Genomic DNA, 144179 nt, shown 5'->3' with positions numbered 1-144179 from the left:
TGAGAACAATCTACTCATGCTTCTGCAAATGTAAGTGTTACAGCTTTACTACCTGGCCAACATTTCTTTTTTATATTATTGGTTTATTTTTATATACCCTCTGTATTACTTACTCACACACACACACACACACATACTGTATAAAACCTTTGGGAATTTTTCTTTTGATTTCTACTGGAGTCAGTGACCCCCATTTGAAAGCTGATTTGTACGTTCAGTATAATTTTTAGCATGTTGTAGAATGACATATTCTTTGACATTTTGTCAATTGGTTTTAATTATCTTTATTTTTTTTCTGATTCTTCTGACCCTTTTCAGCTTTCAAATGGAGGTCACTGACTCCAGTAGTCAAAAACTATTGCTCTGTGTGTTTTCAATTATATGTGCTGTTGTATTACTGCATTCTATGGTTTCTGTTTTCCTTCCACCATATTGTTCTTGGTTGTCCACACTGTTAAATGAGCTCTGTGATTCACAAGTAAATCTTCTCACAAGTTGCTGTGCTAAGAGTTTTCCCTGCGTGATCATCATAAAGTCCACCTCTGCCAACAAAACGGCCCCACCTCTTATGAGCCTCAATTAGCTTGTACAGTAGAGGATATATAGATACTGTACATACTGGTGGCTTTTATGAACAGTTACTCCAGTTCCTAAATACATTATACAGTGAGGGGGAGATGTAGTGGCACCCAAAATACATTAAATACAATGAAAAGCAGTGGCAATTTTTGTTCCACATATAATAAATAAAGTGAGAGGCAGTGGGAACTTTAGCCCCAGATACATTAAATACAATGAGAGGTGAGGATACCCCAGATCCCCTTACCCTTCAAAAACCAGGTTGAATTGTAGAGTGAATTATTTACAAAGTAAACAGTGTAATTAAGAAATAAAAAATACATCATTGGGGGCATATTTATCAAGGGTTGAGTTTCGAATTGAAAAAACTTTGAAATTCGGATTCAAAAAGACCAACCGAAATTAAGTCAAAGTTTTTTTGGGTTGAATAAGTCCGTTTTCGATCGGCTAGATCCATATTCGGCCAAATTCAAATCATACCAATCGAAGGAATAGCGCATTCGATCGAATTTTTCAAAGTCCACCAATTGACTTCAAATAGGTTCTAGGAGGTCCCCCATAGGCTAAAAACAGCAATTCGGCAGGTTTTAGATGGCAAATGGTCGAAGTCGAATTTTTAAAGAGACAGTACATGATAAATTTTGATATTTTAATTTTTTTCAAATTTGAATCGAATTTGGACTATTCCCTAGTCGAAGTACACAAAAAATAGCTTGAAATTTGAATTTTTTTCACTTGAAAATTCACCTTCACCGTTGATAAATCTGCCCTTTAAAATCATGATAATCCCTTTAAGATTAGCCCACTATCGTTTAAGAACTGAGAAATGCAATTGAAGAGAATTGAAATTTTGCTTCCTTTAACTGATTGTGACAAGTGACAGAAACACATGGATGTCCAGACTGCAAGAAATCCAACAGGGGCTTATTGAACCCATAACTAAGAAGTGTGGGACTGTACAATGAAGGACAGATTTGGTGCATCAGAATTTAAAAGACCAAATAAGTAATTTCTCGGACCTCATGGACAAGTTGATAATCGTATAGCTCTGTTCTAAAATGTAAGAATTGTCTCTATGTGTCACGTCAGGTGGGGATATATTCATTATATAAGCACTGACTATTAGGGGCTGATTCACTAAGGGTCGAATATCGAGGGTTAATTAACCCTCGATATTCGACTGGGAATTGAAATCCTTCAACTTCGAATATCGAAGTCAAAGGATTTAGCGCAAATAGTGCGATCGTACGATCGAAGGATTATTCCTTCGATCAAACTATTTAATCCTTCGAATCGAACGATTCGAAGGATTTAAATCCAACGATCAAAGGAATATCCTTCGATCAAAAAAAGTTAGCCAAGCCTATGGGGACCTTCCCCATAGGCTAACATTGAGTTCGGTAGCTTTTAGATGGCGAACTAGGGGGTCGAAGTTTTTTTTAAAGAGACAGTACTTCGACTATCGAATGGTCGAATAGTAGAACGATTTTTACTTCGAATCGAAGGTTGAAGTAGCCCATTCGATGGTCGAAGTAGCCCAAAAAATACTTCGAAATTCGAAGTTTTTTTTATTTCGAATCCTTCACTCGAAGTTAGTGAATCGGCCCCTTAGTGTTTATATAATTTTATATATATATATATATATCTTACAAATATCCAACAGAAATATCACTTTAATTTTTCTCACTTATAAAGTTCCTGGAGTGCGGTTATTGGATATTTGTAAGTAATACTATTATTAGACCAGCACCCAGGCAGATGCCTCAGAGAGTTGTCACGGCCGGCATCCAATACCAGAACAAGTGGCAAGCACCCTGGTCTCTGCTCGGCTTCACCAGTAGTGTGACCACCGTTGGGCTTCGGGAGGGGCTCTCAGCTTACTTGGGTGCCACCTGGACTTAACGAGGGGTGCAAGGCGAGATATTCTGGCTGGCGAAGGGGCACGGCTGTTTAGCAGAGTCTTTAGGCCGAAGGTCAAAGTACAAAAGGACAAGGCAAGCGGATGGTCAGACAGGCTGGGTCGAGGCAGGCGGATAACAGAATCGTCAGGCAGGCAAGGGACAAAACTGGGTAACAATCAGACAGATGAGATCAGGCAAAAGAGTGGTCAAAGTTCAGGCTGGGTCAATATTCAGAGTTCAGAGTAGTCAGTATACAGGCAGGGTCAAACACGGATTATCAAACAAGATTTAGGTTCAGGATCAGAAAGCACAAGGCTAAGAAGCACCAGGATATCAATCCTATCACGGGCAATGACAAATAGTAAAATACCCCGTTAATACTTTTAAATTTCGCGCCTTTGTACGCTGACGTCATCACGCCAGTGCGCATGCGCCTACAAAACACGGAAGTGCGCGCTGCGCACACACTAAGGGGAAGGCAGCGCATGAGAAGAGGAGCGGCGCGGCGGGCCTCCCTGCCGCACCACTGGACCACCAGGGTGAGTTATCCTCCTTACAAGAGTGTTTTGAGTGCACCGGGTTGGACTATCTATATATATATATATCTAAAGTAGTGTAGAGGCCAGCACAACTCGTCTGAAGGTCGTATTTGCCTGGGTGCAAAAAAGCCCAAAAATTAAGTAGTGAAATAAAGAAGCTTGCACTCACAGGACTTATCAAAATCAAAAAAGGTGTTTATTTGGATCAAAAACGACTAACGTTTCGGCTCACACTCAAGCCTTTCTCAAAGTGAACTTACAAACACTCACCAACCATTTAAACCCTAGAATGGCGGGAAACAGTACATAATGACGCCACAGTGACGTGTGTGGGGGATTTTCCATAAGTGAACAAGGTAAACAAATCAAAAATGCAACAAACAAAGAATAAACAGATCAAAGATAACAAAATAAGTTATAGTAACATCATGTCAAAGTTGCAACCAATATGCAACATTGTAAAGCTGTCTGCACAGGAAGAACATAGAATACATTGTGTGTATATCCGAGAGAGCGCTCCGGTAATATTAACCGTTAGCAGCACTAATAAAGATAAAGTAAAGTCTTTTAACCAGCGGTGCTTAATAAAAAGTCTGATAATTACCCGCCGACTGAAGGAACTTCTCAATTCGGCTAAAGGCGATTCTGTATTTCTCTGGGTTCGTAGCCGATGTCAGAGGTTTCCGTGGCCTGCGGCGTCATTGATGGACCAGCGTTCATATCTATATCTATCTATATATCTATATATATATATATCTATATATATATATATATATATATATATATATATATATATATATATATACACACACACACACACACACACACACACACACACACACAGACTTTGGCAAGGAAATATATATATATATATATATATAGAAAGTTTGCGGCACTCACAGGGCTAAACAAAAAAGGTTTATTTAGCCTCAACGTTTCTATCTCCCACAGGGATCTTCGTCAGGAGCAGTATAATGTATGCTGCTCCTGACGAAGATCCCTGTGGGGGGGGGGATCGAAACATTGAGGCTAAATAAACCTTTTTTGTTTTTTGCAACATAAACCGTGTGATTGCCGCAAGAAACACCTGTGAGGACAGTTGTTTCTTGTGAGCCTGCCATTTGGGAACTACATCCTATATCCTAACAGAGAGGTACATAAAATTAAAAAAGGTTAAAGCTTTTAAAAGTTTATAATCTGTTTTATGTTTTGCCGCTCCAGACTATTTTTCTTTAGTGGAAGAGGGGGCAAAATGGCTCTTTTGATAGTATAGGTTGCTGACCCCTGATTTAGACTCAAAACATTGTCATATGTGTAGTCGATTTCTAAGCAATAACTGATTTCAAATATATGAAAAAAAGAATCAGTGGATACCCTTATTTACTTAATTAACAGGGATAATATTATCCTAATAGTTACTGCAGATTAATTAATTGCAAAAATAAGTGTTTTAAAAGAAAAGTACCCCGCTTGAAACTAACATATCATGTAGCATTGGTCACTATAGAAGATAGTTTGTCCATACTCAGTGATTGAGAAATTATAAAACTTTTCTATATATTAAGGAGTTTGGAGAAATTGGAAAATATATATAAAATCTATTGCCTAATATTTTTCTAAACCTGGGACACCACAAATTTGGAGAAAGGTCAGGGTAACCGAGACTGTGGCCTTGTATATTAACTTGCCCTGATCTTAAAAAGAGGCTAAGCTACACCTGAAAGCCACAAATCCACAGCCCCATAGAAATGAAGGAAGTATTGGAAGTATTGGATAAGCCAAAGAGAAAAGATAAGAGCAAAGGTCACTTCAACCTACACCCGCAAGGACCCAGACCAAGCTCATAATTAAAAAGTTAAATAGGTTTAAAACCGAATAAGAGAGATAATTTCACATATAAATATACACAAGGCGTTTAGGTAGGAAATTGCCCTATCTAAATTATTCTGTCAGGGTGTAAAGGAATAAATGTGTACTTCAATATTAGAAATAGGAGCACAAATAGAACAACTTCTATTATAATGCCATCAACAAAATATATCTATAAATGAAATAATGACCCATCCCCACATAAACTCACCATGGTAACAAATATATGCTAAAGAGTGATTAATGTTATCAGGAAGCTGCAGGAAGGAAAGGTAAAAACAACATTGCAGATAAGTGATTTTTTTTAAACACCTCCATTTGTGCAGTGATCCATTGGGTGCCAAAAAGTCATCACCCAAGTTCAAAGTCATTGAAAGACTAAAATAGCGGTGAATTGAAAGACTATTCAGATTTCAAATTCTTGAAGTAAATGAACATACTGTACAATTAAATACAATTTACAATAAGAATTACTGTAAAAGTAAAGGTTTCATTTTTTATCCTGGACCTCACAGTTAAAAATATGAAGAGGGGTTAAGGTTATTGTTAAAGCAAAGGTTTATGTTTTGTATCCTAAAACTCACAATTACAAATATAAGGAGGGGTTAAGGTTATTGTTAAACAAAGGTTTCATTTTTATCTTAAAACCACAACTAAAAATACGAAGAGCTAATTACAAGCAGCAGGCTTTAATAGGATACACAGAAACTTATTTAATGGTAATTGTTCTTATATTATATAATTGGAAACATGCTGATCCTTGGATTCCCATAGTTTTGCATTATAGTGTTTTATTAATTTATTTTGCCTGAAAAGCAGGAATTTAAAATAAAGCACAAAAGCTATACAGTGTTTTTTTTGGGTTTAAATAATATAATAAAGAATATTGTTATTGTGTCAATAAAGGATAAATAAGTATTTTTATTTGAGGGATGGTTGTTTATTCTCTATGGACTTCATTTTCTTTGTAAGTTCTTTTCATTCCCTGCAGGAAGTTTGTAATAAGAGAGTGTCAGTGCTACCTATGAGCTAACTATTAATATACACATTTTCAGGTATACTCCTTGGCACCACCCACTAACTTTTGGCATCCACTCCTTGCACACTAGAAAATTCTGTATCACATGGCACCTCTGGTCCAACAGGGACTTCTTGTCTCCCAGCAGACATGTTTAATTTGAATATGGATTTTCCACAGTAGGGGAGAACTAACCTTTTGCATCTTCCACATGTTTAAAACAATAAACAGGAAATACCTTACTGGTACATTCTAAGAGCTAAAGAATTTTTAAAAGAAGCAAATAACTAATTTTACTATTTTATACTTAAAACAATAAACATAAGAGAACTCACTGTTCAAAGGTTATTATAAAACTCCATTTGAAAATGATCTTATGTCCTCTGACTAATTGTAGTTTCAATTATATTTTTTTTAATCTTATTGTTTGCTGCCTTTATTCCACCTTTATATAGTTACTTAAAAAGAAAAGTTACATTTATTAACTTCAACCAATTCCAAATAGGTGTCACACTTTCCTGGACTTATACATTACATATAGTTACATAGTTAAATCTGGATGAAAAAAGACAAAGTCCATCAAGTTCAACCCCTCCAAATGAAAACCCAGCATCCATACACACACCCCTCCTTACTTTTAATTAAATTCTATATACCCATACCTATACTAACTATAGAGCTTAGTATCACAATAGCCTTTGATATTATGTCTTATGTCATCCAAGCCATTCTTAAAGGCATTAACTGAATCAGCCATCACATTGATATGTAAAGACAACTCTTGTACACCAAATACACACTGACATCAATGTGTTTGGCGCAAGGAAAAACAAGTGAAAAAACGGGGTTGATGCCGGATTATAGGAATTGCTGACTTGTGTTCCTGGGTTCCCTAAATTCCTAATTGCTGTTTCCTGGATTCCTGACTTCTGCTTTGACCTGGATTCTGATTCTTGCTGTCGGCCTTATGAACCTTTGCCTGAATTTGACTACGCTTTCACCTGACCCCTTTTGGATAACGCTGAACTTGGACTTTTACCCAAAGCTTCCTCCTTAGTCAGGACTTCTCCCTCTGGGAGCCTATAGGCCCAGTGACAAGAAGACAGAATTATCAATATCCAAAATGTTACTCTCCAGGAGTGAATTTCATTCACATAATATGGTCCTCTCCTCCCAGTTTTTTCGCCAATGCGTGATGACGTCAGCACTGCGTGAAACCCGGAAGAGGTGCGCCATTGCTTTTCTGTGTGCGGAGAAGAAAGATCTGGTGGATCTGGTAGACCAACAGGTACTCTCTGGGTACACTAATAGACTGGCAGCAGATACTTTTCTAAAAAAGCAGGGAGGTGCCTGCCTATGACTAATATAATCAAAATTACATATTTAGACCCACCAGTTGGGGTTGTTTGACTTGGGGATGGTGGCTTAGCATATATATACAGTATATATATATATATATATATATATATATATATATTTTTTTTATTTTTTTTTTTTTTCTTTTTTAATTATAAACATGTGCCTAATACTCCTTTTTGGAAATGCATGTAACAAAAGTGAATAATTGGTAAAACAGGGAAACTGAATTAATCAAACCTTTTTTATGTATGCCCGTTGCAATTTATGCTAGATCTGTAGATAATTTACATATAAAGCAGTAAAATAGAACACTTACATCAAAACACAATAGAAAAAAAAGTCAACATTGTATCTCTATAATATGAATGTTGAAACAGGCTTTTTGGTTCAGAGCTGCTTCATGATTTTTCATCCCTAAAGGGTATTTGAAGTGTAAAACATAGTACATGATGGCTGCACCCATATGTGTAATAAAGTAGTGTTTTATGGATTGAGTGTGTATATTTCCAAATGGCCTTATCACATGATTTATTTCCCCTAACAGGCTCTGTTCTTATGTGTTTGTCTTCACTCCCATGTGTGCTTTCATAGTTTTTATTACGGTTATTGATATCATTTTATGGAATTTAAGACAGCTCACTTATGAGATTTTCCTGTCTTCCTATATAAACGCAGCCTGAAAATGACAGTTTGACAGATCTTATAATTCAAATGGTATCGCTAATGCAGAACACCAACATTTTCGAGAGAGTGGGCGAGTAAAGAACATAAACTACATGGAATTGAACAGGTCCTTTTATAACTTAAAATGTCTTGAAGTTCAAATGTTATTCAAAGATATTCCATTTAGCTGAAACTTCAAAAAGTACTTTGCTTCTGCTTTGCATCTTTAATTTATTTTATGTGATGAAATGAACAGCATGTCAGCTCTTTCTATTCACTGTGTTAACCGATGTAATATAGGTTACGTACAATATATGTATACCTTATACCTGCTTTGTATTTTGTAACAGAAGAAAAAAAATCCATAATAATCCCATCTTGCAACAGCTATACTACTTTAATACGTCTCCTTTTCAAGATATCAGCTATTTAGCTACAGTACCAGATGAATGTATAGATAGAATGTATGCAGAGACCTAAGTGTGAGCTAAGTGCACCCCCAAGTTGTGTCACTGTCATAGCTGCACATGATGTCACTTCCAGTTATGAGTAGATCATTAAAGATTGATGCAGTTTCTACCAAAATGGGCAGCATAATGACTCAGTGAGTGATTGTGGCTTAGGCACTATCTTCAAGGAATTTGTATATTCTCCCTGTATTCTTTGACTGGGTTTCTTCCCATGTTCCAAAACCATGCCGGCAGGTGACTTCACTCCTGGTAAAATTGGCTGTGTGAAAGTATATAATGTATATAAAATGTATAAAAAACCGGGGGATCCTCAGGGATTTTCCCATTTATCAGTACTTTCCTGACAATAAGAAAAGTGCTTTAACTCGCTGACACAAATGTCATAAAGATACATGGGAACACCTGCAACAGACTAAGCTTTGACATGGGTACAAAATCATTTCTTCACTTGAGGAGAGCATGGCAGAGGGACTCAAAAATTCTTTAGAATAAATAAATCATGCACTTATGAGTAACAGACGTACACAATTATTCTGACCTAAAAGAGTAGTAAAGGAATTTGTTAAATAATACAAAAATGATTATAGCACATACTTTATAGTAAATGTATACAACCGACTCTAATCCTTAAACTATCGAATACTGATCAAGTAATAATCAGCACGGAACCATATATCTCCGAACAATAAAATTGGCTGCAAAGTTAATGTAAGGACCCGAAGGGTTAATTCCCTACAGATAGCCACATGGCTGAGCTATGGGGTTTCCCAAGGGCTGTGGCAAGAGCATTGTGGGTGGAGCATGGCAGATACTGGAGGATACCACAAGGTGTCGCTGCTGCACCACTTTACTATAAAAGGGAGAGCCATGTGCTCAGACAGCCATTACAGATTTCTGCTGTCTTACTGCTGGATGTCACTTCTTGGAGGAGAGAGTGAATTCAGCAGCCAATATGTAGATGCAGGAGGCCTATGAGGCTGGGTTAGGCGACCTCATGCCTGGGAGCTCGATCAGGAGGGTCTAAAGCTCCGGATTTTCCAAACCTGAATGTGGAAATTGCTCGCGCTATAGACAGTGCTGGGAGCTACAGTTCAGCTACGGATTCATCAAAGCTGCATTTCTTGGATAAAGATTCTCATCGCTGTGGATGCCTGTTTCTGCTCTGTGTGAGCCTGCCAGCTCTGTGTGTGAGCCCTTGGGCGAGTCTGCCTGGGGAGAGTAGAGGAAAGGGAAAGGATCCAGCGGACTGCCACGTGGGAGCCAGTATCTTGTCCATCGGGAAAGGTACTTGGGAAATAGCGCTACCCGGGACCATTTGTGCTATTGTTGGGAAAAGGGACAGAGACTCTATGTCACCAAAGGAGTAGTGCGGGACTTTGCCTGGTAGGGAATTACCAGGATAGGACTGGTATAGGGTCACCAGGGTAGTGGGTCATGCTTTTACATTCATATGTGTACGTTTACAGTTTATTTCCCCTTTAATCTGCACTTCCTTGTGTAAAATTGATATTTTTTGTAAAGCAAGCGCGTGTATTGAATGTTTTCCTAATGGGGCCACCCACAGGTGTATTCCCGGATCCCATTAGGTGGAGGCACTGCCAGAGTTTTCCCAGTACCCTTTCACCTAGCAAAGGGGACTAAGGACCTGTAATTGGTTAGAAATGATATGATGTATAACCTTTGGCACAGGGGGGTGGCCAAAAAGGGGTTACATTAAGTTGAACTGCAGGTCATCCAATGGAGAAAATGACCTGGGTGTAAAACCCCTGGTCCGTCGCCTTCGGATTCAATTTATACACTGTGTAAGATGAAAATAATATCAGCTTGTATCACACTCTCCATGGATGGCAGTTGGCTCCGGTGCCATGCCCCGAACCCGAAGCTTGAGGTGAGGATACAACCAGAAAAAACGAGCGTGCACTACTTGAGCCTAGAGACGTGTAACTTTTAGTAACATGGAATAAACTTTGCTTTTACTTCAACGGCTGGCTCAAGGAGTGCATGCTCATTTTTTCTGGTCATACTATATAGTGCCCTAAAATCTGTTCACTAATGCCTGCACTGGAGCTGAGTATAACTGACTTGCCAAAGGATTTGTGAAAACAATACGGGTCCATTGAATTTCCTGCTCTGAAGTTGTGACTAAGCAGGAGCTTAGACTTAATATTATGTACCTTAAAAAGAAGATGAAAATGTTTAATTTAAACTAACCCATGTTACTGCTCTTTTCTCATGAGCAATTTTTAAAATCTGAACATTTTCTTACTGGCCATTTGCATAATCATACATCCCATCTCTATGTCTCTCTATTTTAGCCGTTATGCATCAGTCATCAAGGAGCAATCCAGAATAAACTGTAATTATCCCTGCACGCATAAGATTCTTCTTAAATCTTTCTCTATTATCTCTGAGTGACAGACAACTCTTCTGTTCATTTATAGATAATGGCTTTAAATGTATACTTACAGTTTTCAATTTCATTTCCAAGTACTTGAACTTTAATATATTATTACAGAAGCAATTATTATCCCTATGGGTCTTCCTCTTTTTAGTCATAGCCTGTTATAATTATTTTTTAATTACTTCAAAACAATTTACCGATGATTAGTCCTAGCTCAACAGAAACCCCACTAAATAAATGCACGTTATTATATTCATAGTGATAAATAAATTAAAATAATCTCTCTCTGGTGAGACTAATATTGCTTACTTCCTTTCCCTCTTCTGCCTCTCTATGGAGGTGAGAATAAGCTACATTTGGTTTCTCACCCTTAATCAGGCCTATAGCACAGGACTGTTTGCATGCACATATATATAAACTAATACAGGATATGAATTTTAAGTAAAGTTTTTCATACGAAAAATGCCACTTTTATGATACATGTATGGGACCTGTTATCCAGAATGCTCAGGACCTGGAGCTTTCTGGATAACAGATCTTTCCATAATTTAGATCTACATACCTTAAATCTAAAGAAAACATGTAAAAATTAAATAAACCCAATTGGCTGGTTTCGCTTGTAATAAGGATTAATTATATCTTAGTTTGGGTCAAGTACAAGGAACTGTTTTATTACTACAGAGAAAAAGGAAATCATTTTTAAAAATTTGGATTACAGTATTTGATTATAATGGAGTCTATGGGAGACGACCTTTCCATTATTCGAATCTTTATGGATAACGGGTTTCTGGATAATGGATCCCATACCTGTACAACTACACTGGTTTAGACTACGCTAATCAATAACCCTGTGATACATTGATTAACTCTAGTAAGAACAAAACAATGTATAGATATGATGGGATCAGAAGCTACTCTAGCTGTGCTTTTAAAAGCCAATGGTTATTACTTTCTTTGCTTTATGTTTCTTTTAAGGTCTCTTTTCTTGGCTTCTCCCAGGGCCATCAGCAGATGTTCAACATCAGCAACAAAACATCACCTGTAAAATCCAAAAGTTTAGCTACACATATATTTCTGCCTTACACTGTTTTACCAACTGCCTGTTCTAGTTTCCTAAAGCTTTAATTAGACAGTTTTATGTGACCCGCAGTCTCCAGTAATATCATATTTTCAATTCAGGTTGAAAAAGTACCACTATACAATAGTTTTGTCTTGGATTACAGTTCTGGGGATCACAAAAATGTTTTACATGGCATACCAGCAAGCTGCTCCTTGAAATGTTTGGCTGGTCCAGGTACACATTTATTCAGCTACTACATTATTTATTGCAGTGATTTCAACTTATATGATTTTTAATATCCAGCACTTGCATATAAGTAATGCTGTGTACATCCTCTTGGGTTGTTCCTCTTCAGCGAAGGACTCAACCAGTAGGAGAACCATAATAAAGGTTATTAGATGATCAAGTGGCAGGCAGGTTTAACCTATCCTGTAGGCACCAAAGAGGCCTAGGAGTATAATGTGTGAGAACCCATCAGTTGTGAGATTATGGAGCAATAGTCAAGAGAAGGCTAGTATTACTTTTGATGAATAAGGGAAGAATAAAAAAGAATATTTCCTTATTTACTACATGACTCCCTGGAGGAGATCTACAGCATAAGGCAAGGGCTTCATATAGACATTGCCTCTGCACTTTCTAGAGATTGTATAGATATAGTACATTTTGGAAACAAAGCCACTCATAAATGTTGTTCCATTATTATTCTTTGGGGGAATGGGCTAGTTCATAACGGCAAAGACAGATCTCCCCAAAAGCTACTGGAGAAGTTTTTCCTTGTTAGAGAAACACCCAATTCTAAGTAGACGTAGGTGAACCAGAAAGTGTGGGAAGGCGTTTAACAGCCAGTGCTGGACTGGGATGCCAGGGCTCACCAGAAAACCTTTGACGCAAGTCCACTCTCAAGGGTTGCTTCACGTAAGACATTTCTCCTTCTAGTTTTTATTGAACGGAAATGAGATTACCATAATAAACTAAATCCCATGTTCATATTTTTTGCATTAATCTATTTTTATCTATGGAGCACTATTTACAGGTATTATCCAGAATGCTTGGGATCTGGAATTTATAAGAAAGACTTCAGATGTGAACCATTCCATGAAAGAGGTGCAGTGTGTACACAGCACAAACCTTAAATATCTAAAGTAAAATTAAGAAACACTCTCGGTGTACCATAAAATGACTTTTATTTGTAGGTATGGGACCCATTATCCAGAATGCTCGGTACCTGGGGTTTTCCAGATAACAGATCATTCTGGAATTTGGATCTTAATACCTTAAGTCTACTAGAAAATCATTCAAACATTAAATAAATCTAATATGCTGGTTTTCAGGGGCGCTCCACCAATGAGGCGAGTTGAGACACTTGCCTCAGGCGGCAGCGCCCCCCTGGTTACCAGGGGCGGCAAAAATGCTGCTCCTGGTAACTAAGAGCCGAATTTCCGGTTTTCAACCCGGAAATTCGGCTCTTCTAGTGCAGAGAGCGCAATTGCTCTCTGCACTAGCGTCGTGCAGCGCCCCGACCCCCCTCCTGCGCAGAAAATGTGAGCGCCGTATATAGGCGCGGATCGGCGCTGCTGGTTTTGCTTTCAGTAAGGATTAATTAAATCTTAGTTTGGATAAAGTACAACATACTGTTTTATTATTACAAAGAAAGAGGAAATAATTTTTCAAAATTTGGATTGTTTAAATAAAATGTAGTCTATGGGAGATGGCCTTTCCGCAATTCAGAGCTTTCTGGATAACGGGTTTCTGGATATCGCATCCCTTACCTGTACTTAAAGTTTTCCTGTCACCCAGACATAAAAAGCTGTATAATAAAAGTCCTTTTCAAATTAAAGATTAAATTCCAAATTCTTTTTTTTATTAAAGCATTCATAACTTTTGTAAACTCATTTAAAAATCTCAGCTGTCAATCAAATATTGCCTGCCCCTCCTCTTTGCCTAGGCATAGAGGCGGGGCAAGCAATTACTTTCACTTTCCATTCAGCACTTCCTAGATTTCACTGCTTTCCCCATATTCCCCCAGTTCTCTTAACCATTTAATTGTGTAGCCAGGGCATGGGGATGGACATCAGGTCCCCCATTCTGGTGCACAAACAAGATTCTGAGATGATACAAGGCTTGTCTTTATAACAGTATCCACAAAATGGCTCCTACCTGCTTGCTATAATTATGAGTTCCCACACTGATGGAAACAAGTTTTAAATAATATATACAGTGTAATTAAAGTTCATTTTGCTTGACTGACATGATAAAACAGGATTTGGAATACTTTTTTTGGGTGACGGGTCCACTTTAAATTAGTAATTTTTGATTGCATTGGATGTCTCCCCTGTCACTTGTGTCATCTCTGGGGGAGAAACAGTAATTTTAAGCTGCTTTGATTAGTTACTTGCCTGCCAAGTCAAAATTCTAGGGTTCTGTTTACCAAAGGGCACTCTAATCACTGGAGACATTCTCAAAATTAAATGCTCAAATTCTCCGTCGGATCCAATAACATTTGGCAGTTTATGAAAATCATTTTTGTAGCTACTGTGCTGCAAATTGCAATTACAGAGCAACAGAAAGAGGGGAGGGGCACATTTTAAGCAATGTTTATGCGTACTCAAGTTATGCATTTAAATTGTGCTTTAAAAAAGTCTTATGGGCACAAATTTTAACTTTTTTTCTCTTGAAATATATCATGGCCAATATGCAGTAAAGTGTCTGTGGCCTATACATCGTCTTTCTATTCCAAACACACAACATATCCACTTTGTTGGAAGTACTGAAAGATTGTGGGTTAAGGGTAAGTGCACACGCTAAGATTCGGGGAGATTTAGTCGCCCGACGACAAATCGATTCTTCTTCGGGCGACTAATCTCCCCAAAAAGCTGCCAGCTAGAATCTAAATCGTCAGCAGGATGGCACTCGGAATGCTTTCTTTTACAAAGTCGTCCTCGTGAGGCGACTTCTACAAAGAGACGATTTGTAGCAACTAAATCTCCCCGAATTTTAGCGTGTGCCCTTACTCTAAAAGTGGATGTTAGAAATGGTCCATTGGGAATAAGGATTTGCAGGTGATTTATGACTCCAGAGGTTTATTTACATTGCAGAAGTTCTTTAGGATGACTTTTGGTAAATGCCTGACACTGTGGAAGGGAGTGCAGAAACTCAAAAATGTTATATCAATAACAGGTTGAACTTCATTTTGTAAGTGTGTTTATTTATCTTTTAAATCACAAAAATCAACATCTCACAGATTTGGGCTTTTATCTAGCCCTTGGCAAACATATGCTACAGAGTTCTCCAAGTAAGAAATTACCAGCCTTATTTTGGGGTACAATGAATCTGCACTTTGAGGCTCCAGGTGTATCAAAAACATTTCCGTATAAGCAAACCTAGCTAAATATTACTCCTTGTTCATAAAGATATATGTAAATATTGTCTTGTCTGATGGATATTCTTGTCAATAGTTAAAGAACAGTAACAAAATACTGCAGGGAAAATACAGCAGCTGATACAATAGTATGTTTTTCATCACTTGTATTATGTAAAAAAATACAGGATGCCACAGTAATGAGTTGCTGTAAATAATCATGCCAACAGGGGTTCTCTCATCTACCTTTCTGAAAGGGATAATTAAGACAAATTAAGCTTTATTTGGATTTGTTTTGCACTGGGAAAACCAGGTGTTTGGACCAAGAAAATTTTAAGCATAAAGCAAATGCAGACTTGTGGAGCTACTCACCAAAGTAGAAATGTGGCCCAGGTGCTCCAGCCCCAGGCCCTCAGCTCAGGGGAGCGGACAATCCGTATATAAAGTTTAAATATTGGTGCAGGGCACACTGGTAGACTCACGTATTGATCAGATAAAGTAGTAGATAAAAAATGAAAACTTTATTTTATATAGTCATCTCTTGCCTTAGGCGTGATGATAACTTCATAACATTTGCATGCCAGAGGTTGCAGGAATTTTTAGTATATAATACTGTTTAGACACAAAATGTCCAGAGAACAACTGTTTTCAAATTTACTGCAGTTAACAAGGAGTCCAGGTGCCCAGGCCATGGAATATAAGCATCGTCAGCACTGGGGAGTTGGAAGACCAGATCAGTATAAATATAAACAGTTCACACTGGATTCTAGAGAAGACTGGAAACCCCTATTATTGGTCCCTGGTTACTCTAAAGCTTTTTATGCTGTTAGCTTCACTGTTGGTCATGATTGTTTAGATACGACTCTTGCAAGTAGTATCTCCTTTATCATGTGAAGCTTTTAGTAGTATGCAGGACTAAACACAGCCCATATAAATATATATATATGGGCTGTGTTTGGAGAAACCTCAAGATTAAACCAAGATTTATTGAAGAAAAAAAAAATGTATATATATATATATATATATATATATATATATATATATATATATATATATATATATATATATATATATATATATACATAGTCCATGAGCGTTCAGCACACCTTAAAGGAAATAATGACCCAGGTGCTACTCTCGTTAGCAGTATACAAAAAACAAAAAAGTGAGGTGCACACCAGGAACGTTTTTTAAATAGTAAAAAGGTTAAATTTTATTTAATGCATTTAAAAAAAGGTCAATGTTTCGGTCTGTGTCTAAGACCTTTCTCAAGACCTCTTGAGAAAGGTCTTAGACACAGACTGAAACGTTGAAAAAACGTTCCTGGTGTGCACCTCACTTTTTTGTTTTTTTATATATATACTGTTCAAATGACCAGCAACTCCAGGGGTTTCAGTGAAAAAATTTTGTATTTAGATAAGTGCAGTTACAGCCAACGTGACGTTTCGGTCCACTCAGGGACCTTTCTCAAGGCAACTCCACCCTACACCCATAGGGGTATAAGTAGCCAATAGTGATAGATCAATTAAGGAAATTACATCATCAGAAAGTGACATGTGCTATGTAATCATAAAATTACCAATTACAATACCTAAAAATGGTTAAAAGTTACTTTAACATGTTGTAATACTAACCGTGATAAATAGAACAGTGTTATAAAATATATATATATACCAACCAAGGGCAGCACTTCCACACTAGCCTCAGGGTGACTATATTGCAATATATGGACAAACAATCCCTGTTTTTTTAAGGGGGTAAGGCATTTTTTGATAGCTTAAGGCACTAAATGTTTCAATGTCTTATATATTGTTAATGGGTTGAGTGCAGAGGACTTCTTGTATTTGTGTGTGTGTATATATATATATATATATATATATATATATGTATGTATATGTATATATATATATATATATATATATATATATATATATATATATATATATATATATATATATATATATATATATATATATATATACAGTACTATACCCAAAACAGAACTGCACTCTTGGGTCTTTTGTACAAAAAGAAATCTGGTTTATTTCTTCAGCATTTCGCCTCCTGTTCTTGAGCCGTCTTCAGGAAGTAAACACTATACAGATGAAGCCACTTGGATTTGTGAGTTAAATGCGTCATGACTCAGGGTTAATTGAAGAAACTGGGTTATCTAAAGTCATCTTAACTCATTTAATGCATTTAACCTTTTCATTAGCATACCAAAGCACCATTGTGAACAATGGTGAATGCTTTAATTAGATGGGATGTTGTGACACAGTTTTCTGTGTTAAATGAGATAAATGGGATATCTGTGTTTAGTTATTCTGTGTCAAACAGACAAACCAAAGTGGCTGCATCTGTACATTGTGTATTCCATTTTAAAACCAAAAACTGGCGCCAAAGGCAAGGTGAAAATGTCATAATTGAACCCATTCAGTGAATCAATATAAACATTATTTAAATATACCAAAAATCCAGGAGTTAGTGAAAATAAGTGTAGGGACCATAAGGGTTAAAATGCTCCTATGTCTTTAAATCCCTACCTCTTTTCCTTTTCCCTAGTTGCTGGGCAAAAGCCTGTGTCTCTAGTTTACGTTCACCTCTCCCGGTTATTGGCCAACAGTTGTAATGACCACTTCCTACCACACTTTACTATAGTGCTTGGAAAGGGGTGGATCTTCCTCTTTGGTTTCTGGTGTCTTAACCATCTGGATGTTCCCATTGAGCCTGGGTATACCAAGGCCCAGTAAAGCCATTTTACCCTAGAGGGACCAGTACCTCTAATGTCTGAGTTGGGGAGCAGGGACCCCGTGAACAAGGTTAGCTAGGGACAGGATTAGATCTATTATATTACTTTCTAGGAGAGTAAGATAGAGAGGAAAGAGAGAAAGAGCAGCTTTGTGCTCCATCATGATCATGATCTGTAGCAGGGAGAAGCTTCCCGAGGCTCCTAGATTGCCTTTAGTGAAGGGACCACAGTGGATAGGATGTCAGGCTTAGACTTCTTCTCCCTGACCACTCCACTGGGTGGGATCCGGACCACTTCAAGATATATCTGCCTGGAGGTTTGCCTTACTACTTGACTACATCTTTATGGGAGTCACATGTTCAGCTGTCTCATCTGCCTGTCCTAGTGCTCTGGTATTTCAATACTGAATATGCCTCTAAGTAACCCTGTGGGTCATATTTCTTGGACACCTCCTAGCGTCCATTCTTTCTATTGTGGGAGTTGAAGCTACACTACACCACATCTTTATTCTTCCATTTAGCAAAGGCCCTGCCTGAAGTGTTAGAGTCACGTGTAATCCTTGCTCTAGGCATTACCTGTATAGCCCAAGTTACATAAGTATATCTAAGTGATCATTCAAAATAAACATATGTTAATAACAACTCCCTATTGCACCATAGGGAGGACAGGAAAATGTCACCATAACCCAAGGAGAGGTCTCAATGACTGTACATAGCTAGCACCCTTGTAGCCCTTATTACAGATATTGTACCAATGGATCTGCCTATTGTGCTCCCGTGGCAGTCAGAACAGAGCTTCTGCCAGCTCCTGGCAGACTTCAAATGAACCAATAAGGGCCATGCCTCAATTACTATGTCAAACCAACTAGCGCCTCTACTGGCCCTTTACGTGTTGAAGATAGCCTTCGCAACATAGGGTCCCAATGCACCTTGTATTATTATTAACATGTATTTATATAGCGCCAACATTTTGCGCAGCGCTGAATGGACCTACTGGCAGAAAAACACTCACCCCACGCTTTAGCTCTGTTATGCTTCATAGTGGCATCACACCATCACAACACATCACGGCTCTATACATATATCACTACCCGCTGTGACAACCCCGTCAGGGTCTTTTAGGTGCACAATAGACTAGGCACTCAAGTTATACCTTCAACCGGGTATCCAGCGCATTGGTACGTGATCCTGTAACAGGTCAATAAACCTTCCTAACCGCACTGCCAATATTTCGGGATATAAAAAGCTCCTGAAGTAAAGCAAAAAGTTATTACTTAAATAGCCTCCTGCACTGTGATCAAATCATAATTATCACAAGCTCAGCTTGAACATAGTCATATCAGTCAGTGGAGTACTCAAGATAAAAAGCAAATTCTAAATTGACATCCACATAGTCGAACTGATGTTTGTAACCTTGTATCACAATAATATCTTGGGAATAAGTAAATGGAACAATAAAGTCGATACAACCAATACATGTACTGTGTATAGTTTCTTAGAAAAAAGGAGACATGGGGAGTGTTTCATTTAAGCCCTTAGGTGCGAGTGTATCCAGTTTAAAAATCCACATTGATTCTCTTTTTGTGAGCAGCAAGTCTTTGTTTCCCCTCTCCGTGGGGCCAGTACATGATCAATGATCATATGTCTGAATTGAGGTAATGTGTGTTTAAATTTGAGCCAATGTTTAGACACTTGTTGGTCTGCTTTACCCGTGGCCAAAGCCATCCTTATTGCACATCTGTTAGTCAACTAGCGCTTTTGTAACATCCTTTTTTAAGCGGCCTATCCTCAGAGGACCCTAGGGAAGGGAGTACTTGGCTGTTAAAAAATGATGTTACAAATGCGCTAGTTGCCTGACATGTAGTGGTATGCTACAAGGGACTTACTGTATTTCACACAACCCAGAACTGGCTTTAAGTTTACAATCGATCATAGGGTAACATACACAACGGATCATGTGGTATATATGGCTTGGTATCCGTGTGGATTATACTATGTGGGAAAATAACCACAGATGTGGCTTCGGCCACGGGTGAGTTGCTATGGGTGGTGCTTATAAGTCCTCTGTATTTATGCAGAATATCACTTTAAAGTTGCTGGAGACCTTTAAATGTGACACTAGCACCCAAAATAAATACAACTGATACGTCTCTGGTGACATTATTTGCATATAATTTCAAATGTAAATAATAAGTTGTGCTTCAAAATAAGAACTAATTGTGTCACAGAATAAGGTATGCACTTATGTGATATATAGACTTTGCTAAATGTTATTTTTAAATTAGAACTGCAAAATTATCTTAATAGGTTATACAAACTGGGTCTAAACTGTACTTTTTTTTTAACATCTAAGGGTAATGGCACCCAGGTTGATTTGCGGGTGTTTTGGCCCCAACTGCACCAGTCCGACCCTGCTTAAAGCTGGTGTATTTGCTTCAGAAACACTACTACAGTTTCTGTAAATAAGCTGCTGTGCAGCCATTGGTGCAGCCATTCACAGAAAAAAAGGCTCAGGTTACCTAGCAGATAAACTCTGAATATAATGGTGTTCTAACTTTTGCCATTTAGCCGAATCTTGATTGTCTCCATTGCTACATAGCAGCTTGATAAAAAACACAATAGTAGTGTTTCAGAAACCAATAGATCAGTTTTACTGGTGCAGGGCAACAGTATTATATTTTAAAAAATACTTTACATTCAGGGGCATTTCTACCATGAAGCAAGGTGAGAACCTTGCCTCAGGTGGGATTTCCCCACAAGTTACCAGGGGCGGCAGAAAGCTGCAATTACACCAGAAATTTGGCTTTTCTAGCGCAGAGAGCTCAACTGTGCTCTCTGCGCTAGCAGGACGCCCACCCCCCCGGACCGCTGCTATGTTTAGGTAAGTGTGGGTACCGGCATCACAAATGCCGCTTCAGTTGGCTTTAACATTTGTAAATTTTTTGGTGTTACTGTTCTCTAAATACAAGCACCTTCACATTTTTGCTTGACTGTAGAGCCAAATTTCCTGCTGTATATCCATGGTGTACTCCTATCTATGTAGACTGTAAGCTCTGTAGCAAGGACCTCCTTCCACTTAATGTAACTATACTTTGTATTTATTTGTATTTATTATAGTTTATATATTTAATCCTTATTCTCCTGTACAGTGCTGCATGCATAAATAGCACCTTATAAGTAAATATATATATATATATATATATATATATAGGGTTATTGGTGTTTTGGCCTTAAAAGATTGAGTTACTCGTGGAAATCAACAAGACGGCAATCTGTGTGCCATTGCCCTTAATTATTGTTTGTAGTATTACTGTAGCAGACCCTCCAAACAGCAACTGAGATAAAAAACAGAGTTCTTAATTAAACAAGCATTATGTGAAGACAGTATCCCTTTAATTTGCTAGTGCTTGCATATCTAATCAGTGGCAATGAATATATCTCTTGAATTTCATTTAAATGTTCTGATGCTTTGTTGCAAAATGTTGATTACTTTATATTAAAAATGTATAGAAATTGAAAATCCATTTATGAATTGCACGCTGTTTTGTTTTTTCGTTTTTTTCTTGGAACTGTGCAATTAAATGGCAATTTACTCTTCAGGGAGAAACACGTTTCTAAAAAGTATTGCTTTTTGTTCACTATTTAAAACTGACTTAAAAGTAATAGATTTGCAAATGCAACTTTAAAAATATTTTTTTTGTAATCAGCAGATTTTCGAAAGTTTTGTCATTTATCATTGTGACAGGTATTCAGAACGTACAAGCAGCAAAACTAGCACTGGTGCTTGAAGCAGAAATCTTAAGTACAGAATAACCCACAGGACTCAGTCATGTTTCTGCTTCTGGGTGCATCTGTGCCCAGGATTTGCACTTAAAAATGAAATTGGCTTGCACTGTGAAACCTGGGGATAGGAGATTATGGACACAGTGCTGATACCACTCTGCAATCAGCAGAAGCTCTCCAGTTCATTATATTCCGTTTGTTTGCTGGTCTGATTTGCTGAAAAGGATACTCTATTATCTCTCTTCTCCAGTAATGTTATTTGAGCAAAGAGATAACCTGTTAGCACTGACACTGCTAGTGAATGTATATACCTTGTTGGGGGATATTGCACCAGGAAAAGCTTTGTATTTTTACTGCGTCGGTGAACAGTAGTAAATTGAAATTTCATTTATTTTCCCAGAAAAACATTTATATTGCATGCAGCTGGAATATAATTCAGAATGTTGTATATATATCAGTTAAATAAATTCAGTACACAGACTAGCCATCGAACATTTTTACTCAATATAGCAAATGTAATGCACACGATGCACCTGTTCTCAAAAGAAACAAAGACCTCTAATGCAAGCCTTGTGGTATAGCTAAAAGGATTAAAGCAGACACAACTTAGTTACAAGTTAGTAGAGAAGGAGAGAGGGAGAGATGAATAATTTTGGATAAATGTTATGATAGCACAAACATTCTTGTATGTGCATATAGATAAAATGTGACACACACTGGTGCCCTATACCAGCTAGGTTATACTCCAATAGTTCACTTGGAACTCTCTCTCTCTCTTTGGGGCTTATGTTTAAAGCACACCAGGGTATGTCTCTTAACCTATGCTACACATAGGGCTACACCCTAACTGGTGGGGTACCCAGTGGGATACTATCCCCTTCTTACTCCTTATTGTTACCTATCACTACTGCAATAAGCTATGACAATAACTACCCCTGTTCTAGGCAGGCCTGACAGCTTCTTCACCTAGAGTCTACTGTCTTCTTCTGGAGTCTAAAGTTCCCAGCTTAAGAGCTTGTCTCCTTTCCAGAATTATCATGGGCTGCTTCCTGCTCTAGTGGTTATTAGTAGTAATTACAGACTTTAATATTAACTAAAAATTCTCTGCTGCTACCTATGAAAAATAAACATTACAACCAGATAACCTTATAATACTTTGTCACCCACTCTACATTCGTAGATTCTTACATAAGGATAAACTGAAATGAATATAGTAAAGTCTTAAATATATGTTTTAATTGTGTTCATACAAATTACTTATACAACAATTACACAATACAACTTATTATACACCGTATTATATTATTTTTATGACTATGGAGTACACTGAATAACAGCCACTTAGGAGATGTGAAAGGAAGTTCAAAAACCTATTCCAGGTAGTTACTGTATATTATTTCTGCTGTTTTGGTAGTACCCTGTACCTCTGTGCTTAAACTAACTAAAAAAAAACCATTGTCACCCTTGTCTTTGGTTTGCCAGCTGCCACACATAAGATGCATTTTACAGTATTTGCAGTTTTCACATAAATTACATCATACATTACCTTAAATAAAAGAAAGGCTACTGAAATGCACACCAAATTAGGGCTTGTGCAGGTAATCAAAACATATATTTTTGCATTTCTACTGCACTACTGCAGACAGCATAACAATGTAAAAAAAATAAAGTATTATATTATACACGCACATGCTTAAAACAATACCAAGTATTTCACCTTAGATACAAAAGTAAACCTTTTGTTTTCATTTTTGCAATAACTTTACCAGCATTTAAAAGATGATTTATTCCTTGCCTGTTGCCTTGTGTTTGTGCATGGCATTTATTCTAATGGTTTTGGGATAAACTCCCTGTTTTTAGACCCTGCTCATCAGGAAAAATTAGCTAACTGGCTCCAAGTCTGTATTCATCTTGATTATAGCAATATACTGTAGTCATACCATTCAGTTTGCATTGTTGTGAATAGGTCATGAATAGCACAGACATATTACATTTAGTAAATATATTAATGTAGCACAGGAGATACAAAATTAATCTATACATTCCACAACTTTGCAGACCTATCAGGCATTAAAATCAACTATACAAAAACTCATGCCCTGAACATAAATCTTTCATTCCCAACAGATTAGCCTTTAAACATTTTTACTCAAATTAAGCTAAAATTAAATTTCGATTTCCAGTGGCAACACACTCACCTTAAATATTTGGGGGCTAGAATAACTCCACAACTACCCCTTCTCTGGAAGATTATCTCAGAGACATTAGAAATATGGTCAAAATACGAAATACCGTAGCATGGATGGGCAGCATTCATGTGGTTAGAATAACCATCTTGCCCAAAGTCTTCCACTATTTTAGAACCCTGCCTATTCCCATCTCTAAAATAAATATAAAAAATCTACAACAACAAATAATGAAATTTATCTGGAATGTTAAACCCCCTAGAATATCCAAGGCTAAAATGTTAACACCAAGGTCAAGGGGAGGACTGGGAGTACCCAACTTCAGTAAATATCTACAAGCTGCACAATTATTAACAATCCCACTACTGTTTTTTAACCTGACTCCAAAATGAATCTTTTTGGAGGAATCGCTGATTCAACCCATTAAACTAGCAGCCGTTCCATGGATACCGTATGTGAATAGATTCAATAATCTTACCCCAATGTTAGAACAGGCCCTGAACATCTGGAATATATTTAAATATAAAACAAAGCTGCTCCCCATTGTCCAGCTGCGACCATCTTGTTTAATCGAAAATTCCCCCCAGGCCTAGATGAGAACGCTTTTCGGTGGTGGAAATCTAAATGTCTAATATTGTTAAAAAATCTCTATGGCTTATCAGGCCCATTACAATTGGACAGATTTCAACAACTTCATCCCCCCCATCAGGGGGATTATTTAGTATTATACAAATGCTGCATTTCCTGAAATCAAAACACAAAGGCTCTGATACACCACCCGCATCATATTTAAAAACAATATGTTTAACCTATCCCTAATCCAAAGGAGAGCTATCTTGTCTTTATGAAATAGTAATAGAAGCTTACTCTCCAAAAACCCTGCCGTATACACGAGCCTGAGAAGGAGATTTAGGTAGACCACTAGATGCCGATTCTGCAACAAATTGAATTGGATCCTAGTTAACAAAAAACTTACCAGTATCCTAAATGATAGACAAATAAAATTCCAAAAAAGTCTAGTATCCATGGGTACATTATGTCACTCCATAACGTATAAGCTATGTTTTCCTTTCTAATTGAGTAACTGGGCAAAAAGGATCTCTACAGGTTAATATCAATGAAAGTACCAAGCGAGTACATTGCCTTTAGTCCTATCTCAAAATACTTGGTAAATATGGATTTTACCTTAAACATAAGTAGCCCATTGGAAGCAATCATAAAAGTGATAACATATTGGAAATTGTAATTGCTATTAACCCAGAGACTCTGAGAGGAACTCAAGGAGGCCTTGACCATCTAGTCCCCAACCTTTTTTACTTGTGAGCCACATTTAAATGTAAAGTAGAGTTAGAGAGCAACACAAGCATAAAAAAGTCCATGATGATGTCAAATAAGGGCTGTGATTGGCTGTTTGGCAGCCCCTATATGAACTGGTAGCCTACAGGAGGCTCTTTTTGGCAGTACACCTGTTTATTTATGCAACCAAAACTTGCCTCCAAACCAGGAATTCAAAAATAAGAACCTGCTTTGAGGCCACTGGGAGCATCCAAGGGGTTGTAGAGCAACATGTTGCACATGAGCTAATGGTTGGGGACCACTGCTCTAGTTAATATAAATCATTGAAATTTTTGGACTTTTCAGTTGGGTTTTATAAAAATTGACCCTTACTTTGATTTTTTGGGATTTTCATTACTCTACAATCACTGGAATTTACCAAATCCTATATACTTAAATACCATGTTTAAAAATGGACCATACCATATAAATCGTAAGTAAGGAAGATGTCAAAACAAATCCTGACCCACAAGACCTCTTCCTCCATCCCATTTCCCATGTTTACATACAATCATGAAATTTGTTATGGAATGTTGAGATAATAGTCCCATAGTCTGTAAAACATCACTTGGTGGGGCAAAGCTGTTGATTTTTGAAAGATGCCAAGCATCATAAATTTAATTTCTTTTCAATGTATGGGATGAAGGCCATTAGCAAAAATATATCATGGTTTAGAGAAAATGTTCAGTATTATTAATTACAATATTATTCCTACATTATCATACACTAGAAATCAATGCTTCGCTAAATATTTACAGGCATTTGATAGTTGCACTTGTATTTTGGCACTGAGCAGCCTATGATATTTATATTTGTTTGATATATTCAATGCCAGTAATATTGCATCTTTGATCCTTCTGCCAAGGGACATTAACCTACCTAGACTAGTTGAGAAGATTAAGAGGTTATATAAAACCATTATGGGATTATGTAATAAAAGGTGCAAAGGTTTTTACAGGTCTCATCTCATATAGTAACCAATTATCAGGTAGCAGCAAGGCTGCCATCAGGGGGCATCCCACTCTTCCCAGCTATAGTCAGGTGATCCCACTGGTGTCTAATAAAAGGGCAGCCAAGTATGGAGGTTTACTTTGAAAGCAGCAAGTTAAGTTGCAGGTAATAGCTAGTCCCTTTGTAAAATGTATAATGAAGCAATAGAATTCTTAATGAATCAGATAAAATTGAGCATAGGACTGGCCAGATATGGGATGACTTTGACGTAGTTGGCCAGCTTAAATATATTGCAATATATGGACAAACAATCCCTGTTTTGTTTAAAGGGTAAGGCATTTTTTAGTAGCAGTATGCACAAAATGTCGCTGTCTTAAATATATTGATAATGGGTTGAGTGCAGAGGACTCTTGTATTTGCCATCAGGGGGGGACATGGGGCACTGTTGTCCCAGGCCCGGATGGTTTGGGGAGCTAAAGGGACTTACTTGCATAGCCGGGCCCCTGCCATCAGTGAGCTGCAGATTTCAGAAGGGAGGGCTGGGTGGAGCTCCGATGACTGGTTCTTACTTCCTGTGCTCTGATTCGCCAGTGAAATGTAAGTCGCGGTAAAGCCGCATGGGGATTGGATGGGTGAAGTTTGAACCTCCCCTCTACTTTATCTAATCACCATGTGGCATTACCGGGACTAACATTTCACTGGTGAATCAGAGCACAGGAAACTGAAGATACCGGCACCTGAGCTCCCTGACTAAGGTAAGTGCAGTTTTCTTTTTTTTCTTAACATGTAGGGGCCCTGGCCAAATTTTTATTTAATAACTTGTAGAGGCCCTGGCCAAATGTTTTTTTTAATAACTTGTAGGGGCCCTGGCCAAATGTTTTTTTATTAATAACTTGTAGGGGCCCTGACCACTAATGCTTTTTTTAAATAACTTGTAAGGGGTCCTTGGCCACCAATGTTTTTTTTCTTTAACTTGTATAGGGCCCTGACCACCAAACAGTTGCGGAACTACCGGGGGAGCAGGGGGTGCGAGCGGGCCAGGGCCGTACGGAGGGGGGCGGGGCCCAGCTGCACGTCACGCACCAGGGCCCGCCCCCTCTAGGATCGCTACTGCCACCAAAACTTGTAGGGGGACCCTGGTCGATTGGGGCCCAGAAAAGTTTGTTGTGCGGAGCCCCACGTGATTTCTGATGGCAGCCCTGGGTAGCAGCAAATATCTTATTGGTTGCTATGGGTTACTGCACCTGGGCAAACTTTTGTTGCATATGGGGTTAGTTCCCAGAAAGAATTTCTGGCATGTAAGAAATAGTGTTTTCAGTGTGAAGTGAAATACCATTAAGGAATTGCAAGACCACTTTATACCTGCTGATACACTTCACTACCACCACATAGTTACATAATCAAATAGGGTTGAAAAAAGACAAAGTCCATCAAGTTCAACCCCTCCAAATGAAAACCCAGCATCCATACACACACCCCTCCCATGCTGTGATTTATAAATTTGTCTGTACAACACACCTTTTCCTGGAATACAAAAAGCTTAATTAAGGAGTGTCTAGTACAGGGTAACAAATACAACTACAATATGACACCAATACTTTGTATCCCAGCCTATTAGCAGACTAATTATGTTGCTGCTTTGCTTGGTTTTTATACAGTCACATCCCTTTTGCCACACCCCTCAGTTAATTATGCTAATTGAAAACAGATCTAGGAAATCTCTTCAAATGTTATTAAATTATATACATATGACAGAGGATAATGTATTGAATGGTGTAAAGAGCACAACATCTGATTGATTTCTATGAGCTATGAGCCCTGGTCAGCCCTCCATAATATTAGTACAAAAAGGAACAAGCCCCTAACTCACTTTTATAACTGCACCTCACAATATTTCTGCATGGTCAGTAGGGACTCTATCCAATGCCTCCCTCCCTGCTACACCTGTTAGGCAGAGTTCTCATGGAACACCAGGAACTCAACAAAAGATCAGCTATACTGTCACAACAACAGTGGCATATCCCAACGCCAGACCAAGCCGTCTGGGCACCCTAGGCAACCAGACAGACATCTCCCCCAACCTCTGTGCATGTGCACACATATGAGCAAACAAAACTGCACACTTGAGACCAAACGAACGTGCACACGTGACCAATCTCTGCCGATGAGGTAACAATGAGTACAGATGAGGTAGGTGCCCTGGCGCCCTACATGATTGCGCCCTAGGCATGTGCCTCTTCTGCCTATCCCTAGTTCCAGCCCTGGCATATCCTTGCTATATGCTGAAGAGTGTGGCTTGAAAACCAAGACTTGGTGGCTATACAAAAAAAGGTGCAGAGTTTGCTGTTGTTCTAATCACCGATAGCAACCAATCAGCAGGTAGCATATGCTGTCCCACTGTTTAAAAGCAAACTTCTTATCTGTTGCTATGAGTTACTGCACCTTGGCAAACTTAGTACCTTTTACTACATATGGGGGCTTGCCAATAAAGTGGCCTTTTGTAGAACTGTTCACAGCACTAACTGTGCAGGCAATAGACTGGTAACTTCCTACTGTTCACCACTCTTCCGGCATCACCAATCATCGTGTTGGTAGCCTGTTTGGAATCTATTCAAAAGCTACATCTAAATGAGTGTGCTTTTTTATATGATGTGCCTCCAATACACATATCTGTTATGTAATTCCCATATTATAATCTCAGATATTATATAGGATTAAATCAAGTGAATTTGGGTTATAATATCAGCTACATTATGTACAATACTTCCTTTTCAAATGGATTATAATATTGGGCCTGTTACATATGGCTAGGGTCAGACGATTGTGGATCTTGGCCTGTGTTTCACTGCAGGCTGAGAAACCGCTCTCCCAATGCTACTCCTCCACTCCTGCTCTGCCTGTACCCAGAAGCATTGTCTCTGCTCGAGTACAGTAGGATGTGAAATTTTGCATTATGCACCAAAATCTGCAGTACCCTGAAGAAAAGGATGGAGCAGTGGGGCAGCAGATGCTCCTCCTGTGGAGAATTCATGTCATGTGGCCCTAGCCATAAAGATGCTTTAAATCCAAGAGTCTGTTGATATTCAGCCAAATCACACCTTTCTTTTGAAATTTAGTTCTTGGGACTGGCAATGTTTAGATAGACTGAAGGACAAAAGTAAATAGTGCCTCAGCCTATCAGAACATTTCCCCGCCCTGAAGCATAACATCATTCAGGAATCTGATTTGTGTCGGAAATCAAACAAGTAAGCAGGGGGCTGCTTATTAGCAATATCTGGTTTTATAGAAGAATAATGACACTTAAAATTGAAAAGTGTTACTGTCTCTTTAAGGTTTGGCTTCGTTTCAGTATTGAGTCAAATCTTTTTTTTATTTTTTATGGAGTATTAAGTATTCAGCTGAATCCAAACAATGTGGAATTGGTGCACCTGTAGGTAAGTAAAGTAACTCAGTTCTAATTGGGTTATAATATAAAGTAACAAAAAGTTATGAGTTTTCTCCAAAAGTAAAGACCAAAAATAATTAAAAACTCAAATAATTTATTCGAACATGCAGGTGACCGCCTAACATGTTTGGTGCCTATTGGGTCCGCCCCAGTAGACACAAAACATGTTAGGCGGTCACCTGTATGTTCTAATAAATTATTTGGATTTATAATTATTTTTGGTCTTTACTTTTGGAGAAAACTCACAAATTTTTGCTACTTCAGATTTTTGCACCTGTGAACTGTGAGTATTTTTCCAGTTTCATTATTTGCCTTGGATACTTCTCTTTGATCAATAATGGTACAATTACTGGCGATTCTTGCAATGTTTGATTATAATATAAAGTACTTGAGCACTATTCAGAGTTATTAAACATTTGTTATGTACAGTACCTTCTGTTCATTTGTATTATAATCCTGGAAACATTACATACAGTACCTACAGTTCATTTTGGGTTATACACCTGGATCTGTTACATACAATATTTCCTCTTTTATTTGGTTTGGTTCTTTTATTGCATCAATATAGGAAACCTTTTCTAATGCAATACCCTTGACAAGCTGTCTCTGTTATTATTCATATTCATTTTCATTGGAAAATTAAGAATATTATTATCTATGATAGATAAAACAATATCTTGGAAAAAAACTGTGAAAATACCAAGCATATATAGTTCTGTGCTAAAATGAATTCATGGATTTTGATACTGTTTCGGAAAGGGCATGTCTATTATTATCCTTTATATTATGTACATTGTTTTCAGTGACTCAAGAAAGTCTCAAATAAATACTAGTCTGGAGAAGATGCCTTGATCAGCTTTGTCATAACTATGACTAGCTAATAATAATGCGAAAACCAAAATATGTGTTTATGGCTCTGCATAGAGAGACATAATGGACTGAATGAGAAAACAGCAGCTTACAATATTTAAAGGAAAACTAATCCTCAACATATATTTAGACTAGAAATATATTTAGACCTTATGCATATGGATAGGGACAAGGTAACCATAGCCCTTTGACATGTTCTGCTGTCACTTACCTGAGCTTAGATACCAATTTACAATGTACAGTAATTGTAATTGTAATTTGTTTCTTAGATTCTCTATAACACACTAAGCATGTGCAGTGTCACTGATACTCACAGAATGGTCTCACAGTATATTGCTGTCGACAATTTTTTAGGCATGGATCATTGGTCTTATAAGGCTTCTAAACTTCTGGTCTGGTTCAGTAAGTTCATTATATGAAACACATTGTTTATAGTCATAGTTGCAAGACTTTAGTTCTGCTTTAAATAACAAAAACACAAAATCTACATCCACATGTAAGATGAAGATCGGTCACCTCTTAAAGGAGAATAGCAAGCTAAAGATGAATATTGCTAGACATGCTGTAGTTTATATATTGAGCTTACTGTACAAGCAGAGAGACTCAGCATAGGCCTGCAAAGTTGTTCACTCTTGTTAGGCCACCTTTTCGGGCACCAGTGATACCCCACATGTTCGCTGTGTTTTGGGCACAGTGGTTTCTAATCTGCCATATAATGTGAATCTGAAGGAAATACTCATTTACCTTGTATTGCAACTTTGATATTCTACTGGGGGAATGTAATAAAAGTTGCAAAGCGCAAAACAATTAACACAAATAAGAATAAAAAAGTCCCATTTTGCAATGCTCCTTAAACTGTTATTGCATTGGGAATTTTAATTGGGCATTACGAATTTTACTTGTGCATTGCCCACTTTTAAGAAGTGCTTGAAGGTGTTGTAATATTTTGGAGCAAACATAACTTTTTTCAGTAAGAAGTTTTATTACATTCCCTGTGCACTCGGGCAAACGATATAATTTGTAAACCTTCTTCCACTCTCGGAAGTGGTCGCTAAACAGTTTCCAGGTTTGCAAAAGCTATATTAAATTCGCTCAAAGGAATATTTGTTTCCACAAAGGCATAACTTTTGCATTGCAATTTTTTTCCTTTACCAACTTTAATTACATTCCCCCATATATATTCTCTATATTTTAAGTTTGTCCCTAACTAGGGATGCACTAAATCCAGGATTCGGGCTATTTCAGCGGGATTCGGTTTCTGCCCGGCCAAGCATATGCAAATTAGGGATGGGGAGGGAAATCACGTGACTTTTTGGCACAAAAAAAGGAAGTGAAAAATGTTTCCCCTTCCAACTCCTAATTTGCATATCCAAATTAGGAGGAATCAGGGGTTTGGCCGAACCCGAAATAGTGGATTCGGTGCATCCCTACCCCTAACATCTATAAACTGGCAGCAGACATCAAAGCTAAACCTACTTTTTTGTTTATATTAGATTAGCAAGATCCCTATCTTGCCAATGAGGTTCCCTTGCCTCATACAGCTTTTATCTCTGAGCATTTACGGCAGCTCCGGCTCTATGACAAGGGATAGACCTATAGCTAAAACAACTTTTACTGTGAAGTGAAAATGCCCCTTTAAGATTCCGTGTCTGCTTTATTTCTATTAATTCAGTCAGTCTGACACTCACTCCAGCTTGTTATTGCTTTTGATGTACTGCAAATTGATATTCTGATTCAAAATATTAATACAAAAGGCTTTTGGCCTGACAAATCAGACACAATCCTCTGTAAAAGAATGCCTAATAAAGGCATATGCTCCGTTAATTATAAGGCCATTAAACACTAACTCTATCAGGTTAGCCCACTAAAATCTTCAATCACAGGCTGGCACAAACCAGACTGCAGTTAAAAATGCTGTTTAAGAAAAAACTTATCAATATTTAACCTTACACATTTCATGCCTTGTGGGCACTTAGTCATAGGCTCGGATAATACTGATCATACAACCATTTTGTTGTATGTTCAGTATTATCCTAGCCTATGGACAATACATTTTTGGGATTTACAAAAGCGGAGTAAATTTACAAAAGCGGAGTAAAATTTTTGCAGTAAAAGTAATGGTAATCTGGTGAAAATACTTTCACCATAATCACATACAGAAATCTGCCTAAATTCCGACTCAACTGACACTTTTAATTTTAAGTGAAAGAAATACAGTTTGCAGACACTTTTATGAATTTGTCTTTCAAACGACATTTTAAACAACACTTTTCTGCCGACATTTTAAAAATGGAGTAAAGCTTAGTGTAACTCTTCTCCATGTGACAATTCAGTTCTAAAATAATCTGCTCTGCTTTGGTTCACCCAGCCTTCTTTTCACACCTCTTGTAGGTGCCCCATTGGGGAATTATTATAATATTAATAGGGATTAGCATTTCATAGTCAGGGCACACGTTTGTATTTAACCCTATAGGTGTAAATGCCTCATACACAGAACAAGTAAAAGACTGATTAAACTAAAAAGTGTGCAATAGAGTCCCAGCCATTTTTTTTAGTCTTAGCAGCACTTAGACATTTGCACTTAGATAAAATGTATTTCTGATACAAATCCCTATATTATGCAAAACAGCATTTTTGTATTTTAGACCCTTGTATCTTGTTGCAGAAATTGAATTATACAAATCTGTAGGCTGATTTAGAAAGCTCAAGTTATCCTGAAAAAAATGATGTATAATTTTCCTAGGTAAAAATGATCCCCCTCCCCCGGAAATTCCAATTTGATGGATGACTGGTTTAGTTAGAGCTAAATTCAAGAAAAATTCAGAAAAAAATGTCAAACACTGACTATCTCAGATTTACTGTATACTGGATGTCTTCTTAACTGTGTCAAATTGAATCAGGATGGTATTAGTCTTATAAGGCAATTCCCTGATGAAAATTTGTTACTTAGGCATGATCAAGATAATTACGTAGTGAAGTGGAAATTTTGATACAAGCAACATTGTTACTTTATTATGGCTTTTTATCCTGCTAAAAATGCATTTATCTACTGTATTGAGCAATAATCTTTTTACATAAATATAAATCAGTTGGGTTGTGGGTGCCACCCAGATTTCTAGTTCATAATCTTTATTCTTTTTGAGCTTATTCCAGTGAGTTTATGTAGAAAAGGAGCAATAAAAGGGTTGTTCACTTTCCAACAATTTTTTTTCAGTTCAGTTGTTTTCAGATTGTTCCCCAGAAATAAAGACTTTTTTCAATTACTTTCCATTATTTATTTTTTACTGTTTTTCCAAAATCTAAGTTTAAAGTTACGTTTTCTTGTATCTGGTGTTTGAGTCTGGCAGCTCAGTAATTCAGGTGCAGATTCTAAACCGTTACAATTTTGCAACATTGAGTTGATACACTTCTCAGCAGCATCGCTTGAGTATTAGCAACTATTGTATCAATTCTAACAGCTGCCTGTAATGAAACCCAGAGATTCTGCTCAGCAGGGACAAGGATATGAAATGTATCAACTAAACGTATTGATTTAGAACAGTTTAGGGGGTCGGCGACCCCTCCTCCCAGAGCTGTTTTAGAAGGTGAAAAAATTCACTTTACACTTCAATATTAGAAAAACGGTGACACCGAAAATAGAAAGTAAATTGGAAAAAGTTATTTCTGGTGATCTATCGGAAAACAGTTGTTCGAAGGTGAACAACCCCTTTAACACTATCTGAACATCAATATAATCAATATAATTTAATTTTTTTTACACAAACATACCTGATTCCACCGATTAAAATAGAAAACCATGAAACTCATGAAACTCACTTTTTACTTTTACAGTTTACCCCCTTTCATTTTGTTCTATTGTGAAGTGATTTATTCTGGGACTTGAATTCCCTCTTCTTCCCATAGTAGGTGGTATACAGATTCTCTAGAAGGCAGAGACACTTCAAGTTTCAGAATCCATCACATCTCAATAAATTAAATTTAATCTATCATAGCAAAACTGTTTCCTGATTGGATAAAAAAGCCCAAACTCAGTCTGGGAGAAACAAGTGTATTTTGGTTCCTAATGAACACTATGCTGGCTGCACAAAGAGGGAGCTCCCAGTGTGGGTGGGTAATAAAGGGGGGTATATTTTCCCTTTAACTAGCAATCTTAATGTCACCTTCTTCATGTATGTACCTTATATCCATGTCATACAGCTGTTGTATGCATGCAAGAGTTGTGGTTGTCCCATGACAGGAAATCCATACTGGGGGTTATTTATAAACATTGGACAAATTTTCACCTGGGCAGTAACCAATATCACCCAGTCAGTTGTTTTCTTTCTATGTTCAGCCTGTCGCTGGCTTAAAAAAACCTAATCGCTAATTAGTTGCTATGGGTTACTGGTCAGGTGCAGTGTTTGTAAATAAGCTAACTCTGCCTCCCTGCTCAGTCCTTGCAACCTCACTGCCCATTTTCACCTCTTGCACATATGTGACTAGACAGAACAGTTTACACTGAGGGGCAGATTTATCAAGGGTTACATTATGAGTTCACTGCAGATATTTTAAACTCCCATAAACTCCCATGAACTCAAAATTCAACCAATTGCAATTTAATATAAAAATCACATTTTTCAAACTCGGGTGAATAGGATTGACCCGCAAATTCGAATCGAATTTAAATCGATTTTTAAAATTCAATTAAAAAAAGAAAATTCTATTCGAAAGTCAGGAAGGCTGCAAACCCCAGGATGTCTTCCATAGGCTAAAACAACAATTCAGCAGGTTTAAGGTGGCGAATAGTTAAATTCTAATTGTTAAAGGGCCAGTGGATGATACATTTCGAAAATAAAATTTGAATTTTAAAAAAAATTCGAATCGAATATTAACAATTCCCTAGTCGAATTTGACAGTTTTGGCCATAAAAAAAAACTTCAAAAATTCGGATATTCAATTCGACCCTGGATAAATCTGCCCCTGAATGTTAAGACCAACCCAACACAAATGAGAATGTTCAGGGCTGTTGGCACATGGAAGGGAGTGACCAGAGATCAAGTTCAGATGTGAAAGATAGAGGCACGGGCAACATAACTCCTTGGGTATGATCGCACCAGCGCCCGCACCCAGTTGACGCCCACAGGAGCCACAATAAGTTATATCTTGGGTGGCCGGCAGAGGTACATTTATCAGTAAGCTTGCTGGGTGGAGATTGAGGAGGGGGGCCAGGCAGGGAACTCGAGTGCACAACCTGCAGTTGGGCCCCGCCGTGGTTAGTTACACCACTGAGCATGACTTTTCCAAGGCTTCTACAGGACATAGCAAAGCACATACATTTATTACAGCAACTATGTAGGTTAGTATGTAAGAGGCAGATGGTAAATGAGAATTTAGAGGGATTCCCAGCTGTTCAGGAGTCTTGTAAAGATATGAACATGTTCCTGACAGAGAGTGTTTGATAAATTTAAAGATTTATCAAAACATTTACCACTTTAATTAATGTGCCAGTTTGTTAGAATATGACTGCTTGAACAGTTCTTCTCCATTCTGTGTACTGGGGATTTAGAGCTCATCAGCATCAATAAGTCATAGGAAATTAAGGTGCTTTTAGTTAAAATGAATGCAATGTAAGCAATATACTGTACAGTATATGAACTGGACTAGTTACCAATTTGCATGTGTCCCTTGTCGATTTGCATGCATATCATGATGAATGTGTTTCATAGAAAGAAGCGCTTAGATGGGATTTATTATTTTTTAATTCTACAGCCAAAACCATAGATAGATAGATATTAGAGTGTATATAGACAGATAGATGCTTTCTATATAAAAACTTGTCAACCTTAACTCATCTCTCAGCATTGCTATCAACCACTTATCTGTCATTTGGAGCTTTCATTAGCATCACTGTGACAGCTTTATCAGTCCAACACAACTGTCATAAGGCAATAGAAATCATGCTGGTTAATCCAGCCATCATATAAAAATCATACACACCTGTAATTATACCATAGCTACAGTACACTGTGCCTTTACTTTCTATTGTCACACATACATCAGGCTGTTAAACAGTCATTATTTATCCAGAATAAATTGGTATAAATTGCTATAAATAAACTATTAGTCCTTAGAAGGGGGTGCATTTTGCAGAACGTATTGCATATAGCAAGACTGCTCTCGCCCTCTTTATAGCAGTGATCCCATCCTACCCATATTATAATGCACCAATGGTGTCATGAAATGAAAGATATAAAGCTTGTTGCTATTCTGGTCACCAATAGCAACCAAACAACAGTAATACATACAATACATATAAGGGCTGTAAAGGCATAAGATACTTGACTTCATTGGAAATCATAAAACTATGAGTTTGTGCCAGCATGGTTTTATGCGTAACAGATCTTGCCAGACTAATTTAATTATCTTGTATGAGGAGGTAAGCAGGAACCTTGATTCTGGGATGGCAGTGGATGTGATCTACTTAGACTTTGCTAAAGCATTTGATACAATGCCACACAGAAGGTTACTGGTTAAATTAAGGAATGTTGGCCTGAAATATAGTTTTACAAAGAGTTGGATTAGTGTTGTTTGTACAGTAACGCAGGGGTCTATCCTTGGTCCTTTGCTTTTTAACTTGTTTAAAGGAACAGTTACACCAAAAAATGAAAGTGTAGTTTATATAAAAAAGCTGCTGTGTAGGCATGGTGTCAGCCATTCAAAGGGCAGAGGATACACAGCAGATAACAATAAGCTCTGTAGTATACAATGGGATTCTTCAGAATTTATCTGTTATATACTGTGTATCCTCTGCTTGAATTACAAAAAGGATATTAAAGATCCCGGTGGTCCGCTTCCTCTGCCGGTCCAAAGATTGTCTGTTCTCCCTCAGACTCGTAATGGAATTCAAATCGTATTTTTGGGAGGACCAGCGCTCATAAGCAGGAAAATTGGCAATTAGAGGGAAAAGAGAACAAAACAATTCCAATATAGTGTAGTATCTCTTAGCATAAATTTAGTACAGAGGTGTACTAAACATAACTGTTCTCTCTGATCTGTACAGCACAGTATGTTACCATGTATACATCGCCACAGCATGGATCAAAAAGTCAGCTGGAAATGTAGCATCTACTGTGCTGACTCTGCTCTTTATACGCGGGAAGAATAGATTCTATGTTGTATATGTTAAAAAAAGTGATTAAAAAAACTAAGTGCTCCAAGTGCCATCCCGCTGGCGATTTACATTCTAGCTGGTGGGAGGCAGTTCGGGGAGATTAGTCGCCCCGAATAAGAGGGGATTTGTCGCCTGGTGACTAATCTCCCCGAATCTGTTGAGAAGATTGCAGCACAACCTGCCCGGCTTTGTTACAGGATCTACCCATCCCTTAAGGTACATTCCTGTTTTTATCTTGTTGGTGTTCCACTACATATTTTATCCTCCATGTATTCTCTTGCCTCCCCCCTTTTCCTCTCTTCATTTCCTATGTGTGTGTATGTATATATATATATATATATATATATATATATATATATATATATATATATAAAAATTGTAGAACGCCTCCTGCACTCACTTATCTGGGTTTGTTGCCCTGGTGCTAACAGAATATATGTATAAAAATCGAATGAAAGCTGTTGCACAACAGGGTCTTGCAAAAAAAGTAATTATTTATTGTTGCACAGATCGACGTTTCGACCCTCACTGGGGCCTTTGTCTTGACAAAGGCCCCAGTGAGGGTCGAAACGTCGATCTGTGCAACAATAAATAATTACTTTTTTTGCAAGACCCTGTTGTGCAACAGCTTTCATTCGATTTTTATATATATATATATATATATATATATATATATATATATACTGTATATATATATATATATACTATATATATATATATATATATATATATATATATATATATATATATATATATATATATATATATATTCTCTATCTCTCTCTCTTGTAAATCAAATAAACTGTCACAATAGAAAGCTCTGCTGTTTTTCCCAAGGAGTAAAACCCCCTGACACTTGGGTGGTCTCTACGAGTGTCTCTGGTTCCCTGATGGGCTTGTCCAATAGGTACAAGTTATACTTGCTATTGTAGTTCAGATTTATGACAGTGAATATAGCTCATATACATCATGTCTTGTAGAACAAACAACTTTAGCTGAAATAATAGCAAAATAATGATTAAGTGCAGATGTGCTGAGGGCAAGATAATGCAGGTGACCCATCAACTGTTCTGAGATAGTGAGGGGGCAATACTGCCGAAATGTGTAAAGTTGATTGATGAGCTGTTTGTATCTTCACTTGATTGACTTTTAACTATACCTTTGCATTTATTAAAATAACACACTGGTATCACTCAGTAATTTCAAGAGACTTACAAACCATAGCATCGGCAAAACTCAGTAGCTCTACTACTGACTGATAGCAAATGTATTGCATTCCTGAAGTCGAACTACAAAACAATAAATCAACTCAATAGCAATTTACTATAAGCATGCGCCGTTTATAAACAGAGAGATCCAGAGAGAAATATAAACACACAGACATACATAAGATCAGATGATATGATATGATTAGGGATGTCGCGGACTGTTCGCCCGCGAACTAATTCGCGCGAACATCGAACGTTCGCGTCCGCCGAATGTTCGCGAACGTCGCGCGACGTTCGCCAATTTGGGTTCGCCTTAGCTGGCGCTTATTTTTGCCCTCTCACCCCAGAGCAGCAGATACATGGCAGCCAATCAGGAAGCTCTCCCTCCTGGACCACCCCCACACCCCCTGGACCACTCCCCTTCCATATATAAACTGAAGCCCTGCAGCGTTTTTTCATTCTGCCTGTGTGTGCTTGGAAGAGCTAGTGTAGGGAGAGAGCTGTTTAGTGATTTGAGGGACAGTTGATAGTAACTTTGCTGGCTAGTAATCTACTTGATACTGCTCTGTATTGTAGGGACAGAACTCTGCAGGGATTTGAGGGACAGTGAGTTTAGGTTAGTTAGCTTTGCTGACTAGTAATCTACCTTCTACTGCAGTGCTCTGTATGTAGCTGCTGTGGGCACTGCTTCTGATCTCATCTGCTGACTGCTGTAATAACCCAATAGTCCTTGTTAGGACTGCTTTTATTTTCTTTTTTGTTTTTTTTACTTTGCTACTGTAAGAGCCCAGTGCTATTAGTCTAGCTGTGTTGGGGAGTGGGACTGGTGTGCTGCTCCTCCTAGTAGTTCACCACTACCAGCACCAACCAGAGTCAAAATTGTTACAAAGTATCTTATTTGCACCTGTTAGCTGTTCTGAGCTCTCTGCCAAAAGCTAATTAAGTTAGAAACTGTTTTTTTTCTGGCTGTTCAGTTCAGAGAAAAGAGGGACTTTCCAGTACAAAAGAGGGACAGGGGGTTGAGTGGTCAAAAGAGGGACAGTTGGGAGGTATGCAAGTGCCACCTAGCTGTGTGAGCTTTTTCACATTCTGTCTAAATAACAATAATAATTCCGTGTCCGTAAACATCACCTGAGTGATGTTTTTACAGCAGCAATAATATATTCCGTACCCACTACTGTATACGTTGCCCTTGCAGGCATTGTTTGCCCAGTCTTTAACCAAGTGCCACCTAGCTGTGTGAGCTTTTTCACATTCCGTGTCCAGAAACATCACCTGAGTGACGTAGTGTGATTTCTGCCCTTTACAGCACAAAACGCAGCGCTGTGTCAACAATATATTTTTCAGATACATTTTTGCCCTTGATCCCCCTCTGGCATGCCACTGTCCAGGTCGTTGCACCCTTTAAACAACTTTAAAATAATTTTTCTGGCCAGAAATGTCTTTTCTAGCTTTTAAAATTCGCCTTCCCATTGAAGTCTATGGGGTTCGCGACGTTCGCGAACCGTTCGCATTTTTGACGCAAGTTCGCGAATATGTTCGCGAACATTTTTTCCGCCGTTCGCTACATCCCTAGATATGATAGATAGATAAATAGAAAGTAGAAAAAAAGAAAGAAAGAAAGTTACATAGTTAGTTACATAGTTAAATCGGGTTGAAAAAGACAAAGTCCATCAAGTTCAACCCCTCCAAATGAAAGAAAGAAAGATAGATAGATAGATAGATAGATAGATGATAAAAATGCACATATAAATAAAATTAGTGAGACTGGTACTGCGTATAGAAAGCACAGTTTAGAAGCTCATTTTTCTTCCTTTTTTTTCTGAAGTGATTCAGTTCCATAACAGATTGAATTTGATTCATTTATTTTAAATGAGCTACCCTGAGGCTTGTACAGGGTGAGGGCTTTCAGTTTAGCAGCATGGATCTTTCTGCAAAACATCTTCATGATACGCCATAAGCAAGACTGTGAGACAGAGACTGTAACATAAGAACATGCAGTTTAATGAAAGTGACATTACGGTCAGACAATGACAGCAATGCTTCAGGTGACTAAGAGGCTGGTGGTTAGGGAAATCAAGTTAATAAGGCAACTGGCTGGTGCTGCATTATTTCCCTGGCCATGGACCACACTGCCTCTCCCTGTTAGCAGTCTGAAATGCAAGATGTTATGTTTCTGGAAGCTGAAGTATGAGGACAGGAATTTAAGCAAATGCAAAGGGGATGTAAACCCCACAAATAACACTTTGCCTAATATAGTCATTATTGGCAATAGTGGTGAGTAAACCCGCAATTTTTCACTTACATAACAGAAAATGCCATGAAACAATGACATTTAAACAAAATGCATTGATGTGAATAGAAAGGAAAACTGACACTGCGGCTATGGTACATTTCTTCTAACTCTGCATTAGCATATACATTGCCCTACCTTGTTATATAACCTTCTTCCACTTTGCTACAACTGTTCTTCGTAGAACTAAAATCCAAATTTTCTGATCCCACTGGTTAATATGGAAAGCAATGGTTGGATCACAATGATGGCTGTGTTTTTTTCTGATGCAGTAGATCGCCCTTTTCCCAAGCAAAACAGATCACATAGAAAAATTCTAGGGGGGCATTGCAAGAAAAATGTAGTTTTTAAACTACACATTAGAATCTATGGCCGCTTTCGTTTCAAAATGTGGCAAAATATTTTGCTCATGCCTAATGGTTTTAAAGTTATTTGTAAATGTAATTGAAGCTTGTATCTATCTGGTTCTGCACAGTGACCAATCAGTAGCAGTCAGCCTTGCATGCAACTTAAAGGGGAACTATCACCAAAAATTAAGATTTAATATAAGCCTTGGCATAATTAATTATATATATTAATCATATATTCTGCATGGTTTCTGAAATAATCAAGTTTATCTTCACTATTCCTCTCTCAGCACCTGTTTCTCTTCATTCTGTCTTCATGCAACAGTTGGGTGACAGGTAGTCACTGACAGTTAGATCCAAATTAGGGGCTTTCTTTCCTATTAGAGCTCACTCAAATAACTGATTCCAGTACAAACAAAATAACTGCATTTTGCACAAATCCTGCATGTAGAGAGACATGATGTCTGGTGATTTTAATAAAGCGAACTCTAATACATATTCTAGGCAAAAGGTGCCCCCTATAAGATATACTGGATCTAACTGTCAATGATGATCTGACACCCAACTCATGCATGAAGACAGAATGAAGAGAAACAGATGCTGAGAGAGGGATTGTGACAATGAACTTAATTTCAGATACAGTACAAGAATTTTAACTGATTGTATTTAAAAAGTTTCTTATTTCAGTACGCTGAAGCATCTTCGTTTTTGTGATAGTTCCCCTTTAAGGGCTTCTGCTACATTGTTTTGTTTCAAATGCAGAGAATAGAAAGGGACAGGCACTGCTCTCGGTAGTTGTTACATTTCAAATGACATTAAAACCATTGACAATATGTAAGTCATGTATAATTAAGTTATTTAGAAGTTATTTAGAATGACATTTACTCTATTTTGGGGTTTACATTCCCTTTAATGTTGGCAGTTCTCTCTAGTTATTAGCCAATACAAATCAGGTACATATTGGGCAACTCTAAACGTGGCTCCGCATGAATGAACAAGAACAAGGCATGAGTGCTTAACGGGATACTGTCATGGAAAAACATGTTTTTTCCAAAACGCATCAGTTAATAGTGCTGCTCCCGCAGAATTCTGCACTGAAATCCATTTCTCAAAAGAGCAAACAGATTTTTTTATATTTAATTTGGAAATCTGACATGGGGCTAGACATTTTGTCAGTTTCCCAGCTGCCCCAAGCCATGTGACTTGTGCCTGTACTTTAGGATGGAACTACTTTCTGGCAGGCTGTTATTTCTCCTACTTAATGTAACTAAATCAGTCTCAGTGGGGCTTGGCTTTTACTATTAAGCGTTGTTCTTAGATCTACCAGGCAGCTGTTATCTTGTGTTAGGGAGCTGTTATCTGGTGATATCACTCCAACTTGCAGTACAGCAGTAAAGAGTGACTGAAGTTTATCAGAGAACAAGTGGCATGATGACTGTGGCAGCTGGGAAACTGACAATATGTCTAGCCCCATGTCAGATTTCAAAATTGAATATAACAAAATCTGTTTGCTCTTTTGAAAATTGGATTTCAGTGCAGAATTCTGCTCGAGCAGCTCTATTAACTGATTCATTTAAAAGAAAAAAAACATGTTTTCCCATGACAGTATCACTTTAATAAGCAACAGGCAAGACTCCTGTTCTTCAGCCACAACTGGATTTCCAGCTCCAGTAAAGAGAGGTGTTTGACTCAGGGTAATGCAAGAAGAGCAGAAAGGAACGAACACACATGATCTGAGCACCCTCCTCTTTTCCCTCCTCTGTTTCAGCTCATGGACAGTCGCAACAAACTTCATACTGTGTGTGCGCCGTTCCTTCCCGCTGACACTTGGTAGCTCCACATTTGCCCGCATAGATCAGACCTGGCTACTTTACGCACGGCGCATCGTCTGGCGCAGGCAATTACGCGCCGTTTCATTTAAAGAGATACAATATAGTCGCGCGTATTGTCAACTTGGTACAAGATAATCAGGAGAAGATGGATCAAACCACTGAAATCCGGAACGATAGCGATGAGTTAGTGCTGGAGCCAAGTCTTGTAGAAGAACAATCGGTTGTGAAACCGCTGCTGGGAATCGGCATTGACAACGTGATCACTCTGGTTGTGTTCGGGATAATATTCGCACTGGGGGTGTTGGGTAATTCCTTGGTGATAACGGTGCTGTCACGAAACAAGCCCGGGAAGCCCCGCAGTACCACCAACATCTTCATCTTGAACTTGAGTATCGCAGACCTGGCTTATCTCCTCTTTTGTATCCCCTTCCAGTCCACTGTCTATGTCCTGCCAACCTGGGTTCTCGGAGCCTTCATCTGCAAGTTCATTCACTACTTCTTCACCGTGTCCATGCTGGTCAGCATCTTCACACTCTCTGCCATGTCCGTGGATAGATACGTGGCCATAGTCCACTCCAGGAGGTCCTCTGCTATCAGGGTGTCCAGAAATGCCCTGCTGGGTGTCGTTCTCATCTGGATCCTCTCCATTGCCATGGCTTCCCCAGTTGCCTACAACCAGGGCTTGGTTTATAAGAACAACCAGACTTTCTGTTGGGAATCCTGGCCAAATGCCCAGCATAAAAGGGTCTATGTGGTGTGCACCTTTGTCTTTGGATACCTGCTCCCTCTTCTTCTTATTTCTTTTTGCTATGCCAAGGTAAGGGACTATCCCACCACTTCATTTTCATGGTGGGACCAATTGGGCATGTGGCTTTTCTTGTTCACAACCACTGGCAGCATTTACTTGTGCAACACTATTTGGAATTCAGCAATTATAAATAATACTTATTACTCAGAATATAAGTAGTATGATTGGTTATGCCTGGGTACTACACACTGTACTTTGTATTGAATGTGTTATTATAAAATGCTACATATTATTAACTAATGCTCTAGTATTTTATATTGAATAGCTTACTATATAATGGTCCGTATTTACTATTGCTTGGATATAACGCAAAGTAATTGTATTTGTTGCCTAAGATTTTATAGGGTAGAACATTTGCTATGAAGCATAACAAAAGTGATATCACATAAAATGATAATCACAGCAAGCTTTCTGAACACTGCAGCTCCTTCTTCAAAGCTGATTATCATCTTAGCCAATAAAGATATCACCTTTACACCACTACCCTATAACTTTTTCAACGGGCTAACACGGTAAAAACATTACCTGTTTCCTAAGATATAATACTCCAGATTTACTATTGGCTGTCCTTGGATACAAGTCACTATAATTTGTATTTGATATCTTGGACAATAGGTACTAGTGGGACTCTCTGGGTATAATTTCCCTGTAATTTGCATTTAGTATCTTAGGATATAATGGTACATAGCTGCTATTGGTTCTGTCTGGGTATAATGTTATAATCTGTATTGGAATCGGATGTCCCCAAATTAGTCCAGGTCCAGTAACCCAGTGCAACTAATAAAATGTTTGCTTTTAAACAAGTGGTTGGTAAATGTCACCTGGATGTTTGGATGCAATAGTTATATAGAAAATGTTTGCTCCTTTTTATTGCATAATCTTCTATCTCTGAATTTATAGAACAAATTTAGTACAGGTACTGGCTGCCTCTGGGAGAAATATTTAGTAATTACTGTTGACACTCTAGGTATAGTGGTCTGTAGTTACTATTGGCTATCAATGGAAATTTTAATAGTATCCATTGTCCATAGTGGGTTCTCTATTCTATAAATGTATTTTAAGATTATATAATTGTAATGAAATGATCATTTCTGAATAGAATAGTCCTTTGATTATTTCTCTCAGGACATATTATTGCATTGTAAGTTCTGGAAAACCTTCTCTGTGGTTAGTATTAATTGGTTAAGATAATCCTGTAGCTAGTACTGATTATATAATGACACCAGAAACTAGTAGTTAGTAGTTAGTATTGGCTATCTTTGGATAAAATAGTCCATAGTTGTTTCTGAGTATTTTTACTTTGGGTATATAAAATAATAGGTAACAAAACATTATGGTACAAATATGGAACTGTAAATAAACATTAGCCGATGATATGTATTTTATAATATATACTGATCTTTTGCTCAGTGTTGCCAGATGTTGCTTTTGTCTTCCGGCTGTGACTCTTACCTTTCTACACTTGTTTTACACTATATATATATATATATATCAGTTCATGGCTCAGAATTCTCAGCCTTCAGCATTAGCAATTCCACACAGAAATGGAGCGTTCAAACCTTGTGCACAATCCTTTCGGATCAGGTGCTCAGCAGTGATTAGCCCAACCTGCTACGGTTCAAGGGAATACTATGCATTATCCAGTGACTGCAGCACTCTGATAATTGTAGTGATATTTCAGTGTTGTAATTTTACTGGCTCATTAGTTCACGTAGACAAATAATCGGCAATGTTTCGGGCCTCGCAGGGCTCTTTATCAAGCCCAGGCTAAAGGGCCCTGCAAGGCCCGAAACGTTGCCACTTTTTTATTTACATGAGCTAATGAGCCAATAAAATTACAACACTGAAATATCACTACAATTATCAGAGTGCTGCAGTCACTGGATAATGCATAGCCTTCAGCACTAGAACACAGGGAACAATTTAATTGATACACAGTTCCATTCTTATCTCAGCAGACAATGCCTCTGTTCATGATATATGGAATTTCCCTACATCACAAACAAATAATGACGAGAGACCTTACAAAACAAGATACAATTTAACATCCATCAGTTATAGGCGCAGTTTCTGTTTCTCGGAAGAGCTGACAAGGTCAGTGTAATGCCAGTTTCTTGGTTACTTTCTGTCATCTGATGAATCATCTAATAGTTTGGTGAATGTTTTTTTTTTGTTCTAGTTCTGTTAACTGAATATAGAACAATTTGAGTATAGGCTTTAGAGGCTTATGGCACAACTCTGGCATAGGACAATGACCTTTCCTTTTGACTAAAAAAAGTCCTGTTGCTTAAAATTTTATTTTTGTAATTTCTTTTTTAACTTAACCTGTAAATAAGGACACATGTAGACTCCAGACCAGTGCATTTACATCTGGCATGCTATTTTCTAAAGATCCCTCATGGACTACAAGTGTAAATAAATATACATCTTCTCGCTTAGTGTTCCAGGAACATGTCCATATTAATGTGTAATGTACTATGCCTATCTTTGAGTGTGCATAATATTACTATTGCATGGGATTTGTAAAAAATACCTGCTGTGTCCATGCAGCCTCTCCTCGGAGATATTTATGTTAATAATTCATTTAGCCAGTGAGGTTACAAAGGATAAAGTCCACCAAGTTCAGTATGCTAAACCCTCTTTAGCCCCGTCTAAAAGCTTTAAAACAAATTCCCCAGAAATACACCTTCCCTTGCATAATTCTCAATGTGGGAAAGACCTTCATGACCTCAAATCTACATTGAGATATCTACCTTGTACCCTTATCCTACTACTGGTCTGAATAAGTACACCGGTACGTATTAATAGAAGGTGATATTGCCGTATTGCTGCAGATGGCTACATAAGGGTCAGTAGAACATTGGGGGGGGGGGACAAAAGAGTCAGGACAAAACTTGCACTCAGTATGGCAGACATATTTATAATTTTAGCCACTTCCATATTAAATTTGTATGTGTGTTTTATTTCTGGTTGTAATGAAAGTACCCCATCAATCACTGAGTAGCAAATGCATATGGTTTAGTGCCCTGGCAAAAAATTCAAAATGGGCCACATTTCAAGAAGACTTGGCATTGGCCTTGTTTCTTTGCATTTTCTTCTACACATTTTACAGCTAACACTTGCATTAACGTTTTGTAAAACTTACACCTGCACACACTGTAACATTAAATAACCCCAATGTGATTTGTTTTGAATTTATGCAGCTTAGTTAACAAGGTACGGTTTTATTATTTCCTAGAAAGAAATAATCATTTTAATAAATTAGAATTAACTGTTTAAAACAGAGTCAAAGGGAAATGTTCTTCCTGTAATTCAGAGCTTTCTCAGTAATAGGTTTCTGAATATTGGATCCTATACCTGTATTCAGGGCAGCCATCAGGGGGGGGACAGGGGGGAGAGTTGTAGGGGGCCCGAGGGTAAGGGGGGCCTAGCCACGCCATACTTACTTGATTAGCCGGGCCCCCCATCTTTCTGAGAGCTGCTGACTTCGGGAAGGCATGGACGTTAAAGGGGCTCTGGCCACCAATTTTCTCATAATGTGGCCTGGCAACCAATTTTGGCCACCAATTTTTTTTCTCATGTGGGCTCCTACCCACAAATATTTTTTAATGGGAGGGCCCTGGCCACAAATGTTTTTATGGGGGGCCCTGACTACCAATATCTTTTTATTTTTTATTAACATGTGGGAACCCTAGCCGCCAATATTTTTTTTGTTTTTTTACTGTGTGGTGGGGGGCGGACCTGTGGGGTGGGGAGGGCGGACCTGTAGGTGGAGCTTGCGGTGGGTGCAGCCCAGGGAGCCCAGGAAATTTTGTCGTATGGGGCCCTGCGATTTCTGATGGCGGTCCTGCCTGTATCACAATAAAGGGGTCATTCTACATATGGATTGCTTTCCTTGGTAAGTGGAAATTTGTCATCATTAACAGCATTAACTAATAAATACAGGTATTGGATCTGTTATCCAGAATGCTCGGGACCTGAGGTTTTTTGTATAAAGGATTGTTCTGTAATTTGGATCTTCATGTCTTGTCTACTAGAAAATGATGTAAACATTACATGAACCCAATAGGCTGGTTTTCCTTCCAATAAGAACAAATTATATCTTAGTTTGGATCAAATACAAGTTATTGTTTTATTATTAAAGAGAAAAAGTAAATCATTTTTGAAAATTAGGATTATTTGAACATAATGGAGTCTATGGGAGACGGCTATTCCGTAATTCAGAGCTTTCTGGATAACAGGTTTCTGGATAATGGATCCCATACCTGTATACCGGTAAGTATTTACTTGACTGCTGTCAGTTACTTGGCGCTCCACCTGTTGTTGAACTACTACTTCAGCTCTGGTTGTTGTTGCATACTGAAAGGTGGTTCAGCAACAGATGGAAACTGTAGGATTGATAATGTTTAGTTGGCTATGTAGTATTACAATTAGTGATAAGTGTAATCCTTCGCAAGGTTTTGGCGCAAAAATAACGACCATGGGGCAGATTCACTAAAGGGCGAGTTGTCGCCAGTGACCGCTTCGTACACATCGCACCACTTTGCAAGGCGCAAATTCGCCACCACCATACTAATTCACTAATATGGGAAGTTGCACCCTGGGCGCCGAACTCTGGCGACTTTTTGCTTCGGCAGTGTGAGAATTTTATAGCAAAGATGCGCTAGCGTTCGTTTGTGCCTAGCGAAGATTCGCTAGTGATCTTGCGCTTAGGTATATTTGCATACGGCTGGTAATTTAAAGTTGTATGGAGGTCTTTTTTATAAATGTTCATGCAAATGCTTAAAGTTACCACTTTTTCTTACAAATCTCCAGGGAACCTTAATAAAGACAAGAGAGTTAATATAATACCCTGCACATGAGCCCACTGTAAAATTAATGTTCCATATGTTATGAAATGTCTGGAGAAAACCGGTTACCCAAAAAAAATTTAAGTCAGCCAAAAAAAGTTTAAGTCAGGACTTTTGCAGGCAATTCCGCTTCAAATAAGGAAAAGTCGCCAGCGTTTTTGGAACCTTAATGCATTTTCAGCACACAGGAAGCCACACAGTGGCGAAGTCAACTCTGGGGAAAGCGGTAACGTTCAGCAAAATCCTCACTTTACTGAATTTGCAGAGTAACTACTTTTCGCCAGAGCAAAAAGTCGCCTGTCCATAGAGTGCGAACGAGCACGGTGGTCTCTTTCGCTAGCGAATTGGCACCTGCCCCAATTAGTGAATTGGCGATTTCGCTGTGGATGGTAACACTGCCAAAAAGTCACTAGCGTTAGCCCTTTTAGTGAATCTGCCCTATAGACTCCAATGGGTAAAGAAAATTGCTGCACATCAAAAATCATTTGTCAGGCGTTGACATCAATGCATTTGCCAAATTTTCCACCTTTTCACAAATTTTTGGTGAGACAGAACGAGTCAGATCCACCCATCGCTAATTCCCATCATCTCTTATTTGGGGGGCACTAACCCACTACCCTCCTCACAGGAATCAGTGAAGTCATAAAGAGATTTTGCAAAGTGTTAAAATACACAGTGTCAGATTGAGCCAGCTGGACACTGGGAAAAAAACCTGGTGGGCCCTGGCCAGACCTGCTCCCTGCCGGAATCTGTTGGGCCCCTGATCCCTCGCTGATTGTGGTGAGCAAAGTGTATGTGCAAAGGGAGGAGGGCATTGGGTATCGCTTATGGAGAAGCTCATGTCTGGGGTGGGGTCCTGAAGGGGTATGTGAGGCCCCTAGGTGGCAGCCCCGGTGGGCACCTTTACGCCTGTCTTATAATGCATCATAAATATTTCTCAGGTACCGCCTGTGCCATTGTCATGCCCCAATTTAAGGCTTGGGTGCCCCTTGGCCACTGGGTCCTAGTGTCCGGCACCCCAGTGTCCGTGCTATCCCCACCACTGCAAGTGAACGTGTGCATGCAGCGTCGAAAGCACTGGGTCACCAGAATAATAATGCTACTGCCAAATTGCATTCCAAATAATAGCAACACTAATTTTAGATTTAGATATATTTTAGGAACCACTGCTACTATGGGGGCAAAAAAATCATTGCATGCCATTATAGCGAAAGTTTGCCACCAAAATAGACCATGTAACACATACTTATATCTTTCATGCATTTATATATTTCTATCATATGACCACATAGAGTATCCATCCCCTTCATGACACAATATAAATCTGCCTCAACTGCATTCAGCAGTAAAACATTTATTTTGATTTCAGAATAAATACACATTAAACAGCAGCAAAATAAAGCCAAACACGATTTATTCACGGAAGATAGATTCTGTTCTATTTTGAATCACCATTTACCCAGTCAAGTGGAAGTTAGAAATACAGTCGTTCCAATTTGAAAAACAGTATCGATCGGGATACGTTTATAGTTTTCATAAGTCACCGGCTGTAAAGTGATAGTTAAATGCAGTTATGGAATATAAAGTTTGAAGCAGGCGATCAGTAAATAATGATGGACAATAATGGAACAAAGAGATCCTTAATCAGATACATTCATTTTACCCAGCGAGAAGCCATGGGCAACATCTGAATGATGATTCAGTATTTAGTTTCTGAATTTGGAATAAATGTCCTTTTTGTAATATGTACACATGATTTGTAGCAATGTTAAGGTTTATAATTATCTACACAAGACCATGCCATCTGACTTTGGAAAATATTGTTTTCTTGTCATGGTGCCAGTTATTATGCAGTGTCCATGGGGTGTGAAATGACAAGATGTGTAGAATGAAATGGAGATTCCTAATTTGAGTGATTTGAGTTCAGTGTGCACTTAGGAAAAAAACAGCTATATGTCAATAGTATACCCAGCCCACACTGGCTGAGTGTGATATTATAATGGTCTCTGTTATATTGATAGTAAATTAGCTTATATATAATGATTTCTGCTAAGACTGTGTTGATAGTATACCAGACATCTCAATAATTGCACTTTATTAAGTGAAGAGAAAAGCACCAAGATCACATTCAGAAACTAACCTATGCTGACTAAGGTAACAACAGTGTGATGGTAATGTAACTACGCCTCACTATTTTCTTATTTGATTTCAATAAGTCACTCTTGCCAAAGTGTGTTGGTCTTGTTAACAAAACTCTGTGCTTTGCAACCAACACAAGTGTTATAGAGCCATAGATAATGGGACAATAATGCATTATACAGAAAGAAATTAAACAGAGCAGTATGAATGGACCACTTATTAATCAAGGCATCGTATTCAGAAGAGTTGGATGGCTGGAATCTTGCCCTTTGAGAACTCCTGGTCTAAAGAATGTCATTCTCAATCTGTTTGCTTTCTGCAAAGCATTCCACACGGAGCAAACGCTATTGCAAATGGCATTAAAATGCTATGACTTGGTTAGCAGCGGACAAAGGATAAAATCTTATGTTTAAACTGGATATGCCATGTTTGAATTGCATATTTCATAGCTGATCATTTGTATTATTCTTATTATTCTTCAAGGGAAGTCACATACAGTGTATTGTATATTATAGTTGGAATTCTAATGTTCAGGTAACCTTGAGCCAGGGGCTATCCTGGGTTCTCATCTTGCCTCATGGCAGGGACGGCCCTGCCTTGAGCCATCTTATATAAAGAACACCTCAGAATTAATAGTAAAACAACATAATTTTGAATGCAGCTATCGTACTAGCACTGTGGATAGGTACAGGTATGGGACCTGTTTTCCAGAATGCTCAGGGCCTAGGGTTTTCTGGATAACAGATCTTTTTGTTATTTGAATCTTTATACCTTATGTAAACATTAAATTAAACCAATAGGTTGGTTTTGCTTCCAAAATGGATTCATTTTATCTCAGTTTGGATCAACTACAAGGTACTGTTTTATTATTACAGAGCAAAGAAAAAAATCATTTTAAAATCTGGATTATTTAGATAAAATGGAGTGTATGGGAGACTTTCCATAATTCAGAGCTTTCTGGATACCTAGTTTCCAGGGTAAGGCATCCGATACCCGGACATTACCATTACCATCCCACCATTAATATGTGGAAACCATTGTTTTCTGTGGCATCAGCTCAAATTTGAAAATAATAATAAAAAAATTCACCAGTAAACAAACATATCTCATGGTCAGTGGTCATGTTCTTTCAAGTCACATGACTAAGGGTTTGGTTCTGTTGATGCTATCCTGGGTGTTCTCAATCAAGTATACTGATCTTAAACATATATTTAGAATCAGTGCTATAAAAATATTATATCATCCCAACTAGGGCTTATGTAGAAATGCCAGTGCAAAGTAAAAAGTGCATGCTAAACACCATTCTTTTTATCTACAAAGCAGTGGTTTTTCCCCAGAATTCTAGAACACTAGGCACAATTCAGCAAGCCAAGTGATCTTTGAAAGTACAATAATAAGGTGGTAATAATAATAATTAGGTGGTAATTCTAGGGCATCTTGCATCTAGCAGTTCTATTCTTTGCACATTGCACCCTATTTGACAACTGACAATAAGCTCTTTGTTGAATACACAAGACACAAGCTGTAATTATAGTGGTATGTTGATTGAGTTATGTATCCGTGTAAATAAAATATAAATGCACACAATATTACATGCATTTTTATTATTTACAATTGTGCTTGTTTTTATAAACGAGACATACAGTAGCTTGTGAGTGCTTTCAGTGCTTTTTCCACAACATATTTGCCTCATTTAGAAGTCGTGTTGGAAAGCCGACAATTGTCCAATGTTTATATCATTTGGGGCTCAAGGGAAAAATTTGTGTGGACAATTTGCAATGTAATTCTTGTCTAAAAGCACATACAATTGTGTTTAGTGTGTGACAATGTACCCATTTTTATGAGATATGGCTTAATTGCTATCACTGGAGCTGTTTTGATTCCGTATTTATTGTAGTGGTGTTTGGATGCAGTGGCTAAAATGCCCAAAATAACTATATGTCTGATAACCCTAGAGCAACTAAAGTTAGTGACATTACCCATAAAGCAAACCACCACCCTTGTAAAAAATGCACTATTTTATATAAGTGCATATTGTTGTTAGTTCTGTACCTATATGATTTGTATTCTGGTGGCATTATTCCTAACATGCTTAATTTCTATATTCATTTTGCTAATTGAACTTGGTGTAGAAGCATTTACTGATCCTATCTTAATTATCTTTTAACAGCAGAATATTAACACATTTTCAGGTCCCTGTCTGAGATGCATGATGAAAGATGTATTTAGGAGTTAACCCTCCTGAATCAGTCCCTGGTGGTGGATTTCTCAGTTTGTTTACTAACATTTAATAACAAATCATTTCTAATTTCAGATTAGATCTTTAATCAGGTCTGGCACCGGGTTCTGTGTGTGAGAAAGCTGTAAATAATAATATGACTAATGTAAAGAAATGTTTAAACTGCAACACTGTTAATAGCCAACTGCAACCCTTAAAGAGAGGCCAATGTACAGGTACAGTAGCCCAGTGATAGTGAGAATGTAATATTTGCCTTGAAATATATAGGCATGTACCAATCCCGTCTTGGCATCCCTCGTTTCCTAGTTTTGTCAGCCCAATGGTCAGTCTCTAGCACCTCCATATACTACACTAACAATTGAAGGAGAACTAAAGCTTACCCAAATAAGTAGGGCAGAAATATTTTACATTTTGTTTTGGGCTTCTATATAAGCCCACTAGAACCACAGTCCTCTAGGAGTGAAGAGCTGTGCCTCCAAAGATGCCCCAGTAGCTCCACAGCTGCAAGTTCACTGCACATACTCTGTGCTGCTGTCACTTATTGAGCATGATATGCTGTATATATAGAACATAAAAGTCGCAATACAAGGCTGATTAGTAGTTAATTCAGATTCTCATTACATGGTAGCTCCAAAACAAATGCAATTAGCATCAGAATTTAATAATCAGTCCTGTAGCATTAGCTTATATGACTGTAGTGCCTGTCGTAGATACTCTTAACAAAATCCAAGATGGGAAACTCCTGTGGCAAATTTAAAGGACTGTATTATTAGTTCTATAGAGATGCTGAACCTTTAGGCTGGTTCAATACATTCAGTATAAAAAATACAGCATCTTAAGGCATATTTATTTTTAGGGTTTAGTTATCCTTTAAGGCTAACAATATACACTCAAACGAGTAGTGAAGTTGAAACTGTTGTCAGTTTTGTTTCCCAAGGGTTACATTGACAATTATTTTGCTATATGACACATAGGGGGAAATTTACTAAAGGGCGAAGTGGCTAATGCTGGTCAAAATTCACCAGTGTGACGTCATTTCGGCACTTCACTGATTTACTAACGGTAGCTGGCATAAATTCACTGGCGTAATTTCGCCAAGGAGATAGACTCTGGCGCAACTTCGCACTCTAACGCCAGGCGAATTTTCGTTCTGGCGAAAACGCGTTACTACGCAAATTCACTACGTTTTTGATTTTACTGACCGTTACCTCTATCGCCAGACTTGCCTTCGTCACCTCAGACCAGGCGAAGTGCAATAGAGTAGATAGGAGTTCCTCAAAAAAAAAGCTGTCGTTTTTTCCTATTTAAAGGGTGATAGACTGAAAAAGATCGTAAATTTTAGTACCCTCCTTCCCCCCTACATTTGCTAACATATGGCACCTAAACTATACTGGGGGCACATGTGTAGGGCATTATAACAAAATTGTATTAAGGTTCCCTGGCCTTGTGTAGTTTAATGTATTTGCTGCAGCATATACGGCCATTGTACTTTAACTGCACGCCATATGCTAATTACCGTATATACCCGAGTATAAGCCGAGTTTTTCAGCATCCAAAATGTGCTGAAAAAGTCTACCTCGGCTTATACTCGGGTCAGCGGTACCCGACCCGAGTAGCTGAGATTGCAGTCACTTTTAATCATTCCTATACCAACAGTACACTTGGGGAGAGACTGCAATATCCCACAATGCCCTCTGTTGGTTATATGAAAGAATAACAGTGCGCCCTCTGTTGGTTATGAAAGAATAACAGTGACTGCAATATCACACATCGCCATCTCTTGGTTATATGAAAGAATAACAGTGTGCCCTCTGTTGGTTATATGAAAGATTAACAGTGACTGCAATATCACACAGCGCCCTCTGTTGGTTATATTAAAGAATAACAGTGACTGCAATATCACACAGCACCCTCTGTTGGTTATATGAAAGAATAACAGTGCGCCCTCTGTTGTTTATATGAAAGAATAACAGTGACTGCAATATCACACAGCACCCTCTGTTGGTTATATGAAAGAATAACAGTGACTGCAATATCACACAGCGCCATCTGTTGGTTGTATGAAAGAATAACAGTGACTGCAATATCACACAGCGCCCTCTGTTGGTTATATGGAAGAATAACAGTGACTGCAATATCACACAGCGCCATCTGTTGGTTATATGGAAGAATAACAGTGACTGCAATATCACACAGTGCCCTCTGTTGGTTATATGAAAGATTAACAGTGACTGCAATATCACACAGCGCCCTCTGTTGGTTATACGAAAGATTAACAGTGATGGCAATATCACACAGCGCCCTCTGTTGGTTATACGAAAGATTAACAGTGATGGCAATATCAAACAGCACCCTCTGCACATGGTAGTGGGACAGTGGGACAATGCACACAGTAATCCGTTTGGCAATTCTCTGTCACCATCAACTTTGCAAAGAAGTCCGGTTGATCTCTGGGGGGGTCGCTTTGGCAGAATGTGCGCTGCTGGGAGACAGGGCTGTAGTTGTGTCTAGGCTTATACTAGAGTCAATAAGTTTTCCCAGTTTTTGTAGGTAAAATTAGGTACCTCGGCTTATACTCGGGTCGGCTTATACTCGAGTATATACGGTAGCCAACGCTAGCGTAACTTCGAACTGCTGTGAGCAACTTCGGATCTTTGTGAATTAGCATTGTCCAAGCAAATTTACACCTGGTGAAGTGTTGCGATGTTCGCGAAGCCCGCGCTGGCGAATTTTCACCTGTTAGTGAATTTGCCCCATAGAACATGGCAGTGTACATAAAGAAAATCATTTCCATGATTATAATATGCTGGGTATGAGCAGTGAAACCGCAAACATATTTAATGCCTGAACACAACATTGATATTTTTTAGGAGTTAAACCAAGGTGTAGTGACACACGTCACTCTTCTTGTAATAACTGTGGTTCATAAGCTATGGTACTTGGTAGGGATTTCCAACGTCAAGTTTGAAGTGTTACTAATTGATCTACATCTACAATTACTGCATGGCAATGATCAAAATACCTCCATATGCAGGAAGAATTATTCTTGTGTCTTTCATGAGTAGTCCTAAAAACAAGAAACATATTATTACTGGGCTACAACATGCAATCATTAACTTCAGAGAGTAACATCACTGCAAATCTTTTGCGGTACTTATCCCATCAATGGTATCGCATAGCACCCCCAAGCAACACTTTGCTATTAAAGGAACAGTAACACCAAAAAAATGAAAGTGTTTTAAAAGAATGACAATATATACAGATACATTCTGAATAATCTCATTGTACACTACAGAGTTTATCTGTTATCAGTTGTGTATCCTATGTCTTTTTTCAGCTTTGAATGGCTGCCCTCCTTGGCTACACAGCAGCTTGTCTATATAAACAACAGAAGAGTTTCCAAAAAACAATGTTGTATTCCCTTTTTAGATATCGTTCTCTTTCTTTGAGCTGCATCTATTTTTATAAATCTTTTTTTTTTTACTCTGAAGAGCTAAATAGTGCTATATACTGTAGATGTGTTGTTTATACAGTCTTTAGTTCAATATTTTACTTCCATTAGCTTCTACAGATCATTTCTATCTCAGTCATCTCTATTGCATTGTCTGTAATCTCCTAGATGATTTGTTATTACCTTAAGGTGGCCATTGACGTTAAGATTTTTCTCTCCTGAACGACCAATTCTTGTGCAATCCAACAAATCCGTCAAATTATGTTTAGTGGGCACCGAACAATCATGCATCTAATGATTTTTTATCCGACAGCAGTCAAAAATAATTGATCAGCCAGGTTAGAAAATTTTCATTGGTCACAGTAAAACCTTTACAATGTCCAACTGTTTGCAGGGCCAAGCTGGCAGCCAACCACTGTTTTTCTAGCTTCAACTAGACAATATTGCTTGAAATGGTCTTTTTAGTTGATCGCCAAATCGTACATTTAAGCGATTGTTTCAAGATAAACTTACAACAACGGAAAATTTTATAAAATTTTTTATAAAAATCCTAACGTCTATGGCCACCTATAGCCCCTTATTATTTAAGTTGTATATTGCATTGTACATTGTATAAGTATCCAACATGTATTTAAACTCAAATATCACTTCAAAGAATAATGCACCATAAATGGATTTAATTGTTTTACATATTCTTGTGCCACTATTAAACCAATATATTGCTCTCAGTACTTAATTTCAGGTTATTGATAATCAGAACTGACAACTACTCTGTATATGATCTTTCTATTCAAAAGTAGCAAAGGTAGCATATATTTACCCTTGTGAATTATTCTTAGGTTGCAGACATACTGTATATGGGTATGTTAGTTATCTTTCCAAAATCAGCTCTATGAAAGCTGGGAAAACAGAGTCTGAAGTCTGGAAGGGAGAGGGAAAGTTCTCCAGTTCTTAGCTGAGGTCCTACTGTTGCAGCTGAGCTAGAACAGGCTGGATTGCGAACAACAGAATTTTGAAACGATGCCTCGTGTTTTTCCCCAGTGTCTTCTACAAAAGCCTGGTTTTGTCTGGAGTGATACTTATTTAGGCAGATCTCATATTAATTAGTGTTTGTTTTATTTTGTGTTACATTGTGTTACCCATTCCAGCTGCTTTGATGTTAATATAAAACATGATTCTCACAATTCTCACATTGCTGATTTTGTTTCCAAGACCAACACGTTTTAACTTAAACAATAACTGTTTATATGGTGCCATAGCATTTCTTGGCAAGATCTACCAAGACCACATCTGCTGCAATACCACTGCCCAACCTCCTACTCATTATGTTATAAAATGCAAGTAAATTTGCATGAGATGATCAGTCTTTCAAAGAATCAGTTCTGTTTTCCAAAACATAGGCTTAAATGCTGTCCTTTAGCAAAAACCCAAAAATATTTTGCAGTCTCAGGACTTAATGCAAAAATTCTGGTGTTTATTGGAGCAAAAAGGTATATATATATATATATATATATATATATATATATATATATATATATATATATATATATATATATATATATATATATATATATATATATATATATATATATATAAAAGAAAGCCGTGGTCTCACGCACTCCAGTTAATCACTTGATTTAAATTTTATTCACCGCATTTTATTATATAAAAGCATTAACGTTTCGGCTCATGGTCTGGAGCCTTTGTCAAAATGCATCACCATTTTGACAAAGGCTCCAGACCATGAGCCGAAATGTAAATGCTTTTATATAATAAAATGCAGTGAATAAAATTTAAATCAAGTGATTAACTGGAGTGTGTGAGACCACGGATTTCTTTTATCTTTACAACCACGTCACAGCACCCAGAAGTGAAAGACATTGGTATATCGTGTGCAGACTGAAAGGTTAATGTGATTGTATATATATATATATGTATATATAGTGTTGTGTTTTATTTTATAAGTTTTATATTGATAAATTACACTTAAACACAATACTGTTCTTGTTATGAATTTTGGTGTCGGAAGCCATAGGGGTTTTCAGACTGGATCATCAGTCTTATTTTACCTAGATAGGTTACTTTTTATAAACTAGTGGTCAGGCCCCGATTTATGGTGAGGCCACAAAGGCCCTGGCCTAGGATGGCAGAATAATAGGGGCATGGCAGTGCAGAAGCATGTAAGAATAGGCTATTGAGCTGGTAAAATGTCAGATTCTAGCACTAAATCTACAGTAGTGTATTAATGTCATGTAGGGGAAAAGGTAATACAACAATGCTCCACTTGGTCCTATTGAATCAAGCAGAATAGGGGACCCAGGACCTACCACAACCATCAAAACAAGGTGTCCGCTTCAGCAGCCTGAATCAAATGTTTCAGCACAGTTGGGCCAAAAGAATAGGGCGCCAAGTCACTCAGGCAAATCGACGGACCCCCAGGCAATATTATAAACATGTTTGCAGCACTAAAACATTTCTTACAACCTTGTTTGTCTGACAAAAAGTCACATTGTTTTTTAGGATTCGGTTTGACCAGGCACTCGGATTCAGCAGAGTCAGAACCCTGCTGAAAAAGGCAGAATCTTGCCCAAATCCCAAACTGAATCCTGGAGTCAGTGCATTCCTATAGCCTTGGATATTACGCCTGTCAAAGAAATCATCCAAGCACCTCTCAAAGGCATTAAGGGAATCAGCTATCACAATATCATCATCTGGCTGGAAATTCCCATGACTAGTGATGAGAGAATCTGTCCTGTTTCGATTTGCCGAAAAATTTGCGAAACTATGAAAAAATGCATTGAAGTCAATGGGTGGCAAAAATGTTTTACGTGTGCCAAATTTTTATGCGTGCAACATTTTTTTCTCACTCCAAATGCAAAGTCAAAGGGCATTTTTTCTTGTGGCGACTTTTTTGTCTTGGTGACTTTTTTGTCCAAATGCATTAAAGTCAATTTGTGTTTTTTCTTATGCCTGGCACAAAAAATTCTCTCATCACTATCCATAACCTCACTGTGTAGAACCAACTACTTTGGTTCAAAAGAAAGTTCTGTTAATCTAGTCTAAAGGGGTGGCCTCTGGTGTAGTGATTCTTTCTATGGGTAAAAAAAATTCCTGCTATCTGTCTATAATATCCTTTAATTTACTTGTAGAGTAATCATGTCTCTTCGCAAGCGTCTTTTTCCAGAGAAAATAAAATAACCCGACCTGGACAATCTATCCTCATAATTTAAATATTTCATCCTTTTAACCAGTTTGGTAGCACATTAAGAAATCCTTAATGTGAGGGACCCATGTGATATTCAAATTAGGTAGGGAGTGTGCACCAAAGGCAGGCAATGCTACTTCTGGGGGAACATTCATCCTGAAGCTTGAGTATGCACTGGATGATTATTTGTTAAAATCACTTACTGATCATTTGTGTGACTATAAACAGAACCCACCTAAGAGAGACTGTAAAGAGATTCATATGTCTGAATTTTATTTATAATCACAGTCTTCTACAAATAAACCTTTCAATCTTTCCTCTGTTTTATTGTGGATCAGAGAAGTTCACAGGAAGGGGTATTACAGCCCAGTCTGTCCTGACCCTGGGTGGAGGCATGCCATTTTAGAGTGCTCTCCCATATAGCTGAGGCACAGACTCCTGTAGTTCTCCTTGCAGAAGAGGGCTATACGTATATCTCAATTGACCACTCATAACTGAACTGACAGAAAACAATTCACATTCACATTGTAACATACTGATTATGTATAAATTCTTATTATTTTGGGGCAGTTCACTGCTCACAGGAGATTGGTGAGGGGCTCATGAGCCTGAAAGTCTTATAGCCCTTTTTTCTCTTCTTTATATGCCCTTAGTCAGTCTGAGAGTTTGTTTAAAACATTTTTATGATGTACTTTTTGTGTGATGCAGTAGCTTTATTTGTAGAGCCTGGCACTGCTTTATACCTTCATTTAACAGTCTGTACAGATTTTCTGCAAAAACCAATTCAGCTAACTAATTTGATCCTTGCCTGCATTGCCATGCTTGGAGCTTTACTTTTTTGTCACAGCTGTATATAATATGAACAAACAAATGAGTAAGTTAGTGCTAGAGAGTAGCTTAGAATGCACCTGCCAACCTTGCCACAGAGTCCATTAAAAGCCATTAAAAAACCCCAACACAATTATAATTATTTGCATTTTCATAACATCTTTCATTTTGTGCAGGCACAATTAGAAAGCAGATGATAAATGCCATTAAAAAGTTAACAATTATTGAACGAATGTAGGGCGTTATCATTAAAATGATTGCATTATCATTTATTTGATAGAAAGATATATGGAAATTGAGAAAACTAGAATTATATTAACAAAGATATACTGTAATTAGTGTCACTATTTAAATAGGATGAGTCAAGCTCTGGCAGTATTATTACTCAGGGTATACTGTAATATTTGCGTGGAAATGTTTGCGCCACCGATAATTAATGCTTATTCTAGCACTTAAAGGAACAGCAACACCAAAAAATTAAGGCATTTTAAAGTAATGAAAATATTATGCAGTATTGCCCTGCACTGATAAAACTGATCTGTTTGCTTCAGAAACACTACTATAGTTCATGTACAAAAGCTGCTGTGTAGCAATGGCAAACATTTAAAAAAGGCTATATGGCACAGGTTAAACAATGGATAACAGATAACACCATTATGTTCTACAGAGCTTATCTGCTAGCTACTGTGTAACCTGAGCCTTTCTCCTTTCAATGGCTGCACCCATTGCTACACAGCAGCTTATTTATATGAACAATATAAACAATAGTAGTGTTTCTGAAGCAAACACAGCAGTTTTACCAGTGCAGGGCAACACTGCATTATATTTTTATTACTTTAAAACACTTTTATTTTTTGATATTACTGTTCCTTTAATAAATTACAAAGGTTTTTTTTTTCTCAAATCTGACAGTTGAAAGATCTCCTCAACATCAGATTAAAGGGCAGCTGTTACAAAACATATTATCCCCAGAAAAAAGTGTGGGTTAATCGAGCCTGCACTCCGATTGGTTGCACCAGGAGGGAGCCTGCTTTTGATGTCAGATGCGTCTCTCTCCATATACGAGTGTCCTACAGCTGACGGGGGAGGTTTTTAAAACAAAACTACTGTTACCCCCAGCCGGAGTGCGGGCTCCTTTGGTTGGGGATAATATATTTTGGCAACAGGTGCCCTTTAAGTTTTAATGAGTGCTTGACTGAATGTAATTAGTTTGTAAAAACATCTCTTGAATAAGTCAACTAAGCTCAGATACACTGACATTGAAAACATAAACAGGTAAACAAGCAAGAAACTGCTTAATGAGAAAAGAATTCAATGTGATCATGTTTTTAGCAGTTTGAATAATGGAACGTCTGTGCTGAGTTTCCTAAGCTTTCCCAGTGGTAGAATACAAAATCAAATTTGCTCCGACTTGTTAATTATGTCCCAGTGAAGTGAAGCTGACAGTTTTGGAATTGTTGGGAAGAAACCCTGACTGCCAGCATCTTGTGCTTTCTTTTCAAAATTTGCTTTGAGATCTAATTTTATAATAGGTGGACCTTTATGCAATATAGTTAGGCTTTTCTTTCTCTGAGCATACAGTGCTGGGAAAAGAAGAATGTACGCCCATAATCAAACCAGGGCATAACTAACAGCCATCTAGTCATCTACAAGTCCTAAAATTAGAGCCTAATCTAATCTCGTGTGACCAAAACCACATAACAAGTTTTTAATTACTCTATTTATTCAACTAAGATACAGCCAGCAGCAGGAGGCCATGTGTGAATACAGTCATCTTTTTCCACATCATATTTACAGAATTTTGACCAAACCATCGTTATGTATATATGCATTTTTTAGAGCTATTTATGGTTGGAAGAGATACATGGGTACTTTTTGATTCATGGATTCTTTTTCTTATAACAGTAAAATCTTCTATATTTGTCACTTTAGGATTTGGTGTGGGTTGGATGAGTGTTTGTTATGCCCTTATAGTTATATAGTTAAATTGGGTTGAAAAAAGACCAAACTCCATCAAGTTCAACCCCTCCAAATGAAACCCAACATCCATACACACGCTTACACTGACCCCTCTATCTAAGTCAGCAACAACAGCAGAAGCCTACCTCATAAATAGGTTGTTTGATAACAATTCTATCCATTCCTCCAGGACTCTATAGAATTCCCGGTAAAGAAGTGTGGGAATTATATTGACTGGAGGGTTGGTCAGAGGTCACTGTTCAGCCAATATGATTTTTAGGCAGCTATGGGTGGGGGGCTAAACTTTTAATAGCAAAACCAGCAGCAAGGCATATAGGCATGACAGAGGGGACAGCAAGACCTCCCAACTGTCATACCTGTCATACCTCCAAACTTTTTTGCTGCGCTACATAACCTTTATATTTTTGTCCATTTTAGAAATGTTGGGAGATATGCAATGTGTTAACATCTATGGCAGTGGTGTAACTATCAGGAGTGTGTGTGTGTGTGTGCCCCAAGCAGTACTATTGATTTTATTTTTATTATTATGGCAAATCATGGCTGTAATGTTAAAAGAAAGCAGAGAGGGTTTGCTGAAAAGGCAGTCTCTACGAAATCTCAAGTGCAGTACAGTACTTTGATTTCTATCCAGAGGCACAGTGCTGATAATACAGTCAGACAGTTTTATCTTTTACATGACATTTACACCACTTTCCCATATGTGCAGTAGAGAAGCAGTTCCCTGCACACAGAGGAGAGTGTAAGACTATGGACACTCGTGCGGATTTTCGCTGTGGTCTGTGGCGCGTTTTTTTTAAAAAGCCGACCTCTGCGTAAATACACTAGTGTAATGTGCCATTGCCTAAACTTGAAACCGCTAGAGTATTTAACCAGAGGTTGGCTTTTTTTAAAAACAGTGCCATGGACTGCGCCAAAACCACCGCGAGAATCCGTACGTGTGTCCATAGCATAAATTTTATCAGAATATATGTTTGTTAATGGTTACTATTTAAACGTGAGTAATATGCATAGAATTGCGTTTATTTCAGCCTCTCAGTGGGGTTCTTATTTTCATACGTCTCCCTATCACCTAATAGACGGTGGGCCTCTTGTACATAGTCAGAAGACACTCTAGAAGTTGACCACTAGAGTTGGCACATCAAGAGGCACGTTTTGATGCTTTTTAGTGCCTGTGATAGGGTAAAACAGTGGGGAGGTCATCTGGTTAACTTTTTACTGTGTTTTCACACTGTTTCCCCTTTTAGATTGATTAATGTAGTTGAACTAGTACCTTCTTGAGATGAGTGTATATATGCTCCAGGGTAGTTTGTCCTATTATGATGTTAACTGAACTAGGTATGAGCTAGCCCTGCTCCTGGGATGAGTGCTGGCCACATTGGGGTAGTTCAACAACATCTCCCTTAAGGGTCATGTTTTGGGTTGTCTCTATGTGTTATGTGGGTTGGATGGTTTAGGCTTAACCTTGTGCCATTATGTCATGGGCGGAGGGGTATATATATACTTCCTTCTCAATGCTGTGAATTATTATATGATATATGTTGTAAATACTGCCTGAACAATCCTGAATAGGTGAAAAACTTAGCAAAAATGTGTTTTATTTGTCCAGTAATCCTATTTTTTTAAGTACTGCTTGCTGTAGAAAACATTTATTAGTGCTGTTCTACAAGGTTTGCATTCCACTGTGGAGCACAAGCTAAACCCTGACAGTTGCCATCTTGGATTGGGTAATCTAATGGAAAGAACTTTTGGAGGAAAGATCATATTATGCACTGGAGGAGTGGATACATATATAGGACTGGAGTGAAGTGGTTGAGTTTATGGTGGTGAGAGTAAAATGATGGGGGTGTTTTACTTATGCTGATTTAAGGTGCTGATATAGCAAGCATATTAATGGGAACACCCTGACACAGCTGGCCTTATAATCAATAACCCACATACATGTGACTGTAATATCCTGCATGGGCTTGAACCCGTTACCTGAAGGTTGCTATGTAGTCTCCTATACTGCTGTGCTATACAGGCAGACAGCTAAGGACCTGGTTCAGGGCCACAGGTATTCCTTCCATGGTAGGCATGGTGAATTAAGCTGTTGCTAATCTGGCCACAGGTGCTGTGAAGAAAAATGTAAATAGGCTATGATTAAAGGAAAACTATACCCCCAAAATGAACACTTAAGCAACAGATAGTTCATATCATATTAAGTGGCATATTAAAGAATCTTCCCAAACTGGAATATATATTTAAGTAAATATTGCCCTTTTACATCTCTTGCCTTGAGCCACCATTTCGTGATGGTCTGTGTGCTGCCTCAGAGATCACCTGACCAGAAATACTACAACTCTAACTGTAACAGGAAGAAGTGAGGAAGCAAAAGATAGAACTCTGTCTGTAAATTGGCTCATGTGACCTAACATGTATGATTTGTTGGTATGTTTGTGAGTACAGTGAATCCTACGATCCCAGGAGGCGGCCCTTATTTTTTAAAATGGCAATTTTCTATTTATGATTACCCAATGGCACATACTACTAGAAAAGTATATTATTATGAAAATGGTTTATTTACATGAAGCAGGATTTTACATATGAGCTGTTTTATGCAATATCTTTTTATAGAGACCTACATTGTTTGGGGGGTATAGTTTTCCTTTAAGGGGTGTTCTCAAAACGCATTCAGTTTTTTTCACAATAGCTACTTTCACAATGGTTTTAAAAGTTCAATAAACAGTTTAAATTTTTGAGGATATGTGCTCTATAATTTTTTTTCATTAATTCTCTAATGGTGCTGCAGTTTGAGGACTTGTTAATATAGTTGAATAAAAGGATATGCTTTAAGATGACCTCAGTTCAAGTGTGCACTGCCATTACAATTATTATTATTGACATTTAGGGCAATCACAAATATATTTATTATTAATATTTTTTGAACTGTAAAACAAATTAAAAGAGGCTGCAGAGTTGAATGAGTAAAACTCCATTTAAAAACCTAGTTAGACAGACAGACTAATATATGAATATAGAGCAGTGTGCAAAATGCAATTTTTTCCATGTTTCATCAACAACGCAGTGTTTCCCCCCAGAATTACTGCATTAAAACGGGTTGCATCCACTACACATGATGCACTAATATGGAAACAAAAGTAAATTGCAAGTAACTTAAGATGGGTGCAGTTTCTACAGTTATGACTTTAGTCCCAGCATGCTTTGTTAATAATGGTATTAACACATGTCCATAGCAGTTATTAATGCAACCTACAGTTGAACACCTGGAAGTACCGCAAGGAGTATGTATGTAGACAGGTATTTTTAAAGAAAGGTGCCAATGCATGTGTAAGGTGCAATTTTGTCGTGTCTTGATTCCATTTTTGATCCCTGCCTGCCTGACTATTCTGAACTCTGCCAATTCTGACCCTTACCTGCCTGACTATTCTTTGAATGCTGCCTGTACCGACCCCGGTCTGTCTGACCCTGCTTGAACTCTGCCTGTACCGACCCCAGCCTGCCTGACTACACTTTTCGTCTACTCCTTGAACTGTTGCCTTCCGTCCAACCAGTGACACAACAAGATATTACAGGGCCCCACAGCAAATTATTTTTCAGACCCCCAAAATGTTTAGAGGTTGACTTGTTTTACCAATATTTATTGAAACTGTATATGAATTAGGGCCTCATGGGGCCCTATACCCTCAGGACCCCCCCTGCAGGTGCAGGGTCTGCTTCCTCTGTAGTTACACCCCTGCGTCCAACCTTGTTAACATACGTGCCCCTTTGTCAGTTCAGAACATATACTTGGCTCCTCTCAAGTTTAAGACCTGGCAGCATCTGAGTAGCTGAGGGCTCCTCCCGAAGCCAAAGGCGGCTGCTACAGGCAGAAGATTGAGCTGAGACCAGGGAGCCCAGTACTTGTTCTGAATTTAGGGAGCCTAGCATGCTTAATTTTGCATCAGGTTTATCACTTATCAATTGTGCTTTTGATCATCAGTTAGCCAGAGTAACTAGAACATTGAAACTTGTAGCTGTAGTGAAATAATTTAAGCTGTAAAATAATTTTGTAACATAGACTTGATTTTCTTAAAAAAAAAAAAACTCTTTAAAACCAAGGTACTGTGTGTGAACTGAGGCATAAAGTGAGGCAAAACAAAGAAAACCTAATTATGGAAAAAATTATTAATGGGGAGAGTAGAGGGGCCTATTTGTGATACTTAGTAAAAAAATAGTTACTAAATTCACACATATAATCAGGCATTGCTACATGTATTAATTGTGCATTGTTTTTCAGCAACTACATACCTAGTGTTGCCTCCTGGCTGGTATATTACTGACATAGCTGGTAAAATACCAGCCAAGTCCAGGACTGGTATTACAAATTTATCACAAATGTACTTGCCTGTGAATTTGTAATTACTAGTCAGTCCAGCCTGCGCCTTTCTCCTCTTTTTCGCATCTAAACTCAATCCCCAGCTGGTTCCATACTTGATGATGCAACTCCACCCCCTCTATGTCAGAACTCCGCCCCTCAACATTACAACTCCACCTATTCACATCATGACCTGCCCCCATCCTCCAGCTATGAGTACCTCTGTGTAAAAATTGGGCATTACAGTAAGCAGACTCTTAAAAATGCCATGGAAAAATACTGCGCTCATCCATTTAAGGTTTTTGCATTTTTTTCTCCAGAGCAACTTCAGCTGGAAGTTACTTAATTCTTTTAATTTTTATGAAATGTGTGAGGTGTGGCGTGGTTTAATATAATGGCATCAAATGCACCATAAAATAAGATACACAACTTGACAAAATTACTGTTTATTGTACACAGCTTTTTATACTGTTTTTTTCATTATTAGTCATTATACACAGTATAATAAATAGGACCCTGGGTGTTTTGCTGTCTCCAGTGGCGTAACTACCAGGGGTGCAAAGGGTACCATTGCACCTGGGACTGCACCCCCTTGGGGCCCGCCAGAGCCGTGATAATGGTTATCACAGACGGCTGAGTAGGGGGAAATCTTACAGCATGCACGCCAGCAGTCCTCCAGTACGCAATTCATAGGGGGAGGGCCTGACAAAGGGGCCTGGGTGCGCATCTTTTACCAGGGACCGCCAGCGAGTAGTTATGCCATTGGCTGTCTCATACCTTCATGTATCACCTTCAAAATATATATATATTAAACCCTGATGCTGTTAAAAGTCAGAATAGTTCTCCATTTCAAACCTGCCGAGGTCATGTAGAAGTCAATGGCAGATATCCCATTTACTATTGGAAGATATCATGATCTGCACTGGGTTTCATACAATAATTCATGTTTTTTGTCAACAATCTGAAGAAATCTGAGTTTTCTGGCATCAAATCCAAAATATTGTGCAATTCAAATTTTTTTCACGATTTTATCAAGTCTTTTGCTAGGTGTTATAATTAACTCAAGGTATGAGACACCATTGGCTGTCTTATACCTTCATGTATCACCTTCAAAAAAAAATAAAAAAATATATATATATAAATAAATATATATATATATATATATATATATATATATATATATATATATATATATATATATATTAAACCCTGATGCTGTTAAAAGTCATAATAAAAAAGTACTCCATTTCAAACCTGCTGAGGTCATGTAGAAGTCAATGGCAGATATCCCATTTACAATTGGAAGATATCATGATCTTCATTGGGTTTCATACAAAAATTCATGTTTTTTTGTCAATAATCAGAATAATCAGTTTTCTGGCATCAAATCCAAAAAATTTTGCAATTCAGATTTTTTTCACCATTTTATCAAGTCTTTTGCTAGGTGTTATAATTAATTAGAGGCAGAATAATTCTTTAGACACAGCTATTTGCGATATGTGCCTATTGCTTTAGAAACCTCCACACCACACCCCTGGCCAGAGATGGGCCTGTCTGGCCGGCACCCTAGGCAGCCCAGCCAGCTAGCTGGCCCCCCATCTCTGTCTAACAACTTTCACGCATAAACGGAAGCAGCATTCTAGTGCCAGGTCTGGTCTAGGAGTAGGCAGAAGAGCTAGCTGCCCAGTGCCCCCCAATCGTTGCGTCCTAGGCAGCTGCCTCTTCTGTCTACCCCTAGTTCCGGCCCTGCCCCTAACCCAGCCTCAAAGCAACCCTCCAGCCCCCCATCTACAATCCCCCTCCACGCCCCCCCATCCCAGCCCCAACCCCAAGCTTATCTATTGCTTCACACTACAGAGACTGGGGCCAGGGAGGGAGGTAAGGAGAGCAGCAGTGTTTCAAGTAGGGAGTGGATCTGGGCCGGCAGGGCCCATGAGAGCCACCAGGTTTTTTTCGGCTACCCGCTGGCCCACTCCAACCCTGTCCATGAGTTCAAAATTAATTTAAACTGTACTCCATCTGTAGGTGTTTTGTGCATGTATACTGTATATACAAATCACGTAATAAACAAGGGTGAATACCCTTTGAAAATTCACTGTTCGATATGGAAATGTAGTAAAATCCGATCAACAGTCTATAAAAATGCATTTATGCAAGCAAGCCCTGATCTGTTGTACATTGTTATCCTAGAATATCCAAAGGGATTCATACACGTAAGCAAAGCTGTTATTATTGTTTGCAATTAATAAAAAAAACTATGTCTAATCAAAAGGCTTTTATGGCTTCTAAGCCACAATATAAAGCACATGAATTTATTAATTAGAATAGCATTCCTAATTAAATACCAGTTCTTACATTCTCAATGCTTCTTATGCTGGCAAAGCTGTCTTCTTTCGCTCCTTACCTACCTATCTTTTAATGCTACAGAAATATTAAAATTACTTTTAAATTACCCATTGCAATTACTGATCTTAAAGGAGAATTCAACCCTTAACTAAAAAAACCCCTACCCTACGTGGACCCCCTCCCTCCTAACCCCTCCAACCCAGCCTAGCTGCTCCCCCCCCCCGGGAAATACTTTTTTCATCGGTAATCTGAGACTGAGACTGGGGAAGCGGCGCATGCGCAGTTGGAGCAATTTCCCAGTTCGCATGTACACAGTGCATGCGCCGAAATAGACGGAAATTGCTGAAGCGCCGGAAGAAGACTAGGAAATTGAATCTGCACCGAAAAGTAAGGGACAGTTCCCGGGGGGAGGGGGGTCTATGTAGGGTAGGGGGTAGGGGTTTTTTTTAGTTAAGGGTTGAATTCTCCTTTAAGGTTCTTTTTAAATTTTTTGCCAAAAAAATATACAAAATATGAGATTTAATAAGAAGCAAATTTTTCTTCCAAAACAGGAAGTCAGATGAACAAATATAATATGGTCAAACAAGGAGTGATAGGGATGAGGAAGATGTTCCCATACACATAACACTGAGAAAAAATAAATATTGAAATAATGTAATAGACCACCAAATATTTTCTTTAAACACAGTTATTGCTGATGGTATAGAATAGGAACAATTTTCTAACTCCATAATAATTGCAGGTGCTCAGCAGCAGAAATTCTAAACTGGAGAGGTGCTTAATTAACTTTAAAGCCACAAGAAAATAAAAAATGTTGCAAATTGTCTCAGAATACCAATGTCTACAACATGAAAACGTAATTTAAAGGTGAAAATTCCATTGAAACGGTCACTTAAAAATATATGCTAGTTTGTAAAAAATTGTGAAGCATTCAACTTGAGCCCCTTGGCTTTCAATTGGTATGCATGAGTATAGCTCTCTGCTATCTTTATGTTACCTGGCCTTAGTTCTGTGATCAGAAATCTTCTGTAGGGTCAATGATTTTGTGCTGTCATAGTGGAGTAATTAAGGAGCAGGAGAAAGCTCAAAAAGACATGGGCATATTTATGAGACTTTCAGGGGAATGTAATAAAAGTCGCAAAGAGCAAAACAATTCGCACCAATAAGACTAAAAATCCACATCTCGCAATGTAATATTGTTCCTTAAACTGTTATTGCATTGCGAATTTTAATTGCGCACTCATAAGAAGTGCTTGAAGGTGTCGTAATCTTTTGGAGCGAACATAACGACTTTTTCAGTAAGAAGTTTCATTACATTGACTGCGCATTGGCGCAAACTATAAAATTTGCAAACGGTCTTTCACTTTCGGAAGTGGTCGCTAAACAGTTTCCGGGCTCACAAAAGCTATATTAAATTCGCACAAAGTCAAATTTGTCCGCGCAAAGGCATAACTTTTCGCATTGCGAATAGTTTTTCCGTTAGCGATTTTTATTACATTCCCCCGATTTTATTTAATGGCAAAGAAGTGTAAAATTTAGCATAAAATTTAATTTATAGAGCAGCGGTGCTTAAACTAACATCATGCTTGTCCTCCAGCATTTATTCCCTATGCTAAGATTTAAATGGGCTATTTATACAAGAGTGTAGCTAATGATTAAGAGCAGACTTTACCATCATGTTGTGCTGTATAAATCATAAGAAAACTGTCAAAGCACACATACCAGCCTTACAGTCTGTGTTTCATCAGCAATTATTTTATTTATTTTAACCATGTTAATTTTTATTGTGAGTTTAAATGACACATGTAACCTGCAAACTGCATTGGTTTTTATGTTTCAACTCTGCCTTGCAGCTTGCAATATTTATCTGTCTAATATTGAATTCATAAGCAAACAGCCCTTTATGCACTCCTTACTAAAGTACTTTTTCTTTGCTAAGGCATGGAGGGTGAATACTGTGTATAATAGGGGTTAACAGTGTTTTTGTTCTTGTTCTAGTTATCGCCACAGAAGGTCACAGTGATGCTGAACTTTCATTTTGCAATTAATATCCATTATTCATGACCTGAGTAGTGTGATGCAGTACATGTACTGTATATACTGTATGCATTGTGAACTTGACCATGCATGGACAAACAGCTCTTTGTATTGAAAATGTCTATAATTGTATAAACAAAACTGTTGGGCTTAAACTAAAACACAGGCTATGTCCCTCTTTAGGACCATCCCTGAAGGGTCAATGAATATTTTTTTTGACCCAGTGCCGATGCTGGGCCCCTGGCCTCCCTGAGGCAGCTTTTCAGATGTCCCCCATGCTTACCTTTCAGAGCTCCACAGCACAGGTTTGCTAGTCAATTGTGTTGTCTACACTAGAATTTAAAATTTTTATTTAAAAGCTGGAATTTTACCAGGAGTGGATTTTTGCTGATCATAGTACTTTGCCTCATGGTAGCAACTCCTCTGGTTAGACCCTATATTTTGTTTATTTCTGGAAACCAGCAGCACTCCACATTACTGCACCCTTTCTTAATAGCTCTCACACTCGACCCTGGAAACAGTTTGAATTTGAATATCGCCACCTAAAACCTGACGAGTTCATGGTTTAATGACAGAGGTCCTTTGAACCATTTGAAGATGTAAATTGCCTTCCTGACATTCGAGTTTTTTTTCAGAGGAAAACTCGATTTGAATTAGATTAAAATTTTCGGGTCGTTCGTATTTGGTTGAAAATTAGACGTTTCAGTTTTTTTTTTTACAAATAACCTTTCATTCAAGTTGTGAGTACATTCGAATTTATTAGAGTTAAAAAAACTTCGAAATTCGACCTTTGATACATCTGCCCCTATGTATCCACATAATTTGTTTGTACAAACACACACACACATATACGTTCAAAAATATCAAACTAGCTAAACTTTAAGCTATATTGTAATCCTGGATATCTTTCCTAGCGAATAAGCCACCTAAGCCCATCTTGAAGGCATAAAGTTAAGCAGCTATCACAACATTGCAAAAATATCTCTGTTATTAACATGGGTTGATAAATCAGCTCCTGTATCCTTAAAAAGCCAGATGAGAGGTAGTAGGGTATGGAATCCCTATGTCTGATTTGCAGAATATATTACTTCTTGGCATGTATTATGAGAAAAAACTGAGTGACAATTCTGTCTTAATAAATCTTAATAAATATTTGCCACAGCGCTATTAAGCATTGCATTTTAGATAAAGAGAAACAAATTCAATACTGAAGCAGGAAGAAGTATTACTGGTCAAGAGGAAGTATTTTGTATTTATAAATCGACAGGACATTTTAATGATGTTCTCCACTTTCATCTTATTGATAAATAATACATCAAAGATGTTTTTAATGTTAGTCTTACAGTATCAAAACACTGATTGTCAGGTTAATAGAGCAAATAACTGATACATCTCCAGTAATCTTGGTTGAGGCCTCATCACACCATGTACTAACATAGCTCGAGTCAAGGCTAATAAATGATCATAAACAATAACAAACGGTATTACTGATGCAAAGGGTCATGACCAAGATATCAAACACACTACAAAATGATGGAGCCATGGGGAAAACACACTTAATTAGATGCAATCAAACCAATGTGATAAAATACATTGGCATTGACAAAAATAAATATACATACATTTCTATATAAGATTACGAAGGTCATTTACCTAAAGCATACAAACTGTACGGATGGTTATATAAAACAATAAACAATTAACAGACAATCCAAGAGTTAGGAGTATAATGGAAGGTGATACAAGAAAAAAGGGGAGGCATTTGGTTAACTGTTTGCATATTTAAGTACACAAATATGCTTTTAATGTGAATGGACTGACTCTATAAATTAAATCTTTATTTTTAAAGGATACTGGACTGAGAATATTTAATTTATCAATTTGTATGCTTGTAAAACATACCCTAGTCCGTCGCTTCTGTAACTAGTTGTAATTTATGGATTGTTCATGTTTTATTTATTATTTTACATTACCAGTCAGCCAGAGGAACTGTGTAAGGAAAATGACCTGTTATAATGTGGTATATCTACCTTCAGTGGCGAAACTAGATACTACTGGGCCCCACAGCAAATTATTTCTCAGGCCCCCAAAATGTCTTAAGGCTGACCTATTTTACTAATATTTATTGAAAATGTACATGAATTAGGGCATCATGGGGCCCCTATACCTCCTAGGCCCCACTGCAGCTGCAGGGTCTGCTTCCTCTGTAGTTATGCCCCTGCCTAATTTTTTAACTTATATGTAATAAATGTGTTTATATTAACTGGATGTCAATTTGTCAAATGATAATACAGTGGTGCTATCTTAAATTTTGTGAATGCATACCATCTGAGCTCCGTAAACCATAGCATATGGTAGGAAAAAGGCAAATAAATAAAAAATAAATAATGAAGACCAAATGAAAAGTTGCTTAGAATTGCCCATTCTATAACATACGCAAAGCTATCCTAAAGGTAAACAATGCCTTTAAAATTATAACACATTTTATAGATTTGTCCATTGTCGTCAACTACTGTGCATTTAGTTTCGGTAGCGCTGTGTAGAAACTTGGCACCACATTTAAAAAAAAATTGTTTTTGAAATGTTTCTAACAATTTCACGTGTTTTCACAGTTACTGAATAGCTGGTATTAAAAAACACACAGGGGCACATTTATCAAGCTCGAGTGAAGAATTCGAATTAAAAAAACTTAGTAAGTAAAAATCGTTCGACTATTCAACCATTCGGTAGTCGAAGTACTGTCTCTTTAAAAAAAACTTCGACTACATACTTCGGCAGTTTAAACCTACCGAAGTACAATGTTAGCCTACCTTCCCCATCAGTTTTCTACGTTTTTTTTGACCGAAGAAAAATCCTTCGATCGATCGATAAAAATCCTTCGAACGATTTTTACTTAGATCGCGCAATCGTAGTATTTGCGCAAAATCCTTCGAATTCGATATTCGAATTTGAAGGATTTTACTTCGAGGGTCGAATTTGAGGGTTTATTAACCCTCGATATTCGACCCTTAGTAAATGTGCCCCACAGTGTTATATGCTTTTTTTCCTTTACTTTTTCTCTTTTTTTTGTTGACTTTGTTTCCATGATGCTTATCATGTCAGAATAAGGAGTAACTTTGCCAGAAAGTAATATAATCTTGTTCTATCTGGAAATTCTTGCTGACTCTTGCTCATTGTTTGGGTCAGATTATTATAATAAACAAACCATGAAGAAAAGAGAAACCAGACTATAACCCAGCACTACACAAAGCTTAGGATACATGTAAAGGCATGATGGGTAATATTTGAAATACTTTCCATTGCTGTGGTTTTTTTAATGGCTGCTCCAAAAAAAGAATTTTAGCAATAAACTTATTTTAGCCAAAATAATATGCAGTAATGGCTCTCTAGTCAGCTATAGTCTTTATAATATTTTGGCAGCTTGAAACATGTATTTTTATAATTACTAAGAAATTGTTTGTGAAGCCTTTTAATAATGAGAAAACCACTGGTAGTGAGGCATTCCAGCTAGAGTGATACATAAATCTGCACCTCCTATATAACAGAATATTATCATATAAAGGCAGATTTAGCACCAGAAATAAGCCAATATTACTTACTTTTTATGGAGTGTGGAGTTTACTAGTAGCAGCTCCCTTACCAATGAACTAGGTATCCTTTATAGGTGTTATGAGGGACTATGGAATATCACATGCAGTTGTTAGAGATGTCGCGAACTGTTCGCCGGCGAACTTGTTCGCGCGAACATCGGGTGTTCGCGCTCGCCGGAAGTTCGCGAACGTTGCGCGACGTTCGCCATTTTGGGTTCGCCATTGTTGGCGCTTTTTTTTGCCCTCTCACCCCAGACCAGCAGGTACATGGCAGCCAATCAGGAAGCTCTCCCCTGGACCACTCCCCTTCCCTATAAAAACCGAAGCCCTGCAGCGTTTTTTCACTCTGCCTGTGTGTGCTGAAGAGATAGTGTAGGGAGAGAGCTGCTGCCTGTTAGTGATTTCAGGGACAGTTGAAAGTTTGCTGGCTAGTAATCGTTTTGATACTGCTCTGTTATTGGAGGGACAGAAGTCTGCAGGGGTTTGAGGGACATTTTAGCTTAGGTAGCTTTGCTGGCTAGTAATCTACCTTCTACTGCAGTGCTCTGTATGTAGCTGCAGTGGGCAGCTGTCCTGCTTCTGATCTCATCTGCTGACTGCTGCAATAACAGTAGTCCTTGTAAGGACTGCTTTTATTTATTTTTTTGTTGTTTTACTACTACTACTACTACTACTATAAGAGCCCAGTGCTATTAGTCTAGCAGTGTTGGGGAGTGGGACTGGTGTGCTAATCTGCTGCTCCTAGTAGTTCAGCAGCACCAACTTTAATTTTTTTTTTTAATATTCATTTTTTTTTTATTTTACTTTTTTTTATTTTACTACCGCTGTAGTAGTGTATAAGTTGACCTTTTAGGCATTATTTGCCCTGTAGGCATTATTTGCACACTGTTTTCTTCAACCCGCCATCTAGCTGTGTGACCTTGTTCACATTCTGTCTAAATATCCATAATATTACCGTCTCCAGAAAAAACACCGGAGTGACTTTTTTCAAGCAGCATTCATATATTTTACGTAATCCGTATCCACCGCTGTAGTAGTGTATACGTTGACCTTGTAGGCATTATTTGCACAGTGTTTTCTTCAACCCGCCATCTAGCTGTGTGACCTTGTTCACATTCTGTCTAAATATCCATAATATTACCGTCTCCAGAAAAAACACCGGAGTGACTTTTTTCAAGCAGCCATAATATATTTTACGTAATCCGTATCCACCGCTGTAGTAGTGTATACGTTGACCTTGTAGGCATTATTTGCACAGTGTTTTCTTCAACCCGCCATCTAGCTGTGTGACCTTGTTCACATTCTGTCTAAATATCCATAATATTACCGTCTCCAGAAAAAACACCGGAGTGACTTTTTTCAAGCAGCCATAATATATTTTACGTAATCCGTATCCACCGCTGTAGTAGTGTATACGTTGACCTTGTAGGCATTATTTGCACAGTGTTTTCTTCAACCCGCCATCTAGCTGTGTGACCTTGTTCACATTCTGTCTAAATATCCATAATATTACCGTCTCCAGAAAAAACACCGGAGTGACTTTTTTCAAGCAGCCATAATATATTTTACGTAATCCGTATCCACCGCTGTAGTAGTGTATACGTTGACCTTGTAGGCATTATTTGCACACTGTTTTCTTCAACCCGCCATCTAGCTGTGTGACCTTGTTCACATTCTGTCTAAATATCCATAATATTACCGTCTCCAGAAAAAACACCGGAGTGACTTTTTTCAAGCAGCCATAATATATTTTACGTAATCCGTATCCACCGCTGTAGTAGTGTATACGTTGACCTTGTAGGCATTATTTGCCCAGTTTTTTTGGCCGCAGCCACTGAAGCACAGAGGCCAGAAAAAATATGCCATATAAATGCTGAAAATAGTCATTTTTTGCCATACGTTGACTCAACGTATATGGCAAAAAATGACTATTTTCAGCATTTATATGGCATATTTTTTCTGGCAACTGTGCTTCAGTGGCTGCAACCAAAAAAACTGGGCAAACAATGTCTACAAGGTCAACGTATGGCGAAAAATGACTATTTTCAGCATTTATATGGCATATTTTTTCTGGCAACTGTGCTTCAGTGGCTGCAACCAAAAAAACTGGGCAAACAATGTCTACAAGGTCAACGTATGGCGAAAAATGACTATTTTCAGCATTTATATGGCATATTTTTTCTGGCAACTGTGCTTCAGTGGCTGCGTCCAAAAAAACTGGGCAAACAATGCCTACAAGGTCAACGTATGGCAGTTGTTTAAAGAGAACAGTAGATTACTAGCCAGCAAAGCTACCTAAGCTAAAATGTCCCTCAAATCCCTGCAGACTTCTGTCCCTCCAATACAGAGCAGTATCAAGCAGATTACTAGCCAGCAAACTTACTATCATCTGTCCCTGAAATCACTAACAGCTCTCCCCCTACACTATCTCTTCCAAGCACACACAGGCAGATTTTTCAGATACATTTTTGCCCTTGATCCCCCTCTGGCATGCCACTGTCCAGGTCGTTGCACCCTTTAAACAACTTTAAAATCATTTTTCTGGCCAGAAATTTTTTTTTTAGATGTTAAAGTTCGCCTTCCCATTGAAGTCTATGGGGTTCGCGAACCGTTCGCGAACCGCTCGCGTTTTTGCGCAAGTTCGCGAATATGTTCGCGAACTTTTTTTCCGACGTTCGCTACATCCCTAGCAGTTGTATTAGACAATGCAGAAAAGGGAACATATTTTATCCATGCAATATGCGTTCACACTAGGTCAATATGGGAATGAAAAATCTTTGATTAATCTTAGGTATGATTAATCATTATGTAAGCATTATATACCGTAATGCTGTGGTACTCATATTGGTTGACTTCGTGTAAGGGAACCTTACCCTGGTGGTCTAGTGGGCAGCGGGGTCCTACGCCTTCGGCGTGGACGCCCACTGCACTGCTCCTGTCTCCTGCTCTGCCGGTTCCTCTATGGCGCGCTTCCTGGTTTATGCGTCGGCGTGATAACGTCACGCACATTGGCGCGAAATTCAAACAGTATTTAAGGGGAATTTAGTTTTCAGCAAGTTGCCCGTTGTAAGGTTCAATTAGTTTGTTCCTGGGTGTTTATTGCTTGTGATTCCTGTTTGATCTACTGTGTTTGACCCTTGCCTGCCTGCTTACTACTCTGATCTCTCCAATCCTGACCTTGCCTGCCTGAAACTACTCTGACTTTTCCAATCCTGACCTTGCCTGCCTGAAACTACGTTGATCTCTCCAATCCTGAAACCCTTGTCTGTCCTCGGACTATTCTACGATCTCTAATCTGATTCTGGCCTGTCTGACTATTCTAACTGCTTGTGCTGGCCCGGCCTGCCTGTTTCTGGTGGTGTTCTTCCTTCAGTATCCTGGTGAGACGATCGTGCCCCTTTGCTAGTCCAGAACCGTTAGCTTTGCTCCTCTCTCTGTTAAGACCTGGCAGTATCCAATTAGCCGAGGGCTCCTCCCGAGGTGAAAGGCGGCGGTTAAAGGCAGAAGTGAGAGCCGAGACCAGGGAGCTTAGCTTGGTGCTTTTACAAGTGCAGTTCTAACCCTATTTTGACAAATAGTGCTTTTCCTGGCAATCATAAGTGAGACTGTGATCTTGGAAAGCATTATCTTCACCTGAAAGGGGTTGCACAGTCTTACTTACATTTATTAGCCATATTTCTAAATAGCAAATCAGAAAATATGTATCCCTTGCAATTTTAAAACAGAATAATTTGAAAGGGTGGTTAGGTCTGAAAAGAAGCAGTCATTTAAATTTTTCATCATTTATTCAGAAATCATCTGAAAGGCAACTTTCAATTGTTTTCCTAATGAAAAAAAAAAATATCTGATGCAATGCTTTAATCTATAAAAGCTTCCTAATGTAGCCATAATAAATGAAATCTTTATTGTTTAGAAATCAAAATAGCAGGATATCAAGCTGAGCTTTGGAAATTGATTTCAATGCATACTGAGATATGACTTCAATTGAAACAGGGGTTCCAAATACTTTATAGATTTTTAGGTTTTTAGGTTATAATTTTCAGATTTTAGGTACTATCAAGAGTAGTAATCCCAGATTATTTCTTACTCCAGAGTAAAATTGAGATACTTGTATAACTCAGTAATGCACACCTGAAAGCTGACTTGTATTTTTCATTAAGAGAGAACAAACCCCTTTTGACAACCAAGGTGCCTTCCACAGATTATACTTCCTAACTGAACCATTGGGAATCACCAAACAGAAGATGCTGTTATTCCTGACTGAAGGTGCATAGTAGTGGAGTGGGCTTCATGCCATTTTGCAACGCTTAGAACATATGCATATTGCTGTAAAGAGGACATGAAGCAGCTTGACATGACACCTGCCAAGCTCACTGCGCTATGTGTGCCATGCCCTTTACCCTCTGTTTATCCTACCTTGTGTGTTTTGGTAGGCAGCGGCCTAAATTTATCACTAGGTCTTGATACCCACAAGGTCTATGATGGTCAACAAGGGATCCATGGCATATGAATGAAAAAAGAGTGAATATTGTAAACATTCTCTGTGATCAATAAAAAGCAGGTCACTCCTGAACCTCATGTAAACAATCTTGTAGATGTCACCAAAGAGTCTACCATTGTGTTGCCAGTTGACATACAACTCCTTAAAAGGAAGTTGAAGCACTAGTTACATATTTATTTGCAGACACAGTAACTATAAGAATGTTAAATATGGGTAGTATGGCAGAAGAGTTGGCCCTTAAAAAATTTAAAGAACTTTCTGAAAACATTTATGTTAAAAAGCCAAGCAAAAGTCACGCTAGAGTCTATTGGAAGCAGATGTATAAACCACTATATAATGAATCGTAAGTTATTTATTGTTTGAAATTTGATTTCTTGTAATACAAATTGGCTGTGATCATGATTCAATTAGCTGGACCACCAATGATTAAACTTGAAGCACAGCCCACAGTATGCTTGAGAGCTTACCACAGTTGTGGAGTAATCCATGAAACTGCTAGTGTTCAGTATAAGGTGCTCAGCTAAGATTTAAAGAAAGATGGGCAGAGACACAAGGATTTTAGAGGAAGGAGGTTACACAACTAGGGGTCTATTTTATCCATTTCCTCTGCCCCATCATTTATGGCAGTGGTCCCCAACCATTGGCTTGAGAGCAACATGTTGCTTGGATGTTGCTCCCAGTGTACTCAAAGCAGATGCTTATTTTTAAATTCCTAGATTGGAGGCTAGATTTGGTTGCATGAAAGCCAAGTGAATTGTATGTTTATATTTTTATGTGACTCATGTACCAAACATTGGGGACTGCTGATTTATGGGGTAGGAATGTGAGCAGGTCCGGATTTGTGACAAGGCCAAAAAGGCCTGGGCCTAGAGCAGCAAAATTTTAGGGGTGGCATGCCACCCAGCCGCATCCTAAAGTTCATGGGGAACACAGAGCACTACCCTGAGGCCTCGGGGCGCTGCGTACAGAAATCTGACCTTGAATGTGAGGAATATGTCGTTTACGTAGGGGAGCTGATACTGACTTCTTCACTTCTGCATGAAATTAATTGTAATATCAAGGGAAGGAATGTAAATATAAAGGACCTCATACAGGTATGGAATCTATTATCAGGGTTTGCCTGATAAGCAATCTCCATATTTGAAATCTACTAAAAACTAAAACATAATTTACATATGAATTCAACACAATAGGCTTGTTCTGCAACCAAGAAGGATACTTTATATCTTAGCTGGGGTCAAGTACAAGGTACTGTTTTGTTACTGCAGAGAAAAAGAGAGATATTGTGGAATTTATGGGAGATGGCCTTTCCGTAATTCTGAGGCTTATAGATATCGGATTTCCAGATAACATATCCCATACCTGTACTTTAAGGGGGTTGTTTATTAAAGTCCATTTTTTTCTGGTCGGAAGGAAAAAAACATTGAATTTTTCAACCCCGAATCGGCTAATGGTCCGAAACTTTAAAAAAAAAAATCTGCACAGAGGGTATAACAATTTGAAGAAGATGCAATCATGTATAACTGTTAACAGGATTGATTTATTTATGAGTATAATATACACAGTATGAGTATAATACTACTAAAGAACTGAAACTTGACTTTAGAATAGTTCAATTTGTTCACAAAATAACAAAAATAACACCAATAAAACCCTCTTATTAAGTTTAACCAATCTCTACTTTTGTTGCATGGAAGAGAGTGGAAACCAGACAACAACATTTAGCTCTTTCTTGCCTGCATTCTATTTAAGTGATGTGTGGGTCAGGTTTTTCCCGCCCGAATTTCAGTAATTCAGTAAAATGCAACACCCTAAAAATATAGATTGCAAACGTATGTCTGCTTGTTTACACATCTCTTCATTTTGCAGGAACAGATCCTGTACTGAGCAACATGGTTTATGATTAATTACAGTTTAGCTTTTAAATAGAGTGTTATGCCAGTATTATTCATGATTACCGATTTTTATCCAGTGAAGAAAAATGAACCTTCTTTCCTTATCTTTGTAGGTACTCAACCACCTGCATAAAAAGTTAAGAAACATGTCAAAGAAATCAGAGGCTTCAAAGAAAAAGGTAATTATTTTTCATGATTTAGCTGCAAAAACCAAAATTTCATTTTTATTAAATGAAATATTATACATATCAAGCTTGATAGTCTTTGGAGTAAAATGTAACAAATACTGCAGACTCTTCCACTGTAGCTACATTGCTTTTTCTGTAACCCCAGCATTCATTATGTACAGCCTGACCATTCATGTCTTTAAGCTGCTCTTTTAATCCATAATATTTTAACATTGAAATCGGAGGCTTATCGTATTGTAATTAAAGTAACTTCAACACTTGCAAATGTATTTTCACTATCTTTTTTTTTTAAATAGTAGCTTCTGAGGGCTTTTAATTAGATGGCACATGCCCTCCTGGGATATTTGGCCCAATAGCCCACCACAGTCAAAATGGAAAGGAACTTTTGATACTACTTTAGTTATGATTAACCTAGAGGTTCATACACCACTTCTGTTGAGCACAAGAACATTAAATAACAGTTTCATATTGATTCTTTCCACCTGTACTCTCTCATGACACACTCAGAAAACAATTAGTATTCCCAACGTGATGGATCCCAGCCTACTGCCAACTTCCCGCTCCTTCCTTCATGGCAGCAATACTGTACCTTTTTTTTACAGACTAGTCCCTCTTCCACTGGGTCCCTAACTGGGTGAGGTTTCACCAGGACACTGGCCCCTCTCTGCATCCATACAGGAGCCTCAGCGGCCAACAACTCTATCCTACTACTGTTTTTGTTATCAATGTAAAATAGTTGGGGAGCAACACAAGCATGAAAAAGTTCCCAGGATGCCAAATAAGGGCTGTGATTGGCTATTTGGTAGCCTCTATATGGACATATGGACTGGCAGCCTACAGGAGGCTCTGTTTGGCAGTACACCTGTTTTTATGTAACCAAAATTTTCCTTACAGCCAGAAATTCAAAAAGAAGCATCTGCTTTGAGGCCACTGGCAGCAACTTGTGAGCCACTGGTTAGGGATCACTGGTCTAACCTAACTTGTCCTATTAACTACTTCTCTGAGGTCGCCTACTTCAGGCTTCCCAACGTCATGCACTATCGCTTTTCATAAGTCAAAGAGGAAGTGATATCTTGCCTTCCTTTTTTATAGCTTCTGCTACTTAAGAACGCCACCTGATGCCCACACTAACAAAATATTACAATATTTACACAACCATGTTTTCCTACTACTTACAGGCTTAAACAGAATATTTGGCTCGATATTAGCCTTTGGAGGATTATTGAAAATTTGGAAAAATTTGAAGATGTGAAAATCTATAATGTGTGCTTATATGAAACAACTGGAGTTTCATGCAGTAAAATAACATTCTATCTATTATTTTCATTCTGTCTGCTAGATTTTGAATTAATCTCAAAAACTCAAAAAATAGTTTGTACTTAACTGTACTTAATACCCTTCATTTAGCACATTATATTGTCTTTTGGGTTGGTACTCTAAATAATATAGGTTACATTTCAGACTTGTTGCTGCACTAAGTTTCCTGTATAATTTTTTCCATTTGGATGGTATAGTATACTGTATGTGTATTTGTTTTCTTTTTTCTCTGTACGTGTCTTCAGGGTTTTTTTTAACATGGATTGTGCTGTAAAAGATCATTTTGATTGTAAGTGCTAAATATTCTTATTATGTTCAATATAGAGCATATTTATGAAGGAATGTAAAAAATGTCATTGAAATGATCCCAATATTTCAATGGCAATAACGAGCATTTATAAAGCTGAGCAATGGCTTTATGTGAACGATAAACTGAGTGTAAAATACTGACATAAAAAGACATTATAACTGAAAAAAGGCTGTATAAAAACGTTTGTTGAATAATATTGCTTTACACATAACATTAACACTTTCATGAGGCTTTGATAAAGTGCTGTGAAATGATAGAGTAGTTTTAGGTGTTATTGTGGCATAAAACAAACATACCTTTATAAATAGGCCAATTAGGATTTTGGGGCCTATTTATTATGTGGTATAAAAAAAGATTTGCAGAAAAAACTGTAAAAAATTTTGTAAATTAAATGCCAGATTTGCCACCATTATTTCAGATTGCGTCAGACCTTCGTAAGGAACTTCTGGCGGAAGTTCGTAAAAAATGCGGAGTGACGTGTGGTGGATACACCACATAATAAATCTGCCCATTTGTATTTAAGGACACCATTTGATACAAAACAGGCTCTAGGTTTCTGCACACACATGTGCTCCAGCATGGCCTCCCACACTAGAAGTTCCCTTCCAATGCACAGCACTCGGATGCAATTATTTGAAAAGTACTGTTTCCCACATTCCGGCTCTATTGGATTGCACCTCTGATGGGAGAAAAATTTTTATTTAGTAAATGCCCTTTAAAGGGGTGGTTCATCTTTGAGGTAACTTTTTGTATGTTATAGAATGACCAATTCTAAGCAACTTTTTAATTGGGATTCATTACTTATTTAAAAGCTTTATAATGATTTGCCTTTTTCTTCTGGCTCTTTGCAGCTTCCAAATGGGCATCACCGATCCCATCTAAAACACAAATGCTCTGTAAGGCTACAAATGTATTGTTATTGCTACTTTTTATTTATCATCTTTCCATTCAGGCCTCTCCTATTCATATTCCAGTCTCTTATTCAGATCAATGCATGGTTGCTAGGGGGATTTGGGCCCTAGCAACCAGATTGCTTAAAATGCAAATTGAAGAGGTGCTGAATAAAAAGCTAAATAACTCAAAAGCCACAAATAATAAAAAATGAAAACCAATTGCAAATTGTTTCAGAATATCACTCTGTACACCATACTAAAAGTTATCTCAAAGGTGAACAACCCCTTTAACTTGAATGATTACGCATGCTAATCAGGAGCCACAATGAAACTTGGTGGGGCAAGGAACAAACTATTGGGGGGTTCAGGAACTAGCAGGATATTCTTCCCCTTCAACCATTTAAAATATTTGGAAGACTCTACAGCTGGAACCTTGATGAGCGTGAATAAAAATAGGTCATAGAACCAGCATTTGTACTATGACAGAAACATATTCAAATGGGTCACATCATGGAAATCATTCTTTTAAGAAGTCTATGTCAGAGAAATACTTCAGTACGGTTCTGTTGTTGGTCAATACAATAAAAAGTAAATAACGTACTGTACCCCCCTCACCTCCACATGTTGAATATATATAAACATTGCACCATTTTACTTGCTTTAAAAATGTGACCTGTTTAAGAAATAAAGGCAATAGTATCTCCTGTTTCCCCCACTGACCTGACAGCTGTTCGTAATGATGTTCTGACTGCCACTGGCTGTGTTACTTAGGAGGATTTTCAGCTTGTGCTTTAATGCCCGAAAGTATGAAAACTCTCTGTTTTTCATCAAAGCTTCTGTCTGTGGCAAGGCCAAACAAAAGCAGTTGATATACTTTTGGGCACTGGAGCAGGACACAAAACTACCTTCCAAGCAGTAGGGATGTAGCGAACGTCTGAAAAAAAGTTCGCGAACATATTCGCGAACTTGCGCAAAAATGCGAGCGGTTCGCGAACGGTTCGCGAACCCCATAGACTTCAATGGGAAGGCGAACTTTAACATCTAAAAAAGACATTTCTGGCCAGAAAAATGATTTTAAAGTTGTTTAAAGGGTGCAACGACCTGGACAGTGGCATGCCAGAGGGGGATCAAGGGCAAAAATGTATCTGAAAAATCTGCCTGTGTGTGCTTGGAAGAGATAGTGTAGGGGGAGAGCTGTTAGTGATTTCAGGGACAGATGATAGTAAGTTTGCTGGCTAGTAATCTGCTTGATACTGCTCTGTATTGGAGGGACAGAAGTCTGCAGGGATTTGAGGGACATTTTAGCTTAGGTAGCTTTGCTGGCTAGTAATCTACTGTTCTCTTTAAACAACTGCCATACGTTGACCTTGTAGGCATTGTTTGCCCAGTTTTTTTGGACGCAGCCACTGAAGCACAGTTGCCAGAAAAAATATGCCATATAAATGCTGAAAATAGTCATTTTTCGCCATACGTTGACCTTGTAGACATTGTTTGCCCAATTTTTTGGTTGCAGCCACTGAAGCACAGTTGCCAGAAAAAATATGCCATATAAATGCTGAAAATAGTAATTTTTTGCCATACGTTGACCTTGTAGGCATTGTTTGCCCAGTTTTTTTGGTCGCAGCCACTGAAGCACAGTTGCCAGAAAAAATATGCCCATATAAATGCTGAAAATAGTAATTTTTCGCCATACGTTGACCTTGTAGACATTGTTTGCCCAGTTTTTTTGGTTGCAGCCACTGAAGCACAGTTGCCAGAAAAAATATGCCATATAAATGCTGAAAATAGTCATTTTTTGCCATACGTTGACCTTGTAGGCATTGTTTGCCCAGTTTTTTTTGGTCGCAGCCACTGAAGCACAGTTGCCAGAAAAAATATGCCATATAAATGCTGAAAATAGTAATTTTTTGCCATATACGTTGAGTCAACGTATGGCAAAAAATGACTATTTTCAGCATTTATATGGCATATTTTTTCTGGCCTCTGTGCTTCAGTGGCTGCGGCCAAAAAAACTGGGCAAACAATGCCTACAAGGTCAACGTCGTTGACCTTGTAGGCATTGTTTGCCCAGTTTTTTGGCCGCAGCCACTGAAGCACAGAGGCCAGAAAAAATATGCCATATAAATGCTGAAAATAGTCATTTTTTTGGTCGCAGCCACTGAAGCACAGTTGCCAGAAAAATTATGCCATATAAATGCTGAAAATATAAATTTTTTTGGTTGCAGCCACTGAAGCACAGAGGCCAGAAAAATTATGCCATATAAATGCTGAAAATATGCATTTTTTTGGTTGCAGCCACTGAAGCACAGAGGCCAGAAAAATTATGCCATATAAATGCAGAAAATATGCATTTTTTTGGTCGCAGCCACTGAAGCACAGTTGCCAGAAAAATTATGCCATATAAATGCTGAAAATATAAATTTTTTTGGTTGCAGCCACTGAAGCACAGAGGCCAGAAAAATTATGCCATATAAATGCTGAAAATATGCATTTTTTTGGTTGCAGCCACTGAAGCACAGAGGCCAGAAAAATTATGCCATATAAATGCAGAAAATATGCATTTTTTTGGTTGCAGCCACTGAAGCACAGAGGCCAGAAAAATTATGCCATATAAATGCAGAAAATATGCATTTTTTTGGACGCAGCCACTGAAGCACAGTTGCCAGAAAAAATATGCCATATAAATGCTGAAAATAGTCATTTTTTGCCATACGTTGACCTTGTAGACATTGTTTGCCCAGTTTTTTTGGTTGCAGCCACTGAAGCACAGAGGCCAGAAAAAATTAAACCAGTAGGGTTTGCACCCTAGTTTGTAATGGTGGCGGAGGGGAGGAGGACGCTAAAGGACAGCTGTGTGTGGAGTCATGAGGCTTGAAGAGAAGGACAGCTGCATAGAAGTCAGAACAAGTCTTCCGGCGTGCAGTAACCCTCCGAGATCCACCCCTCATTCATTTTAATAAAGGTCAGGTAATCGACACTTTTGTGACCTAGGCGAGTTCTCTTCTCAGTTACAATCCCTCCTGCTGCACTGAAGGTCCTTTCTGAGAGCACACTTGAGGCTGGGCAAGACAAGAGGTTCATGGCAAATTGTGACAGCTCTGGCCACAGATCAAGCCTGCGCACCCAGTAGTCCAGGGGTTCATCGCTCCTCAGAGTGTCGATATCTGCAGTTAATGCCAGGTAGTCCGCTACCTGCCGGTCGAGGCGTTCTTTGAGGGTGGATCCAGAAGGGTTGTGGCGCTGCCTTGGACAGAAAAACATTTGCATGTCTGACGTTACAGACTGGCCAAAGGGCTTTGTCCTTGCAGGTGTGCTCGTGGCAGGATTACTGGCACCTCTGCCCCTGGAATGTTGATGAGTTCCTGAAGTGACATCACCCTTAAAAGCATTGTACAACATGTTTTGCAGGCTGGTTTGTAAATGCCGCATCTTTTCGGACTTGTGGTATGTTGGTAACATTTCTGACACTTTATGCTTGTACCGAGGGTCTAGTAGCGTTGCGACCCAGTACAGGTCCTTCTCCTTAAGCCTCTTGATACGGGGGTCCTTCAACAGGCATGACAGCATGAAAGACCCCATTCTCACAAGGTTGGATGCAGAGCTATCCATCTCCGCTTCCTCATTATCAAGGACTGCATCATCCACGGTCTCCTCCCCCCAGCCACGTACAAGACCAGGGGTCCCCAAAAGGTCACCACTAGCCCCCTGGGAAGCCTGCTCCTGTTGGTCCTCCTCCTCCTCCTCCACAAAGCCACCTTCCTCCTCTGACTCCACTTCTGGCACCTCTCCCTGCGTTGCAGCAGGTGCCTGGGTTCGTTCTGGTGATTCCGACCAGAAATCGTGCGCTTCCAGCTCCTCGTCACGCTGGTCTACAGCCTCATCTGTCACTCGTCGCACGGCACGCTCCAGGAAGAAAGCGAAGGGTATTAGGTCGCTGATGGTGCCTTCGGTGCGACTGACCATATTTGTCACCTCTTCAAAAGGTCGCATGAGCCTGCAGGCATCGCGCATAAGCACCCAGTAACGGGGGAAAAAAATCCCCAGCTCTGCAGATCCAGTCCTACCACCCAGTTCAAAAAGGTACTCGTTGACGGCCCTTTGTTGTTGCAGCAGACGTTCCAACATAAGGAGCGTTGAATTCCAGCGAGTCTGGCTGTCAGAAATCAAACGCCTGACTGGCATGTTGTAGCGCTGCTGAATGTCAGCAAGGCGTGCCATGGCTGTGTAGGAACGTCTGAAATGGGCCGACACCTTTCTGGACTGGGTGAGAACGTCCTGGAATCCTGGGTACTTGGAGACAAAACGTTGGACTATTAAATTTAACACATGTGCCATGCAGGGCACATGTGTTAAATTGCCCAGTCTCAACGCTGCCAACAGATTGCTTCCATTGTCACACACCACTTTTCCGATCTGCAGTTGGTGTGGGGTCAGCCACCGATCGGCCTGTGACTGCAGAGATGACAGGAGTACAGATCCGGTATGGTTTTTGCTTTCCAGGCACGTCATCCCCAAGACAGCGTGACAACGGCGTACCTGGCACGTCGAATAGCCTAGGGGGAGCTGGGGGTGCACAGGTGTGGAGGAGGAGAAGGAGGACCCAGCAGCAGAGTAAGAAGAAGAAGAGGAAGAAGACGAGGTAGAGAGCGATGGAGGAGTAGAGGTGGTGGCAGAACCGCGTGCAATCCGTGGCGGTGACACCAACTCCACTGTTGTTGTTGAGCTACCCATTCCCTGCTTCCCAGCCATTACCAAGTTCACCCAGTGGGCAGTGTAGGTGACATACCTGCCCTGACCATGCTTGGAGGACCATGCGTCAGTAGTCATATGGACCTTTGGCCCAACACTAAGTGACAGAGATGCGGTAACTTGGCTCTGCACATGTTGGTACAGGTGTGGTATTCCCTTTTTAGAAAAAAAATTGCGGCTGGGTACCTTCCACTGCGGTGTCCCAATTGCTACAAATTTGCGGAAGGCCTCAGAGTCCACCAGCTGGTATGGTAAAAGCTGGCGGGCTAAGAGTGCAGACAAGCCAGCTGTCAGACGCCGGGCAAGGGGGTGACAGTCAGACATTGGCTTCTTACGCTCAAACATGGCCTTCACAGAAACTTGGCTGGTGGCAGATGACTGGGAATGGGAACAGGTGGTCAAGGTGGAAGGCGGAGTGGAGGGTGGTTCAGACGGGTCAAGGAGAGCAGAGGTAGAGCAGTAAGATGCTGGACCAGAAGGAGTGTGGCTTTTAGTTTGCCTGTTGCCTTTGAGGTGTTGCTCCCAAAGTGCTTTGTGCTTGCCGCTCATGTGCCTTCGCATAGAAGTTGTACCTATGTGGCTGTTGGGCTTACCAAGGCTCAGTTTCTGACTGCACTCATTGCAAATTACAATGCTTTTGTCAGAGGCACACACATTAAAAAAATCCCACACTGCTGACTTTTTGGAAGTGTGCGATCTGGCGGTAACAGTAGAAGTTGGCGGCATTGGCGGCAATGGCGGGTGCGTTGGCCGGCTGAACACAGGTGCCGATACATGTTGTTGCCCTACTGATCCCTGCGGGCTGTCCTCCCTGCTTCTTCTAAGTCTTATTCTCCTACTGCCTCTCTGACTCTCCGTCTCTCCATCTGAACTACCCTCCTCTTGCTCTCTTCTACTAGGCACCCACAAAACATCAATCTCCTCATCATCATTCTCCTCAGATGCATCAATTTCTTCTGACACATCACAGAAGGAAGCAGCAGCGGGGACCTCCTCCTCATCACTCATTATGTCCATCTCTGTCGTGTTCTCTGCCAGAATTAAATCTGGTGTAACGTCCTCATCTCCTTCATCTTCTTCTGGCAATAATGGTTGCGCATTACTCAGTTCAAGGAACTCATGGGAAAATAACTCCTCTGACTCCAGTGAAGAAGGGGCACCGGTGGTGGAGGAAGTGTTACGTGGGGTGGCCATAGCAGTGGAGGATGAGGAGGATGTTGTGGTAAAGTTAGAAAACGGTAGAGGATGGGGTGTGCTGTGTAAGCCAGTCAACTACCTCTTCAGCATTTTGGGAGTTCAGGGTCATTGGCTTTTTAAAACTGGGCAATTTGCTAGGGCCACAGGATTGCATAGCAGCACGGCCCCTAGCACGGCCTCTGCGTGGCGGCCTGCCTTTGCCTGGCATTATTTTTAAAAAAACAACAACAACAAAAACTCAGTTGGTTTTTCTGGAAACGATAATACACACAGCTAGATGGCAGTTTGAAGAAAACAGTGTGCAAATAATGCCTACAAGATCAACGTATACACTACTACAGCGGTGGATACGGATTACGTAAAATATATGAATGCTGCTTGAAAAAAAGTAACTCAAGTGGTTTTTCTAGAGACGATAATATTATCAATATTTAGACAAAATGTGAACAAGCTCACACAGCTAGATGGCGGTTTGAAGAAAACACTGTGCAAATACTGCCCACAAGATCAACGTATACACTACTACAGCGGTGGATACGGATCTCGTAAAATTTATTATGGCTGCTTGAAAAAAGTCACTCCGGTGTTTTTTCTGGAGACGGTAATATTATGGATATTTAGACAGAATGTGAACAAGGTCACACAGCTAGATGGCAGTTGGTTGAATAACACACTGGGCAAAAAATGCCTACAGGGCAAATAATGCCTAAAAGGTCAATTTATACACTACTACAGCGATGGATACGGATTACGTAAAATATATTATGGCTGCTTGAAAAAAGTCACTCCGGTGTTTTTTCTGGAGACGGTAATATTATGGATATTTAGACAGAATGTGAACAAGGTCACACAGCTAGATGGCAGTTGGTTGAATAACACACTGGGCAAAAAATGCCTACAGGGCAAATAATGCCTAAAAGGTCAACTTATACACTACTACAGCGATGGATACGGATTACGTAAAATATATTATGGCTGCTTGAAAAAAGTCACTCCGGTGTTTTTTCTGGAGACGGTAATATTATGGATATTTAGACAGAATGTGAACAAGGTCACACAGCTAGATGGCAGTTGGTTGAATAACACACTGGGCAAAAAATGCCTACAGGGCAAATAATGCCTAAAAGGTCAACTTATACACTACTACAGCGATGGATACGGATTACGTAAAATTATATTAAGGCTGCTTGAAAAAAGTCACTCCGGTGTTTTTTCTGGAGACGGTAATATTATGGATATTTAGACAGAATGTGAACAAGGTCACACAGCTAGATGGCAGTTGGTTGAATAACACACTGGGCAAAAAATGCCTACAGGGCAAATAATGCCTAAAAGGTCAATTTATACACTACTACAGCGATGGATACGGATTACGTAAAATATATTATGGCTGCTTGAAAAAAGTCACTCCGGTGTTTTTTCTGGAGACGGTAATATTATGGATATTTAGACAGAATGTGAACAAGGTCACACAGCTAGATGGCAGTTGGTTGAATAACACACTGGGCAAAAAATGCCTACAGGGCAAATAATGCCTAAAAGGTCAATTTATACACTACTACAGCGATGGATACGGATTACGTAAAATATATTATGGCTGCTTCAAAAAAAAGTCACTCCGGTGTTTTTTCTGGAGACGGTAATATTATGGATATTTAGACAGAATGTGAACAAGGTCACACAGCTAGATGGCAGTTGGTTGAATAACACACTGGGCAAAAAATGCCTACAGGGCAAATAATGCCTAAAAGGTCAACTTATACACTACTACAGCGGTAGTAAAATAAAAAAAAGTAAAATAAAAAAAAAATGAATATTAAAAAAAAAAAATTAAAGTTGGTGCTGCTGAACTACTAGGAGCAGCAGATTAGCACACCAGTCCCACTCCCCAACACTGCTAGACTAATAGCACTGGGCTCTTATAGTAGTAGTAGTAGTAGTAGTAAAACAACAAAAAAATAAATAAAAGCAGTCCTTACAAGGACTACTGTTATTGCAGCAGTCAGCAGATGAGATCAGAAGCAGGACAGCTGCCCACTGCAGCTACATACAGAGCACTGCAGTAGAAGGTAGATTACTAGCCAGCAAAGCTACCTAAGCTTAAATGTCCCTCAAACCCCTGCAGACTTCTGTCCCTCCAATAACAGAGCAGTATCAAAACGATTACTAGCCAGCAAACTTTCAACTGTCCCTGAAATCACTAACAGGCAGCAGCTCTCTCCCTACACTATCTCTTCAGCACACACAGGCAGAGTGAAAAAACGCTGCAGGGCTTCGGTTTTTATAGGGAAGGGGAGTGGTCCAGGGGAGAGCTTCCTGATTGGCTGCCATGTACCTGCTGGTCTGGGGTGAGAGGGCAAAAAAAAGCGCCAACAATGGCGAACCCAAAATGGCGAACGTCGTGCGACGTTCGCGAACTTCCGGCGAGCGCGAACACCCGATGTTCGCGCGAACAAGTTCGCCGGCGAACAGTTCGCGCCATCTCTACCAAGCAGCACGGCCAGCAGCTGTCAGAACATCATTATGAGGGAGGAACAGGACAAAGTTTAGTCTTTACTTTTGAAACAGTGCAAACTTATAAAAGCAAGAAAATTGTGCGAAGGACCCAAAAATCAGTTTATCTTGCTCCGTCACTTTTGTCAAATTAAAGTTCAGAATATGTTTTACCATTTCCCTTTTTTTTGTGCAACATTATACAAAGTGATAGTAGTAATTAATCTTCTAGTTATTTGTTTTTTATTATCAGTTATAAGATTTATAATCTGTCTTAATAGCAGTCACACTGACAGTTTGCAGGCATCCTGCCAAACAATATCACAAGTAAAGATGGCCATACACGGAGAGATCCGCTCGTTTGGTGATGTCACCAAATGAGCGGATCTCTCCCCGATATGCCCACCTTGAGGTGGGCAATATCGGGCTGATCCGATCGTTGGGCCCTAGGGCCCACGAATAGTAACCTAACGAATAGTTATGGGCAGCGGGATTTTTAGTCCCATCCGAACGAGATCTGGTTGAAAGTCGGGGAAGCCCGTCGGGGGGCCCTATACACGGGCCGACTCGGTCTGTCGGCAGCTTTTATCGGCCCGTGTATGGCCACCTTAAGGTTTGTTTTGATCCCTGATAATATATTCACATAATAATGAATACGGACCGGTGCTAATACAGATATTTAACATTTCTAGTAATGTAAAGTGAAAGAATATTCTACTTTGCAAGCTCTATTCTACATTGCAGGCCTGTATGAAAATACTGTATATCACATGAAACAGCTCATGTGTAAAACATTGTAACAGTTCTAGAATATGTCTACTTTGTTTCCACAAACATATATTTTTATAGTATGACAGTACACTGCTCTCAAACCCCTATAATCTATAATGCCAACCTGAAAACTAAAGGTATCAGATGCATTAAGCCTAAAATTTGGCAGTAGGCAGTGTCACCTTGTCTGTGCGCAACTTGATTTGAACCGCACAAGGTAAAAATACTCAGCCTTCAGCCCATGCAAATCCCAGAGCCTCCTCCTCCTCCTGCTGCTGGAGCTTTCAAATGCCTCATTATGTGCTAGCCCACAGACAGGCAGGGCTGTAGCCCACAGAAGGAGGAACAATTAACAGTCACAGCCACTAAGCTAGCAGCAGCAGTCTACAACTGCAGCAAGGGGGAAGCTATTCCTGAAACACAGGGGGAAGTGATAGATTTACAGTGTGACAGCGGTGGAGTTTATGGGGAAAGCGCAGTGAAGTGATATGGGTATCAGACAGGGAGGACTGGACCATCAGTGAAACACCTGATCCCTCTCACTAATTTCACCTGTGCGGGGAGAGGGTCAGTTTATGTGGCTACAGCTTCTGGCTTATCCCCCATTAGCTCATAAACAGCTGTATATATAGATTGTATATATTGTGCCCCCCCCCTGCCAGTAACCTTCCACTCACCTTCACCCTGCCTAAATTAGTGTACTCACCCCACCACCATCACAGAAAAAGGCCTAAAACCAACAAAACATCAAATAGGTGAGAAGGGGAGGGAGCGCGTTATTAGAGGCATGGCCAACACACACCTGAAAAATAGATGGTATAGAAATAAACCCCAAGGACTATGATGATACTGGAGAGCAGGAGACATGACTGGTCACTGCATTTCAAGTGAACAATATGACTGCTGTCTATTTATGATGGATAACTATAGTAACAGTGGGATAATAGTCTCTGGGAAGGGAGTGTGACTGTGGGATAGCAAGTATAGTAGGGAGAGATGGTGCCTATAGTAACAGTGGGATAATAGTCTCTGGGAAGGGAGTGTGACTGTGGGATAGCAGGTATAGTAGGGAGAGATGGTGCCTATAGTAACAGTGGATAATAGTCTCTGGGAAGGGAGTGTGACTGTGGGATAGCAGGTATAGTAGGGAGAGATGGTGTCTATAGTAACAGTGGGATAATAGTCTCTGGGAAGGGAGTGTGACTGTGGGATAGCAGGTATAGTAGGGAGAGATGGTGCCTATAGTAACAGTGGATAATAGTCTCTGGGAAGGGAGTGTGACTGTGGGATAGCAGGTATAGTAGGGAGAGATGGTGTCTATAGTAACAGTGGGATAATAGTCTCTGGGAAGGAGGGAGTGTGACTGTGGGATAGCAGGTATAGTAGGGAGAGATGGTGCCTATAGTAACAGTGGATAATAGTCTCTGGGAAGGGAGTGTGACTGTGGGATAGCAGGTATAGTAGGGAGAGATGGTGCCTATAGTAACAGTGGATAATAGTCTCTGGGAAGGGAGTGTGACTGTGGGATAGCAGGTATAGTAGGGAGAGATGGTGCCTATAGTAACAGTGGATAATAGTCTCTGGGAAGGGAGTGTGACTGTGGGATAGCAGGTATAGTAGGGCGAGATGGTGTCTATAGTAGCAGTGGGATATTAGTCTCTGGGAAGGGACATGTGGGCTGCTTTAATTTTTTTGCCCGGGCTGCTTTTTACCTCCAGTCCGGCCCTGTTAAGGGGTGATATGATAACTATGTATAAATATATAAGGGGATCATATAATAATCTCGCTAATGATTTATTTACCAGTAGGTCTTTTCAGCTGACACAAAGTCACCCTTTCTGATTAGAATAAAAGAGTTTTCTCCTAAATTTTTGAACCTAACTTACCATGTTACTATGTTACATATAAATATATATATATATATATAATCTACAGTCTGGTCATTTCCCTATGGGACCAGACTGTAAATTATATCCTTATAAACAGCGCGTTCTTGCGTCAGAACGCGCCGTTTATATAGAACATCACTTCCGCCGCTGATCTCTCCCTGCAGCTCTCCCTACACGCTTCCCCTTTCCTGTCTGACTCGCAGACTCAGATTTTACCTCCTGCCGATCCCTGTCTGCTCCGATCCCCCTCCCCTTCTTGTTAGAGCGGGGAAATTCCTTGGGGAGGGGAAGGAGTAATGATTAAAGGGGTGACGAATGGACTGTGGAGCGTTGCAGGTAATGCTGCTTTCTGTGTACGTCTGTTGTGCTGTTCCAAAACTCACTGCAGATGGGGAGGGGCGGGCAGGAAGGGTGATAAGCGTCTGGCACTGCCTTGGGCACAATTTGCCCAAGGCCTGGCACTGACAGTCTTAAGGTGGACTCCCTGTCTCTTGGTGTCCGCTCTGTCTAGCCCCCTCTCTGGTCTCCCCCCCCCCCTCACATGGTCTCTCTCCATTCTTGCTTACCAACTCAACCAAATTTTTACATAACCTCCCTCTCAACTTACACTTTCCCTCCCACCTCAGTCTCCAGTCCTGCTTTAAGTTTTCCTACTTCCTTGGCCTTTCCCCTATGACATCACCTGTGGCAGGCAAGGGCAGAACAGAGCCAGACAACTTTAGGAATCAAGACACTGCACCCACAAACTGTAGATTATAATGCATAATGTACCCCCCTGCCTTCGGCCTCGTGCTTTTATATGGTCACATACCTCCTCGGTGACTTATAATATCTTTATAAATTACAGCAGGGGGTACATTATCCACTATATAATTAATCCCATAGAGCCGCACTCCAATTGAGTGAATCATATCACCTTTATGCATGAATCTAGTCTCCAATTTTTCGGCCTTGATAAATGTTAAGGCTTGATAAAGGCCCCAAGGGACACTAGATTCATGCAAATAAAGGTGATATGATTCACTCAACTGGAGTTCGGTTCTATGTGATCAATTTTATATATATATATATATATATATATATATATATATATATATATATATATATATATATATATATATATATATATATATATATATATATATATATATATATAAATCTTCACATAGAGCCGCACACCAATGTCAGTGAATCAAATCTCCTTTATTGCATAAATTTGTGTGTCCAACGTTTCAGCCCACTTTAGGGCCTTTATCAATATCTGTAGGCTGAAACGTTGAACACACACATTTATGCAATAAAGGAATTTGCATCACTGAACATTGGAGTGCGGCTGTATGTGAAGATTTATGTAAAAGATTTGATCCAGCACTCACAATACCATATAAAAAATCCGGATCACTCACCAGCCTTCAATCAACTTCCGGGTGCTCCTCATTAAAAACATGTAGTAGAAGATATTCAGGAGCACGGACGGATGTAAAATTAAAGGAAAAGTATACCCCTCAAACAATGTAGGTCTCTATAAAAAGATATTGCTTTAAACAGCTCATATGTAAAACCCTGCTTCATATAAATAAACCATTTTCATAATGATATACTTTTTTAGTAGTATGTGCCATTGGGTAATCATAAATAGAAAATTGCCATTTTAAAAAACAAGGACAGCCCCTTGGAATCGTAGGATTCACTGTACACACAAACAAACCATACATGTTAGGTCACATGAGCCAATTAACAGGCAGAGTTCTGTCTTTTGCTTCCACACTTCTTCCTGTTACAGTTACAGTTGCAGTATTTCTGGTCAGGTGATCTCTGAGGCAGCACAGTGACCATCATGAAATGGTAGTTCAAGGCAAGTGATGTAAAAGGGCAATATTTACTTAAATATATATATATATATATATATATATATATATATATATATATATATATATATATATATATATATATATATATAAATAAAGCAGAAATGACCAGCAACACCGAGTTCTTTGGTGAAAAAATCAAAGTGTATTCAAAATACATGTAAAGTCGACGTGACATTTCGGTCCAATTATATATATATATATATATCGGTATGAAAAGATTCTTTAATATGCCACTTAATTTGATATAAACTATCTGTTGCTCAAGTATTCATTTTGAGGGTATAGTTTTCCTTTAAGTGAATTTTATTGAAGTTCACAAAATCCCCCACATCTACGCGTTTCGGTTCTCCTTGAACCGTCGTCAGGACACATTCATGAAAAACATAAGTAGTAGCTTTTTTTTTTTTTTTAATAGAATGCTACTACTTATGTTTCTCATGGATGTGTTTGGTCCCTTTAAATTTTTTGATTGGGACTATTGGTTGTTCCTCCTCCTTTGTTCTGATTGGTACTTGGCCTCTAAAATGCTGGCATTGTACTTAACCTGTTTAATCTTATGATTACGTGTCAGATAGACACAAAATGTGTAAAGCTTGAAATGATGGTCTAAATAAAGGTTTTTTACTTTTTAACTAATACATTTTAGTCTGATCTTCATGTTGGTTCCAGAGTGCCCTAAAACTTCTTTTGTTCTATACCAAATATTTTTATCCACAAGGACATATGAATGATGTCTCTAGAATTACATATTAATTCTTCTATTTTGTTCATAAGACTGACAGTTATTGTACTTTATAAAACCTTATAATCCACATAGGATGTTTATATATGAGTCATGTCTGGTTTCTAGGAAACTTGGTTGTAAGAACTGTTTGTCATTGGTATTCAATATGCTACACATGGATATTGACAAAGCTTTGACCATATTTAGAATATGGGAGCACTTAATTGTCATAGAAATGTATGTCTCCTTTTTCCTATCAATATTGATTTGTAAACCTGAGCTAGTAAGGGCTGTGGTTGATAATAGCTATAAATTCCCTCAGCTCAATAACTGAGCCTCCTCATACAATAATATAAGTATAATTTTCATGCCTGGTTGTGTTCCTGATAATAGTGGCCTTATTTACCGATTCCCAGAGTCAACTTGGAACAAACCTACTTCCCAACCAACTGAGGGTCACAATATAAAAACAGGATCATAGGCTCTCATGACCTTGCAATCTAAAACACACAACAACATTTATCCAAGTTACTGTATATATGGATTGCAAATTTAACAATTTCTGGCCATACATGGGCAGATAAAAGCTGCTGACAGACGGCAGGTTATTGCCCCATGTGTGGGGCTCTCCAATGGGCTTCCCCGTTTGGAATATGGTGGAAAAATTGACCAGGCAGGGTTAAAAATCCCGTCTAATCCGACCGCCCATATTGGCTCTTTATCGGATCAGCCCGATATGGGTGGGCATATTGGGGAGAGATCCTCTATTTCGCCAAACAAGAGTGTTTCTACGTATATGGCCACCTTTAGAGCTGCAGTAAAAGATTTAAAAAATGCAATATTTACTTAATTATATATTCTAGTTTGGTAAGAGAAATACAGGCCACCCCCTGGTGATCCTACAATTCATGGTACACACAAACAAACTATAATTGTTAGATCACATGAGCCAATTAACAAAGTTCTGTCTTACTTTTATATCTAGAGCTGCATTATTTCTGATCAGGTGATCTCTGAGGCAGCACAGAGAATATCATAAAAAGGGGGGCCCAAGGGGAAAGGCATAAAAGGGCATTATTTTCTTAAATATATATTCCAGTTTGGTAAGATTCTTTAATATGCCTCTTAATATGATATAAACTATTGCTTAAGTATTCATTTTGAGGTCTATAGTTTTCCTTAAAGGAAAACTATACCCCCCAAACAATGTAGGTCTCTAGTAAAAGATACTGAGTAAAACAGCTCATGTGTAAAACCCTGCTTCATTTAAATGAACCATTATCATAATAATATACTTTTTTAGTAGTATGTGCCATTGGGTAATCATAAATAGAAAATTGCCATTTTAAAAAATAAGGGCCGCCCCCTGAGATCGTAAGATTCACTGTGCACACATACAAACCACATGTAAGGTCACATGAGCCAATTAACAGACAGAGTTCTGCCTTTTGCTTCCTCACTTCTTCCTGTTACAGTTAGTGTTGTAGTATTTCTGGTCAGGTGATCTCTGAGGCAGCACAGATAGAGTCATGAAATGGTGGTTCAAGGCAAGAGATGTAAAAGGCAATATTTATGTAAATGTATATTCCAGTTTGGTAAGATTCTTTAATATGTCATTCAATTTGATATAAACTATCTGTTGCTTAAGTATTCATTTTGGGGGTATAGTTTTCCTTTAAAACCTGCTAACCCTAACTTCTTGAGATCTTTTTCTGTACAATGTGGGCCTGTTCCTAAGGTTGACCTTAGTATGTTTTAAATAATGCTACCATTCTGTTTATTTCTAGATGCCATAAGTACTCTTATCTGATTGCTATGATCCTTAAAAAAGCACTGGCATAATATATAAATGCATTTGGTTAATGGGAAACCAAGGACACTTAAAGAAAACTTAGTACCTATTCTCCTGGAAACCAAATGTGACTTGGATCTAAATGCTTTAGGTGAATTGAAAGGTTTTATTAAGGGGCAGATATATTATGTTAAATTCAAATTCAAAATTTTTTTTGTGTCAAAACTCACAAATCTGAATTTAAGAGCAACAACTCAAATGTAAATTAGAATGTGAAATTTATCACACCTCGACCATGGAAACAGCTCTAATTTGAATATTCGCCACACAAAACCTGCCGAGTTTATTTACAAGTCATGGCAGAGGTCCGTTGAACCATTTGAATTTGTTAATTGCCTTTCTGACATTTAACTTTTTTTTCAGAGGAAAACTCAAATTCGAATTTGATTCTAATTCATTTCGAATTATTATTCCACTATTCAATCGAATATAAGACGTTCAAGTTTTTTCATAACTAACCTCCCATTCGAGTTGTGAGTACATCTGAATTTATTAGAGTAAAAATAAATTCACATAAGTTCAAAATTTGACCTTTGTTAAATAACCCCCTAAGTGTAAGAAGTGTGAAGTAGGAACCATAAGGAGAAAAGGTAGACAAAATCATGTCAGTTTCTCACAAAAAAGTAAATGGGCCCCTTAATGTCAGGCACCATAATGCTTTATTGTGGAATATTTTAACCTTAACTGTGAGTACTGAAATGTAAGTGTTTATGTTTTTTTATTCATTACTACATATTAAGTGCAGTTTATCTCCTCATTCATTGTTCTTTTGTTCTGGCTTTGAAAGAAGTGTAGAATTTGAAAGTATGTTGGATCTAGGGAGTGTGTTATCACACTCAACCCTTTGCTAGAAACAGAGCAGGATTCTGAGGTGTGCATATTGGTTCTCTAACATGTGAAAAGGCAATTGGCATTTATAGTTTAGTGTTTCTTTATTGGCAGTATTTATTATGGACTGGAGAGGTGACACTCTCTGGTGGGGAAGGCCAATTAATAGAGAGTTACAGTAGTCTAGACATCATATGATGAGAATGTGAATAAGAATTTTGGAAGCATCTTTGGTGAAAAATTATTGATTTTGGATATGTTCATTAGGTGAAATTGACATGATTTAACAAGTGACTGGATATGAGGAATGAAGGACAGGGTAGAATCTAGGATAACATCAAGGCACCGGGCCTGGGGAGATGGGATGATAGTGGAATTGTTAACTATGATAGATACTTCTGGTTTGTTATGGGTGTTATTTGGGGGAAGAGAACCATTTTAATTTTAGAGAGGTTTAATTTAAGGAAACGTTGTGACATCCAAGTAGCAGACAGGCAGGTGGAAACCTGAGTTATGAGCTCTGGATTAAGATCAGGAGAGAAGAGATGGCTTTGATTACTTAAGGGTTAGTTCACAAGAGGAGATTCGGGGAGATTTTATCGCCTCGTCTTCTGAGCGTCAATCTCCCCGAACTGCCTTGGCGTGTTTTCCCATAGGCTATAATGAAAAGTCGCCTGCGCTAAAGCACACACGGCACTGCGTTTTCCGTAGTTGCCCAAAGTTGCCTCACGGAGGAAACTTCGGGCGACTTTGGAAAACGCAGTGCCGCGTGTGCTTTAGCGCAGGCGACTTTTCGTTATAGCCTATGGGAAGACACGCTGAGGCAGTTCGGGGAGATTGTCGACCAGAAGACGAGTTGATTAGTCGTCAGGCGACAAAATATCCCCAAATCTCCCCGTGAGAACTAACCCTTAGACTATTTGTTTTATCAATTTGGAAGCATGGCTATAATTTTTGTATTATACTGGTTCAGCATGGAGGTATAGCACAATAACAGGGTATAGTCCCTATCTTGTGCATTTATTAAGTAACAGAGGGAACTAACACAGCACAATTTGTTTATTGATGTTAAGAAGTTAGGTCCACAATCTTGGTCATAGTGTAGGAAAGAACAAGCACAAGTACATCGTAAATGAGTACTAAGGGGTGAGCACTTGTGATATGGTATCTTTTAGAATTAGTTTCTTTGAAATGTGTATCAAAGTTGTGTGCTACATTCAAAGAGAATTCACTAAAATGACCTAAAACAATGTACTGGAGCTTTCAAGAACAGTTTAGAATGAGTGTTCATTGCATCTGTCCATGCTCAAATGAAGCTTACAATCTAATTACACATTTAATCATTGGGTATGCAATGCACATGCACTTGTTTGTAAGAAGTTAATGTGAAGGCAGCACTTAAAGGTTTAATATACTTTTATCAAATTGTGAATAAAGTAATTGCTTAAAATGCATTTCATTTGTGGCACTAGATAAAATATGAAAAAATAACTCTAGTCTAATAAAGTCTTGGAAAATTGACTGTGGTTTAGTTAGACTAGAACATTTCCATTTAAGCCTTACAATAGATTTGCAAAGGGAGAGCCTCACGATCAATTAAGTGTGTGTGTCACCTCACTAATAAGCCAAAATTTGGCCCCTAGATCATACTGTAGGTTGCCCAACTGTAGTACTTTTCAGGACAAAAAGCAATGGAACAAGCCGGAAGACCATCTGTTTTGTAATTATTGATTCATGCATTATTTAAACCTGTTGCCCTTTATTAAAAAGAAAATATGTGCTGTACAGTTAAATCAAATATTAGTCAATGCCATGTAACATTTGGTAGTAGATTGCATTGTACAAAAACAGTAGAGATAAATTTGTGTTTTATTACAGGTAGGAACAGGTAGGCACTCAAAGCAAGGTGTAAATATGTTTTGAAATGGCTTGCATTGGTACAGTGTAACTTTTTTAGACTACATGTTTTCACCATAAACCTCCTCCCTTCTTGTGTTCTAAGAGGTTTCTGTTTTTTGGATGATTATTTTTTGTAATAAATAAGGTAGACTCCATTATGCCAAGTAGAACATTCTTCAAGTTTTGAGGTTTCTTGTAGTGCATTATAATATTTAAGACATGAAGCAGTAGTTTTAAGCATAATACTTGAGCACAGCGATATCATGTTCAAAGTGCACCCCTCAATAATTTATGTGTAGTGACGAGCAAGTTATATCAGCAGGCATGGATTTGCGGCAAAATTCCACATCTGCATTTTTCGCTCATCACTAGTGATTTGCTGAATCCAATCAGTGCCATGCCTGAGTGTAACTAGTCAGCAATTAATTTTCCTTAGTCTACTACATACTAAATACTGAAAAATCTTATTGACATTGGCAATTTATTGGCTATTTTAGTCACAATGTTATGCATGTAGACTTGTGCTTTGCTCCACTGCAGCCTGCTCTTACATAAGATTTGGGCAGCAAGGTCTTTGTATCCCACTGAACATATGCACTAATACTATAAAACAGATTCAGTATCATACAAATAAAGGCAATCTTCCATCAAATAGTAGAAATCAAGTAGAAAAGATTTATTGTGTCCTTACGCATTTTGTGTTACAAACACTTAATCATAGGCTGAGTATGTGAAGCTCAAAAACTCTTTTTGGTAGGAGCCATTTTGGTACACCTCTACAGAATATCTACCAAAAAGGTGTAGGTATTAAAGTGATACACACCTAATTAAGTGAATGCCATCTTGGCCATTTTTTGTACATCTCTGCAGGATACTTTCCAAACATGTGTAGGTGTTAAAGTGATACAAACCTAATTCCGTCAATGCCATCTTAGTACACACTATGATTGCACACTCAGACTTGATTTTAGTGTGTGTGTATCACTAGATTTAGGAAATTATAAAGAACCCTTAGTGGGTGCTAGATCTATCATAACTTTTAACTGTTGAAATAGAGCATATAAACAGATATCTCTAGCTCAAGATACACTTTTAAAGAACGTGGGTTGGTGTGATCATAAAGACATCAATACAAAAATACAAAATAGTACAAAAATACTAAAAAAAAAAAAAAGGTTGAACTCGATGGACATGTGTCTTTTTTCAACCTTACTTACTATGTTACTATGTTACATTCTCAGCCTATGATTAAGTGTTTGTAACACGAAACACGTAAGGCAGAGGACACAATAAATCTTTTCTAATTGATTTCTACTATTTGATGGATTATTGCCTTTATTAGAGTGCCTGCTATATACTTTTTCGCGGTTGTTCGCTCCCCATGCTGAGGGCTCAGGGCGGTGCACCTGGGCCACTTCCTTAATGTGGTGAGTAAATATTATACTCCAAAACCGCTTCTTTACCTAATCATAGATTCAGTGTCATAGACTGAAAGGAAACTGTTATAATTCAGTCTATACATCCTATGGTCAGCTATTGGAATATGTAGCTCAATCATTTGTAATGCCTTTGTTTTGCCATTTTGGATAGTCCACTATCTGACCCCAGCTTTATGGTATAATTCACTTTCTTTGGTTATATCAGAAGTAATGCCATTGGATGATATAAGCAATATAATGAATGATGGATAAAAAATTTAACAAACTAAATGTGCTAAGATATTTGCAAACATAAACTTCTTAAATGTTAAGAAATCTCAGAGAGACCAAACAACGGTCAAGGAGGTTCTAAGGACGCACCGGAGAATTATAGCTGATATTTGTTTTCTTTTAGTCTGGAGAACATAGCAGTCCTCTTATAAGTCACAGTGCAGTGTGTAAATAAAATAAAAGTGCCATAAATAAAAGGTTACAATAACAATCATGATTTCCATATGTTTTCCTTAGCATCTAATAGCTTTCCAAGATGGTATAATTGAATGAAGTTGCTTGTACAGAATTGTTTTACCTCTCTAGTACAAACAAACATAAATCAACATCACATTTATTTACATTTTTTCAAGTTAGTTAATCATTTTTGGCAATTTATTTCCTTTCAAATATTAAAGTCAGGAATTATCAAATTTCCAACTTGAAACACCAGCACTGTCAACACCAAGGCATTGATACCTAATTATTTCAATTTGATTAAACAGTTTGCATATCTCAAACAAAACATTTGCGTGACCTTTATCAAATACATCTATATTATATAAAATACCTTTACTATCATGTTTTGAGGAGTAGGACTTTAAACTCAGCTCCAACAAGCCACTGTTTTTTCAGGAGGCAGAAACATATTAATGTTGCTGAATTCTATAAATGAAGGGTTATTTTCTCACTTGTATTATAGGAGATGATGTACCCCTTTAAGGGGTAGTTTCCCTTTAAGTTAACTTTTAGTTAGAATATCCTATTCCTAGAAACTTTTCCATTGGGCTTATTAATTGCATTTTTTGGAGTAGTTGCCTTCCTCTTTGTCTCTTCCCATCTTTTAAATGGGGGGGTCACTGACCTAGGCAGCCAAAAACTATTGCTCTGCAAAGATACAATTCTGTAGTTATTGCCACTTTATAATTACTTATGTTTCTATGCAGACCCTTTCCTATGCATATTCTAATTTCAGATTCAAACCCCTGATTTGCTTGCTATGGCAAATGGAACCCTAACTATAGAGAGGTAGGGAATTCCGAACTGGAGTGCTGCGAAATATTTTAGAAAAATAAATCACCAAAAAAAGATGTCTGTCATAAATGAAGTTGAAACGGAGTTTGTTGAGATGAAGTTTGGCGGATTGTATAAAGAAAAACTTTTGCTTAATTTTCAGCCATTGCTGCATTCCTGAAACCACCCAAGGGTAAGATTTGCATCATTGTTTTATAATATGCACACAAGGCAGATTTCCATATACTGTAGAAACAGTAATTATTATGTTATCCCTTTTAAGTCTGTTGGTGTCATGTAAAATAAATGTAAAAGGCACAGTGTGCTTTAGGGAGTACTCTCCATTAACAACTACTTTTAACTTAGGGGCAGATTTATCAAAGGTCGAGGTGAAGTTTCGAATTTCGAGCTACTTTTTGTGTACTTCAACTAGGTAATAGTCATACTTCGTTCCGAAGTTGAAAAAACTTTGAAATTCAAATTTTTTTGAAGTACTGTCTCTTTAAAACTTCGACATTCTATCATTCGCCACCTAAAAGCTGCCGAAGTGCTGTTTTAGCCTACGGGGGACCTCCTAGAACATGTATGGAGGCGATTGGGGGAGTTTGGGAGATTAACGGTCGAAGTACAAAAACTTTGAATCGAAGTAGCGCTACTTCGAATCATATGATTCGAAGTAGGCCCACTTCCACCTAAAAAAACTTCGACCAACATTCGATCTTGGTCTTTTTGAATTCAAAGTTTTTTTAACTTTGACCTTCGACCTTTGATGTTTTGTTGTTGACCAGTGAAACATTTCTTATTAATCAATGGAAACATTTAATTTGAAGATTTTCAACACAATATAAATGACACTACAGAACTGCATACTGTCTTTGTCTTTGAATAAAAAAGATTAATAGACCTTCTGAACGAATATATAAATTACTGATCCCTTTGAAATATTTTTCTCTCTGATCTTAATATGAAAACTTGTTTACAAGTATATGAAAGCATATCAATGTCATCAACAAGCAAAAATAGTCTCCTGGTGTTTCCTTGGTTACAAATGATACAGATAATCTACTAAGAGGTGAGCTCTGGAATTAGCCATAGAGATAAAATGGAATTAGACAGATGTTACAAGAATGTGCAGTCAGAACAAGCCATTAGGTTCAATTATTGTAGGCTACATCATGAGTGTAAACTATTTACAAAGAGAGCATTTTACCAAATAAAAAATAAAGAGAAATTCAGATTTCAAGTCAGAGGTTGTTGAAAAACTGTAGGTGTACATTATATTCATTTTATTATGTTTCATACACCGTAACATCAGCTTTTTTAAGATTGTGTAACGTTCATATTTCATTTGTTTTCACTTATCATATTTTTAGCGCTGATAAACCTTAGATTATATTAATTACTCTATCCCACTAACAAAATCATACTTTATTTAACAATAAAACCGTGAAAAACACTAATACAAACCTTTGTCAACTAACAGTTGTCTGGGTCATGTAGAAGTCAATGGAATTTGTGCTTTTCCAGTTGGAGAATCTTTCTATAATTCAAGCATTTAGAAGTTTTTGGGGTTTTTTTGTTTCTATTTTCATGAAAAATAGAGGATTTTGAGATTTTCATTTTAGCATTAAAATGGTTCAGTTACCTGAAATATCAGCCTATGAACCATGTGGACGTATGTCTGCTTTGGTCATTCACCTGATTGGTCAAGTAGCAATGTAGCACTGATTCATTAATTCCCATGATGACTCAAAAGCAGTCTTCATAACAAATATTTTCACAGTAAGTGCGATGAAAAGTCGAGCTAGAGATAACAAATCTTGCAGTTAGTCTGCTTTGTGATAACAAAGATCAAGTCGAATTCTTTTGTTGGCACTTTTACTTCCCCTTAATGTAAGCTGACTGTCCGTTCCCATCCCATTGAGATTTTTGCTTAAAATTAACATAAATTTGAAGGGCACTACCTTAAATTTTGATCTTCTGGACAACTGGCACATTAATATTCATATTCATGAGGGGGTGGGTGTTTTTAAACCATGTTCATATGCAGCTGTATCACCTAATGAAGGGGGAACACCCCTAAAACGTTGTGTTTTTTTGAGTAACATAATAAACACACAAAGGGCATATTTTCTTTTGCAGCTACTTTGGAAATGCTTTCTTCCTAAATGTCTGTGCACTAGGAAAAGCATGCATAACAACTTGTGAATTAATGAAAGTAGGGGCTAATTTGCATTCTCATTGGTAAATCATATTCCAAACGCAGCACTTCTAGTATTGTAAATTAAGCTAATGGCATGTTACATCTGAATTTTGCACATTTCACTTACTTTATAACTTCACCCTCTTGTTCCTCAACTAGGAACTCGATTTTATAGTGCACTAGGCAAACCTACCAACTTGTTTGCCAGCCTACCAACTAATGTTTTTATGCTTAGCTATAAAAAATCTCTAAAAAAGTTTCTCCTTTTTCAATCTTTACCCTTTCATCTCTTATCATATGCTCTCCAGTTCACTGTATCGCTACCATGTCTAGACTGTTCAGCTTGATGAATTTCTATATACAATTTCAAACCTGCCTGATTGATAAACCAACAGATCTCCATGGCACATGGATATGTGTAATTTTGGGTAATTTTCTTTCCATAATGTTTGGTTAAACATATACTTTAAATGTTTTATTAATATTCAGAGCTACACTGGCATTGAAATATACACTATATAGTATGATATTTTGTCTTTTCAAGAACATGTGGTATATGAGATACAGTGTTTTGTCCTTATGCCTTAGAACATCTGAATGAAAAGATGCTGCAAAATGTAAATACATTGATTTTCAAAAATGTTTTGAAAACCTCTAAATTTAGAACAGATTTGCAGCTTGGTAGTTTGGGGTAGAAAGACACAGTTAACCATTTTTTTTTTAATTCTTCAAAAGCTGTAGTTTCTAAAAATATTTGTTTTTTTGTGGTTAAGTTGTTTAGTTTTTTTCAACATAATATCATTATTTATGACATTCCTTCCACTAGTGCTCAATTACAGAATACTTGAGGCAAAGGGATGTCAGGGCAGCCTAAATGTTGCAGAAGGTGCACGGCACAGTAGAGTGGGTACAACACAGCACTGTACATAGACAGCTTTGCGTTCATTTTTGTTCCTAACATGCGTGTCTAAATTATGTGCAGGCTAGAGGTTGCCTAGGTACTACCCCCACCCTGCTCTTCATAAATACATGGATGCCACACTCCATTCTAAACACAGAAACCTGCACCAATGAGCACTAACTGCAGAACAGGCTGCAAAATGTGAAAATCATGTGCCTTTACCTTACCTACTTAGCACTATATTTAGGGGCCAAATAAGAAAGAAGTCTTTAGGCTCAAACGGTCATTAAGGAAACCCTGTGTGTGAATGCAGGAAGTCAAGCAACCTCGAGTTGAGGTATTTTTTCCCTGAGCAGGGTTTCTTAAAAAAGAAAAAATTTAGCCATAAAACTAGGTTTTTTCACTGAACCCTCATACAGCTCAGGCATTGCTTATCTTATTAAAGAAAGAAACAACACACTGGTTCAGATATATTGTTTTTTCTCAGGTAAATAATAATGCGACGCCAGGAAATGCCCTCATAATAAATTTAAAAAGCTGAAACATGTCCTTGATAAACAGTGTATCAGATGATATAAACGCCAGTGAAAGTGTTATAAATATTTATTGTTTATTTACTGATCTTCTGACAGAGATACAAAATGGGATAATGCTTATGATAGAAATGTGATTTTATTTTTTAATTGTGGAGTTTATAGTGTGACAAAGTTGTGTATGAAATATATTGACTATGTTCATCTTTTACCTTTAAAAAAAAGTAACTATCATTTCTGTATTCTTCTGGCTTTATTTTCTTTTCTCTGAGTTATTCTTCTGGACTTATAAAACAAATTATACTTTGCCTTGCACTCTATTGTTTGTAGCAACCTAACAGTACTGAGAGAATGAAATACCAGAATGTTAGAGATAAGCCAGCTAATATGAGTGAGTTTGCAAAAGATCAGATTTTGGTTGCTGAGATTTCATAAGGCTTGGTCTGTGCAGAACAGCAGGCGACCATAAAAAGATCAGCATCTTGACAGGTGAAACAAACACATTTGCATGATTAGATGGTTCTGAAATAACAAAAGCTACTCATAAATAAATATATGATTAAAAAGGCTATAGCCCCAGTAATTAGCAAAATCATCATAATGTTGTATATCATGATGCATATATTTATATTATATGTTATTTTGGCTACGGGCTAAGCCTTCAGCTTTAACTCCGATCCTGCAGGTTACTTTGGAGTTTCACATTCTTGATAGTGAGATCAGTAATATATCAGAAGACATTTCTACTACATCCCTATGTTAAGTGGGGATTGTAATATATACAATTGATAAAAAAATTAAGTATTAAAAGGTTTAGTTGCTGCTTAACAGGTACTAGCTAGAAAATGATATGGTGCTGCTCTGAGCTATTGTATCAGGAGCTGTTACAGCATCCTCATTGTTATGTTTTGAGTAGCCGAAGATGAGGAGAGTATAACAGTGCTTTATTAGCAGAGTCATGCAGGCATTACACAACAGTAACTTTCACTTTCACTTTTAAGCTACCAGGAGGTATGCACAGTATAAGTATGAGCACAGTGACATCTACAGGCCATTTGCATAAACATCACACTCATGGCAATTATTGACCCTCCAATTTTACTCTTGTAAAATGTTACTTGTATGAGTACAGATCAGTAGGCTGGCAGTGGAAAGTGCTAAAACACTTGCTCATGTTCATTTATTAGGTTTTTTTTTTTTTACAAAGTTTGGTTCACTTCCTTAAAATGGGACCTGCCCTCCAGACATAAAAAGCTGAATAATGAAAGTATATTCCAAAATGAAACACAAAACCATTTAAAAAATCCCAGCTGTTAATCATAGATTTCCTGCCTCTCCTCTATGCCTGAGGCTGGTAGTTTGTTAAAGGGCATAAGCTAAACTGAGGGGTTACACTGAATACATATAAATAAATGTAATATACAATAATAATAATAATAATATACTTATAAAAGCCAACATTCTTTGCTAGGAAATCTAGCAAATTCTAGCTTGGGTAGCAATGAGAGCAGAGACCAGAGATACCACTGGAATAGTGTTGCATCTTTGACACACACAATACAGATACTGTATATAAATGATTAAGTGGACAGATTTCAGTTGCCTTTAAAGGAAAACTACTGTATACCAGGATGAATACTTAACCAACAGTTAGTTTCTTTCATATTAAGTGGCCTATTAAAGAATCCAAACAGGAATATAGATATCAGTAAATATCACCCATTTACATCTTTTAACTTGAGCCACCATTTAATATTCTCAGTTCTCCCTCAGAGATCACCCGACCAGAAATACTGCAGCTTTAACTGTAATAGGAGTTGTCCATTAATTGGCTCATGTGACCTAACATGTATGTGTGCCCTTAGTCTGTTTGTGTGCACCTTCAATTGTAGGAACTCAGTGGGCGGTCCTTAGTTCTTAAAATGGCAATTTTCTATTAAGGAGCACCTAATGGCACACACTACTGTCAAAGTATATTTTTATGAAAATGGTTTGTTTACATGAAGCAGGGTTTTACATATGAGCTGTTTATGCAATATCTTTTTATAGAGACTTACATTGTTTGGGGGGTATAGTTTTCCTTTAAGTGGCAGAATAACTAAAATGCTCCATGAAAGAGTACATTTATTTACAAAGTACATTCAGCTTTAAGCTTCTAAAATCCATTTTTTAATAGTATGTAAAAATATCAGTTTTGGCAGCTCAGCATGGTATATTGTCTACTGCAGAAAAAAATGTCAGCAATCATTATAATGAAGACTTCCACATATGAATACTCATTTGAAGGGCCTAATTGCTTTTTCCCTTGATATTGTTAAGTGGCTGAATAATAAAAACCAAACCAAGATTTAGTTATGTAATAAAGCCAAAAAGGCTATGAATGTGTAATGAAAAATTAAAATTCTCTTTCTAGCTGGGAATTACTGCCACCTGGGGTTTCTAGTATAATTATTATATCTATTAACTTTTGCAGTACTAGAAGTTATATGTATTCTGATTCAGGAAAAGTTGCTTTTGGAATAACTATAAGCTATTTATTGTAAATATTTTACTCATTACATGCATGTATGTAGCTATGTATATCTTTATTATTATAGTTCTTCTTGCAATGCAGTTTTTAATGTACTTTTAATAGTACAGGAAGAAATGAACATTGCAGTTAATAGACAAATATATATGACCATAAACAGCTGCAAAGCTTACTTGCTAGGTATTAAGATAAAAAGTATAAAGGAGGACACTTTAAAGAAGAGCTTACACTCTTGATGGTGTGAAAGGAAGTGGTTCTGAGAAGAACAGAGGCCAAGCACCAAGAAGCTATGTAGACACCAGGGAAGAGATAAAGGGGTATATTTATCAAAAAGTGAAGTTAGAGATGGCAACAGTCCTCTAGAGTGAAATTTCGCCACTCTCCGTTCATTTCTATGGCATTTTTAAGAGTATTTATCAATTTCATCCTTTGATAAATACGCCTTTCAAAATAGTGTGAGGCACAGTATTTACAGAGGAGCGAAAAGCATCATACACTGTTAGCAGAAAGTGGTTTGTAACATATGCTTTGCTTAAAGGGATTCTGTCATGGGAAAGCATGTATTTTTGAAAATGCATAAGCTAATAGTTCAGCTCTAGCAGACTTCTGTACTGACATCCATTTTTCAAAAGAACAAACAGTTTTTTTTTATATTTAACTTGAAATCTGGCATGCGGCTAGACAAGTCAGTATCCCCGGTGCCCTCTGGCATGTGACTTGTGCTCTGATAAACTTCAGTCACTCATTACTGCTGCACTGCAAGTTGGAGTGATGTTACCCCTCCCCCCTAGCAACCTAACAGAACTTTGGAAAGGTAGCCAAATAGCAGCTCCGTGGTAGATATCAAAATAGCACTCAATAGTAAAAATACACTGCAACTCCTCCACTTACATTAAGTAAGAACAACAATAGTTTATCTGGAAGCAGTTCCATAGTGCAGCACTGGCTTATTCTGAAAGCACATGATCAGGCAAAATGGCTGCCTACCCACCAATAGTGCAGCTTAGAAAAAATAAACTTGTTGGTTAAGGCATAACATTTTACAGTTGTGTTCAGAATAATAGCATAATAGTGTGTATGTAGTGAATAAAGCTCAAATTATTATAATAGCTTTTATTTTCATACATGCAAATGTATTGGGAATGCTGCACATTCTATTCCAAATCAAAACATGAAGAAAAATTGATCAAATTTGTGTTATTCCTTTACGGAAAGTGAACAAAAGGGAATATTAGGCTGTTCCAAAAAACTAGCAGTGTCTGCATTCTTCTTTACAAACTCAAACATTCACTGTATAAACTGAAAAATGTTTCAAAGTTTTGCTTTCCTTTGAATCGCTGATCTAATATTTAGTTGTATAACCAGTGTTTCTGAGAGCTGCTGCTTCTGGCACCTGCTACATTCCACAATTCTTCTGCATTTCTGGCCACTCCATAACGTCAATCTTGTTGGTCTGGAACCAAGATGTTGCTTGTTTACTGGTGTGTTTGGGGTCGTTGTCTTGCATCACCAATTTCAAGGGCATTTCCTTTTCAGCATAAGGGTAACATAGCCTCTTCCAGTATTTTGATGTATTGAAACTGATCCATGATCCCTGGAATGCGATAAATAGACCCAACACCATAGTATGAGAAACATCCCCATATCATGATGCTTGTGCCACCATGTTTCACTGTCTTCACACTGTACTATGGCTTGAATTCAGTGTTTGGGGGTCATCTGATAAACTGTCTGTGACCCCTAGACCCAATAAGAACAATCTTGCTTTCATAAGTCCACAAAATGTTGCACCATTTCTCTTTATGCCAGTCAATGTGTTATTTGGCAAATTGTAACCTCTTCAGCACATCTGTGGGGGCTTCTTGCCTGTAGCTTGGCTTCACATAGGTGTCTTCTAATTGTAACAGTACTCTTATTTGTAACTTTACTCTTATTTATAACTTTAGACCTTGTCTGATCTTTCTGGAGGTGATCATTGCCTTTGCCAATTTTTCCGTTTTCTTCTATAACAGTTATTATATTGTAATGTAAAATATAAAGATGCTCAGGTTATAAACAAATACTTAGGTTAAAAACTTAAACATACTGTATTACAACTGTGATAGCAAAGAGTTTTACCATATGTGTACTCCATGCTTAATATGGATGTATAGAACAAGATTCTCTTAGCAATACCATCAAAAGGACTCCAGGCACTCAGGAAAAACTATAAAGTAAAAAACTGTTTATTTCAATTTAGATTAAAAAGTAAGGCCATGCAACACAAAACGCGTAGGGCCACTGGAGAGGTTTACCTTTTAATCTAACCAAAATACACCATTAGACAGCAACAATTATTATGACTGTTCTTGAAGGACCCCATACATGTTTTATCTTTAGTAGAAGATCCACAGGGTGATTATTGAATTTGCTGTTAATTACATTTATGTATGTTAATATACAGTATGAACATATTGATGAACATAACATTGTGTTTTTACTTACAGTTATTAACCCACTGTCTTTTTTTGTTCTGTTCTACACAGACAGCGCAGACTGTGCTTGTTGTGGTGGTTGTGTTTGGAATCTCCTGGCTTCCACATCATGTGATCCATTTGTGGGTCGAATACGGAAACTTTCCTCTCACCCAAGCCTCTTTTGTCTTCAGAATAGCTGCACACTGTCTCGCATATAGCAACTCTTCGGTGAATCCTATCATTTATGCGTTTCTCTCTGAAAATTTCAGAAAGGCTTACAAGCAGGTATTTAAGTGCCAGATTGGTTGCGACGCCAAGCAGAGTGAGGCGAAAGAAATTAAAAGCAAGTTGGAAACGCCACCATCAACGAACTGCACTCATGTATGACTCTGATAAATGAATGCCATGCTAAAACCATATGCGAAAACCAAGTGCACGGTTTGGAAGCACAAATTCATCCAATAACTACAAGCACTTAGTCTAATTGTAAATTACACCTGTAGGTGGTTGATTTCTTCAGTCATTTTCTACATCCTCTCAAAGCTATAGCTTGCAATAGGTGGGAAACCAAAGACTGGCACTCTTGATAAATATGTGTATAGCAAAGAGATCTCTTTTGCTTGTAAACTGTATCATACATTATTTTAAGTCATGCAGGGTACAATGTGTGCATGTTCATAATGTGTTTTCCATGCTGGAATGCAATTACAGAATTTATAAATATGCTAATTATATGTATATAAAAACATATTTTTAAAATATCAGTGTATAGACAATAATGTACCCCTATTTTAACGAAGGAAATTAGAAATTCCATGGCCATATAGATCTCCGGCTTTTATACAGGTCAAGTAACTTCTAGGGGCATATTTATCAAGGATTGAATTTGTGAGTTGTGTGAGGGTTTTTCTACCTCGAATAAGCACGAATTTCAAATGTTTGAGTATTTATGGAAAAATCTGAATGTAAAAAATGCAAATGAAAAAACAACAGGGAAAAACTCAAATGATCGAATTCATTTCATGAAAAAACTTGATTTGATCGTATTTATGTCCCGAAAAATCAATATGATCGAGTTTTTGGATAAAAATCCACAAATCAAACACAAAAACATGAGCTTAGCCTAGGACAACTCCCATTGACTTCTACATGACCTTGTCAGCTTTTAGATGGCGAATTGTTGCATTCAAATTTTCGAGTTTTTTTCTTATTATATCACAGACATTCGAGTTTTCGAAAATATAACTCAAATGTGTCTGTTTGGGTGCAAAAAAAAATTTGGATTGTGGAAAAAAAATCACATTTGATTATTGATAAATCAGCCCCGTAATATTGTCATATTTTACAACACAGGGATACATATTTTTATATTATTCAAAAATTATATCACTCAGCACTGTTTATAGAGAAATACTCTTTATAGAGAAATACTTAGGATATCTGTGGCTTTTGTGTATTGTAAGCATTTAAAAAATAAAATACTTTTCTGAAAATGAAAGAAACGCAAATAAATTCATCAGTATATCCTAATAAAGCCGATCCATCTGGAAAGTAAAACAGAAGGGGTTTTGGATTATAGTGTAAGAATGTAAAGGGGGCACATAAGGCTAGTGCCTCACCTGTTGATGTACCACCAACCTTTTGCGTGAGGAAACCCCTTGAGTAAAACACATCAGGAGGAGAGTTGCAGTTCAACCATGTTCTCTTTATTGTCACAGCCTTCAGAAGAACAGTAGCACATTCACCACATTTTAACCACTGCCTTGAGTTCAGAGAATTGTGTGCCATATGCCACCACTAGGCCTCACACTACCTAGGCTCAATACCTCTTCCAGGAGATAATTCTACTGCTGCAGAGCCCGCTGCTCATCTCACTTCCCATGACGCATCTCTATCTCACTTCCTGAAATCTTCCCTTGGCTTTTCTCCACCCACTGTGAACTTTCTCTTACAACTGTTATTCTCTAACTCCCCCTAGTGGCAAACCTAAATATATGTACTAACCATTACTTTTATATTAAACCATTAACATTTTACCTTTTTACTAGGTTACATTTACCAGATTTAATGCTCTTCATGTTACAGCCTCTTTTATTGCAGTTATTTAACACTACAGTTGTACACTGCTTCTTCACAGTAGTAGTAGTAGTAGTGACAATTAAATTTCAATGTCGATTATCAGTGGGGTAACTATAGAGGAAGCAGACCCTGGGACTGCGGGAGGGCCCAAACTGCAAGGTCTGCTTCCACTAAAGCTGCTCTGTTTCTTGTAAAATCTATTGCCCAATGTAGGCAGATAACACACATACTCATGCACGTCAGGAAGCAAGGATGGGGTCCATTAATGTGCATGCCAGAATTACTTTGCACACTGGATGCTGGAGAGGGGGGGGGGCAGTACTGTCTGTTTTCACTGCTGACCATTATATTACCATTGCAAGTGTCACAAAAAAAAGCTTTGTCTTTTTTCAATCCGATGTGTAAAATGAACTTAAGTGAACTGGAATAGTATCATTTATAATGCATTTATGATGAATATGAAAAAGTCTTATAATCAAGAGAAGTGGAACTTGATCACAGGCTTCTATTTGCATACAGAAATAGATTGCTGATTAATGATTGTTTATGATAAGGTGATTAGTCCAGGTATACTTCCGAGACAACCGGCTGCAAAGATTAGGGATAATACCATTTACAAAGGAGTTCAATGACCTGTGTAACAACATTCATTTTTTAGCTTTACACCTTTTATAGAGATACAGGTCACAGGAGTAATATTCTTCTGTTTATATACAGTATTAAACAGCACAGCTTGCACAATCATATGCGATTAAACATTGGATAGTTTACCTTTATAATAAATTAACGATTTCAATGGTTATGTCCTTTTATACTTGATACATTACTAAATGTACCCACTAATAAAATAAGGCTTTATATGTACTTCTGATACATAGTGAATGAAATAACTGTTCTTTTTATGCTGTGTTCATTTCTATTTTAAACATGGAAGGTAGGAGAGGGAGGTAGGATATAATTGTCTTATTCCTCGATTTGTTATTTGTTTGACTATATAGGGTTAGAAACCAACCCATTTTTTATTTGCATAAACTGTACTGAGCAAAAATGTGCTTTTCTTTAGCCTAGAATACACAGAACATAACTTTGTTCTTTTATCCATTTCCAGAAGAAGCTATGGAGTTATGTTTTATTCATTTTCCCTGCCTGTTCCTCTAATTAATGGTTCTTACAATTTAAATGACATCTCAACCTGACTAATGTTCTCATGCTATAACTGGAAAACAGAAGCAAGGCCATTAGATGTTTTTCACATTTTTATGACATACATTTTGTTTACTCATTTAACCTCTCTTTCCTGCTGCTGATGCCCCTTCCACCCCAGCACCCTCACCCTATCAGCCATAATGATATGTCTGTTCAAACATATGCTTTATGTCTCCCTCTTAGCAATAAATGTAAATCAAACATTTGTTCAAATGGTCATAGAGACGTTTTTAGAAATTCATTATGACTGATGCTTCTTCTACCAGGCTGGAAAAACAAACACTTCTGTGAAACAACACTGCAAAGGTCTTGGGAAACAGCTCTGTCTATACCCACTACGATACAATATACAGTATTTAATATGCATGCAATACATAAGGTTTATAACGGATAATTATCAAAACTGTACAGAGCCAGTCTTGTAATGGGGATCTCAGTTGTATCCTAATTTGCATTACCCTATATCCCTTTTCCTTGTATATATCAAGAAGGAAGTAGGAATAGAATCAGGGTTTTCCCCTTAGCAGAGAAACCAACCTGGGGGCAAATTTACTAACCTGCGCAGTTGTTATTTTGGCCTATACATGTGCCCACTGTATAGTTTAGGTGCCATATGTTAGGAAATGACGGGGGGGAGGAGGGCACCCCCCCCCCCAAAAAATTTACGATCTTTTTCAGCCTATCATCCTTAAAAAAGGAAAAGACGCCAGCGTTTTTTGGGACTTACAAAAAATTTTGAAGCAATCCCTATCTACTCTATTGCACTTCACCTATTGCGAAGGTAAGTCTGAAGCAAGAGGTAACGTTCAGTAAAATGCGCAAGTTAGTGAATTAGCATATTTACGTCCCTTCATAGCGTAACTTCGCCTGATTTAAGGGTGCGAATTAGCGCTAGAGTAAGTCCACTTCTCTAGCAAATTTACGACAGCACCCTTTAGTAAATCGCGAAGTAACGAAAATACGTTATGGTGGTGAATTAACTTTAGCGTTAGGCAATTTGCGCTTTAGTGAATTTGCCCCCTGGTTAGCCTCATGCTACACAGACAGCACTGCCTTTATACCAAAAATGAGGTTTTAACTCTCACATAAGGCATTATAGGCAGAGACGTGCAAATTACTCCTTTATGTCCTTGTGGCCGACTATACACACAGAACTGCTGGTTTTATAACACAGATACAGCCTAATGGTTCAGAGCCATATATCCAAACTTGCAGACAGCCTGTCTCGATCTTATTAGATCTTATTAGTGTAGCATGAGACATGTAAATACCTTCTGTTTTCAGAAGGCTTTACACTGTATGTCTTGCATTGTGAAGGGCCTTTTGACTCTTTTTAGCCCATTTCACCCTAACCAGGTTGCTTTCCCTGCTTCACTCAGATTTTCCCTTTAAAAAGACTAGAAATGAAGGGAATGCCTGCCCCTTTTATCTATCTTTCTCTCTTTTCTCACTCTTTTCTCTTCTACTTTGTGTTATGTTTTAAAAATCAATAAAGATAATCTTTAAAAAAAAAGACTAGAAATGGGAGCTTGTTTTATTTGCACAGAAGCAGAGGGATTGCAGTACAAGGGGAAAGAGAAACTCTCATACATTTGGACGAGATTTGGATCAGATCAAGAATCATAAACGCAGGATAAGACAGTGACAGGAAAAAAGGGAAAGGGATTCAGCATGAAAATGAGAGCAAAACAGTGGCAGAGGATTTCATACTAAATCATAAAATCACATGTGCCCTTCACAAGGCTAGTGCTGCACTTACTCCAGATTAAAAATCCAGCACATGGAGAAGAATGCAGCTCTGACATGTGCAAGGGAACCAGATATTTACAAAACACTTCTCTCACCAGTGTGAAGCTCCCCAATTGGCTCCCGACCATCACGTGTCCAAGATCCAGCTCCCTGGCAACAGAGCGTCCTCACAAATTTCAAAAATGGATTTCCATGGCTCGTTTTTCGTGAAATAATAAAAGCTTCTTTATTTTCAATGTGACACTGTTTCAAAAATTTGTTTAATGAAATTTGAACCAGATATTTAACCCGATACTTGAGCTCCCTTGTATCACTTGCCAACAAGTTACTGGTGATCCAGCCCATGTGGCATCCCTGCAGTATATTGCACTGCCAGCCCCAGGTATCTCATACTGCGGCAGTGATAACTTTTTGCACTCCTTTTTTGGGAGCACAAATAATTGTTGCTATGAGCACAAATTCAGAAAGGAAAAGCATAAGGTTAAAAAAAGAAAACATTGGGTAGCATACTAAAATTGCTTAAAGGAGAAGGAAACCCCCTGGGCGCAAAAATCCCTCCCCCCTCCCCTGTGTTGCCCCCCTCCCTCCTCCCCCCTGGCCTACCTGTCCCACCGGACAAATGCCCCTAACTTTTTCTACTGCGCATGCGCCAAAAGTCACAAAGTGAAATCAGAAAACTTCGTGACTTTTGGCGCATGCGCAGTAGATCCGTACCGGTGAAATGCTCCTACTGCGCATGCGCCAAAAACGCCGGTATGAAATCCCTGCACCCAGGGAATTTCCTTCTCCTTTAAGTTTGCAGATGTCCACTAACCCAGATGTTTGTTTTCAAGCAGCTGGCCAGTAAATGCTAACTGGTGGTTGTTGTTATGGGATACTATACAAATAACAAAATGTAAGACTATATCTTAAAAAAAACACAAATCAGCAAAGGGAGTTATGGATGGGGGAGGAGCATGTTGGGCAACAAGAAAGCAAAGTACACACACCTTTTAGTTTACCATATTGTTGCGCGTCAAAAATGATGTCGCCTATAGACTTCAATGCATCTGGTTAATTTTAGCTGCCACCCTAGGCACATGCCATCGAGTGGCTGTACAGTAAATACGTCCCTACGACGTAGCAATGTTACAGTTAAATATTCTATTGAAAGAAGGATAGTTGTTATACATTGCTTGATTTAAGGGAGACATAGGGCCAGATTTACTAAAGGGCAAAGTGACTAACGTTAGTGAAAATTCGCCAGCATGACGTCACTTCGGCGATTTACTAACGGGTGCATGCGTGACTTCACTAGCGAAGGACATAGACTCTAGCGGCTCTGGCGAAGGGACGTAACTATGCTTATTCACTTACTGAACCTCTTGTGCCAGACTTGCCTTCGCCACCTCAGACTAGGTGAAGTGCAATAGAGTAGATAGGTATTGCTTCATAAAAAGTTGAAAGTCTAAGTTTCAAATAGTTGAAGCATTTTCTAAGTCCCAAAAAACGCTGGCGACTTTTCATTTTTCAGGGTGATAGGCTTCAAAAGATTGTACATTTTTTCTGGGGTACTCGGGTTCCCCCCTACATTTCCTAACATATGGCACATAAACTATACACTGGGCTCATGTGTAGGGCAATATAACAACTTTATTTTATTTTATTAAGGTTTCCCGGGCTTGTGTAGTGTAATGTATTGGCTGCAACATATATGTCCATTCAACTTTAATTTCCCGCCGTATGCAAATTAGGCAACGCTAGCACAACTTCGCCAGCGTTCGGCGCTCCTGGATGCAACTTCGGATTTTAGTGAATTAGTGTTGTCCTATCGAATCTACGCCTGGCGAAGTGTTGCAATGTGAGCGAAGCAGACGCTAGTGCAAATTCGACACTTACGGGGGAATGTAATAAAAATCGCTAAACTATTCGAAATGCGAAAAGTTATGCCTTTGCGTGAACAAATTTTGCTTTGTGCGAATTTAATATAAAACTTAATTTAATTTTAAACTGTTTAGCGACCACTTCCGACAGTGAAAGACCGTTTGCGAATTTTATAGTTTGCGCCAATGCGCAGTCAATGTAATAAAACTTCTTACTGAAAAAGTCGTTATGTTTGCTCCAAAAGATTACGAAACCTTCAAGCACTTCTTATGAGTATGCAATTAAAATTCTTAATGCAATAACAGTTTAAGGAACAATATTACATTGCGAGATGTGGATTTTTAGTCTTATTGGTGCGAATTATTTTGCTCTTTGCGACTTTTATTACATTCCCCTGCATGTGAATCTAAACACTAAGCAAAAAAAGCAGAGAAAGCAGACAGAACACAAATATTATTTCTATTGTTTTCCAGCATTTAAAGGTCTGTCCTGTTTTACACAAGTCTTCCTATTGAACAATTACTCTGATTAATGGCTACGGTGTAACAAACATTTTCAACAAGCAATTATGTGAGTGCATTGCAAGCAAACTCACATTTTACATTTATCTATATTATATAAACCATAGCTTTAAAATTAGCTTAGCAGAGAACATCATCAAGTTAAAGATTTGCAATTCTATGTAATCATCTTCAATATAACAGGCTGTGATGTGAAACATGGCATTGCAATCTGTTTAAGAACTACTCCCATCAGAGACATTAGCATAGTGCAGCCCTGCTTCAAGCTCTTCTGACAACAAACAGCTTCCTTCTAAACTGGTGGAGTTTTTAAAGTAGCAGTGTTATTATAGACAATGGGAAGATATACACACAGGCTTTTGGTTTGTTCATCAACACACTGTAAACTAAGATGTACATGAAATACTTTTCTTGTTATTTATATGTGTGACAGTACAGGTATAGGATCCATTATCCTGAAACCTATTATCCAAAAACCTCCCAATTATAAACTCCATTTTATTAAATAATTCAATTTTTTAGAAATGATCGCCCTTTTCTCTGTTGTATTTTGTACTTGATCCCAACTAATAATATTATATATATTGGTGGCAAATAACTAATAATTATTAATAATTATAATAATCTATAGAATTTAATTCAGATTTAAATATTTTTTCATGTAGACTTAAGCTATGGAGATCAAAATTATGGAAAGACCCCTTATCTGGAAAATCCCAAGTCTTGAGCACTCTAGATAACTGCTCCCATGTCTCTTGTATATACAACCAAATATGTATAATTAGTGGAAAAGAACCCATTGTAAAAGCACGGAGTTCTTAATCCAAGTATGACTGGGCCTGCCACAACAGATGTCACATAGTAATAATTTAGGGGCAGATTTATCAAAGGTCGAGGTGAATTTTGAATGAAAAACAAAATTTGAATTATTATGTGACTAGGGAATTGTCCAAATTTGAAAAAAAAATTGAAAATTTGAATATTGAAATTTATCATGTACTGTCTCTTTAAAAATTCGACTTTGTCCATTTGCCATCAAAAACCTGCCGAATTGCTGTTTTAAACTATGGGGGACTTCCAATTTTAACCTATGGGGGACCTCCTAGAACCTATTTGGAGTCAACGTTTTTTTTTTCGTTTCGTATGATTCGAAATCGGCCGAATATGGACCTATTTGATCGAAAACGGACCTATTCGATCAAAAAAAACCTTTCGGTTGGTCTTTTTGAATTCGAATTTCGAAGTTTTTTCAATTCGAAATTCGACCCTTGATAAATATGCCCCTAAGTGTTAGAAATTTTGGGAGGCACTGAATATTTTTATTAACTACTGGTAATTTAGATGTTTATTCAAATGGTCTTTCATACACTGTAACACCACTCACTTCAACATAAAGGTAAATAATCAGCATTTCTATTAAATAAAGTGTATGTGTGAGTTTGCATTTCCCCATGTACAGTACTTTACCAAATACACAGCATGTATCCCTTCCATTGCTGCCTGGAGTAAATAAAGTGGGTTTGCTGCAGTAAGGAGACAGCTAATAAAGCAACAAGAAGGTGATGAGATTTGCAGCAAGCTGTGGAAGACTCGTACTCTTTTCCAAAAGAAAATCCTTTATGTGTTTACATGCAGAGATCCCGTGGTTTCATATTTACATAATACTAAAATATTAAAAATCCACTGGATGGTTGGATGATTGCTGGTTAGGGTTGTTTATATGCCACTATATTATAGAGGCTAATATAAATAAAACATCACTGGAAATATTAATAACAAAGATATGATGAGTCTTGGTAGAGTAGTTATTGAAAGATCAAGATGGCTACAAAAGAGCCCTTTGTCACCAAAACTGTATTACTTTGAATTTAAGTTCAACAACAGCTATAGGGGCGATACAACAAGGGGATGTAGCTCAAGCCATCCTACTTTATAAAAATACTGGGGCCCTGCAAGTCTTCTTTGCCATGGACCATTCAACAAAAAATTAAATTATGCAGGTGTGATGTCCAGTGATTATTCATAAAGTGGAAATGTTTGGTTTACAGGAAAGCTATACCCCCAAAATAAATGCTTAAGCAATAGATAGTTCACATTAAGGGGCAGATTTATCAAGGGTCGAAGTGAATTCGAGGGAATTTTCGAAGTAAAGTAATTTTTGGATACTTCGACCATTAAATAGTATGCTACAACTTCGAATTTACTTCGAATTCAATTTGAAGTAAAAATAGTTCAAATATTCGACCATTCGATAATCGAAGTACTGCCTCTTTAAAAAAAACTTTGACTTTGCCAAATTAAACCCGCCGAAGTGCTATGTTAGCCTATGGGGATCTTGTACTGCATTTTTCTAAGTCTTTGAAGTTGAAGTAAAAATTGTTTGATCGTACGATAAAATCATTAGAATCGTTCGAATCGAAGGATTTAATCGTTCGATTTTACTTCGACCACAGAATAGCCAAATTCGATGAATAAAAGTTCGAATTTGATATTCAAATTCGAAGTATTTTAATTCGATGGTCGAATTTCTAAGTATTTTTAACTTCGAAATTAAAGTCATACAAGTCACGCCCGATGTCATACAAGTCTATGGGCGTCATTTCCGCGGCGAAACAAGTTGAAAAAATGTGCCCATCCCTACTTATAACAGCATTGGGATTTAATAAATCACAAAAAATTCAAGTTTTTTTTCTGGTGTTTTTACCCTTTAAAATTCTGACCAGAAAAAAATCTCAGTTTAGTAAATTAAAATAATATATGTCTGCATTCAATAGTAATAGTACAGTACAAGTTTTCTAACATCTATCATAATTAAAATCCAAGGAAATCTATTTTCTCTTTTCTGGTAAATAAAATTTTACCATCAAAGCATTCTGCCTAAGGCTTAAGTAAGGTAGGTGTTATAACTGGAAAAATACATTAATAATTGGATCTGAAAAGCAATATCCACCAAGAAAATGTTTGTGCATGAACTGCATGATTTATTTTGTTCTCACCTTCTCCTCTTCTTCCTTCTTATTTTTGTTAGCCAAGCAAATGTTTTCTATGGCCCTATTAATTCGCTGAAGAGTTATGACGGTGTGTTCATGTTTGTCTTACTAAAACACAATTAGAACTCATTTTAAACGACATGCTGAGTCTTAGCTTTATAAAACATTTTAATAAATATTACCTCATGCCTCCTGGCTCTACTTTCAATCGTCATTATTTATGACACTGCCGGTAAGAGGGAAAAAAAGAGAACATTCATTTCACATATATTATTCCCTAGCAACCGAAGCTACAAAGGCTAACTAAGTGGTGCTGAGAAGATACAAGGTAACCCATACAATGAAAATGACTTTGTTCCAATGTTTGTAATGGAACACCAAATTGTGTTTTGGATGGCTACTATTCAAAGTGAATTATAGGTTATTTTATTCTGAACTAAATAACACAGGGTCTCAGTTATACAGTACATGTGAGGGTGATAGGATGACCTAGAATCCATAAAGGTATCACTAGGTTAAAACTGTGTGGTTTACACTAATCAATATTATCTATGGAAATCTACCAGACTTGATTTAAACAAATGTAATTTAGGCAGGTTCTTCTGAATACGTAATAGATTAGATGATATTAACCATTTACTAGGCAACCCACGCAGGTCTGTTTCCATGGTCATGAAATGTGCTAAGTGCTGTTATATATATAAATGCATTCATGAAATGACCTTTGGTACCAAATGTTGGGTGTTCCTTTTTTGCAGGTGACAAACATTTAAGAAGGTGAGCCAAATGTGTAATGATTGGAGAAAATGTTAGAAATGGAAAATTATTAGTTTAATAAGTCTCATTTCAGAACAATAATCCACACAGGGCACAGATAATTATTTATCCAAATAAAAAATACAATGTAAGCAATGTAGTAAATAGCACAGGGAATTTTTTGCCCATCACTAGGGTAAATAGTCTATCCAGGGTATACAGGCATTACACTACCACCAGTAGGAAAGAAGTTATGGATGGAGACTGACATACCTAGTTCTTCACCTGTATAGTAGAACGTTTTAGCTCGCTGGTGTGACCTCAAATTGAATATTGTATTTTCAATGGTCTATATGATTGCCATTTTTTCTGTGGCTATATTTTTGTTTGCAAGGACTGCCATAATCCATCACATGAGGAAGATCTTGATCAGCGCTATCCAATCCTCTGTACAGTGTCAGACTGGGGTGCCAGGGGCCCACCAGAATACTTTAGACAATGGGCCCATTCTCCAAGCTAATTTTCTTCCACTTCTCACTCCATTTTTTAGAACTTTTTATTTACATGATATTTTCCATCAATTTTTTTTCCATGCATAATTAGGGAATGATCATTAAATTGTTACAAATGCTTAGAAGCAGCAGGGCCCACTAACACCTTGGCCAACCGGGACTTTTCCTGGTATCCTGGTGGGCCAGTCCGAAACTGCCTCTACAGCTGAGGGTCTTTACATTTATTTTTTTAAGAAGCAAGTCATGCAAGGTCCTCCCTTAACATCAGTTACAGTGGTGATGATTTTAGTTCCTTACAAAATTTTCATGGCAGACTGCTTATTAGCATTCAGTTTTAATGCTTGTATACATTACACAGCATGTGCATTTTATAAATCTTAGTTTTCAATGGATGATTGGCAATTATATATCTTAAAAACGACACATAAGTGCAGCTGGGTGGCTTGGAGTTTGATTCTGGCTTGGGCATTATCTGCAAGGAAGTTGTATGTTCTCCACATGTCTGTGTGGGTTTCCTTCTGTGTGCTCTAGTGTCCACTAAAGGTGGTCCCGATATGCTATTAACGAGCATGGCTATATTGGGGGTAATCTGATTGTTCGGCCGTATGGCTGAACGATCCGATTACCATGCGCAATGGGCTCCGGCAGGATCGGTCGGGTCAAAATCAAACTTGACCGATCGACCAAACGACGATCTCTGTGTGCTGTCAGCACTCTCCACACATGATCCGAAAATCGTACGAATCCTCGATTCGTATGATAGGATTTATGTGTCTATGGCCAGCTTAAAACTCCAAAACATATAGGCAGGTTAATTGGCTCTTGATAAAGTTAAAAAAAGTGTAAAAATCTTATAGGAACCTTCAATTGTAAGCTTTTTGGGGGCAGTGAATGATGAATAGTCTAACAACAGTTTCTTCCATTACAGCCCCCCCCCAAAAATACTCAAGAAAATAACACTTAAAGGAACAGTAACAGTAGGATGTAATTCTTTATTAAGTCCAGCTACTTTCATGTTATATTTATATTTTGCACCAGCTCGGTATCATTTCTTGTGAAGACTATCAGTACAATCTGCCTATTATCCTCTTAGCAAATAAATAATTTCCTGTTCCCTGTAAACCTGTATTTTTTACTTTGATCCAGTTAAAAAAGAAGTCTAGATACACCATGGTTAATGTTTCCATTTCCTATTAAGTCTTTAGAAACATGTTAATACATACCATGATTCCCTTTATTACTCCATACATCGGATATGAATTATCATACTGGCTTTGTCAAGACTTAAAAGCGTGATATCACCAAAATCATTGGTAAAGGACAGAATGATTAAAATGAGAAATAAAACAGGAGAAATAACTCTCAGATTTGCATCAAAATAGGTTTTGGTTAAAGTAGTTATTTTTAATCTTGCCAGGTATTATAGTTCTGCCCTTTTAAAATCTATTTTAGTTTGTCTTATTGAATACAAGTTAACCATACATATGTTACATACGATACTACTAAACTGTTGCCAAACCTCTACTATGTGATCTTGCTCTTGTTTACTGCATTCCTGTTGTCACCTATGAAATTTTGCCACCCTGTAGGTGTTCTGGAACACTTTGCAAAAAGCAATAGGTGAGCAGTTGTTGACTCTTTAAGAAGCTTCCAAGTGCATGTCTAGTCCATCTTCACTAGCATTGTTAGTTAAAAGCTATATTTAAATACTCGCAGCAGACAGTGGGTTAATTGCAAAACACTAGGAAATTACCTTAAATTTATACTTTTATGGGAAAACATGTTTTTCAAAATGCATCAGTTAATAGGGCTTCTCCAGAGCAAACTATTTTTTTTATCTTTAGTTTTGAAATCTGCCATTGGGCTGGACATATTGTCAGTTTTCAAGGTGCCTCCAGCCGTGTGACTTCTGATAAACTTCAGTCACTACTGCAAGTTGGAGTGATATCACCCTTCCCTTCTCCCCCCAGCAGCCCATCAGCAAAACGATGGGAAGATAACCAGATAACAGCTCCCTGGTAGATATAAGAACAGCACTCAATAGTAAAAATCCATGTCCCACTGCATCTCCTTCAGTTACATTGAGTAGAAGAAACAAGAGCCTGCCAGAAAGCAGTTCCATCTTGAAGTACTGGCTCTTTCTGAAAGCACATGACCAGGCACAATGACCTGAGATGGCTGCCTACACACCAATATTACAACTAAATAAAAATACACTTGGTTTAGGAATGACATTTTACACTGTAGAGTGAATTATTTGCAGCGCAAACAGTGTAATTAAGAAATAAAAACTATACCATAAAATCATGAAGAATCCCTTTAACCCTTCTGAAAAAGAATCATTAAACAGGATGTAGTGTGTTAGAAGGATAACTTGACTGGAGTGAAAAATTCCACAATAGAAAGTTTTGATAACATCTGGTTATTATTGGGATACTCTGTCCCTTAGGGGCCACTTACTCCCCTAAGGATAAGAGATTGCATTGAACCTATGTGATATTGGTAGGTACTGTATACTGTATATAGAGTATTCTGTCTATATCTGTGTAATTTCCTTGTTCTGCATACTGATTGGTATTAACAACCTTATGCTTAGTTAAGGCTTTTCTTTGCCGTGATAGTGGGAGTTGGTTGGGAGAATGGTGTCCAGTGTTGACAGTTTTATGGAATATACAGGTATGGGATCCATTATCTGGAAACCTGTTATCCAGAAAGCTCAGAATTACAGAAAGGCCGTCTCATATAGACTGCATTATAATCAAATAATCCAACTTTATAAAAATTATTTTTTTTATGCCTTTTTTCTCTGTAAAAATAAAACAGTACCTTGTACTTGACCCAAACTAAAATATAATTAATCTGTATATGAAGCAAAACCAGCTCATTGGGTTTATTTAATTTTTACATGATTTTCTGGCAGGCTTAAAGGAGAAGGAAAGGTAAAAACTAAGTAAGCCTTATCAGAAAGGTCCATCTAAATATACCAGTAAACCCCCAAAGTCCCCTCTGGGTCCCCTGTCAAAAGAAACACCACATTTCTTTCCTTCTATTGTGTACACATGGGCTTCTGTATCAGACTTCCTGCCTTCATCTTAAACCTCATTGCCCTGGGCAAGAGCATGCTCAGTTTGCTCCTCTTCCCCCCCCTCCCTTCTCTACTGTAATCTGAGCCCAGAGCAGGAAGAGACTCAGGCAGGAAGTGATGTCACACCACATTAATACTGCAGCTCCTATCCTAAACAAACAGAGAGCTTCTAGAGCTTTTTACTCAGGTATGGTAAAACATTCTACAGAATAAATATAGCATTCTAGCTTGCACTATTGCAGCTAATCTATTGGCAATAAAATGCCTCTGTAGCTTTCCTTCTCCTTTAAAGTATGAAGATCCAAATTACGGAAAGAGCCATCATCTGGAAAACCCCAAATCCCAAGCATTCTAGTCCCATACCTGTATATATATAAGAAACTAAAAAATTACCAGCTCTATTTAAACTATTTTTTTTTACTAATCTTGCTTTTTCTCTCTTATTTCAAGTTTTGATGTTATTGCTATTGTGAATGGTGGCGTAAAACATCTATAAGAGTCAGTGTAATATTGTAAGAGATGGTTATTTTACTTTTTTCTCTCTCAGGCTGCAAATAGATTTCTCATTGGCAGGTTTTGTTGTTTCAGGAAGCTGAGCATATGGTTTCTAGTGTTCTGATATTCAGAATCTGAATAAGTATGCTATACTATTTAAACTAAGAACATTATAATTATTGCAAATATAGCTGGTATACGTTTTAACATCCCTTTACATTTTTCCAAATTTTAGATGCACATAAGTGAATGTGCCCCAGGAAGGCTAGCTACAGGAGGCTAATTTGTTAAGGCCTCACATCAACAACTGTGTTCATCAGGCTCAGTATACCTCCTTCTTCGTAGTTCAGGATCAGTTCATGTTTCTGTTTAATTACTGTCATAATTTAACTTTAAAAATGTTAAAGTTAAATTGAATTTCTATTGAATTTTTTTTTCAATTTTAAGCATATGGTAAAACTACAACCGTGGATATAATTTCATAGTATCACTGTAAAATCTATTTTATGGATACTATTGCAATTTGCAAAGTATATCATTGTAGATTTTATAGTTAGGGCGCTAGCTTTGCAAGCTGCTGATTCATTTATATGATATAAAAGCAAGCGCAAAGCTGTGTTTATTGCCCATATTCCTATATTATAGTACCATGCTTCTTAGGTTCAGTTATCCCTGTGCAGGTTTAAATTGCAATGTGGCTTCATACTTTCAGTGTGTTAAATTATGATTCATCTTTGGTGCTCTGTCTAAAGTGTCAGACTGGAGTAATCCATCATTGTTCTTGCTATATGTGATTCAGAGCCCTTCACGCATTGGTACAGAGACATTAAAAACCTAGCTTGACACTACATTTCCTAAGCCCATGCTTATCTGGAGGATTAGTGTGTGTCAACACTGTCACATCTTGGTCTAAGACACATGGTGAAAACTTGCCCTCAATTTTTCTGAAACCCTAATCTCCAGATTTTCTAAACTCTGTAAGAGTTCCATGCACTGAAAGCATTTGCTGAATTGTACTTAAATGGCTGTTTGCTATTTGTTTTCACATACATCAAAATAGATTATAATTAATGTTGAGCAAACGTGGAGCATTTAACTTCAGGTAAAAGTTTGCAAAACCGTGGAAAATTATACAAAATTACACGTTTTTGCATTGGATTGGATTCAGTGGGAAGGCAAAGTTAAATTGCAATTAAAGGAGTTGTTCACCTTTGAATTAACTTTTAGGGGCACATTAACTAAGGGCCGAAGTGAATTCTAAGTGAATTTTCGAATTAAAAAATTTCGAATTTCGAAGTAGTTTTTGGGTACTTTGACCATCGAATAGGCCATATTTGACTTCGATTCGAAGTGAAAATGCTTAGACTATTCGACCATTCGAAAATCAAAGTACTGTCTCTTTAAAAAACTTTGACTTCAACATTTCACCACCTTAAACCTACCGAATTGCTATGTAAGGGCTCTTACTCACGTGCGTTTTTACCTGCGCTCCCCTGCGTACTGTTTTTCGGCGTTCAGCCGCAGGGGAACGCAGGAATAGACGCATTTCATTATTTCAAAAGGGGCTGTACTCACACAGGCGCGTGTAGGCGCCGAACGCAGGAAAAATGCAGCATGTTGCGTCTCAACCTGCGTTGTGAAACCGATCGAATCGTTCTATTCGAAGTACCATTGAAGTAAATCTGCCCCAAGTGTGATCTGCATTTGGTTTTCATTTTTTATAATTTGTGGTTTTTGAGTTATTTAGCTTTTTATTCTGCAGCTTTATAGTTTGCAATCTGGTTGCTAGGGTCTAAATTACCCTAGCAACCGTGCACTGATTTGAATAAGAGACTGGAATATAAACAGGAGAGGGTCTGAATAGAAAGTAGCAATAACATTTGAAGCCTTACAGAGCATTTTTTTTAGATGGGGTCAGAGACCCTAATTTGAAAGTCAGAAGAAGAAGAAGGAAAATAATTCAAAAACTATAAAAAATAAATAATGAAGACCTGTTGAAATGTTGCTTAGAACTGGCCATTTTAAAACAAACTAAAAGCTAACTTAAAGGTGAACCACCCCCTTTAAGACGTTTTTTTCTGTAATGACATCTACATTGCCCTACATTTTTAATTAACTCCTTTCTACTATGCTACAACTGTTCTAATTGGGAAACGCTAGATATCCTTTCTCCCAGTTGCTCAGGTTATGAATTCTGCAATTCAGGTTGACCTTAAACCACTTTTATTTTTCCATTAAAGGACATCTCTGAGCAATGTACAGTACGTCTCTATCAAAATATATTGCATAAAACAGCTCATATGTAAAATCCTTCTTTGTGTAAATAACCCATTTTCATAATAATATACTTTTTTAGTAGTATGTGCCATTGAGTAATCATAAATAGAAAATTGCCATTTTAAGAACTAAGGGCAGCCCCCTGGGATACTGTGATTCACGGTGCACACAAACAAACCATACATATTAAGTCACATGAGCCGATTAATGGACATCTTTTGCTTCCACACTTCTTCCTGTTACAATGAGAGCAGTATTTCTAGTCAGGTGATCTCTGCGGCAGCACAGAGAATATCATAGAATGGGGGCTCAAAGGAAAAGATGTATTACATAAATATATATTTAAGAACTTTAAACCTTTATTTACTTAAATATATATTCCAGTTTGGTAAGATTCTTTAATATGCCACTAAATATGATATAAAATATCTGCTATTTAAGTATTCGTTTTGGGGATATAGTTTTCCTTTAATTATGCCCTATAATGATGGCATCTTACTCTCTTGAGTGCAAAGTAGCAGCAATATGAAAGCAGATGCATATGCAGAAAAATGATGCCTGCAGGGAATGTTACGTTTTTGGCGAAACACACCACATGGAGAAATTCTAACATGGATATGCAAAGAAAGTTTTGCCACTGTCAAAACCCCAAATTCCTCAGCAAAGTTATATACTGTATAATCTGGAAAAATAAATGCATATTTAGGCAATGTTTTCATCCCCCAAAGCCCAATCTATGCATATAAATGCAATATATGCATTTTTTCACACTCAGCATCAACAGCATATACTGTTATTGTACTATATATATATATATAGTCCGTGTGTAAGATCCATAAAGGAATGCAGAGCTCCTTGCCCTGATATAAGGGGTAACTGTGATAGTCTGTATAAATTATGGTCTGGCAGGGTAAGGTACATCAGTATCCCCTCTCCAATCCAATTCCTATCTGGCACCTTGTATGTCATTCAGAGACTCAAGATACAGAATGGCAGGAGGGCTAGCTGTGCCTCCCGACACTGTTCTCTTTTTTTTTAAAATTTAAAATTTTTATTGATTTTCACCAATACAGTATAGATTGCAGAACGTAATGCAACAAAAGGACATCGGCTGAAGTAATAACAAGGAAGGTATCTAGACAGCAGATCAATAAATGCAGTTTCCACATATGAACCAATATCTCAAAAAAGCTAAAGTGACTGTATTGTCAATTATAAAAGGGGGGGTAGGGAGTTGAGAAGGGAAAGATAAATAGAAAAGGGAAAAGAAAATAAAGAATGGAAGAAAGAAGTCAGAAATAGCAGTGCGTTCGGCCATAAAAGTACATCGAAATGAAGGTAACGTGTCTTACACCGTCCAGGTGCAGTGCCTCACATCGCCATGTTTGTCCCCAGCTAAGGCATTTCCAAGTAACGGGTCCACGGATGCCACTCCAGCTCCTCCTCATAACTTCTATCCAAAAGCCTGGCTCGAATGGACTCCATCGCTCTGATCCAATTAACTTTCGTTACAAGGGTCTGTACCCCCGGTATGTGCGGCTTTTTCCAATTAGCTGCCAGTAAAGATCTCGCTGCTGTAAGAATATGTGTGGCCAGTTTGTGTGAACTTTTCGAGTGTATTTCTGGGATTTTCATGCCTAAAAGGAAGGTGTGTGGGGAGGCTTGTATAGTGACCTGGAGGACCTCTGAAAGTAGAGTGGCCACCTTCCCCCAAAATTCTCGGGCGACTGTGCACGTCCACCATGTGTGTAAAAATGATCCCTGTTCTCCGCAGCCTCTGAAACAGTTAGCATGGTCAGGGTTGCCACTGAGTTTACTGATGTTCTCTTTTAACTAAGTGCAGGATTTCTTCTATATAGAGGAGAGCACTATTACAACAGAACTATTACATCCTTAAAAATTTCATAGGGAGCCAAATAAGCTTTCTCTACAACGGCCAATAGTTAATTAGACAGCCAATAGCATTAGCACCTTGAAATAACTATTTCTTCTTTGGTAGCGGATACTTTTCTTATGCTTGAGGATACAATCAAGTATTAGCATTGAATACTAACTATGTATAAGCTTGATAAATTGCTTTTTAACCATTTTAATCTGTTGCCTGGGAGCATTCCCATTTCTTTTAAACTATCTAGTAGTGCCAAGGCTGTGGGTATAATTGGTATGGTTACATTTTGTACCCAAGAACTGTTCTATTCTGTCTGTCTAAGATTGTGCTTATGAAGCCAGACAGCAGCTTTAACATTGCATTTATAGACAGTTTATTTGTTCAGCAAGCAGTTTATGTGATAGATTACATAAGTTTTAACACATTTCAGTTGTGGATATGAAATACAGATTGAAAGTTTCCAGCACCATATAATTCTATATAAGTCTTATACTAACTGATTTATAGGGGAATGTAATAAAAGTTGTGTAGATGGAAAAAAACAACTATATTTTCTAATTTTTGAATCTAATATACTTCATTAGACAGTCATTGCATTAAGAAACCCTGGAGGTTTTCAGAGAATCAGTGATGTGATTCTCTGTAAAGTGCTGTTGTAAAATAAACACTATATTTATACATTTTGCGATGATTTAAAATAATCCAATTAAACAGAGCCAATATCTGTACTAATATAGCTATAGTTTCCAATAAACATAAATGAATCCATTTTTCCTCACTTGCTCTTCCCTACACTTGCTGCTGATTCTTCTACTGAAACAATGTTTCAGTAGAAACCAAGTAGGAATATTTTGCTTCCAATAAGGATTAATATGTTAATTGGTGTAGTATATTGGATTATGTCAGCACCTGTAGCAGCAGCACTGTACTAGCTGGACTGGACTGGCCTTTTTCATGTCTCACATTTTCTTTAGCCTTTTAAAGCAGGGGCTTTGTCCAAGTAAGTTTGCTTTTTCTACTACCAAATCAAATGAAACTTTTATCATTTTACTTTTTGAGTAATGCAAAAAAAAAAAAATCCATGTTCCTTGATTTCACCAGGAACATTTATTAAGGTGCCTTAATTCAACTGAGAAAAAGTATTTTTTGCTTTCAGATATTTCACAGATAGCAGCACCTTATCTGCAGCACTGTGCCTAGGAATGGAGTGGCACCATGATGCTTGTCAGATACCTGGTTGTATTGCTACTTGGCATCTCACAAAGCCTGTGGTAACAATGCTCAGTTATGTTATGGAATTGAAAGTTTCTGCTTCACTGATGAAATATAATTGACTATGTCATGACTGGAGATGATAAATGAAAAATGTCACCTATACTTTGATCGAATAAATGTGTCTGATCATTTAGCAATAACCTTACTTATATTTTTGTTGGAGAATGTGGGTCTGCCAGGAGGCTGATTGATGATCAGTAAAAGTAACTCTTTCATGACACTTTTCACCCTACTGACTACATCAGAGATAAGTTCTTTGTGCAGATGAATATACTATACCTACTAATACCTACCTAAGTCTGAGAATACTAGATCCTTGGTTTTCATTTGGGACTTTTAGCATATTCAGTGCTTCTGGTGCTAATAATCATAAACTGTAGACGTGTTGGGGTTATGGAGAACACTTAAACAGGTGATAGTTACTTAATAGACAAAGATGTAAAGTACAAACTCAATATAGCAGTTCCAGAGTTACATTGAATGTTTTGAAGGAATAATAATACTAGATAAAAACATTAAAGCTAGTTCAATAAATAATATAATAAAGTCATTACTACATTTGCAACATTGTAGCACACACTGACCCAGCATGGGCAACAAAACAGACCACCTACAAAATCAACATTAAAGATCAAACAAAATAATCTATCCTGAACCCTAACTGACAATTGGATAGCATTTTGAATAACTCATTGCTGTTGTTTACTATACTATATTATGCTCAACAGCCAGTTTGTGAAATGTATTAAAATAAATAATAGACATAAAATGGTTATGATCAGACACCCTTTCAATGCTGACAGTGGATCCATATTTTCTTTGGCCAATGGATGTTGTACTGTCATCTTCACCTTTTTTATTTTATTAAAAATGTTTCTATTGTATATGAGTGCCATTTTTCATCATCACAGAAAGGTACTTGTGTTTGCTGTGAATAGTAATATTTATAAAGCTGGACAAGAGTGGCTTATTTAAAGTGTAAACTAAAATTTTTATTTGCTCTGTAAATGTCCATAAGAGATTTCAAATACAGCATAATCGCAAATTGAGAATTTAAATGACTGTCAATGCTATTTTTGCACACACTCATGCAGACACCCATCTCATTTGTGAATTTTTGTGTAGAATGTACATTCGCAAAAAAAATGGAAAGATGGACACTGCAATGCAATATTTCAGCATTCATGAAAAAAACATGGACAATGCAACCATTTGTGAATAAATATACACTACCTGTATCCTTGATAGTAATTAACATGGATAAACCCTGGCTGTGGGTAATTGGAATGAATTAAGTAGACAAATGTCCTATAAAAAATACTTTGCATGCTAAAAAAACACTTATTTTTGGAGATAGTAACATAAAAATGTACTAACAATTTCTACTATTAAATAACCTACAAGAACTGGAGACACTGAGAAATGGTCATCCTATTCTTTAGCATTGTCTTAAATTTAAAAGTATTTGAATCCAAAATTATTTCCTTTCTCCAGCTATTGTATGTTATTGTAGGTGATCAACTAAAAATTCCTGTGTATAATACAGTAGTGTTTGCGCATCATATAATTTATCTGAACAATCAAAGCCTTTAAATACTCAGTGCTTGATCAGAATCTGGCACCATGACAAGTTGCATTCATTATGTTTCAGACATAATAATAACTGCACTAATAACCCAAGAAAATAACTGGATGTGCTAAAAACACAGAACAGAAGTGTTTGTCGTTTAAAATGATATTAAATTGTTACTGTTCTCATTTTATTCCCTTAAGAAGTAAATGTAGAAGCACCAAGAATCACCTTATGTGGCTTAATATAGAATTAAAGAAGTTAATAGGAAAGAAGAGAAATGCATTTAAAACAAGTCTGTGGGGACAGAAGCTGCATTTAATGAATATAAACACTATCATAAATGTTGTAAAACCACAATTTGAAAAGCAAAGATAGGAAATAAGGAGCGCATTCCGGCAGAGGCAAAGACTAACCTCAAAAAGTGTTTAAAGTACATTAATAGTAAAAAGATGTTGGTTGAGAGTGTTACTCCTTTAAATAATGGTACCAGTATGGCTGTAACAAATACAGTAAAAGAAAATCTGTTCTTTTCTTCAGTGTATACATAGCGTAGTCAGGGTTCCCAGACTCACCTCCTAGCGGCACTGTTGGCTCAGCTCAATCTAGTCAGGGGCTGACTCATGATATGCTTCATAAAGCTTTAATAGGGCCGGATGGCATACACCCGGGTTCTAAGGGAGCTTATCAGTTTTAGACCAGCCTCTATTTCTGATTTTCTCCGATTCGCTTTCATCTGGTATGGTACCTATGGATTGGAGGAAAGCTGATGTCATTCCAATATTTAAGAAGGGATTACGATCTCAGCCTGGCGATTATAGGCCAGTAAATTTGACATCTGTGGTGGGCAAACTATTTGAAGGTTTGTTAAGGGATCACATTCAAAATGTTGTCCTAGTAAATGGCATTATGAGCAGCAATCAGCATTGCTTTATGAAGGGTAGGTCATCTCAGACAAATTTGATTGCTTTTTATGATAAGGTAAGTAAGATACTGGACAGCGGGGGAGGAGTAGATGTGATCTATTTGGATTTTGCCAAACAGTTTAATACAGTGCCCCACAAACCACTGCTTTCTAAACTAAGGTCTGTTTGGCTGTGTGGCAGGTGAGATTCAATGTTGATAAAAATTTGTCGCCCATTGACTTCAATGCATTTTTTGACTTTTGCAAATTTTCTGTGAAACGGAACAGGTCAGATTCGCCCATCACTAGTTCCAAAACATAATGAAAAGAACAGTGGAAAATGTTATGAAGTTGGTCATCCATTTGCTACTTCAATTATATCCTTGCTTTGGGATTGAGATTTTGGACATGTAGTTGACTCCATCAAAGTCATCAAAAGCCAGCTGAATGCAGTTCTATTTCTGGAAGAAATAAAAATGATTTAATGCTTTAAATAATCACGTGCTGAATATGTGTTAACTCACATACATGTAAACATACACAAACATAACATATGTCCACACATATTAATTTTTGTAAGAAAAAAAAATCCCCAATATTTGTCTATAATGCCTTATGTGATATATTTGAAAGACTTAAAACAATCTCTAGTTTAGTCAAGTATCCAGATAAAACACACCTTCAGTTGAATTTCTCACAAAAAATAAAGACTTTTTCCATTGTATTTTCTATTTGTGACTGTTTTTCTAATATTGAAGTTTAATTGTTCACCTTTTCTAAAGCAGTAGATACAGTTCTTATCTTTGGCCCTGCTGAGTAACAAAAAACTAAAAAGATGGAAAGCAACTGAAAAAAGTATTTATTTCTGAAAACAACTCGACTGAAAAAAAAGATTTGAAAGGTGAACTTCCCCTTTAATGAGGAATTATCTAATTCTAATGAGATATTATTTTTCATCAATGATTTCTTTTATATAAAAGCTTTTATCACCGTTAACAGACACTGACTGAAAGCACCTAGTACATTTTAGTATGTTATCAACATATAAGTATATAATTATGTGTTGAAGCTCATTTACCAACTTTCTGCCACTTATTCAAGCCACACTGCAAAACTGGAATCAAGCTATTGTTAGAAATTAGTATCATTATCAAAGACAGAGACAGTACTTACAATTGCAGCATCAAGGTCAATAATTATCAAAATAAAAAGCAACCCCTGAATTTACAACATTGGTCCAACTAGAACATATATCACAGATTGTTCATTCTATGAACAAATAGTACATTTTAGGCTAATATTGAAAACCCTTGAATGATACTGTATTAAATATTTTAGCAAATTATGTAAGGTACATCCCCTGAAGCCACAAAGGTGTGTTTACCTCCTTATATGTAAATTGGATTTGTCTAGTAGGATATATTGCAAGTTAAACCATTCTGCCATATACTTATAGGATTTTGACATGAATTCCAATATCTTATTCCTTGCTATGTCTCTCAAAATCATTCCTATCTCATATCAATGTAACAGGCGTAAAGTTACCTAGATAAAAATGGGATCCATTTTTAAATAATGCCATTACATTACCAATTTTACAATGTCTTGGTCCAACACCAGACATCAAATAATGATGCAAGATTAAAGTGACAGTTTACCATTAAATTAACTTTTAGTATGATCAAAACAGTGATATTCTGAGAGAATTTGAAGTTGGTCTTCAGTTTTTTATTATTTGTAGTTTTTGAATTAATTGGCATCCCTCCAGTTTTTTATGTCAGCAACTAACTTACAAGGCAGTAGTTTGATTGAGGGACTGGAAGATGAATAGGGAAAGATAAATAATAAAAAATAGCAATAACGTTGAAATTGTAGCAGCATAGAGCAATAGTTTTTAACTTCTGGGGTCAGTGAACTCCATTTGAAATTTGGAAAACGACAGAAGAAGGCAAACAATTCTCAATTCAAAAACTAAAACTAAGGCCAACAAATGATGACCAAAAGTAGCAAAGAACAAGGTACTAAAAGTTATCTTAGAGGTGAACCACCTCTTTAAGTAAATTGGTATAGTAGTTACAGAGCTAAGATCCTCTTAGCACCCTGGGGTGAATACCATACATTTCTGCTTTTAGCACTGAGTCTTTTAAAAAAGGAGCCTTCTTAAACTCATTTGGGTGAACTGAAAAAAACAAAGCAATTAAAAAATGTTTCCTTCTGTCCTCCAGACAATATACCTGATTCCAGCAATCAAGCACCCCACACCCTCCTACTTCATTTTCTTTTGTTGTTTACTATTAATATGCTTTAAAAATTATTTGGGATTAGTTTATCTCTAATATGCAATGGTCTGTTTGCTTTCAATTGTTGTTTGCTTGATTGCTTTTTTCACATTCTCTATCGGCCTCCTTGTACTTGATAACATTTTCACATGATTCAACTTTTATATTTAATTCAACACAACACGCACAATTCTTTACTAAAAAAAAGAAAAGAATTGTTAGAGATTGACCCTTTCCCGGAAGTGACGCCATCCAGGCCAACAACATCAGATGCACCAAAAGATATTCAAGATCTGATATGTGGTTACACAGGCTTTCTCTAGGGTAATGAAACCATGCCCAGATACTCAGGGGCATAGTGTGACATGACGGCATAGAAACAGAACAACAACATAAACAGTAGTTGAAAAGAGAGCCAATACTTAATTATGCAGCAAACAGGGTGATCCCAAATTTATTCCATGGTGCTTTAGACACTTTACAAATGATCAAACATTTCGGGACTTAATGGCCCTTCCTCAGTAATATTGAACCAAAGAGACTGTGCAGATTTATAGGCAAACAGTGGCCCCTAGTGGTTTTCAAAGCGAGTAAAATCGTGAAGCATTATAAATGCACATTTTTCAGTTTTTCATAGTCCATATTCAAATTTTCCAGAACATAACTAATTACTCTGAGCATATATACTTTTATGAAAAACTTCTAGTAAAAACTTTTTTTGTTTTAACAATAATTTTCCAATTTGCAAATAACCATAACCAAAAGATCCACTTGTATCTCGACCATTATATCACATACAGTATTTACATCAATACGAACAATAGAGCATTCAGTATAGCCAGTGTTGGACTGGGCCGCTGGGAAACTGGCCCAGTCCAACACTGGCCGCCGGCCCAGTCCCGGTCCTAGATTGGCCCCCTGGCCCCCCGAACGGAGCGCTGTTTAATCGCCATTGGCGCATGCGCGCGGTGGGCTTGAAGTTCGCGCATGCGTGCGTTGTTAGTTACTCACTGATACGGATAGGAGGAATATGCCTCTATCTTACTTGTACAATGAAGAATTCTATCTTTCTCTCTGGCTGCAAGAAAAACGTACATCATGTTAATTATTTGAAAATACATTTACAAAAACCAGTAGTTACAGGAAGCAGTTCAATCCCCAGCTTTCATTCAGTCCTTTAAGGGCTAATGTGCCTGTAAGGAGCGCGGTCCAGCGCGTCTATCCCCGCCGGCGTTCAGTCCAAAATGGTGGCGCCCAGGGCGGGCCACGTGGGAAATCAACAATGGCGCCTCATCTGGATGCAGCGAATTTGCGCCAGCACCAAAACGTGCAGCGTCAACGCGCAGCGTCAACGCGCAGCGTCAGCACATGATGCATGACGTCACTGCGCACATTTTGGCGCCAAAGATTAGTTTAAAAGGCCAATTGAGACTCTCTGCCTTTGCCCGTGTATAGGTTCTACTTCATTGTGTTCCTGGGTGCTATTATCGTGTTTTGGATTCTTGTTACCGACCTCTGCCTGTTCCTGTTTACGACTACCTGCTGCCTGAACTGATCTTCTGCCTGGCTGACTACTCTTTCTCTTGACCCCATCTTGTACTGCGAACTGTGTTTGGAAACCTGCAAGCTTCCTCCTTGGTCCGTTACTTCAAACTGAGCCTTCGGGCCTGACAGTGCCTAGCTTCCAGATCCCAAAATACTCTCTTTGTAAAAGTTTTTTTATCAATGTTAACATAACTCAGTTTCGCCTCTTCCAGCACTTGCCAGCGCAATTGTGATACATTATGTTCAAATTCTGTCCAATGCTGGCTTACTGAGGTAATTTTAGAGTTTGCATTCTGGATAGAGCTACAATGTTCATTTAATCGCACCCTCATCATTATGTTGATTTTTCCTACATAACCCTTACCACGCGGACATTTTAAATAGTATACTACATTTTTCGACATACAGGTATGGTACCCACAAAGTATCATTTGGTTTCCCTGTGTTGGATGTAGCACTGTGTCACCCTTAATAATACTATTACAGTTCTGGCATGACAAACAGGGAAAGGTACCCACAACGGGTTTCTCCAAAACATTTTTGTTTTACTGTTTTCGGGGGATGTATGTCCATGTGGACCAGGTAGTGACTTACATTTTTGCCTCTTTTATAGGCAAACAGGGGGTAATTCTTGAACACCCTATATGTAGTGGAGTCATTCATTAATATTGGCCAATACTTTCTGCCAAACTTCCTTACCCTATTAGAGTGAATATCATAGGTGGTGACAAACGGTATTCTTTCATACGTTGTGTCCTTTTTCTTACTGGCCGACAATCAGGCCTGGATTTGTGGAAAGGCCACCTAGGCCCGGGCCTAGGGCGGCAGGATTTTAGGGGGGCGGCATGCTGCCCAACCACACCCACATTGGTTCAAAAACACTGGGGATGCATTGGAGATACAATGATTTTTTAAATTTCCCCATTGATGATGAAAATTTGCACGAATAAAGGGGAGAGGACAGGGGCGACGAACGGCAGTGGGCCTAGGGGCGCCCTCTATGTAAATCCGGCCCTGCCGGCAATGTTTCTCGTGAAAGCCCATCTACTTCCTTCTCTGCTTTCTGTGATATGGAACAACTATAACCTTTCTTTCTGAACATGCCCAACATATTTTCTTTACTGCTCAGATAGTTATCATTATTTGAAGTGATGCGTTTACATCGCATTAACTGGCTTTTAGGAAGGCCTGACATTGTATTAGGGGGATGAAAGCTGTCAAAGAGCAACATGCTATTTTTTATTAACAGTCTTTCTGTATAGGTTAATGGACAGACTATCTTTCTCCCTCTTAACCTGCACATCAATGAACTCTACTTGTGTATTATCATAGTGCAAGACAGATTTAATAGTATTATGTGTCGTGTTGACATAGTCTGAAAACTGCAAAAATTTCTCTTTTGGCCCTTTCCATACAAAGAATATGTTGTCCACATAGTGGCTGTACCAGAAAATATAGTGGGAAAACATTATATTTTGTAAAATGATTTGCTCCTCATTATCATACATGAAAAAAAGATGGCGGCACAGCCTGATTGATCCTGATTGTGCTGGTACTCGTGCTGGTAGACCTGGCTCATCTTTTATCAATTCCGTTCCGATCTCCACATAACTGATTCACATGCAGCGCTAATTTATGGCGAATTGGCAAGCAAAGAGAAGGAAAATAGAATTCAGCAGGAACAGACCTGGATCCTGCAAGATGGCGGCACAGCTGTAACTGCAGTGTCCTCTCTGGACTGCTGGCGGACCTGACTCATCTTGGCTCATCTCTTATCCTTATCCGACCCAATCCGAATTGCAGCTCGCAAGTCACGCTTGCTCCCGACCCTCCAGCACCGCACTGACGCTGAGCTGACGGTGAGTGATGTTCTGATCGAGCTCCCTGGCTGAGGTCACACTTGCTCCCGAGCCTCCAGCACCACACTGAATGTTTCCCTGGCGCTGAGCGAAGGGAGATTATGATTGAGCACATTATTGCGTGGTTTAGGCTACACTGTTGCAAATGATCAAGGGCTTCTGGGGACAAAAAAAACATTGTTGCGAGTGGACCTAAGGTGCTGGGAGAACTGATACACTGTATGGTGGAGAGCTGAGGATCCCAGGCCCCATGCATTTAAATTTTCAACAGGCACTGCTGTGTGACGAGGTTCTAAGATGTTGAAGTAGTGGCAGCAGTAGTAGTAGAAGCAGCCTAGGTACTAGACCCTTGTGACTGTTGTGCTTCCTGTGTCTTGTGAGATGAACTCCAGAGCGGGCGGTGGGCGCATCTACCGACGCAAAGCATTGCTGCGGTGCAAGGATCTACTGGCAACTCACGTGCAAGATGCTCTGCAGAAAAAAGTTACCCAATCTTGGCCTACTGTGAGAACCAGACCCCCAGTTCTCTACTTCGCCTGCTGAGTGCCAGAGAAAAGAACATCGCAAGCGGTGTGCGAGGAAGAGAAAGTGTGGAAAGAGAGCAGGCATACGTACTAGGCTAAGTATTAACCCCAAATGGCCAGCTGTCCCATCTATATTTCTCTCTAATGTCTGCTCTCTAGAAAATAAATTCGACTACATTCGCCTTCAGAGCGCCACCCTGCAGGAGTTCAGAGACTGCTGCATCCTTGTGCTCACAGAAACTTGGCTTAGTGACAAAATACCAGACGGCACCATTCAGCTAGAAGGGCTAGCCTCTTTTCGTGTGGATAGGAACGCAGCTCTGTGTGGTAAAACTTGGGGTGTTGGGTTGTGTGTTTACATCAATATGGAATGGTGCAAGAACTCTGTACTCGTCTCCACCCACTGCTCATCGCTGGTAGAGCTCATGATTGTTAGATGCAGACCTTTCTATCTGCCACGGTAATTTAACACTGTCCTCATCATTGGGGTATATACCCCCCCAGTGCAAATGCTAAAGGGGCACTCTGTGAGCTGTACGGAGCTATTAGTGATCTGCAAAATACACACCCGGATGTTCATTGTTGCCGGAGATTTTAACCACGTAAATCTCAAGTCGGCTCTCCCAAAATTCTACCAACATGTAGAATTTCCTACGAGAGGGCGAAACACACTGGATCTTGTCTACACAAACATTCCAGGTGCATACCGAGCAGAGCCCCGCCCTCACCTGGGATACTCTGATCACATTTCTCTTATGTTAATACCTGCTTACAGACCGATCGTCAGGCGTTCCAAACCAGTTCTAAGGAAGGAGAGAATCTGGCCGGCGGATGCTATCCCTGTTCTTCAGGACTGCTTTGAGTACACCGACTGGAACATGTTCAGAGAGGCTGCGACTGTTGAGGCC

At 38.1% G+C, this 144179-nt stretch overlaps 1 protein-coding gene across 1 annotated transcript; it reads left to right on the top strand.

Moving 5' to 3' along the window:
* Window positions 1-43207: 43207 nt before the first annotated feature.
* Window positions 43208-114801, top strand: galr1.S (galanin receptor 1 S homeolog). The gene is made up of 3 exons (XM_018223589.2): window positions 43208-44182; window positions 81702-81767; window positions 113964-114801. The coding sequence occupies exons 1-3, from the start codon at window positions 43511-43513 to the stop codon at window positions 114279-114281; spliced, it is 1056 nt and encodes a 351-aa protein (XP_018079078.1). The 5' UTR covers window positions 43208-43510; the 3' UTR covers window positions 114282-114801.
* The last annotated feature ends 29378 nt before the right edge of the window (window positions 114802-144179 follow it).

Source organism: Xenopus laevis, chromosome 6S (assembly GCF_017654675.1).
Source record: "Xenopus laevis strain J_2021 chromosome 6S, Xenopus_laevis_v10.1, whole genome shotgun sequence".
NCBI classification, from domain to species: domain Eukaryota; kingdom Metazoa; phylum Chordata; class Amphibia; order Anura; family Pipidae; genus Xenopus; species Xenopus laevis.
The sequence above is the reverse complement of the archived record's forward strand: the minus strand, read 5'-3'. Positions and strand labels throughout refer to the sequence as shown.

Bases quoted from the DNA above. Each gene is read 5' to 3' on its own strand.
- galr1.S (XM_018223589.2), top strand. From the start codon at position 43,511: ATGGATCAAACCACTGAAATCCGGAACGATAGCGATGAGTTAGTGCTG. The intron at 44,183-81,701 runs GTAAGGGACTAT...TTATCTTTGTAG, and splicing joins TTTCTTTTTGCTATGCCAAG to GTACTCAACCACCTGCATAA. The intron at 81,768-113,963 runs GTAATTATTTTT...TGTTCTACACAG, and splicing joins CAGAGGCTTCAAAGAAAAAG to ACAGCGCAGACTGTGCTTGT.